Source organism: Osmerus eperlanus, chromosome 12, assembly GCF_963692335.1.
Source record: "Osmerus eperlanus chromosome 12, fOsmEpe2.1, whole genome shotgun sequence".
NCBI lineage: Eukaryota > Metazoa > Chordata > Actinopteri > Osmeriformes > Osmeridae > Osmerus > Osmerus eperlanus.
Window position 1 is genome coordinate 2,626,617 of NC_085029.1, and position 110,778 is coordinate 2,737,394.

At 46.8% G+C, this 110,778-nt stretch overlaps 4 protein-coding genes across 4 annotated transcripts in view; 1 reads left to right on the top strand and 3 right to left on the bottom strand.

The window, feature by feature from the left end:
* Positions 1 to 4,874: 4,874 nt before the first annotated feature.
* On the bottom strand, positions 4,875 to 18,846 carry fshr (follicle stimulating hormone receptor). The gene is made up of 13 exons (XM_062474876.1): positions 18,317 to 18,846; positions 17,358 to 17,429; positions 16,622 to 16,696; positions 16,409 to 16,483; positions 15,111 to 15,185; positions 14,816 to 14,896; positions 14,435 to 14,503; positions 14,187 to 14,261; positions 13,606 to 13,791; positions 13,290 to 13,510; positions 12,979 to 13,160; positions 12,701 to 12,892; positions 4,875 to 6,181 (listed from the first exon to the last, which is right to left on the bottom strand). The coding sequence occupies exons 1-13, from the start codon at positions 18,481 to 18,483 to the stop codon at positions 5,657 to 5,659; spliced, it is 1,995 nt and encodes a 664-aa protein (XP_062330860.1). The 5' UTR covers positions 18,484 to 18,846; the 3' UTR covers positions 4,875 to 5,656.
* Positions 18,847 to 23,046: 4,200 nt separating this feature from the next.
* Positions 23,047 to 79,490, bottom strand: nrxn1a (neurexin 1a). The gene is given in 27 exon segments (XM_062474120.1): positions 23,047 to 23,268; positions 23,271 to 23,509; positions 23,773 to 23,851; positions 28,671 to 28,978; positions 29,893 to 29,982; positions 30,966 to 31,137; positions 31,682 to 31,863; positions 32,131 to 32,250; positions 33,774 to 33,947; positions 35,464 to 35,654; positions 37,215 to 37,596; positions 38,610 to 38,732; positions 41,554 to 41,580; positions 43,105 to 43,308; positions 48,196 to 48,448; positions 48,635 to 48,765; positions 49,738 to 49,885; positions 52,176 to 52,400; positions 52,606 to 52,677; positions 55,123 to 55,284; positions 57,564 to 57,587; positions 59,071 to 59,372; positions 68,591 to 68,602; positions 69,609 to 69,638; positions 70,299 to 70,316; positions 76,893 to 78,304; positions 79,214 to 79,490. Coding segments are annotated over 26 exon segments (4,491 nt in total). The 5' UTR covers positions 77,635 to 78,304; positions 79,214 to 79,490; the 3' UTR covers positions 23,047 to 23,187.
* A 15,138-nt stretch (positions 79,491 to 94,628) lies between these two features.
* On the top strand, positions 94,629 to 98,805 carry chac2 (ChaC, cation transport regulator homolog 2 (E. coli)). The gene is made up of 3 exons (XM_062474785.1): positions 94,629 to 95,121; positions 95,298 to 95,333; positions 96,043 to 98,805. Exons 1-3 carry the CDS (start codon positions 94,987 to 94,989, stop codon positions 96,412 to 96,414), a joined length of 543 nt encoding a protein of 180 aa, XP_062330769.1. The 5' UTR covers positions 94,629 to 94,986; the 3' UTR covers positions 96,415 to 98,805.
* Positions 98,806 to 99,170: 365 nt separating this feature from the next.
* psme4b (proteasome activator subunit 4b) overlaps positions 99,171 to 110,778 on the bottom strand; it is a 25,429-nt gene continuing 13,821 nt past the window's right edge. The window contains exons 29-49 of the mRNA XM_062474786.1: positions 110,662 to 110,778; positions 110,335 to 110,471; positions 110,201 to 110,254; positions 109,738 to 109,867; positions 107,174 to 107,255; positions 106,925 to 107,078; positions 106,632 to 106,701; positions 106,415 to 106,540; positions 106,177 to 106,329; positions 105,901 to 106,005; positions 104,260 to 104,351; positions 103,958 to 104,089; positions 103,090 to 103,292; positions 102,917 to 103,002; positions 102,539 to 102,667; positions 101,851 to 102,006; positions 101,415 to 101,556; positions 101,143 to 101,276; positions 100,916 to 101,054; positions 100,031 to 100,552; positions 99,171 to 99,940 (exon numbers count right to left, since the gene is read on the bottom strand). The exon at positions 110,662 to 110,778 is cut by the window's right edge and continues 93 nt beyond it. Of these exons, the coding sequence (XP_062330770.1) occupies positions 100,920 to 101,054; positions 101,143 to 101,276; positions 101,415 to 101,556; positions 101,851 to 102,006; positions 102,539 to 102,667; positions 102,917 to 103,002; positions 103,090 to 103,292; positions 103,958 to 104,089; positions 104,260 to 104,351; positions 105,901 to 106,005; positions 106,177 to 106,329; positions 106,415 to 106,540; positions 106,632 to 106,701; positions 106,925 to 107,078; positions 107,174 to 107,255; positions 109,738 to 109,867; positions 110,201 to 110,254; positions 110,335 to 110,471; positions 110,662 to 110,778 (2,337 nt within the window). The 3' untranslated portion in view covers positions 99,171 to 99,940; positions 100,031 to 100,552; positions 100,916 to 100,919. The remainder of the gene's footprint in view (positions 99,941 to 100,030; positions 100,553 to 100,915; positions 101,055 to 101,142; positions 101,277 to 101,414; positions 101,557 to 101,850; positions 102,007 to 102,538; positions 102,668 to 102,916; positions 103,003 to 103,089; positions 103,293 to 103,957; positions 104,090 to 104,259; positions 104,352 to 105,900; positions 106,006 to 106,176; positions 106,330 to 106,414; positions 106,541 to 106,631; positions 106,702 to 106,924; positions 107,079 to 107,173; positions 107,256 to 109,737; positions 109,868 to 110,200; positions 110,255 to 110,334; positions 110,472 to 110,661) is intronic.

Genomic DNA, 110,778 nt, shown 5'->3' on the forward strand with positions numbered 1-110,778 from the left:
ACTCATAAATGAAATTAGTAATCAATCATCCTATTTGCATTTTAATTTTCTTCTTCAAGAGTGCTCAATCTTTCACTTAACCCTCGTGCTGCCTTCGGGTCACATGACCCAAAGGTTCATAACGAACTATCGTTGTGTTTACCCAATTTTACCCAATACAAAAACAAATTAAAATAATTTTCTTTTAACCTTTGCAATGTGGGGGGTCTGAGACAGCCTAGCTGTTAAAAGAAAATGCTTCACTTTGTCTTTGTATGCGGTAAATTTGTCGCAATACGACGGTGGGTCACAATGACTGATGGGTCAGAATGACCCGAAGATAACACAAGGGTTAATTAAAATGAAAAAGAAATAGACATTTGAGATTTAATTTTCAAAACATGCCCCAGAAAATAGATACCAAAATTCAATTTGAAATGTAAAATTTGAAAATTAAAATGCATTTCCATAAATGCATTTTCATTTTAAGAACGTGGCTGCAAAATCGTGACCACAATTCAAATTCAAATGCATTTCCAGAAATTCATTTTCAAGAACGTGGCTGCAAAATCGTGACCACAATTCAAATTCAAATGCATTTCCAGAAATGCATTTTCATTTTAAGAACGTGGCTGCAAAATCGTGACCACAATTCAAATTCAAATGCATTTCCAGAAATGCATTTTCATTTTAAGAACGTGGCTGTAAAATCGTGACCACAATTCAAATTCAAATGCATTTGCAGAAATGCAAAATGAACGAAAAAGCATTCTGAGCGGCGCAGCAGAGTGACGTCAGTAGCCGCTCTTCTTCAGCTCCCTGCTGACCGAGCTACCCATCTTGTTCGGTAGGGAGCGGTCTGCACATCTGCATTGCATTACATTGCAAATGTGCCGGGAAATTGATTGAATTGCCGGGTCTTTAGAGGACGCATCACAGACTGAGCAACTTGATGTCAAACAATTAATAAAACAGTGGCAGAGCTACTATTAATGTGTAAACCTGTGACGGCAGAGTATGCGGCCAAGCTCTCTATGACTTGTTCTACTCGGTCACGGGCATCAGACTCAGATATATTATTAGATTCTACCTGTTCAGCTAATTCTAACAGTGTTTGCACAATTTGAGGGAGCGCCATGGTCTGTGATGCGTCCTCTAAAGCAGCGGTCCCCAACCTTTTTTGCGCCACGGACCGCTTTCATGTAAGACATATTTTCACGGACCGGCAGAACGGACTGGGAGGAAAGATAGGCCCTGGACAGCTGCGCTGCTAATGCATGTACATTCTGGGTTTGATCCTAGTTAGTGACTTCCACACCTAATGCGAGCGCGCGGAGCGCGCGAGAAAAATAGTTTAGCTGATTTGAGCGAAAAATAGTTTTTTGAGTTTTATGTAAAATAAACGGCCGTTTTTTCAATTGACCCATCTTTAAGTTTCTTAGCCTGGCTTTCCATCGTTATATTGTTACTAGCTAGCTTTCGATGTGTCAGTCCCACTGTTGTGTGTGACTATAAGCTACGACAGTGACACCCGAAGTGAGTTCCTTATATCCAGTTCAGGCCTATTCCAAAATGTTGTTTGATTGCTGTCACGGCAGAAAATCCCGCTTGATGTTGGAAATGGAAGCAGGGTTTTCAGTGCTTTAGTGGCGATCTCAGGATAGCCTTTATCCAAAACACCGATAGAGTTGTTGTCTCAAACAGGCTTCATTGAGTGGTAACTATCACTTGTCATGTGTCAAGAGGAAGAGACGCGCATGATACCGTTCAATAAAGCCCACAAACTTGCTAAAAAATGAGTAAACACACGTCTTTGCAGAGCTTTTTTGCTCAGGGGAAAAGGCCCGCGGAGAAGGAGAGAATCAGGTCATTTTTCAGAATAAAACGTCTTTCAGACTCTGATAATCAATTAAAAGGAAATAATGTTATAAATTCTTTTTTGTGCGGCCCGGTACGAAATGACTCACGGACCGATACCGGTCCGCTGACCGGTGGGCACCGGTTGGGGAACGCTGCTCTAAAGACCCGGCAATTCAATCAATTTCCCGGCACATTTGCAATGTAATGCAATGCAGATGTGCACACCGCTCCCTACCGAACAAGATGGATAGCTCGGTCAGCAGGGAGCTGAAGAAGAGCGGCTACTGACGTCACTCTGCTGCGCCGCTCAGAATGCTTTTTCGTTCATTTTGCATTTCTGCAAATGCATTTGAATTTGAATTGTGGTCACGATTTTACAGCCACGTTCTTAAAATGAAAATGCATTTCTGGAAATGCATTTGAATTTGAATTGTGGTCACGATTTTGCAGCCACGTTCTTGAAAATGAAAATGCATTTCTGGAAATGCATTTGAATTTGAATTGTGGTCACGATTTTGCAGCCACGTTCTTAAAATGAAAATGGAAATGCATTTTAATTTTCAAATTTTACATTTCAAATTGAATTTTGGTATCTATCTGCTGGGGCATGTTTTGAAAATTAAATCTCAAATGTCTATTTCTTTTTCATTTTAATTAAGTGAAAGATTGAGCACTCTTGAAGAAGAAAATTAAAATGAAAATAGGATGATTGATTACTAATTTCATTTATGAGTCAAATAATGCAGCCACATTCTTAAAATGCAAATGCATTTCTGGAAATGCATTTGCATTTGAATTTTGGTAACGATTTGCTTCCATACTAGGGTGGCATGAAGAGGGGGGCGGCATTTTCCCTGCATCCATTAATTAACCCTCCCGCACAACCAGCAGAGGGCGCCAACCGCAACCTCCGTGTTGCGTTTGGGGGGCGGCCCGGGGGGGGGCGGCCCGGGGGGGGGCGGCCCGGGGGGGGCGGCCCGGGGGGGGGCGGCCCGGGGGGGGGCGGCCCGGGGGGGGGCGGCCCGGGGGGGGGGCGGCCCGGGGGGGGGGCGGCCCGGGGGGGGGGCGGCCCGGGGGGGGGCGGCCCGGGGGGGGGCGGGGGGTTCTGTTGATACATTTCGCCTAGGGCGCCAGATGTTCTAGGACCGGTACTGCGAGCAAGAAGGTGGAATGTAAGGGAGACACCCTTTCCAAAACTTTAGCAGACACATACCATACGTTTCTCCTCCATCTTGAAATTGTAAAACCTAGAAATGTTTACCATGACCAACAGTTGCTACGTTACAAGAAACCAATCCGATTGACCAACGCTAGCGTTTTCACGCTCCTCATTTACATAAAGTTGAGAAAATCCAACTTGCAACGCTCTGCTCGCCTTCCCACAATGCCCTACGCGAGCGTCAATGCCTGGTTTCATTGAAAATGAATTGGAAGCCAACGCACCGCTCCGCTGTAGTGGACACGCACCGTTACAACCCACCCGCCACCTACGGTCTTCTTCTGACAACCGTCTGGTGGTCCCACCGCTCAATAGCGCCCGGTCCCAACACAAGCTCTTCTCCTGTCTGGCCCCCCAATGGTGGAATCAACTCCCCACCTCCATCAGAGACACTGACTGTCTCCCCACCTTCAAGAAAAGGCTCAAGACGCACTTGTTCCGGGAGTACAACGTTATTTAGGAATGATTTGCTGGACCTGATGTTAGTTTCCTCCAGGAACACAATGACTCCTATTCAGGGACTTGTTGCTCTTGTTGGTTAGTTGCAACTGATTTAAAATTATTGTACTCGCTGTAAAATATATTATTGTTGCTTGCTTTTCTACAGGTACACTCTTGCACTTTTGAGGTTCATGTTGTTTAATTGTAACTTGTTTAACTACATGCTCTTATGGTTTTTCCCTTTGGCACTTATTTGGTTTTTCACAATGTATGCTTCACGTTTTGGCTACCCGCAATGTTTTGGGGCTATCTTGTTGTTATGATCAGTGACCTGTGCACTTTTGTAAAGCTCTCTCTTGGAAGTCGCTTTGGATAAAAGCGTCTACTAAATGAATAAATGTAAATGTAATTGTTGAATGAGATTTCTTTTTCAAAACCATAAATTCAAATCTCTGAGAACAATGAGTTCCTTGTTTTCACTAGATTAGAATTTATTATATGATTTGGCAGTGTGCAAAAGAGAAGTACAATTGTTTACAATTTACACAATAACCACATGCACATAGCTTTCTGATAAAAGTTATTTCTCAGTGAAATTGTCATACTCTTCACAACTTCTAAACAGCGTGTGAACCATCACATGCAAAATGATTGATTTCATTCGAGAATCGAGCAAAAGTGATTGAGAAAAGCGGTACTATATAGCCTAAGTGACTACATAAAACATTTGACATGCAAATGTGAATTTTCAGTTTATATGTAACATTGATACAAAAATTAATTTACTGTATATGCAAATGTTCATATCCTTTTTTTTTGTACTACAGTATTGTACAGTATTTCCAAAAACATTCCCAGTAATCTTTTACCTATGTGCATTTGTGTGTTGTGTTGTATTTGAATATGAGAAACATTTCTCGGGCCATGGTTAAAAAACATCAAAACATTTTGACTAGTAGTACGGCCCACACAGTTACAAAAATCATTACTCACAAGAATCATTTTGGTGGCATTGACAATTTACTGACACAATAACTCAGTTTTGAAGCATGAATTAAATGTTTTTACATTTTCAAGACACGCAATAGAGTTTTGATGTCCCATAAAACAGTGGAGACAACTACACATACAGTATAAAGAATGTTTCAAAATGAGCCAAAGTGAAAATTCTAAATATGAATTGTCTGTCTTGGCTCTGATTGATGAAACATTTTATATTTTAACCAGATTAACTTCTATTCATAATCTATTTAAATATGCCCTCATGTTAAAGGCTGTGTGGCTGAGACACAGATACTGTTAACACTAATACTAATGCTACTGATTGCAAATTTTCAAGTAGACAAATTTGCACAGTGATGCCCTGTCGTGTCTATTTTTCAAATCCTGCATTTGGCTGTGTGTAAGGTTTTTTTTTTTTTTCATTGACAAGTGGAAAAAGGCCCAATCCCAACACACCCTTGCCCCTACCATTTTGGGGCGTCCACGCATACGGGTCGGGTGTCCCGATTCTTGTTGGGATCGAGGGGTAGGGAGAAGAACCAGGGCTACATGGCTCTCCAAACAGAGTGGGTTCAAAGGTAGGATACAGTTCCTGTCTTGCACCTGGAGCCTTGAGATCCCAGTGTGTGTGTGTGTGTGTGAGAGGCCCATGTGCCAGCCATATCCATCCTCCCCTTATGAGGGCATAGCACAGCTGTGTAACCTCTCCTCCCAAACTCAAAACGGGCGGTGAGGTGGAGTCACTCTGTCCTTGAATAAACTGGGTGTGCTGAAGGACAGAAAGTTCTGATAACATATTCTAAACTACAATACTCAAGAGAGTATGTGTTTGTCAGCTGGTGTTTTTTGTTGCATGTATTGGTGTTGAATTCATTTTTCGTTTACAGACGTTTACAGAATATAAGAGACAAGGACTTTGTTTTGAGTATGAGTGTTAATTTCTTTGTATTACGCATTTGTACGTGTGTATTAATATCTGCATCATAAAATGGAATAAAACTACAAATATAAAATACAACGGTTGAAAAGCATCAGGGCCATCAAAGCTTAGGTTCTTTCTAGCCTTGTGCAGTGACCTCATCAACGTTTTTTATCCATGTCTCATAGCTTGAGACCAACAGAATGGCCTGCTTTGGAAGGCAGACGAGAGACCAGCTAGTGGCCATGGCTAATCGTGACCAGCGAATAGAGTGTTCCTTGGCTGGTTCTGGACGAGGGAATCCAGGCTGGTTGCTGGATGGAGCAACTTTCCGTCCGGTAGATCTGCGCTCGGGTCGTACACAGTCCGAAGCGTGCGGCCAGCAGAAAGAAGTCCTGTCGGAAGTTGCGCGTGCAAAAGGCGTACAGGAAGGGGTTGATGCAGGAGTTGATTGGGTAAAAGAGGACCAGCAAGACCTTGGAATGGGAGACGGTGATGAGAGGCAGCTTAAGGGCAGCCGAGATGGCGAAGAAGGAGATGGGCGCCATGCAGAGGAAGTCTGTGAAGACCAGCACGGCCATGCGCTGGGCCACACGGGCGTAGCTGCGGGCCAGGGTGGAGCACGGGTTGCGCACGGTCAGATAGATCCCCAGATAGCAGGAACACACGCATAGGAAGGCCAGCACATTCAGCAGGAGGAGGAACACCACGTACACCTGGGACTGGGCTGTCTCTACATCCATGGGAAGGCAGATACTCACCTGGAACACAGGAGAAGAGAGGAGTGATGATGTGAGGAGTGATGATGTGAGGAGTGGTGATGTGAGGAGTGATGATGTGAGGAGTGGTGATGTGAGGAGTGGTGATGTGAGGAGTGATGATGTGAGGAGTGGTGATGTGAGGAGTGGTGATGTAAGGAGTGATGATGTGAGGAGTGATGATGTGAGGAGTGATGATGTGAGGAGTGGTGATATCAGGAGTGGTGATGTGAGGAGTGGTGATGTGAGGAGGGATGATGTGAGGAGTGATGATGTGAGGAGTGATGAGTGGTGATGAGTGATGATGTGAGGAGTGATGATGTGAGGAGTGGTGATGTGAGGAGTGGTGATGTGAGGAGCGGTGATGTGAGGAGTGATGATGTGAGGAGTGATGATATCAGGAGTGGTGATGTGAGGAGTGATGATATCAGGAGTGGTGATGTGAGGAGTGGTGATGTGAGGAGTAGTGATGTGAGGAGTGATGATATCAGGAGTGGTGATGTGAGGAGTGATGATATCAGGAGTGGTGATGTGAGGAGTGGTGATGTGAGGAGTGGTGATGTGAGGAGTGGTGATGTGAGGAGTGGTGATGTGAGGAGGGATGATGTGAGGAGTGATGATGTGATGAGTGGTGATGAGTGATGAGTGGTGATGAGTGATGATGTGAGGAGTGGTGATGTGAGGAGTGGTGATGTGAGGAGTGGTGATGTGAGGAGTGATGATGTGAGGAGTGATGATATCAGGAGTGGTGATGTGAGGAGTGATGATATCAGGAGTGGTGATGTGAGGAGTGGTTATGTGAGGAGTAGTGATGTGAGGAGTGGTGATGTGAGGAGTGATGATATCAGGAGTGGTGATGTGAGGAGTGATGATATCAGGAGTGGTGATGTGAGGAGTGATGATGTGAGGAGTGGTGATGTGAGGAGTGGTGATGTGAGGAGTGATGATGTGAGGAGTGGTGATGTGAGGAGTGGTGATGTGAGGAGTGATGATATCAGGAGTGGTGATGTGAGGAGTGATGATATCAGGAGTGGTGATGTGAGGAGTGGTGATGTGAGGAGTGGTGATGTGAGGAGTGATGTGAGGAGTGGTGATGTGAGGAGTGGTGATGTGAGGAATGGTGATGTGAGGAGTGATGATGTGAGGAGTGATGATGTGAGAAGTGGTGATGTGAGGAGTGGTGATGTGAGGAGTGATGATGTGAGGAGTGATGATATCAGGAGTGGTGATGTGAGGAGTGATGATGTGAGGAGTGATGATGTGAGGAGTGGTGATGTGAGGAGTGGTGATGTGAGGAGTGGTGATGTGAAGAGTGATGATGTGAGGAGTGATGATGTGAGGAGTGATGATGTGATGAGTGGTGATGTGAGGAGTGATGATGTGAGGAGTGGTGATGTGAGGAGTGGTGATGTGAGGAGTGGTGATGTGAGGAGTGATGATGTGAGGAGTGATGATGTGATGAGTGGTGATGTAAGGAGTGATGATGTGAGGAGTGGTGATGTGAGGAGTGATGATGTGATGAGTGGTGATGTGAGGAGTGATGATGTGAGGAGTGGTGATGTGAGGAGTGGTGATGTGAGGAGTGATGATGTGATGAGTGGTGATGTAAGGAGTGATGATGTGAGGAGTGGTGATGTGAGGAGTGATGATGTGATGAGTGGTGATGTAAGGAGTGATGATGTGAGGAGTGGTGATGTGAGGAGTGGTGATGTGAGGAGTGGTGATGTAAGGAGTGATGATGTGAGGAGTGGTGATGTGAGGAGTGATGATGTGATGAGTGGTGATGTGAGGAGTGATGATGTGAGGAGTGGTGATGTGAGGAGTGGTGATGTGAGGAGTGATGATGTGAGGAGTGGTGACGTGAGGAGTGGTGACGTGAGGAGTGGTGATGTGAGGAGTGGTGATGTGAGGAGTGATGATGTGAGGAGTGGTGATGTGAGGAGTGGTGATGTGAGGAGTGGTGATGTGAGGAGTGATGATGTGAGGAGTGGTGATGTGAGGAGTGGTGATGTGAGGAGTGGTGATGTGAGGAGTGATGATGTGAGGAGTGGTGATGTGAGGAGTGGTGATGTGAGGAGTGGTGATGTGAGGAGTGATGATGTGATGAGTGGTGATGTGATGAGTGGTGATGTGAGGAGTGGTGATGTGAGGAGTGATGATGTGAGGAGTGATGATGTGAGGAGTGGTGATGTGAGGAGTGGTGATGTGAGGAGTGGTGATGTGAGGAGTGATGATGTGAGGAGTGGTGATGTGAGGAGTGGTGATGTGAGGAGTGGTGATGTGAGGAGTGATGATGTGAGGAGTGGTGATGTGAGGAGTGGTGATGTGAGGAGTTATGATGTGAGGAGTGGTGATGTGAGGAGTGGTGATGTGAGGAGTGGTGATGTGAGGAGTGGTGATGTGAGGAGTGATGATGTGAGGAGTGGTGATGTGAGGAGTGATGATGTGAGGAGTGATGATGTGAGGAGTGGTGATGTGAGGAGTGGTGATGTGAGGAGTGGTGATGTGAGGAGTGGTGATGTGAGGAGTGGTGATGTGAGGAGTGGTGATGTGAGGAGTGATGATGTGAGGAGTGGTGATGTGAGGAGTGGTGATGTGAGGAGTGATGATGTGAGGAGTGGTGATGTGAGGAGTGGTGATGTGAGGAGTGGTGATGTGAGGAGTGGTGATGTGAGGAGTGATGATGTGAGGAGTGGTGATGTGAGGAGTGATGATGTGAGGAGTGATGATGTGAGGAGTGGTGATGTGAGGAGTGATGATGTGAGGAGTGGTGATGTGAGGAGTGGTGATGTGAGGAGTGATGATGTGAGGAGTGGTGATGTGAGGAGTGGTGATGTAAGGAGTGATGATGTGAGGAGTGATGATGTGAGGAGTGATGATGTGAGGAGTGGTGATATCAGGAGTGGTGATGTGAGGAGTGGTGATGTGAGGAGGGATGATGTGAGGAGTGATGATGTGAGGAGTGATGAGTGGTGATGAGTGATGATGTGAGGAGTGATGATGTGAGGAGTGGTGATGTGAGGAGTGGTGATGTGAGGAGCGGTGATGTGAGGAGTGATGATGTGAGGAGTGATGATTCAGGAGTGGTGATGTGAGGAGTGATGATATCAGGAGTGGTGATGTGAGGAGTGGTGATGTGAGGAGTAGTGATGTGAGGAGTGATGATATCAGGAGTGGTGATGTGAGGAGTGATGATATCAGGAGTGGTGATGTGAGGAGTGGTGATGTGAGGAGTGGTGATGTGAGGAGTGGTGATGTGAGGAGTGGTGATGTGAGGAGGGATGATGTGAGGAGTGATGATGTGATGAGTGGTGATGAGTGATGAGTGGTGATGAGTGATGATGTGAGGAGTGGTGATGTGAGGAGTGGTGATGTGAGGAGTGGTGATGTGAGGAGTGGTGATGTGAGGAGTGATGATGTGAGGAGTGATGATATCAGGAGTGGTGATGTGAGGAGTGATGATATCAGGAGTGGTGATGTGAGGAGTGGTTATGTGAGGAGTAGTGATGTGAGGAGTGGTGATGTGAGGAGTGATGATATCAGGAGTGGTGATGTGAGGAGTGATGATATCAGGAGTGGTGATGTGAGGAGTGATGATGTGAGGAGTGGTGATGTGAGGAGTGGTGATGTGAGGAGTGATGATGTGAGGAGTGGTGATGTGAGGAGTGGTGATGTGAGGAGTGATGATATCAGGAGTGGTGATGTGAGGAGTGATGATATCAGGAGTGGTGATGTGAGGAGTGGTGATGTGAGGAGTGGTGATGTGAGGAGTGATGTGAGGAGTGGTGATGTGAGGAGTGGTGATGTGAGGAATGGTGATGTGAGGAGTGATGATGTGAGGAGTGATGATGTGAGAAGTGGTGATGTGAGGAGTGGTGATGTGAGGAGTGATGATGTGAGGAGTGATGATATCAGGAGTGGTGATGTGAGGAGTGATGATGTGAGGAGTGATGATGTGAGGAGTGGTGATGTGAGGAGTGGTGATGTGAGGAGTGGTGATGTGAAGAGTGATGATGTGAGGAGTGATGATGTGAGGAGTGATGATGTGATGAGTGGTGATGTAAGGAGTGATGATGTGAGGAGTGGTGATGTGAGGAGTGGTGATGTGAGGAGTGGTGATGTGAGGAGTGATGATGTGAGGAGTGATGATGTGATGAGTGGTGATGTAAGGAGTGATGATGTGAGGAGTGGTGATGTGAGGAGTGATGATGTGATGAGTGGTGATGTGAGGAGTGATGATGTGAGGAGTGGTGATGTGAGGAGTGGTGATGTGAGGAGTGATGATGTGATGAGTGGTGATGTAAGGAGTGATGATGTGAGGAGTGGTGATGTGAGGAGTGATGATGTGATGAGTGGTGATGTAAGGAGTGATGATGTGAGGAGTGGTGATGTGAGGAGTGGTGATGTGAGGAGTGGTGATGTAAGGAGTGATGATGTGAGGAGTGGTGATGTGAGGAGTGATGATGTGATGAGTGGTGATGTGAGGAGTGATGATGTGAGGAGTGGTGATGTGAGGAGTGGTGATGTGAGGAGTGATGATGTGAGGAGTGGTGACGTGAGGAGTGGTGACGTGAGGAGTGGTGATGTGAGGAGTGGTGATGTGAGGAGTGGTGATGTGAGGAGTGATGATGTGAGGAGTGGTGATGTGAGGAGTGGTGATGTGAGGAGTGGTGATGTGAGGAGTGGTGATGTGAGGAGTGATGATGTGAGGAGTGGTGATGTGAGGAGTGGTGATGTGAGGAGTGATGATGTGAGGAGTGGTGATGTGAGGAGTGGTGATGTGAGGAGTGGTGATGTGAGGAGTGATGATGTGATGAGTGGTGATGTGATGAGTGGTGATGTGAGGAGTGGTGATGTGAGGAGTGATGATGTGAGGAGTGATGATGTGAGGAGTGGTGATGTGAGGAGTGGTGATGTGAGGAGTGGTGATGTGAGGAGTGATGATGTGAGGAGTGGTGATGTGAGGAGTGGTGATGTGAGGAGTGGTGATGTGAGGAGTGATGATGTGAGGAGTGGTGATGTGAGGAGTGGTGATGTGAGGAGTGATGATGTGAGGAGTGGTGATGTGAGGAGTGATGATGTGAGGAGTGATGATGTGAGGAGTGGTGATGTGAGGAGTGGTGATGTGAGGAGTGGTGATGTGAGGAGTGGTGATGTGAGGAGTGGTGATGTGAGGAGTGATGATGTGAGGAGTGGTGATGTGAGGAGTGGTGATGTGAGGAGTGATGATGTGAGGAGTGGTGATGTGAGGAGTGGTGATGTGAGGAGTGGTGATGTGAGGAGTGGTGATGTGAGGAGTGATGATGTGAGGAGTGGTGATGTGAGGAGTGATGATGTGAGGAGTGATGATGTGAGGAGTGGTGATGTGAGGAGTGATGATGTGATGAGTGGTGATGTGAGGAGTGATGATGTGAGGAGTGGTGATGTGAGGAGTGGTGATGTGAGGAGTGATGATGTGAGGAGTGGTGACGTGAGGAGTGGTGACGTGAGGAGTGGTGATGTGAGGAGTGGTGATGTGAGGAGTGATGATGTGAGGAGTGGTGATGTGAGGAGTGGTGATGTGAGGAGTGGTGATGTGAGGAGTGGTGATGTGAGGAGTGGTGATGTGAGGAGTGATGATGTGAGGAGTGGTGATGTGAGGAGTGGTGATGTGAGGAGTGATGATGTGAGGAGTGGTGATGTGAGGAGTGGTGATGTGAGGAGTGGTGATGTGAGGAGTGATGATGTGATGAGTGGTGATGTGATGAGTGGTGATGTGAGGAGTGGTGATGTGAGGAGTGATGATGTGAGGAGTGATGATGTGAGGAGTGGTGATGTGAGGAGTGGTGATGTGAGGAGTGATGATGTGAGGAGTGGTGATGTGAGGAGTGGTGATGTGAGGAGTGGTGATGTGAGGAGTGATGATGTGAGGAGTGGTGATGTGAGGAGTGGTGATGTGAGGAGTGATGATGTGAGGAGTGGTGATGTGAGGAGTGATGATGTGAGGAGTGATGATGTGAGGAGTGGTGATGTGAGGAGTGGTGATGTGAGGAGTGGTGATGTGAGGAGTGGTGATGTGAGGAGTGGTGATGTGAGGAGTGATGATGTGAGGAGTGGTGATGTGAGGAGTGGTGATGTGAGGAGTGATGATGTGAGGAGTGGTGATGTGAGGAGTGGTGATGTGAGGAGTGGTGATGTGAGGAGTGGTGATGTGAGGAGTGATGATGTGAGGAGTGGTGATGTGAGGAGTGATGATGTGAGGAGTGATGATGTGAGGAGTGGTGATGTGAGGAGTGGTGATGTGAGGAGTGGTGATGTGAGGAGTGGTGATGTGAGGAGTGGTGATGTGAGGAGTGGTGATGTGAGGAGTGATGATGTGAGGAGTGGTGATGTGAGGAGTGATGATGTGAGGAGTGATGATGTGAGGAGTGGTGATGTGAGGAGTGGTGATGTGAGGAGTGGTGATGTGAGGAGTGGTGATGTGAGGAGTGGTGATGTGAGGAGTGGTGATGTGAGGAGTGGTGATGTGAGGAGTGACCCCACCTTGCTGTAGCTGCTAATTCCCAGCGCCGGCATCACCGCAGCCACCAAGGAGAACACCCACCCCACCGCCATGACGACACACACGTGTTGGAGGCGTAGCTTGCGGTCCAACCGCAAGGCGTATGTGATGGTGTGCCAGCGCTCCACGGTGATGGCGGTTAACGTGAACACAGATAGCTCACTGGCAAACACCTACACACACACACACAGTGTAACGTACAGTTTGTACTGAGATGCCACAAGGAGAGAATATTGACTTAGTAAGCACACACACACACCGTGAAGAAGCCTGCAGCGCTGCAGCCAAAGCCAGTCTGCCAGTCTATGGCGTGGTTGTAGTACTTCCCGCGCGTACGGATGTCCACCGTTGCTATGACGATCAGGTACACTCCCATGCAGAGGTCAGCGAATGCCAGGTGGCACATCAGGAAACGAGGAACGGTCAACTTCGTCCGGCTGCCTATCAGGGCAGAGGGCACGGATGGAGTCGACCAATCACAAACACGATCTTGATCATCTTGTCAGATGCGACCCAGTTGACATCCCGTCGTACAAGACAACCGCGCAGACCCTCGTCATGTGACCCTACCTAGCAACACGAGCAGCACAGCTGTGTTGCCGAGCAGCGTGAGCATGGAGACGAGCCAGATGAGGACCCGGAGCGCCATCCCGCCCATGATGTCCTCACAGGGGCTGAAGACGTCAGGGGCGGGGCTACAGCTGACTGCTGTTGAGTTGTGACAGTGGTCTCTGTGGAAGTGGGGCTCCTCCTTGATCGTGAGGTTCTGACACAGGGGGTTCATACGGGACCTGCCACACACACACACACACACACACAGGTGAGCACACCAGCCGGTGTTGTGTGGGCGTGGGAGGTGAGCGCGTGCAGGATACGGGGGGGTCACCAGTTCCTGGGCTCTTGTTTGAAGGCACAGCAGTGGTAGGGGTAGGTGAGGCTGGCCTCCCACAGCCGGGGGAAGTGCTCAGGGGAGGGGAGCTCCTTAAGGGTGAACACAGACTCAGCTGACAGCACCTGGATGCCCCACAGGATGGACTCAGGGAGAGAGCTCACTGCTGTGTGGGAGATGAAGCTTTGACACACACACACAAACACATATGCATACACACGCCGAAGAGACACACACACACACACACAGCATTAATGAATTGTCCACAATTTTTTGTCTCCATCTCCAACATATATATATATATTTTTTTAAATATGCTTTTGGCATTTTACTGCTTTGTTGAATGGGGACGGTTGGAGATAGACAGGACAAGCAGGGAGAGAGAAAAAGAAGACATGCAGGAAATCAGCCCGGCTGGAATCAAACTGGTGGTGGACTGGAATTGTTGTAACGTTCTTCCTATGTAATGGTGTCGCCCTATGACTAAACTGCTCTGTGTGTGTCTGTCCTCCATGAGTTTGTGGGTAGCGTGATGTGGGATGAGGACAGAGTCACATGGTCAGGGTCGTCATGCTTACAGAGACACCGGCCCCACCGCTCCTGTGAAGGCGTTGCCATGGATATGAGAGAGCTGTGGGTTCCCCATGAGAGAGCTGAGAGAGAGAGAGAGAGAGAGAGAGAGAGAGAGAGAGAGAGAGAGAGAGAGAGAGAGAGAGAGAGAGAGAGAGAGAGAGAGAGAGAGAGAGAGAGAGAGAGTGTGTTCAGTAGTAACAGAGAAGGAATCAAGCCTGTGACCCCTTAAAACTATGCGGTGGCTGTGACTCACAGTTTGTCCACCCTGGTGCCGTTGAAAGCGTGACTGTCCACCTCCCGTAGTCCATTCCTGGCCAGACGCCTGCCAGGCAGAAAAGAGACACAGCAGCAACATCACTGCTCCACCCCCACCTCCACCCCTCCACCACCACCTTCACCCCTCCATCTCCATCCCTCCACATACACCACCACCCCTCCATCTCCACATACACCACCACCTCCACCACCATCTCCACCCCTCCTCCTCCACATACACCCTTCCACCACCACCCCTCTACATCTCCACTACCCCCCCCCCACCACCCCTCCACCCCCTTCAAGAGTGTGGATCTAGCTTCAGATAAAAGTGTCTACAAAGTTGTTAATTGTGTGGAACACGTGCAGGATCACTCACACTTCCTCTATGTTGTCGGTGCAGAGGCCTCGGAAGGCGTTTCTGGGGATCCTCTTTATGTGTATGTTGTCCTGCAAGTCACTGAGGAACACACACGTCACATCACAGTGTCTGGGACGATTTGTGTGTGAATAAGAGTGTGTGCGTACCTGTACTCGTGTGAGTCTGTATACGTTCCTATTGAGTTTTTGCTTTAATGTTAAGCCCTTGATATTTGAGATTTGTTGTTAGCTTGGATGTGAGGCCAGCTTGCTGTCACACATCCTGCCAACAGAACCAGGAAACTGGGACTTACAGAACGAAGCGAGGAGCTGAAGAGAAGATCTGGCTGAAGTCTGGAATAACAGTCAGCCCAGTATTGGAGATTTCCCTGAAAAAAAACAGATTGGGGGAGTTAGAAGTAAACCCTGGTCCTCAGGGACCCGCTGCCCTGCATGTTTTAGATGTCTCCCTGCTCCAACCCACCTGATTCAGATGAATGGGTCGTTATTAGGCTTTTGTTGAGCGTCATAACGATTATTCATTTGAATCAGGTGGGTTGGAGCAGGGAGACATCTAAAACATGCAGGGCAGAGGGTCCCTGAGGACCAGGGTTGAAAACCACTAGCCGTACAGACTAGATTGTTGCCAGCACAACGGGGCTGTGTCATGTCCAGCGTGTTATTGAAACACTTTCAGATACTCACAGGTATACTGACACCAGGAGTGTTGCTCTAATGGGGCACAGGCTCCTCATTACTCATGTCACTATTTTTTTCTTCCAAGCTTGCGAGACCAGGCGATGTGTTTCACACCAGAAGTGTGCAATGCTTGGCGCAAGCCATTTTTCTTTGCAATAATTTGAGCGCAAATACAGTTTTTTGAGCCTCATTTTATATAATAATTTGGACTTGTGTTGTTATTATGTTTGAATCCAAATAAAATGACTGGTAGGCCTATTATTTAGAGACTTTCTTGAGTTTTTTTATGTCTTAGCCTACCTCAATTCTGATTTGTGTGCCGACACCTGGACTTCAGTGTGCATGCTGCAGTGGCTATTATAACAGGCACAGAAGAGCGCGCTGACATGGAAATCTGTGGACACGCATCAGTTTGTGTTTTCGGTTAAACTGCGTTGATTTTTCAAGCGTTGATTGGGATACTGCATTACTTTTTCCAGGATTATCAATGTAAATGAATGCACTGACTAAATACATTATTTAGTTTACTTAAACTAAGTAAATTGGTAAAACTCAAACTTGAGATTTTAGGCACTCCACTCACTGGTATACTGACACACTGAAACACTCCACTCACAGGTACACTGACACACTGAAACACTCCACTCACAGGTACACTGACACACTGAAACACTCCACTCACAGGTACACTGACACACTGAAACACTCCACTCACAGGTACACTGACACACTGAAACACTCCACTCACAGGTACACTGACACACTGAAACACTCCACTCACAGGTACACTGACACACTGAAACACTCCACTCACAGGTACACTGACACACTGAAACACTCCACTCACAGGTACACTGACACACTGAAACACTCCACTCACAGGTACACTGACACACTAAAACACTCCACTCACAGGTATTGTAGCTTAGGCAGTCCCTTGAAGGCCTTCTTAGAGATGACTGCCAGGTCTTTCGACTTGGTTATGATTCTGGATGAGACAAGGGCACGCACACACACACGCACGCAAACACACACACACACATTGAAAACTCTGGTGAGAGACTAAAGTGATGGCTGTGTGGATGTTGAGTGAACGACCTCCTGATGTAGAAGGAGTCAGACTTACATCTCTGTCAGCTTTGGGAGGTCAGCAAAGGCAGAAGCCCCTATTTTCTTCAACACAACGTTCTCTATCATCCAACTAAGTATTGGGGATGAGAGAGAGAGAGAGAGAGAGAGAGGAAAGAGCAGAGGATGAGAGAGAGAGAGAGAGAGAGAGAGAGAGAGAGAGAGAGAGAGAGAGAGAGAGAGAGAGAAGAGAGAGAGAGAGAGAGAGAGAGAGAGAGAGAGAGAGAGAGAGAGAGAGAGAGAGAGAGCAGAGGATGAGAGCTAAAGACAGAGAGACCAGGCGATTCTATTCTTAGCACCCAGATATCCACTCCTCCTTCCTTCTGTTTTCCTCCACCTCCCTCCCTTTGTGATTCATATCCACCATGTTTGGATCTCTCCCACTCATCATGTTCCAGACAACAGACTAAACACATAATAAGACAAAATACAATGGACACATCCTACATACACACAGAAGTTTTTTAAACTATCCTAGTGAGGACCGACAAGTCATTACCATTCAAAATCGTCATCCCCACCTCTAACCCCTAACCCCAAGCCCTGACCCTAACCTTAACCCTTAAGGTAATTCAAACCCTAACACATATCATAACCGTAACCCTAAAACCCCATAGAAAGCACTAGAAGTTATAGGGCCCAGGAAAAGTTTCCCAAAAGGTCAAGTTTTCTTAGTTTACTATCCTTGTGGGGATTTATCAAGGGTAGTTAAACAAGACCACACACATACTTACACTTTGCTGAGCTCATTCAGACCTCTGAAGGCACCTTGAAGAAGTTCTCTCAAGTTGGTTTGCTTTAGTCCCCTGTGAAAACACAAGCCACCATGTCATGCATCAGCATAGAAAAAAATGACGAAAATAAATAAAGATCAACGAGCTGATTAGAACTTGACCATTGACCAGAGGTTAATATGGACTCTGGGCTTAACTGGGAATGTTCTGGAGCTGTCCAGTGTCCAGTATTTGGATGTGTAGTAGCTGTCCCTTACTGTCCCACAGCCTTGACCTCTAACAGCAGAACACATACTCTTCTGGGAGTTCACCGTGTTGCCTGGGAAAGGCACTGCTTTGTGTGTGTGTATAAAATGTACTATTATGCTACAAGAATTGCTCTTTACATCTACAAATCATTAGGTCTGTATTAACCATGACTCGCTGACCTGCACACAGACACGCACGCACACACACACGGCCACTCAGACCAACACCAGCACGCACACACGGCCACTCAGACCAACACCAGCACGCACACACGGCCACTCAGACCAACACCAGCACGCACACACGGCCACTCAGACCAACACCAGCACGCACACACGGCCACTCAGACCAACACCAGCACGCACACACGGCCACTCAGACCAACACCAGCACGCACACACGGCCACTCAGACCAACACCAGAACGCACACAAACAAGCTGACGCCTGGTCATCTGTGGTCACAGCCTTGAGATTCCTGAAACAATGTTACTCCATCCAAAACAACCAAACAAGGGTTAGCCACTCTGTCCATGTCACATGACCATCACAGTGATGATCAACAGCCATGATGTCATGGCAACAACCCAACAACACAATCACCAGCACCCCAACACATACACAAACACACACACAATGCCCCTAAAGTTCACACACCAGCTCAAACATACCTCCAGCGGTGCAGTGACTGAGTGTGTGCGGCTGTACTTACAGCTGGCTGGTGTTTTTGGGGAGGGCTGAAGGCAGCTGTGTTACTTTGCCCCCGACGCACAGGAAGGAACAGTCCCTGCTGAAGGAGCACGGCCCAGACACCGAGCCGAGCTCCACCGCAGCCAAAGCCCCCACCAGCCCCAGCAACAGCACAAGCGCTGGTGTCATCCTTCACCCTCTGTCTTCTTCTCTGAGTTCTCCCAACGTCGCCAGTGACCTCTGGACTGTTTCTCTCCACCTCGTTCTCCTCTCCTCTGCTCTTCTTGTCTCCTTTGTCTCTCAGTTCTCACTTTTCTTTTCCCATAAATGTGTCCTCTCTTCTGTCCATCCTTCTCTCTCTCTCTCTCTCTCTCTCTCTCTCTCTCGCTCTCTCTCTCTCCCCGCTCAGGGTTTCAGGGTGTGTGTGTGTGTGAGAGATTAAAAGAAGCTGGTGTTTCTTCCTGTAGTGTTGAATGCTTGTGGGAGTGTGTGGAGCTTTGAGAGTTTGGAAGAGAGGAGGTCTTTGCTGGGAGTCTATGTGGCATTGTGTGTGTGTGTGTGTGTGTGTGTGGAGGTGTGAGTGTGATCAGCAGGCCAGACCTTGGTAGAAGGATCTGATAAACAGGTTGTCTCCTTCTGTCCCTGCATTCCTGCACAGCCCCCTCATTTCCCTCGTCCTTTCACCATCTCCCCTTTGCACCTGCACCTAAGTTGTGTGGATTACAGTAAATGTAGTCCTTTACCAGTGAGGTCGTGTGAGGGTTAGGGGAAATGTAGTCCTTTACCAGTGAGGTTGTGTGAGGGTTAGGGGAAATGTAGTCCTGTAACAGTGACCTGCTGCAGGTGAATTGTGAGAGAGCTGATGTGTCTGGATAACAACCTGCTCAAGTCTGCGTTTGGTGTTTAGTCTTGTTCTCATGTTTCTGTCTGAATGATATTTCAGCAAAGTAGGATAGCAGTGGACATAATGTTCCCTAATACTACCCTCAACAGAAACAAGTCACAAGAACACAAATTTGCACTTTTACAAAACTTTGCATCTATCCGTGTGTGTGTTGATGTGTTCTATGTCGTGTGTGCCTGAGTGTGCGCGTGTGTGCGTGTGTGCGTTCGCGTGAGTGTTTGCGTGTGAGTGTGTATGTGTGGGGGTGTGTGTGTGAAAGTGTGAGTCAAAGTCTGTGTGTGTGCGTGAATGTGTGTGTGGGTGTGAGTGAGTGTACCTTGTGTGTGTGTACTGTGGGAACTCTGTAAGGAGGAGGGTGCAGTGATTTATTCTTTGGCTGGAACAGAAGAACAGCCTTGAGTTCTAAATAGGACCTCACACACTCTCCCACAGTGCTAACCACACACAGACACACACACACACACGCATAGGCAAGCACATGTACCCTAAAAGGCCAGACCAGCACAGGTGTCTGGAGAGATGGAGCAAAGCATGGTGGAGGGGAGGAGATAAGACTCAAATTTAACTGTGTTTTTCACAAGACAATCAGGAGGAAGAGAGAGATTATCATTGTGTATGTTTACACTTTCCGATTCAAAGTGGGAGCCGGAATCTTGTTTCTAATCAACTGTATATGAAAAACTCAGAGGCCTTCAAAATAGATGTTCCATCTGGGCCTGTGTGTGTATGGGCGTAACTTTGATTTTGTGTGTGATCAAGGACAACAGAGAGAGCAGATTTATAAAGGTTGTCTGTTCAGCAAGGAACAGTAAACACATTCCTTGTTTGTTCCATCGCAGCTGTAACATTTGTTTTGCTGTGGGACAGATAGGGTGGGGTGAGGGCGACATACCAGGGTTCTTCCATTTTCCATTCCATCCATCCTTTTTGAACGGTTTTCCAGATATACTGAAATGCATTCCTTGTGGATATACTGAAATGCCTTGTGGATTTACTGAAATGCATTCCTTTGCTCACATCCCTACCTTCTCAAAGCTTCAAACCTGCCTTTCTAAAACTTTTGCACAATGATTAATTTTAATGCGGAAGTGTGACATTACAAAAACATAAAAAGGGGTTGTGTGAGCCCGCTTCACCTGTGTCTGTGTGAGCATTTCATATGTGTGAATACTCCCGTTTCATGTGCATTTGTACAAACATTTCAGAAGTATGTGTGTGTGTGAATGACTTTCATATTTGTCAATGCAAGCGATTCACATATATGTGTGTGAGTTTTCAGTATATGTCTGAAACATTTCGGCCCCTCAAAGACAAGCTGGGGCATCCTGGACCTTGGCCACTAGGTGGAAGTAAAGAGTACAGATAGGTAGATAGGTAGATGGAGAGAGAAGCTTACCAAGACTGAAGCACACAACTCTCTCAAGGTTATTTCACTTGGGTAATATTTTATTTACTCATTAGATCTTCAAAACTATTTTTCATAATAAATTTCCACTTTATGTTCATCAAAGAAGTGTAACAATAAAAATAAAAGTAAAATACTGTAGAAAAATTGTACATATAGAAAATAAAAACAGTAAATGACCACCTAGATGATGAGTCCCAATGTTTTCCAGACCTCCTTGACTTCAGAGCAACACAAAAGGAGACAGGAAACAGAAAGGGTTGGAGAGAGGGAAGGGTGGAGAGATAGAGAACCACAGATGAGGACAGAGATAGAAAAGAATGTGAATAGAAGAGAATAACTTATGGAGAAGAGGTTGAGAGAGAGAGAAAGAGAGAGAGAGGGAGAGAGAGAGGGAGAGAGATGTGTGGGGAAGGGGGAATATCAGCTCAGTTCCATATTTTTTGATTCAATACATTTTTTTCTTCTCTCTTGACGCCTCCAGTTGATTCCCATGCATGTGATTGGCTGGCAATACCGGTCAGAGGAAGCTGGGTGAGCCAGGGAGCTGTTACTGGTCCAGAGACCTGCCACTCTGGGCAACAGCCCGCCCCTCACCCGCATCACGTCAGGGATTGGTCACATGAAACCTTCAGTCAACCAATAGTGTCCAAGACAGAATTCAGCGAGAGGGAGAGCCAATGGAAGAAAGCAACTCAGTGTTCTTGTGGCCAATGGCATCATGAAGGGTTTCTATCTCTATTGCAACACATGATAACATTTAGTTTTTCAGGTTTTTTGATTCTTTTTTGTCATTTTTTTTGCTAGAAAAAGTCATTAGAGTGGGTATAGTGGGCGTGGTCTATAGGACAGGCTACAAAAACAGGGCTGGGCCTGTGGCAGGAACGCACATCCAGTCAATATACCGGGGTTACACACCTCACCGCACCCCTGCACACACACACCATCTCCCCCTCACACACACAACTTTCCCCCTCACACACAAAACCTCCAGCCCGCACACACCACCTCCCCCCCTCACCGCACACACACACACACACACACACACACACACACACACACACACACACACACACACACACACACACACACACACACACACACACACTCACACACGCACACAGCTCAGAGAGACAGAGTCATGCACCTTCCTCAGGGTGGTAACAGGAGGACGGGCTGTGTTCTGAACGTTGAGCAGGTGTGTTGACTGTGTCCTGCAGTCAGAGGCCGGGAGAGGGGCAGTGTGGCGTGGGTGCGCGGTGTGGGGCGTAACTCCTGAAGTTTCAACTCTGTAGAAATCACATGGAGTAAGATAATTCACGTGCAAGTAGTCCCTCCCACCCCCACCCCGCCCCGAACTGTCCCAACGGCCCAAATGTTTCTCATCTTCACCTTCAACAACATCCCCATCATCACCGTCATTGTCTTTTCCCTGTCTGTCGCTCATCATCACCATCATCCTCACTACTATGTTTTCTATTTGCCGTCTTTCAAGATGTCAGCTATTAAGATTGGAAGGGGCTCTTTGTTAAATGTCTGTGTGTACACTTGTTTATGTATCTGTTGTGTGTGTGTGTGTCTGTGTGACACAGCAGCCTTGGTGTGGCTGGTGTCTGTAGGTAGCTTCTGATTTCTCTGTCCCTCTCCTGGTGGAAGTCTCTCTGGTCTCCATCCAGTCTCTCTGGTCTCCATCCAGTCTCTCTGGTCTCCATCCAGTCTCTCTGGTCTCCATCCAGTCTCTCTGGTCTCCATCCAGTCTCTCTGGTCTCCATCCAGTCTCTCTGGTCTCCATCCAGTCGGTATTCATGGTGCACAGAATGTCCAGGCACCACAAGCAACACGTCCAACACACAGCACTCCAGACCTCGGCCAACTGTTCCACCCAGTCATCAACCATGTCCACCCTGACTTCTTGTCCTGTAACCCTGTCGGGTGCTTTTCACCCAGAATTCCTCTCTCTCTCTCCCTTCCTCCTTCTCTCTCTCGCTCTCTCTCTTTGTCTCTATTCAAGAAGCCCCATTTGGGTATGTGTGAGAGAGAGGTGGAAGATTCATCCCTTTGGCTGGGAGTGGGTTCGCAGTTCAAACACACTGTCAGTTCTTCCCACAGGACACTGCAGCGTGCATCAGTTTAAGTCCTCCTCAATCTCTCTGAGTTCAGAGAAATAGTTCCTATAGGGGTTTGTTCCTGTGCTAGTCCTGGTCTGGGAGTCTTGTGTGACTGGGTTGGCTGGGATACATGTTGTGCATCCACAACAGAGTCTGTTCATGAGTTAATACTGTACAACACGGGTCCCTGCCCTGTGGCCTGTCTCTGCATGTGTGTTTCTGCTCAAATGTGATGTGTGTAAGTCCGTTTGTGCTTGAGTGGCATGTATGTATGCGTGTTTGTGCTTGAGTCTGTGTGCGTGTATACTGCCAGAGTCAAATCATCATAACATTAGAATGTGTACCTTGTCGAGCATCTGAATATATATATGTCTATGTTTGTATATATATAGCACATAATATAGAAGTGTTTGAGCGTGTGTGTGTGTGTGTGAGCGTGTGTGTGTGTGTGTGTGTGTGTGTGAGCGAGCGCCATCTCAGACGTAGTACTCCTTGTCCTTGTTCTTCTTGTTCTTGGAGATCTTGGCAATGCCGAGCGGCTTGTCCTTGGCGCGAGCGGCTTGTCCTTGGCGCTGCCATTGGGCTGCGTGGCCGAGTTGCTGATGTAGTTGCGGCTCTCGTCCACATGGTAGGAGCCCTCGTCGCGGTTGCGGTACTTGTACATGGCGTAGAGCAGGATGAGGATGCAGAGGGCGGCCGCTGCCACGATGCCCACCACCATGCCTGTGGTGCTGCTGCTCTCACGCACCACGTCAGACGTCCCCGGGAAGGGCTTCACCTCCGGGAGGGGCGGGCGAGCTGGGGGGGGGGGGGGGGAGAGAGTTAGAGAGAGAGTGAGATAGAGAGAGAGAAAGACAGAGTTAGAGAGAGAGAGAGAGAGTGAGAGAAAGAAAGAAAGAGAGAGGAAAAAGAGAAAGAAAGAGAGAGAGAAAGAGAGAGAAAGAGAGAAAGAAGGAGAGGAGAGAAGAGAAGAGGAGAGGAGGAGAGGGGAGGAGAGAAGAGGAGTGAGGAGGAGAGAGCAAGAGAGAGGAGGAGAGAGGAGCGAGGAGGAGAGTACCAACCTGAGCTGGGGTCACAGAGGTCGATGTCCTCGTCATCGCTGGGACACTCCGCCGACGCCACCAGCAGGTCATCTGTTGACTGCAGAGGAACATGGAGAGGGGTCACCAACCGAACACGCACACTCGCTCTCACACACACACAGTCTGATCTGGCAGTGTGTCCTTACAGCATTTAGTAGTATGGCATGTTTCCCACAGCATCAGATCAAAGACAGATTCCTCTACACGCGTGAACACACACTTCCTGTCCTGTAACACACTCCCTCCATCCCTGCTCTCACACACCGCTTCTCTGCCACTGCCCTCAGGGACTGGCCTCTTGCCAAACCATGGAGAAGACAAGAAACAGAGAGAGAGAGAGACAGGGAGAGACAGGGAGAGCGAGAGAGAGAGAGAGACAGGGAGAGCGAGAGAGAGCGAGAGCGAGAGCGAGAGCGAGAGCGAGAGCGATAGAGAGAGAGAGAGAGAGAGAGAGAGAGAGAGAGAGAGAGAGAGAGAGAGAGAGAGAGAGAGAGAGAGAGAGAGAGAGAGAGAGAGAGAGAGAGAGAGAAGAGGGGGAGAGAAAGGAGGAGGAGGACAGAGGCTCCCAACTGTGATCCAACTGCCGTGCTTATCTTTCTCCACCTCTTCTCCTCCTCCTTCTCTTCTCCCCCTCCCTCTGTTGTTCACCCTCTCTGTCTCTGCGTTTTCTGCTAACACGTAAATGCTCTTCAACAGACTGATGGTATTCCATGTATTCCATGAGACTGTTGAAGTTGTAAGGGGACGCTTAATGTCAGTAATCCTTCCCTCTTCACCTCCTCCATGTCTCCTTATCCCCCTACTCCCCCCCTCCCCCTCTCTCTTTGGCAGTTCCATCCTCTCTCTCTCTCTACTCTCCAGTCCTGCTTCTGTTGCCATGGAAACTCTTAAGTTCAGGCCGTTAAAAATGACGAAGTACAGAGTGTTCGTCTCTGAGGGACCTTAGCATTGATTTACCATTCCTGCCTGAGAGAGAGAAAGAGAAAGAGAGAGAGGGAGAAAGGAAAAAGAGGGAAAAAGAGAGTACAAGAAAAAAGAGGGGTGGAGAGACTGAGAGAGGTGGAGCATGCGTGAGAGAGAATGAACAAAAGAAAGAGAACGCAGGGGATGTAAAAACAAGAGAGACTTCAAAGGGCCGAGGCTTAAGTTAACACAGCAGTAATGGAGGCTCGCATATTCATGAGGCTGAGTTAGACATCGGCCGCCTCAACACTCATTATCACTGAAACATGAGTGTGTGTTCCAGTCTGACTCTGCGCCAGCGCTGATCAACATGGCAGCGTGATGCAGTGCAGTAGTCATAACTAACCCACACAATAAAGAGACACTACAAGACTGCTCACATACACAGTCCCTGAACCGAACCACTACCAGAACTGGATTAGGACAGAAACTCGATAGCAGCCTCATAAAAGGTTCTTTCATCAACCCATCTTTCTATTTATCCCTCTTTCCATCCCTCTTTCTCTCTCTCTTCCTAGGTCTCTCTTTCCATCCCTCTTTCTCTCTCTCTTCCTAGGTCTCTCTTTCCATCCCTCTTTCTCTCTCTCTTCCTAGGTCTCTCTTTCTATCCCTCTTTCTCTCTCTCCTTCCCTGAATCAGAAGTTCTAAGCTGGCTGGGCTGCTGGACAGTGTGGGCTTGGTCTGGTCCACTGGAGTTCTGATCATCTTATCTCTCTCTGGCTCTCTCGCCAGCATCACACTGTCACCCTGTCAAAGCCCATTCTGGAAGGTTGTTGTGAATCTCATCAATACTTGTGCCCCCGGGGGCGGGTGTGCAGCTAGTCTGGCTAAAGAAAACAGACACAAGCAGTCGTGAGGATGAGGCCTCGACACACACATCCACGTGCTGCTCCCGTCCTCCAACTATTAAAGACTTTGTTCATAGCTTGTCTTACACTGTTGATCATGGAAGACCCTCCCCCACTCTACATGTGACACCAAATGAGCTGGTGTTTGTGACATCATCCTGTCAGCTGACTTGGGGTGTCAACATGCTAGTGCCTCTCTACAGCTGTCAGTCGCTCCAAACGCAACCACGGACTGTGAAAACACATCGCAGGTCAATCGCATCTAGAAATGACAATCAAAGGAAAGCTGTCGATGAGTCCTACATTCAGGGAGACGCATGCAGATTTGCTTTCCACCTACTGTAACCCCCCCCCCCCCCATGTCACTCCCTCCATCCCTCCATCCCTCGCTTGTCTTTGTCTGGCAACAAAGTCTGCATCTCTGCATCACACAAAGAGATAGAGACACACAGGAGTGAGAGCTCCAGAGAAAGAAAAGGAGAGACAAAGCAAGATAAAGAGAAAGATAGAGGGAGATAATGGCTGAGAAAGAGACGAAAAAACAGAGAGACGGAGACAGAGACAGAAAGATACAGAGAGGTAGGGCTGCATTATAAAAGATCAAAAATATGTCTACCTGAGTAGCTGAACAATGCCATCGTGCATCCATGGCTCCCTGACTGCCTAGTTCACACATAGGGACATACACCTGTACACACACACACTCAGAAAACACCGGCCGTCCTGGAGATGCAGACACACACTGAATCTCTCTCTCCCTCCCTACCTAAGTCTGCTCATGCTCTGCTGGTCTGTTTCTGCCTATGCTTCACACTCTCGCTCTCTCTCTCTCGCTCTAGATCTGTAGCTGGCTGAGCTAGCGTGCGAGACGAGGATCTCGATGAGTGAAGAGCCACTCTGCAGATGCTCTGATACGCACTCACACACACACACACACACACAAGCCTGACGGCACAGCCTATCACTGCACCTCACAGAGAGAGAGAGAGGGCGGGAGGGAATGAGAGAGAGAGAGAGGGCGGGAGGGAATGAGAGAGAGAGCGAGAGAAAGAGAGAGAGAGAGAGAGAGAGAGAGAGAGAGAGAGAGAGAGAGAGAGGGCGGGAGGGAAAGAGAGAGGGAGAGAAGAAGGGAGGGAGTGATAGACAGTCAAGGTAATGAGGCAGAGAGAGGCTTGAGAGAGGAAGGTAAGATAGAGTGAAGGGGATAAAGGGAGGAACGGGGAGAGAAGGAGGGAAAGACAGATAAGGGGATGAAGGGAGAGAGAGAGAGAGAGAGAGGGATGGAGGTGTTAAAGACAGCGTGTAGATCTGTCTGGCTCACCAGATGAACACATCCAATCACATGACCTGGTGAGTGAGAACATTCTACCTTAGCTTGTATAATCATCGAACGCACACACTCAGAAGCAAACACACATTTGCACAACATCTAGCATCAAAAATTAGAAATCGCAAAACACACCATCTTGTTTGTGCACACACAAACACACACACTCTCTCTGGGCTATAATGTATTATTCATAACTTAGACTTCATAAAAAATATCTCCAACCTCAAGACTGCAGGGGGAAACATTTATAACACAAGCTCGCACACACACACGCACACACACACACCAATATAGAGGCACAGAACGACTCCCAAGGGTAAACTTGCTTTGCTTGGCCCATTTATGGCCAGAGTGAAGGCAGACACACACCTACACACACACACCTACACACACACACCTACACACACACACCTACACACAGAGACAAACACAGACACTTAATCGATTTGGTGATTTAACCAATAAGATTGTGGTTTGGGAAACGACTCCTTCTTATGATGCAACACCCAGTAACCAAACACTCGTCCTTAGAGCTGGAGACAATGCACCTGTGTGTGTGTGTGTGTGTGTCAGTGAGTGAGAGAGTGGGTAGTCTGTGTGTGTGTGTGTGTGTTTGAGTGACTGTGCGTGTGTGTTTGCACTTGCACAGGAGGACAGCTTGGTTGCTAGGTAACCTAGTGGATGGTTGAGATTATTTTACAACACACACACACTCACACAGACACAGAAGCGTACACACAATGCACCACATTGAGCGTCAGTCTGACCTGATTCCCATCCATAGTTATTGACTCCTCTGCACTGCTCTGCATACCAAATACAGCAGCAAACACTGAACATAGCCTCCGGACTACACACACACACACACATGCATGCACACAAACGCATAAACACGCACACTCACAAACACACGCACGCACACACATATACAGGTTTCAGAGAAAAAGAAGACACACAAACGCACACCACACACACACACACACTCACAAACACAGGTTTCATTGGTGTGAAAAAGCTGAGAAATACACTGTCACTCAAATCCTGCATCCATCCAACTCACACATCCATTATTGATGCTTGAGGCTTAGCTCACAGCTCTGCATTCCATTATTTATGTCTGAGACAGCTGGTGAGTTATACACAGAGGAATTATTCAGCACTGAAACAGAAAGATAGAAAAAGAGATGGAGAAACTGAAAGATAATAGAGAGAAATAGAGAGAGAGTGAGAAACAGAGAGTGAGAGAAAGACGGAGAGCGAGAGAGAAGGAATAGAAGAGGGTTTCACTATCTCCATGGCAACTCCCATCACTGGCAAATATATATTTTTCACAGTGCGGCAGACATAGTGTTTCATAACAAATTCAGAGCAGCCCTCACACCTTAGTACACTTTCACACTCACACTCACACTCACACTCACACTCACACTCACACTCACACTCACACTCACACTCACACTCACACTCACACTCACACACACACACACACACACACACACACACACACACACACACACACACACACACACACACACACACACATTAGAACTAGTAATTTTGCAGGATATGTGGCTTCCTTTCAGTTCAAACTAGACCAACGATTTAAATACTGCAGTTTCCCTTCCAGCATAAATCATCAGAGTGCCACCACCCAGACTGCCCGACGATAGTGAGGTCATACTGCTGGTGATCAGGCGCTTTTCTCCATCCTGTCATCCTTCACCACCTCCCCTCACCTGTAGGGTAGTGCCCTGTTTCCGGTTGGTTGCTGTTGTGGTCGTGATGTCACTGATGGAAGGGGCGGAGTCCGAGCGGTTGCCGGCGGCGGCGCTCGACTGCGGGGTGATGGAGGAGGAGGGCATGTCTCCGACCAATCGGGCGCTGCCGTCCACGCGGATGTGGGGGTGTCCCTCGGCGGCCATGTTGAGGATGCGCAGGCCGTTGTAGTAGAGGCCCGACAGCTGGCCCTGGAACATCCCCACACCGCGCCCCCCCCCTCCCACCTGCACCGTGGTCTGGCTGTTGAAGATGGTCAGCTGACGACCTGGACACACACACGTGCACACGTACCCGGTCGCACACCCACGCAAGCACACAAGCAAAGACACACACGCGCACGCAATCACACAGCAAAGAGCGTTTGAGTGTTACACAACGGAGCATCTCCCAAACTCTGAGATGAGGATGAGACGCAGAAGCTTTGAAGGACAAGTCAAGGTGGAGTCAAGGTGGTGCTGAGCGAGGTGGAGGTGTGCTGAGCGACGGGGGGGACGGGGGGGACGGGGGGGGGGGTAGAGGTGAGGAAGCAAAGAGGGAGAAAGGGGGGAAGAGCAGAAGAAAAAGAAAGATGGCTGCCATGGACATGACTGGAGAGTGAGTCATCATGTTTCACAAGAGCAAGACACAGGCAGACACAGAGTCCAGATGCAGTTATACATTAACCCAGGAAACATGCACAGGTCCCAACTCTTCTCAAGAGACCTCATTCTATTTAAGGAGTTCTGGTGAAAGTTTAATGAGGTCAACTTTTACTTGGTTTCAAAACAAACATACTCTATTAAATAATGACAAATTTACATATAATACAGTGCTTTGCATTACAATACTTTACTTTGGCATAATTCTTTAGGTGAATCCTTTAAAGTTTACCATTGGAGAAAATTACTTATTACAGAATCTTAATGGGGCCCATTTTTTATCAGTACTTTCACTAGTTTCTGATTTATTCAGATTTATCTGTGCGTTGTCCCTTTAATCTCATATTATCAAACCACTATCACCTTTCACAGGCACTGCAGAAACTCAGTATTACACTCTACAGGTATAGCTGCTAAGTTTTAAACTTAGTTATGGATTTAGGATTTTAGACGTTAGTTGATGGTGCACAGGTATCAACTTGCTTCAGAATTGTACGTTTTTAAGCTGAAACTTTTAATGAATTTTAATCAGTGTTTTTACCTTTGTCGAGTAGCCAATCGTCAACTACTCGACCGAGCCGATAGGGGATTCGCTGTCTGGCGATGGCCAGGCGCTCGTTATCATTGTTACCTTTAATTTAGAGATGAAAACACAGTAATTACGCACATCCAAACGAGGTACAGGAGCTGGATACAACAAGAACAGCAATGAAAAGAAAGTAATTGTCTGCCCATTGTCAGCTGATTGTGACCTGGGACCTGTATCAAAGGCGTTCGGTGCAGCGATTCCGTCTCAGCTTTATTGACACTGTCGGAAAGTGAGCAGACTTTTACTCTCTGTTCATTAGCTTTGATTTAAAGAGACATTCCAGGGGTTAACATCTGCAAGAGCACAGGGTGAATCTGCCACAGAATATACTGTCTGAGTTTAGAGACATAGGTTACATAAGAGCCCTCACACACACCTCTCAACCAACTAGCGTTTATCATTTTGCCTGCTAGCTGTCTAGCTTCCCATATCAGCGAAAAACGTTGAAACTAAATATCTTAAATTACAACTTTAACGATGAAATATAGTAAAACAACAGATATAAAATGTTTCAAAACCAAAGACTAAGTTCAAACAAATACATTCCTGTTCCTTTGGTATTTTTTTTTCATTTTAGTTATACATTTCCTCAGCATATGTATGGATTTTAAGTTGCTGTTTGTCACAATGCACCAACTGTTATTAATGTCTTTTATGATAAGAAAACAAGTTCTACCTGAATTGAATATTTTCATAGATAAGGTACATTTTACACTATTTAACATAACACATAATGACCATTCATAGGAGTAAAAGCTACTGTTATCAACAAAAAGCTCATTTTGTTATTTTAAACATTAAAATATCAAAACATCCATCCATTATCTTTAAGTATAATATAAAACAAGTTTTCAGAAACAACATCACCAACAGGAAAGTAATAAAGTTGTTATCTGCATTAATGTGCACAGTACAATAGCCTTGAATGGACTAAACCATGAAGTCAGGGGGCGTGGGTGTGCCCCAGGCAGTGTTATGATTGGGTGACCCCGGGGGCAGTGCTGGTTGGTGGGTGCGGGGCCTACCAGAGGGGTAGCGTTCGATGACGGGCAGGTCGTCCAGCTGAAGGGTGGCATTGCCTCCGCTGCGGGTGAAGCGGACGATGTGGTACTTCCCGTCGTTGACAAACTTGGAGCTCTCCTCAATGTTGATGTCGTCCGTGCCAACGTTGAACACTACCCTTATGTTGCCCTTGTCCTGGAGGAACAGCACACAACAGCATTACTGCATGTGTGTGTGTGTGCATGTGTGTTTGTGTCTGCTTGGGTAATGAATAATGTGTGTGTGTATGTGTACGTGTGTGTGTTTGTGTCTGTTTGAGTATTAAATAATGTGTGTGTGTGTGATATGTGAAGATGTGTGACACGCATGTCTGACTAGTGAGTGTCTGTGTGTGTGTGTGGGATTTGTATACTGTATGTGAGTGTGTGTGAAAATGTGAGTATGTGTGTGTGTATGTATGTGAATCTGTGAGTATGTGAGAGTGTATATGTGTGTGTATATACAGCTCTGGAAAAATGTAAGAGACCACTGAACCTTTTTCTTTTCTTTTCCAAAACATTGATACTGCAAGTTGAACTCTTCTGTTCCTCAATAAAAATGTTCCTTATCAACGTTTTTTGGAAAGGAAAGAAAAAGGTGCAGTGGTCTCTTACATTTTTCCAGAGCTGTATATGTCTGAATATGTGAGAGTGTATATGTGTGTATCAGTGAGCATGTGTGTATGTGTGTGTGTACTGACTATCTGCAGCTGCAGGTAGTCTCCCAGGCCCGTGGCACTGTCCACCCTGAGCAGCGTGGCTTGTTTCTGCTGGCTGCTGAAACCCAACGCCAGGCGGTCAGCTCTCGTGCTGGGCCTCTCGTTAGGGGGCCACGTATACACCACCATGCCCCCGTCACGGCCAAAGATGTATGTGGTACCAGCTGCTCACACGCACACACACATATATATATATATATATATATATATATACAGTCACGCATGAGAAAATAAAGACTCAGGTTTACAGAATCTTGTGTCTACGACTGAAGTATGATGAAGTGTTATTTTTCAGCAGTGTGCACTGCCCTCTTGTGTAGACAATGTGTAACACCATGCGTACAGCACTGCTACAATTCTGAAGCTAACACACGACCGAACTGCTCCAGACAGGAAGTGAGGAACAGGAAGCTGGAAGTAGCGAGGCTCACCGTCGTTGCAGAGCGGCCCTCCGAATGACGTCATGCTGCAGTCGCAGCTGAAGCCCTCCCACAGCTGCAGACACACCCCCTGGTTAGAACAGGAGTCCTCCTGACAGGTGGTGCTGGGGCCTGGACACACACAGAGACATACACACACAGAGAGAGAGACACACAGGGATAGAGACAGAGAGAGAGAGAGAGAGAGACAGAGAGAGAGAGAGAGAGAGACAGAGAGAGAGAGAGAGAGAGAGAGACAGAGAGAGAGAGAGAGAGAGAGAGAGAGAGAGAGAGAGAGAGAGAGAGAGAGAGAGGGAGAGAGAGGGCGAGGGAGAGAGTAAAAAAGAAGAATAGAAAAAGAAGTAAAATAATTAGAAATGATTATAGAGCAGATACAGGCCTTGACTTAATCATGACACAACCCCTGTGCAGTCACACAAGAAGTGTAACAGCAGACCAGTGCCTGTGATCTCGTTCAGCCTAAAGTCTCTCCTAGCACAGGTGTGTGTGTGTGTGTGTGTAGAGGCCTGTGGAGGACTAAAGTATACAGCATGGTTAGTTTCATTAGTAATTTTAGTAACAGGCTGACTACAGGGGTTGGGCAGTCGGAAGGCCTAAATGGCCTCTTCTGGCAGTAGGGGTAATATCTAGGAATCGAATCACTAATAAAACTATATTCTAACTCCACCAATCCCAAAGCATCTGTTTTAGGAGGCATACAAACAGGCCTCAAGGCTGTGCAAATTTGTCAAATCTGCAATGATTCTTCACTTCATGGAACTTGAACCGAGCCTGACTCTGCTATGAATATAGATACTGACATCTGGTGGGGACATGCAGCACTGCGGGCTGGGAGAGGAAGGGGCGGGGAGGGGTTCTCAAACATAAGAGGGCGTGGATATGTTTAAGCGGGTTGGGTTATAGGTAGGTGGGAGGGGTTAGAGACATGCCAGTACTGCTGGTGATCGTGGAGGAGGCGTGGTCAAACTCGAACTGAAGTGGTGGTGATGTCACTAGCGTGATGTGTTTACTATGGCCGCCAGGAGAGAACAGATCAGCGCTGGGTCACCCCTGACCCCTGGATCCTAGGGATCCACACAACACTGACACAGTGGGCTGAGGGTGGGGAAGGAAACACACACACTCCCAGACACTCTCACACGCACACATGCGCACACAGAGTGATCTACCTTTCAAGTCAGCTTTCATCAATGCAACTTTTGTCAGCCAAACAAAAAAACAAGCAAAATAAGTTAGATGGTTAGTAAAAGCCGACAGATGCCAGTGAAATTCACTTTGATAGATAGATAGATAGAGAGAGAAAGAGAGAGATAAAGAAAAGTCAGGAAAAGAGAGTGAGTAACAGAAAAGCAGATGGTATGTCTGAAACAGTGGCCAGCTGGGGGAAAGCAAAATGGAGGGAAACAAACAAGTAAAAAGGAAAAACTAAAATAAAAATGCCTGTTATGCAGTGGCATGAGGTCAGGTCCAGATTTAGCGGTGTGTGTACAGAGTGTGAGAGTGTGTGTGTGTACAGAGTGTGAGAGTGTGTGTGTACAGAGTGTGAGAGTGTGTGTGTACAGAGTGTGAGAGTGTGTGTGTACAGAGTGTGAGAGTGTGTGTGTACAGAGTGTGAGAGTGTGTGTGAGTCTCACCTTCACAGCCTCTCTCCACCTGTCCCGTGGTTGCTAAGGCATCCGCCAACAGGTCAGGAAGACGTCCGTTGAGGTCCACTGTTGCCAGGCAACCCTGGAACCCCTCCCGGGAGTGAACGAGCTTGGGCAAATCCTTGTACATCTCCTTGGCCACGCCCCCTACATAAAGGTCACCTATGGGAGCAAGGACAGCGTGAGTGACATTTTCATGAGGCAATACTGAGCCTTCTTGAAGATGGGCTGTCTAGCTGGTATTTACTAGATGTTCTAAACTACATGTGTGGGTTTGTCTCAGTGCGTGTTGGGGTCAGAGTTCGGGTCAGGGAGAGGGATAACAGACAGAACTAGTGCGGTACCAGACACTGGTGGAGTCAGATGGCTGAGCGGTTAGGGAATCGGGCTAGTAATCAGAAGGTTGCTGGTTCGATTCCCTGGTTGTGGCAAGGCACTTCACCCTACTTGCCTCGGGGGGAATGTCCCTGTACTTACTGTAAGTCGCTGTGGATAAGAGCGTCTGCTAAATGACTAAATGTAAAATGTAAATGAACGCTCGCAAAATGACATGAATTTGGTGACTTGCTCACGCAATTCATCTGGAAGTCGGTGAGACCGGTTCCACCATGTGGGGGGAATAATTGCACAGTTGAGTAAATGGCTGGTACCTCTAATCAATCAGTTGTCCAACAGTACAAAATGCGATGTTGTTTGAAAATATGTGAGTAGGCTAACTATGCAGGGATTTAAAACAACCTAAATTCACGAGGCTGAGATGAAAGTTCACCGACATAGAGACCCCCGTCCAGAAAGGCATTGTCATGCAGCCAAATAGTCTTTCTATTACAGCTTGTGGCTTTGACTGAATGTGTATTGTCTCAGACAGGAACTGTGTACAGTATGGTGTGATGAACCAGGTCTCCTATAAGAGCGTCTGCCAAATGACTAAATGTATCAGCGACACATCCAGATGTTGTAATATAGAGCGCCTGGTGCGGAAACACCAGCCTATATCCTTGTTGAGAGACCACTTGTTTTTAATGCATGAATTCAATCACTCAATCAATCACTCAATTACGGTCTGGAGGGCATTTAATCTACATATTTAGAATGAGTTAGCAAATTCTCCAAATATTGCCTAAGGTGAGAGTTTGATGAAAACAACGCTTTTTGTACCATGTCTGTACATTTTGGTCAAAGTAAATCTTCATACCATTAAATGACCTAGATTGACATGCATGTGTCTCTCCAAAATAATAAAAGACTATGTGTTTCCACTGAAGGAGAATCCTGTTCTGAGCCAAGGCAATACTGTAGACATGAGTGACTTACCCTCTGGTGTGCAAACAATCTGAACATTTACACAAAGGAAACTCACGCAATGTACATGGCCTATTGCTCTATAAATGAATGTGCTTGGTTGACTGGTTGACGGGCTTTATTTGAATGGTGGTTTTGGAGCAGGACTGCTCTAATGCATGACTCTTCCTCCAGACACATCCTCCCAACACACCCAGATCACATCCTCTGGACGCTAACACACCTTATGTGGTATCAAAAGTATCAAATGGTTGGAGCCGGACTAGTTTGACAGCTTAATAGACTAAAGTGGCAGATACATTTTACCGAGAGTGTGAGAGAGAGGGAGAGAGAGAGAGGGAGAGAAAGATAGAGAGAGATAGGGCGGTTCACACACCCTTCAGGTCCAGGTTCTTGGCCCCCATGGTGGTCTGGGTGGTGACCTTGGTGTCGATCTTGACGGTGTGCAGGTTGTTGGTGTCTCTGGAGACGAGGACGTTGTGCCAGTGGTTGTCGTTGAGGGGCGTGTTGGAGTTTCCTTTGATGAGGTGGGCCCCATTGCCCAGATCAGAGATGTAGTGCAGGTAACTGACACACACACACACACACAGGTTAGATCATTCCTCATGTTAAACATGACCGCCACATTGGAAGTCTCCTGGGTATCTGGGTGTAGTGTGTCTTTCAGGGAGGTAAGAATAATAAACAACATTAAGATAGACATACATTCATCAAATGCTAGGATAACAAATGGTCTTTGAGTCTGGTGCATCTACATTATTTTACAATTGTGTAATGATTTCTAAAAGGGAAAAATTGTCGGTACCCAAGGACGAACTTAGATGCTTCCTTAAAGAATTGATGACAGATGTTTGACTACTATACTAACAAATTGTACAGAAAAGATATAAATACCTGGTGAAGTGATGTATAGACTTTAGGTGAGTATGTTTATGTATTCATATATCCAATATATGTCTTTGTGTGTGCTTACAAGAGTGTGTGTATGTGTGTGTCAGAGAGTGTGTATGTGTGTCTGTGTGAATGTGTACAGTTCATGCTTGTGTCAGTGAGAGTGTTTGTGTGTGTCAGTGAGAGACTGTGTGTGTGTGTCAGTGAGAGTGTGTGTGTCAGTGAGTGTGTGTCAGTGAGAGTGTGTGTGTCAGTGAGAGTGTGTGTGTCAGTGAGTGTGTGTGTGTGTGTCAGTGAGAGTGTGTGTGTGTCAGTGAGAGAGTGTGTGTGTGTCAGTGAGAGAGTGTGTGTGTCAGTGAGAGAGTATGTGTGTCAGTGAAAGTGTGTGTGTGTGTCAGTGAGAGTGTGTGTATGTGTCAGTGAGAGAGTGTGTGTGTGTCAGTGAGAGAGTGTGTGTGTCAGTGAGAGAGTATGTGTGTCAGTGAGAGTGTGTGTGTGTCAGTGAGAGTGTGTGTGTGTCAGTGAGAGAGTGTGTGTGTGTCAGTGAGAGAGTGTGTGTGTCAGTGAGAGAGTATGTGTGTCAGTGAAAGTGTGTGTGTGTGTCAGTGAGAGTGTGTGTGTGTGTCAGTGAGAGTGTGTATGTGTCAGTGAGAGAGTGTGTGTGTGTCAGTGAGAGAGTGTGTGTGTCAGTGAGAGAGTATGTGTGTCAGTGAAAGTGTGTGTGTGTGTCAGTGAGAGTGTGTGTGTGTCAGTGAGAGTGTGTGTGTGTCAGGGAGAGTGTGTGTGTGTGTCAGTGAGAGTGTGTGTGTGTCAGTGCGAGAGTGTGTGTGTCAGTGAGAGTGTGTGTGTGTCAGTGAAAGTGTGTGTGTGTGTCAGTGAGAGTGTGTGTGTCAGTGAGAGTGTGTGTGTGTCAGGGAGAGTGTGTGTGTGTGTCAGTGAGAGTGTGTGTGTGTCAGTGCGAGAGTGTGTGTGTCAGTGAGAGTGTGTGTGTGTCAGTGAAAGTGTGTGTGTGTGTCAGTGAGAGTGTGTGTGTGTCAGTGAGAGTGTGTGTGTGTGTCAGTGAGAGTGTGTGTGTGTCAGTGAAAGTGTGTGTGTGTGTCAGTGAGAGTGTGTGTGTGTGTCAGTGAGAGTGTGTGTGTGTCAGTGAGAGTGTGTGTGTGTGTCAGTGAGAGTGTGTGTGTGTCAGTGAGAGTGTGTGTGTGTCAGTGAGAGTGTGTGTGTGTGCAGTCTCCTCACCCCTTGACCAGCTCCACCACGATGAAATCATTCCCGTCACCCCGGTTGAAGAGGATGAGTCCGTCGGGTGAGGTGGTCTTGAACTGCAGGAACAGGTGCATGGAGTAGTATGCCTGCAGCGTGGGCAGGGTCACGAAGCTGGAGCGCGAGCGGAAGGTCACTGGGTCGGCCACGATGCTCTTGTAGCCGATGACGGCATTCAGCTCACAGTAGTCAATGTCCCCGTTCTTGCAGAGGTCGATGTAGGGCATGCCGTTGAGGGTGAGGCCCTGGAGGTGCCCAATGAAGTTGGACGGCACGGCCGGCATGAAGCGCTTCTCCGTGACGATGCCCGTCTCCACGTTGTGGAACTCCAGCTGGGTGTGGTCACCCGCCATCTGACCTGGGGGGGCATGAGGATCGGGGTCGGGGGGGGGGGGGGCAAGAAGAAAAATGGTGGGGTGTAAGATTCAGGTGTAATATTAACAAATTATCAGAAACTGGACATTATAATACATTTTATTATAAATTACCGGTATATATTATACTCAAGGGTGTAAAGTAGCTAACTGCAAATGTTCTTGTTATTATAATTGAGTAGTTTTGTAGGGAAATTGTACTTTATTGTAATAAAAAATGGTTGTAGGGTAAACTTGTAGGGTAAATAGCTAAATAGCTACTTGAACCGGCTGCCTAAACAACTATGTTAGCTACAGCGGTCATAGAGGAGATAACAATATTATGATGCTTCAAAACTACAACATCCATGGCCGCACTGTGACAACTATTAGAACTGAAAGACATGAAGGACAATAGGGGCATCATGACTGCCTTCCAAAGCCAGTTGAAATATCTGCCTTCAAGAACTCTGCCTCCAATTTGAAGAATTTAACTTAGTTTTATTAATCACATAGCTTAAAGCTGGCACAGTGTGCCAGCCTGCCAGGGGAATGAGCTTTAGCCAGCTTGCTTGAAATCTATGTAACGCAAAAGCCACACAGGAGACCTTTTTTATTCTGTCTGAAAGACTGCCACTAAAGGCAACATTAATTACAATTCGGAAGCTAAGTGCATTTGTAATTGACCATGATGGGGGAGAAAAAACACATATAAAAAAATACTCTCTACTCTGAGTACTTATAAACAGCTACTCTTTTAAGTAAGACGCTTTTAGGAGAGTTTTGTTTTTGGAAGTAATGGTGCTTTAACTTGAGTAAGATTCTCCACGACTCTTTAAACCCCTGATCAAACGATCAAATCATGTGATTAACTCCTAGATTAGACGGTGCACACTCCTTTACATAGAATCAAGGTAAACAGTGTTGGAAGGGGATGAGTCTGAAAGGTTGCTGCGGTCTAAGTAAAGCAAATCAAAGAGTTTCCTGAAGGGGGGGGTGATGATGTTTCCATGGTTACCGTCAATGGGCTGCAGGTCGTCAACGGTGAGTTTGAGGCTCTTGCCTCGCCGGACGACACGCACAGTGTGCCACTCGTTATCGTTCAGGCCCGTCCCCGCAAAGATGGTCTCTGGTCCCTTACCTACACACAGCCCAGAGCACCATTAACACACACACAGAGACCGGGGGAGAGAGAGAGAGACACTGCAGAAAGAGGGGGGGAGAGATGGGGGATGAAGATGGAAAGAGAGAGAGGAACAGAGTGAGAGAGGGAGGGAAGGAGAGAGGGAGAGAGGGGTGTGACAATAGAGAGTCATAGATCCTGCATGTAGAAACAGAGATGGAACAAAAACAGGAAGATAGAGAGTGAAAGAGAAAAGAGAGAGGGACAGATTGGAAGAGAGAGAGCTAACGGGATAGATTTGCTATAAATATCATATATGAAGAGAGAGAGAGAGAGAGAGAGAGAGAGAGAGAGAGAGAGAGGAGAGAGAGAGAGAAAGAGAGAGAGAGAGAGAGAGAGAGAAAGAGAGAGAGAGAGAGAAAGAGAGAGAAAGAGAAAGAGAGAGAGAGCAAAAAGACGCAGAGAAAAGAGTGGGAGTAGGAGGGATGGGCAAAGTGACAGACTGGGAGTCAGAGGATGACAGGGGAAGATAATGAAGATGGAGAGAGATGGAGAGAAAGTGAAACAGAACAGAGGGGAGGAGGACCAGACACTGCAGAAGGAACATCTGCATATTGTAATATGCACTCGCTCAGTCACTCTCAGTCACCACACACGCGCGCACACACAGAAAAGCCAAGACGTCACTTCCACCAAATAATACCAGCCAACACAAAGCTATGTGATGCAATCTGCCGTGCGTTGTGATTCAGAGCCGTCCCACGCTGGGAAGATCCATCTGTTCTGTAAAAAAGTCACACGCGGCCACGTGGCTCCCGTGAGTGTTCCCAGCCTGACCACACGGTGGCGCCAGAGACCTGGCGCGGCGGTGAGCTGTCCGTGGTGCTGAACTGTCCGTGGTGCTGAACTGTCCGTGGTGCTGAACTGCAGCAGCACATCATGTCATACCTCACTCATCCCCGGCTCCACTCTCCTTGCTTTTTACTTTTCCCCCCCATCCCTCTCCTTCCCCCACTCTCTCTCTCCCTGGCCGACTGCACATATTAGACACCCTGTCCATCCTCACATCCCAGGGGTGAGCCCCCCCAGCGGGGCACCAGTGGGGGCTGGGCATCTGTTAATACTGACCTATAGAGAGTAATGAGGGGGCGAAAGACTCACAGACCAGGCACATTCTGCTGTGGAAAATGTCAAGGATTGACACTCACACACACAAACAGGACCAAATTAATGAAATCACAATAGCAATGGGGGAGTGAGTGTGTTTGTGTACGTACGTATGTGAGACGTGTGTATTCAGCGTTCAGACCACAGAGCTCCCCTGAGGAGACTCAGCTGTGCTTTGGGCATGAGCATCTCATCCTGTTACCATGGATCACTGCCCACAAGTATGTATGTGTGTGTGCACGTGTGTGTGCACATGTCTGTGGCGTGTGCATGTGTGTGAGTGTGTGTTTGTAACAGTGTAGCTGATGGGGTGAATGGGCTGATGTGAGAATGAAGCAGTGATCCATGTCAACCTGAGATCAGGCAACACACACACACACACACACAGACGTGAAGGTAGGCCTCTGGGGTCAGCAGTAAAAGCTGAGAGGTGTTACTGTAAGCGGAGAGCTTTTGTCCACTGATGTGGATTAAATCAAAGAGATCGTTTTCAAACGTGTCATGTCCAGACACAACAGGAACCTCTCTGCATTCATCAGTAGAACCTATGGACAGCAGGAGGGAAAGGACCCATTTCCTAAAGAAGTTCTTTATATTCCACCAAGTGACATGAATACTTCAGATGTCTGCCCGTACATAGTGCTTGACTATCAGGAAGTGTACTTTATGCACAACCTTGTCTTCAAATGCAATAAAAAAATAAAAAAGCTAATGTATAATTCATTGTTTGCACTCGCCTACAAAGCCTGAATGCTGATCCACTCATTGAGCTTGCTCGTCTAAAATTGGCAGACGGACTCATAGGGTTAGCAACAGCGGTACGGCTAACTGGGTTTCTATAGCAACCGGAGTCGTCCATTTTGGTACCTCCGCACCGTCACGGAGAAGAGTCTTTGTGGTCGTGAGGGGAGGAAGTCCACGGGAGAGGATTAGACCTCTTAAGAGACTTTCCTCCCCTCACATCACACATACACTCACACACACCCTCGCTCTCACACTCACAAACAAACAAAGGCGTCAGATAGATGTGGAGATGAGGGATGAGGGGGAGAGAGAGAGAGATGGATAAAGTGTTTCTTTTGTTTCCAGTGTGAAAGAGAGATAATTACCCAGCTGTCCTGAGTAGTGGCTCAGCCAATCCCTGCATGGATATTCCCCACCTTTCACACATCCCTCGCTCCTCTCCTCTTTTTACTCCTTAGACCCTCTAACCACTTTCACTCTCTCCATATCGCGTGCTTGCTCCCATCCCTCTCACATCCCTTCATCCCGTTTCCTCAGCAACACTCTCGCTCGCTCCCTCTTTCCCCCTCCTCCCTCCCTCCTTCCTCCCTTCCTGCTTCTATTTCTCTTTACTAAAATGGCCGACGAGGAAAACCCCGGCTCTCAGCAAAATAACCACAGCCCTGCAGAATAACAAAGTAGACACACGCTGACACACACACACTCTCAGATACACACACACACACACACAACTGCACAGAAGCATATATTCTGACATGGACCAAAAAAACTGAATGTCAGACATTCACATGGAGGCAGAGAGACAAAAACACACCCACAGACAACCCACGCTCACTCACCCACACTATCAACCACACTCACCCACACATTCGCAACACATTCACACACACGTGCTGCAAGAGTTTAGGTGAGATCGAGTGTGACTTACTGGCAGTACAGTTAATCCTGATACAGTCTGGAGGGAGAGCAGAGCAGAGGGTTAACACTGCACATATACATACTCCACGCACTGGGGACACACACACTGACACACCTCCCGCACACACGCTGAGAAAACACTCTCCCTTAACTCCAGTCAGCAAAGTAGGGTAGGTTCATAGATCATATGCCAACCAGGGCAACTGCCAATTTGGCCTCAACCAATAGGGTATTACTGTTGAAATATCTGCGGAAGTGATTGGTGGACCTTTTAGAGAGGCGACGCCTCATAATTAGCTGAAGGAGAGTGCAAGGTCTCAGCGCGAGTGTCTTGTCATTGGCTGCTCTGGTCTAAGTGACAGTTTCAGTAACCAATCATAATCATAAGGAGACTGAGGTGGGTGTGTCTGTCTGTCTGAAGACAGCAAAAAACACATCCCATCATTTTGTCAGAAAGACTCACAGCAGCAAATCTAGCTCACTGTGGAGCAGAGGCTCATGGGAGCTGGGGTATCCCATGATGCCTTGGTGTGTCGTGTGGCATCAACCACAGCAGAAACGCGGCTGCAGACCACCAGAGACCTACGTGTGCACCCTTCATAAGAGAGAGAGAGGGAGAGAGGGGGAGAGAGGAGAGACGGAGCAAGGGAGAGGGAGAGGGAGAGAGGAAGTAAGAGAGACGGAGGGAGAGAGATGGAGAGAGAGGGAGAGAGAGAAAGATAGATAGATAGAGAGAGCAGTGGAGAGAGAAAGAGAGGGAGGGAAGGAAAGAGAGATGGAAAGAGAAAGAGAGGGAGGGAGAGAGAAAGAGACAGACAGAGAGAGAGAGAGAGAGAGAGAGAGAGAGAGAGAGAGAGAGAGAGAGAGAGAGAGAGAGAGAGAGAGAGAGAGAGAGAGAGAGAGAGAGAGAGAGAGAGAGAGAGAGAGAGAGAGAGAGAGAGAGAGGTGTGCACAGGTCTTCTGGGAGTGAGCAGAGAATGCAGTCTCTGGTTTGACCCTCTGTTCAACAGACAGACAGACAGACAGACAGACAGACAGACAGACAGACAGACAGACAGAGAAACAGACATACAGACAGACAGAGAAACAGACAGAGAAAAAAGACGTACAGACAGACAGACAGAGAAACAGACAGAGAAACAGACATACAGACAGACATACAGACAGAGAAACAGAGAGAAACAGACATACAGACAGACATACAGACAGACAGAGAAACAGACAGAGAAACAGACATACAGACAGACATACATACAGACAGAGAAACAGACAGAGAAACAAACATACAGACAGACATACATAAAGACAGACAGAACAGGAACACAAATGTGTGGGTCGTGTGACCATCAGACTAGCTGTGTATTGTAATCAGTAAGTATGACGTATGCAGATGATGCATCTATATGTATGTACTGTTTGGACTGTATTTGGGTACATGTGAATGTAGATGGGACCCTATGTGTGTCTGTGTGCGTGAGTGTATGTGTGTGTGTATGAGTGTGTGCGTGTGTGTATGAGTGTGTGTTTTTGTGTGTGTATGGGTGTGTGTGTGTGTGTTTACCAAGGTTGACAGTGAGTCGAACACGTCCCCCGTCCAGCTCCAGGCGAAGTGTGTCTGCCGAATTTCGTGAGGTGGTTGCCATGAGAACTCCGTAGGCCCTCTGAGATCGAAACCGTAGCGACACGTCCTCCGCCTCCGTGTGCATCGCCACGGGCAACTGCACCTTCATAAACTTACTGCCGTCATAGGACAGGATGGTAGCATCTAGAGACAGAAGAAGAGGGATGCAGGCAGACAGACAGTGAAAAAACAGTTTGAGTTAAGTAGTGAAAGAGAGAGAAATAAAATGAGAGAGTGAGAGAGGGGAGATAGATGGAAAGAGAGAGAGTGAGATAGATAGATAGAGAGAGGTAGATTTTGTATCAGACTCTGGTGTCAGACGTGACATATTTAGGTGATTCCCAGTTAGAGTTTATCATCCAATCATTTATGGTCTTGTTCATTACCTCTGTCCCCTTCTCTCTGCATGGACAATCCCTGCCAGATCTGTTTACTACTGCCAACAGACCTTTTATTGGCCAATTACATTCAGAGCTAGACACATTCTCGCTTCTCTCACCCTCCCTCCATCTCTCTTTTCCTTATTCCCTCTCTCCACCGCTCTCTTCTCCCCCCCGCCCCGCCCTCCACCTTTCGCTTCACTCTCTCTTCTTGGCAGCTCCTCTCCCTTCCCCTCGGACCCCCCCTGTGTTCTTCACTCTCCTCTTCCTGCTCTCTCTCTCCCTCCATCTTGCCCACTCTCCCTCCCTCCCCTGCCTGCTCTCCTCTCCGCCCACTCCATCTCTGTTTCCGTGGGAGACTGTTGGGGCCCGGGTGAAAACAAGAGAACAGGAAGAAGGGAGGCCTCATGCATACTGATGAGCTCGGAGAGAGAGCGAGAGGGCGAGGTGGAGAGTGTGTGTGCGTGCGTGTGTGCGCGCAATGCAGAAGGGAGTGCATTTAAGAAACAGCAGAGGAGTGTTCAGTAAAGCGAAAGAGCGAGGAGGGGAAACAGGGAGCGAGGCAGATAGAGAGACAGAGAGAAATAGAGAGGGGAGAGAGAAAGAGGGGGAGAGAGAATGAGGGGGAGAGAGAAAGTGGGAAGAGAGACAGGGGGAGAGATGTAAGAAAAGGATGGTGAGACAGCTAAAGAGGAAAAGCAGATAGACCTCTTGGCTAAAATGCAAATGAATCCTCATTAACTGGAAGAAAAAATTGGTGGCTGGCCTGTTATATCACAGATAACACACACATGCTCATACATACACAATTCTAAACTTAAAGAAGGCAGCTGACTCCATCTTAGCACCTGACTCTCTACTTCACAGAGGAGGAGGGGGTAGAAGGGGGAGAGAGAGGGGGAGAGAGAGGGGAGAGAGAGGAGGAGAGAGTACTATAGGTGGATAGGAGGAGAGAGAGCTGTAGGTAGGTAGATGAAGAGAGAGAGAAATAGAGAGGAGAGAAAGCTGTAGGTGGATAGGAGAGAGAGAAAGAGGTTAGGTAGGTAGATGGAGAGACAGAGAGAGAGAGAGACAGACAGACAGGGAGAGAGAGAGAGAGAGAGAGAGAGAGAGAGAGAGAGATAGAGAGAGAGAGAGAGAGAGAGAGAGAGAGAGAGAGAGAGAGAGAGAGAGAGGAGAGAGAGAGAGAGAAAGAGAGAGAGAGCGAGAGAGAGAGAGAGAGAGAGAGTGCTGTAGATAGGTAGATGGAGAGAGAAGCTTACCAAGACTGAAAGTTTTTGCTGAGATATGTCCTTGTGACAGATTTTTACAAAAGAACGCTGAGTTAGACAGTTGGCCATTTTAGGTTATTGTAGAAGGGAAAAAGATAGAGAGATAGAGAGAAAGAGTGAAACCGCAGGTAGAAGGCGTAAACATGGCCAATCACTCCCTCCATCTGTTTCTCCATCTGGTCTCCCTTTAATTCACTGAACTACCAGTTAGTGACCCCTACACACACACACACACAACATACACTTCAGATCTATATCATACAAAGGCATCCTCACAATCATCTGAAGTCTTTATGTTGGGATGTGTGAGTGTCTCAGTGCATCTCATTTGCAGTATATACACTGTATATCTAGCAGCAATAGCATTAACTATCACAGAGCAAAATAATTGTTCTAATCCTTTATATTTAATCTGCTCTATATCTCCTGGTAGAGCGTGAGTTCCTGGGCCTCAAGTAGAACAATAAACACACCTAATCACATTTGCGTCTTCCCTCCAGCCCCGGCTGTACCTTTCCCTCTCTACTACCCCCCTCACCTCTCTCACAGGACCATCTCTACCCCCCTCACCTCTCTCAAAGGACCATCTCTACCCCCCTCACCTCTCTCACAGGACCATCTCTACCCCCTCACCTCTCACAGGGCCACCTCTACCCTTCCTCACCTCTCTCACAGGGCCACCTCTACCCTTCCTCACCTCTCTCACAGGGCCACCTCTACCCCTCCTCACCTCTCTCACAGGACCATCTCTACCCCCCTCACCTCTCACAGGGCCACCTCTACCCTTCCTCACCTCTCTCACAGGGCCACCTCTACCCTTCCTCACCTCTCTCACAGGGCCACCTCTACCCCTCCTCACCTCTCTCACAGGACCATCTCTACCCCCCTCACCTCTCACAGGGCCACCTCTACCCCTCCTCACCTCTCTCACAGGGCCACCTCTACCCTTCCTCACCTCTCTCACAGGGCCACCTCTACCCTTCCTCACCTCTCTCACAGGACCATCTCTACCCCCCTCACCTCTCTCACAGGGCCACCTCTACCCTTCCTCACCTCTCTCACAGGACCATCTCTACCCCCCTCACCTCTCTCACAGGGCCACCTCTACCCCTCCTCACCTCTCTCACAGGACCATCTCTACCCCCCTCACCTCTCACAGGGCAACCTCTACCCTTCCTCACCTCTCTCACAGGGCCACCTCTACCCTTCCTCACCTCTCTCACAGGGCCACCTCTACCCTTCCTCACCTCTCTCACAGGGCCACCTCTACTCCTCCTCACCTCTCTCACAGGGCCACCTCTACCCTTCCTCATCTCTCTCACAGGGCCACCTCTACCCCTCCTCACCTCTCTCACAGGACCATCTCTACCCCCCTCACCTCTCTCAAAGGACCATCTCTACCCCCCTCACCTCTCTCACAGGACCATCTCTACCCCCTCACCTCTCACAGGGCCACCTCTACCCTTCCTCACCTCTCTCACAGGGCCACCTCTACCCTTCCTCACCTCTCTCACAGGGCCACCTCTACCCTTCCTCACCTCTCTCACAGGGCCACCTCTACCCTTCCTCACCTCTCTCACAGGGCCACCTCTACCCCTCCTCACCTCTCTCACAGGGCCACCTCTACCCTTCCTCACCTCTCTCACAGGGCCACCTCTACCCTTCCTCACCTCTCTCACAGGGCCACCTCTACCCTTCCTCATCTCTCTCACAGGACCACCTCTACCCTTCCTCATCTCTCTCACAGGGCCACCTCTACCCTTCCTCATCTCTCTCACAGGGCCACCTCTACCCCTCCTCACCTCTCTCACAGGGCCACCTCTACCCTTCCTCACCTCTCTCACAGGGCCACCTCTACCCTTCCTCATCTCTCTCACAGGGCCACCTCTACTCCTCCTCACCTCTCTCACAGGGCCACCTCTACCCCTCCTCACCTCTCTCACAGGGCCACCTCTACCCTTCCTCACCTCTCTCACAAGACCACCTCTACCCTTCCTCACCTCTCTCACAGGGCCACCTCTACCCTTCCTCACCTCTCTCACAGGACCACCTCTACCCTTCCTCATCTCTCTCACAGGGCCACCTCTACCCTTCCTCATCTCTCTCACAGGGCCACCTCTACCCCTCCTCACCTCTCTCACAGGGCCACCTCTACCCTTCCTCACCTCTCTCACAAGACCACCTCTACCCTTCCTCACCTCTCTCACAGGGCCACCTCTACCCTTCCTCACCTCTCTCACAGGACCACCTCTACCCTTCCTCATCTCTCTCACAGGGCCACTTCTACCCTTCCTCATCTCTCTCACAGGGCCACCTCTACCCTTCCTCATCTCTCTCACAGGGCCACCTCTACCCCTCCTCACCTCTCTCACAGGGCCACCTCTACCCCTCCTCACCTCTCTCACAGGACCATCTCTACCCCCCTCACCTCTCTCAAAGGACCATCTCTACCCCCCTCACCTCTCTCACAGGACCATCTCTACCCCCTCACCTCTCACAGGGCCACCTCTACCCTTCCTCACCTCTCTCACAGGGCCACCTCTACCCTTCCTCACCTCTCTCACAGGGCCACCTCTACCCTTCCTCACCTCTCTCACAGGGCCACCTCTACCCTTCCTCACCTCTCTCACAGGGCCACCTCTACCCCTCCTCACCTCTCTCACAGGGCCACCTCTACCCTTCCTCACCTCTCTCACAGGGCCACCTCTACCCTTCCTCACCTCACTCACAGGGCCACCTCTACCCTTCCTCATCTCTCTCACAGGACCACCTCTACCCTTCCTCATCTCTCTCACAGGGCCACCTCTACCCTTCCTCATCTCTCTCACAGGGCCACCTCTACCCCTCCTCACCTCTCTCACAGGGCCACCTCTACCCTTCCTCACCTCTCTCACAGGGCCACCTCTACCCTTCCTCATCTCTCTCACAGGGCCACCTCTACTCCTCCTCACCTCTCTCACAGGGCCACCTCTACCCCTCCTCACCTCTCTCACAGGGCCACCTCTACCCTTCCTCACCTCTCTCACAAGACCACCTCTACCCTTCCTCACCTCTCTCACAGGGCCACCTCTACCCTTCCTCACCTCTCTCACAGGACCACCTCTACCCTTCCTCATCTCTCTCACAGGGCCACCTCTACCCTTCCTCATCTCTCTCACAGGGCCACCTCTACCCCTCCTCACCTCTCTCACAGGGCCACCTCTACCCTTCCTCACCTCTCTCACAAGACCACCTCTACCCTTCCTCATCTCTCTCACAGGGCCACCTCTACCCTTCCTCATCTCTCTCACAGGGCCACCTCTACCCTTCCTCATCTCTCTCACAGGGCCACCTCTACCCCTCCTCACCTCTCTCACAGGGCCACCTCTACCCTTCCTCACCTCTCTCACAGGATCGCCCCAGGTAGCCAGTGCCGGAGCAGTCGCAGACGTAACGGTTCCAGCCCTCCCTGCAGATGGCGCTGTGCTGGCAGGGGTTGGACAGGCACTGCTTGGGAGCCTCCCTGGAACAGGAGGGCTTAACCCCCACGGCGCGCTGGGCCTCAGCCAGCCTCCGGATGTCTTTACTCTGCCCGTCCACAAACAGGTCCCGCACACAGCCCACGTAGCCGTAGTTCAGCAGCGCCGTCCACACCTACACACACACACACACACATATACATTATTGTTATTAGCAGGTCATTACAAACACACATCTTCTCACATGCATATCCACTCATTGGTTTTATTTTCTAACAAATTAATATATTCTCAGATGTTATACACGTTAGACACCTGCAAAGACAAACACACACACACATGCACCCCAGCACACACACACCTCAGTAGGGAATATGAGTCCGGCCCGGTCCTCAGGCAGCCCCCCCAGGTACAAGGTGTCGTCCAAGTCCAGGATCTCACTGTCTCCAGGAGCAGTGTAGGCCGTACGCACAGAGTTCACCGAGATGGTTCCTGAACACACACACAAATGCAGGACATTTGGAAGAGAACATTTAAGTACACAGGCAAGTAGCCTGTCTAATCACTGCATTCGGTCAAAACACAATGATTGGTTGTGCTTATTACAGTCCTGGGACGGCCACAGATATTGGATTTATTTAGTTTTACTGTCAGACCATTTGATTTATTGATTGCTATCAAGATGTGAAGTTTATTTAAGAAAATATGACAATAAGTACTTTTCAAAAACATGACCTATCCTAGCTTTAAAGGAAGCAATGTATAACTTATTTTTCTTTTTTCAAAAGAAGGGGAAACAGTTATCAAAGAATTGAAATTAAAAGTAAAATGGTAATTTTACTTTTAAAAGGGTAATTTGTAATTATACATAAAAATATACCTTTTTTATCTCCACTATTATGTCAAATTGTTTTTTCAAGCTTCCATTGTGTCGTAAGATATTTCAGGCATTTTACATGGTCACTTTCTGACTGTGAGGTCCTTTCGCTATGTGACATGTTTCTGTACAGTGCATTCATTTAAAATACTTCTTTCACACTGACTGGAACTTGATTGTGTACAATACTTACATATGAGCTAAATGTATTCCTTTTTTATAAATTCATTAGTTTGAATGGTTATGAGAATATTTTTGTGAACATTTGGTAAGTATGTTGAAGATCTAACCAACCATGTACTGTAATCAACTAACTAAAGCCAGTAAGAATGTAGGAAGGAATGTGAGACATTACTTCAAGTAATCATCTTCTCCTTTTAGAGATAATAATGACTGTTTGTGTTCTGAGGTTGCTGGTGTCACTTCTGTTCCTAATGAAATTTAAAAAGTTCAAATCATCACAAAAGTGAGCTTTTCTCACACACCATCCTCCTCATAGTCCTGATAATCATCATCCTCATAACTATATTCATGAGGACCGTCGGTTCCCCAGCCCCCCCATCCTCGTTGCTGGTGTCCAGAGCTACCTGATCGTCCGTCCCTCTGGAAGTCCACATGGTACCACTCTCCATCGTTGACCTTCTTGTCGATGGCCCTGGTCTTGGTGGTGCCTGAGCCCATGTCCAGCAGCAGGTACAGGTGGCCGTCCAGCATCTCGATGGCAAAGAAGTCCACCTGCAACATGGCCGACAGCAACCCCAACAGCAACGTAAACACCACATTGGAGGTTTAGGCAGGATGACTCAGTAGTTGATCCTGAGTGTTTATTAGCGAGTACAGACACGTCATCTTTGGCGGTACATAAAATACTTTCTACCTGGGAAACCCAACACAAGTTTCAAGTTCAGTTGTCATTTGAGTATAAGTACAGGACATTGGAATTCTTGGTGCAAACTCCTCTCAACAGTTCCTTATCAGGCAAACCTAAATTTTGTGGGTTCTAAATTGTCAATTTACAAATAAATATTTTCAAATTATATGTGTAAACTCCTATGTCTAACATGCAAAGTAATATTTAATAACTAAAATCACATCAGTGACAGAAAGCTACAATATCCATCCTTGCCACTTGTAGAAAGACAGAACCCAACCTGGAGGCTGAGGAGGGAAAGAGAAGCCTGCGTTCTAAACCCTGGCCTGAGTGAATACTCGATTATGATTGGCTGGAGGGGTCTGTGTTAAGGCCCGGGTTTGGGACTGTTGCACGGACATGAGCTGACGCTGTTTCGGGCCGGAAAAACATTTGGAGCCACGAGGGTCTGGTTTATGTTTGACACATCCACAACAGCCGCGAGGGTCGCTGCAAAAATGAGGTCACACCAGCAGACGCCCTTCGCAAGGATCAGGGGGTTTTACCTGTCCTGGATCAGGGGGTTTCACCTGTCCTGGATCAGGAGGCTTTACCTATCCAGGATCAGGGGGTTTCACCTGTCCTGGATCAGGGGGTTTCACCTGTCCTGGATCAGAGAGTTTCACCTGTCCTGGATCAGAGGGTTTCACCTGTCCTGGATCAGAGGGTTTCACCTGTCCTGGATCAGAGAGTTTCACCTGTCCTGGATCAGAGGGTTTCACCTGTCCTGGATCAGAGGGTTTCACCCAGGATCCCGAAGTGTAAAAGCTCCAAGCGTTTCCTTGTCACAATTGCACGTCCGGTCATGCCTGTGTAACTATGGAGGTTTTTAAGGGACAAAACTAAATATATAAATCATTAATCGATAATTATATAATTATATGCATGTATACATGGATACATATATAATTATATATATATTTTTTAATAAATGAATAATTATATAATTTTAATTGACACCATAAATAAATAAATCACAAGTTAAACAAGACACTAAATGTACAAATGTTAAATGTATTTGTGAATTGATAAATTTATATATATATATTGTGTATATACATATATATATTTATAATTTTGTAATGTTTTTATTCATTTGTATATTTATTTATTTAGTCTACTAATTCATTTATTCCCATATGATCTATGATCTAACTTGCTGCAGACAAATAAATCTGTCAATATTATCCATCAAAGTCAGGGGGCATGCTTCAACTGCAGGGATTTTTTGATACTGGCAAGTGCACGGCATCACACATTAAGTTATATTACTGCATACCCACATGGATCATCAGTGAAATTGAAAATACTCCAGAAAATAAAGTATCCACTTTTACTTGTTGTGTTGCTTGTTAGCTAACCAGCATTTATTTAATGAAGAAAACACTTTGAAACAAGCTGATTCAAACTACTATGCAAGTATTGTCACTCAACACTGTTTATCTCATCTAGCAGTATATCTGTGTTGGAGTAGTCTTATAAAAATGAAAGTGACCGTATGCCCAAATAATGTAAATAAACTTCACTTGCTATCACTATCACTTGCCTACCAGGAATTATGATCATGATTTGATCATGCCTGTGTAACAGGGATAGTCGCGCTGCTTGTCCTTTTACCCACACTGGGCTTCGAGCTCAGGCCCTCTGCCCTACAAGAGTGACTATTAACCAGCTACGCCACCGAGAAGCTAGCTTCTTCCTAGCGTGGGTGGACACTTTACCAATTAATCTCAGCTACACCTGGCAACCAGATAAAAACTAAAGGGACTAGTTAACAAATTAGGCTTTGCCTCAGGGTAGAATTCACCTGCGCCGTGCATTATTTTCAGCACACAGCACACATTGTGTTTTTTGTCTGTCTGACAAGTATTTGATTTCCTGGTCTTAAACATAACATGACAGCGGTATTTTTGACTGACTGGTGCACTCAGAGTTTCCCGCTCAATCAGCTTTGTCCATTTTAAACACAAATCCAACCGGAGATGGACCCAAACAGCACGCTTATATTCCCAACTGTGTAAAGTCAATACCGTTGACAAATGTGTGTCAGCACATTTGTCCATGCGTATGTGTGTGTGTAATTCCAGAGTGCCTTCAGTGACCGTGCGGTCTCACCTTCAGTGTGGGTGGCGTGCGGGGATCCTTGTGTTGCTGTTGCCGTGGTTTCCCGTGGCTGAACAGCATGAGGCCATTGGGCTCGGTGGTTCTGAAGTCGAAGGAGATAGAACCTGCCTTCTTGGCGGTCCACTTGCTCAGCGCCACGAAAGACTCGGGTGTGTCAAAGGTCACTGGGTCCAAAGTGGCCACGCTCTCGCATTTGAACGCCACCACTCCGCTCACCTGCAGCACATGGGTGAGTTGTTACCATGTCAGTGATCAGATCATCTGTAGTTTGAGGCTATTTGTGGGACATGACAGACTGCATTTCTTATGCACTAATTGGTTATGGTGGGACATACTGTAGGGGTGTACATAGGAATGAACAGTAGTTCACTGTTTGGGTAAGAGGTGTCAGTTGAGCCAGGAGGAACCAGTGTGTTCTCACCTTCATCTTAGGATCCCCAACCTTGGCCAGTCGAGAGAGCTCCAGGCGAACATCGTTGTTCTTGTACACCACCTTTGGGGTTAGGATTCAGGATTTGTGGTTTAGCACATAGGCTTCAGGGGTCAGGGGTCAGGGTGCAAACAGAAAAGCTTAGTTTGTTCTTCCCCTAGCCCAAGCCCTGATCTTTACAGTGCATTGATGTTCTGTTGATCATAAGGTCCTGTTCCAAAATGTTTAGGATGCACTTTGAAAATGTACTAGCTTGCTTAATTATTCAAAAGAAGTCATTGAAAACTGTAGTAACCATATTAATTAATTTGATGAGTCCAACTTCAGATGTTCTTGTGATCTCCAGACCTACCGAGGGAAAAGCTACGGCGCATGTAAGTATCTGAGAATCTGCTTTCCATTCTAAGATTATTCTTTTCTTCCCGAGATTGATAGAGGCGAGAGAGGCTGGAGAAGCAGAGAGGAGGAGGCCACTTCAGACCACTAAGATGCAGCCCAACAACTCCATTCATTTGAATTCAAGTGTTTTGGCCTCTTTGATTCGATAGAAAAACGACCCATTTTTCTCTCACACACATTCTCTATTTCTGTCTCTAGACGTCCCTCTTTTCATAGCGTTGCCTCTGTTTCTCTCCATGGGTCTGACTCTAACACACAGTGTTCTGACTCTAAAATTCAGGCCCTCATGTACGTACATTTGCAAACGTAGCATTATCAGTGACATGGCCAACCTGCAGAAAGCGCACGCTGTGATACTTCAGTTTACGTCGTATTTACCAAACCTGCAGTTCATCGGGTAATCAGCGCCTTTCTCCGCCCACTATACCTTCAATTGTGGCATTTAAACGCGCAATTGAATGGGCCTCCTTCTCTCTTTCTATCATGAATCAGCCACCAAAGTCAAAAGAGCGAAAACAAAGATTTAGTGATGACGAAATTGATCGTTCATGAGGTAACAGCGAATTTAAATATTATACAAGGCCGGAATTCCACACCAACACAAAAAAAGGCCATCTGGACCGAAATTACAAATTCCAGTAACTGTAATATTGCATGGCTGCTTAATCTGTAACGCGTTATGATTTTGTGTTCACTCAACTGAAAAAGTGTGATCCTTGTGGCAAAAATCCTTCCAGCTCGTCTCCTTGGCCGCTCTCTCCGCTCTTAAGAGGCACAGAATTTTCAACGCAAAATAGAGGCGTGCTTTCACGGGCGTTTTTTGTACATACCGCAGAATACATAATTAGCCGCACTTTAAGCATCCCCTCCCATCTCTTTATGGGAAACTCCCACTTTCCCCATGACCCTCCCGTGAATGCATATGCATGACACGGAAAAGCGCAATTTTCAGTTCCTGCGACAGGCAGTCTGCGCTTTTACCTCAGTGCGGCATGTTTGTACATACCTCGCCATGCTTTTACGCGCACGTTGCAAAACAAATACGTCTGAAGTGGGCGCAAAAGCGTTAGTACAGGAGGCCCACAGTGTTCTGACTCTAACACACAGTGTTCTGACTCTAACACACAGTTTTCTGACTCTAACACACAGTGTTCTGACTCTAGCAAACAGTGTTCTGACTGACAATGTTCTCTTGTTTCAGCTGGGTCTATCAGCAGCATTTTGATGTCTGCACACTATCTCACACACAGGGTCTAATTCAATACACCACAATCCCATCTGTGACCCCAACACATCTATGCTACACACACACACATATCAAATGGCCCTTCCTTTTATATTCACAGTTGGATGTGTGTCTGTCTATGTGTGTGTATCTGTGTGTGTTTGTGTGTGTCTGAGCGCATGAAAGGTTGTGCAGGCACAATCACTCATGCACGTGATTTGCTGCATACATCTTCATTTGCTCACATGGATTATCATATCAGCATATTAAATATGTAAATGTGTTAGCAGTGACAGCAGCAGGCTCGTTTAAAAGCTATCAGTCTTAATGAACCAAACACACACACATGCACACTTCCACCCCTGATACAGATATCTCTCTGTTTGGCACATCATCTGTCAGTTTGTTTGTTTGTTTGTTTGTTTGTTTTTTTGTTTGTTTATGCCTCTGTGTGTGTGTTTAAATTTGTAAATGTGTGTGTGTGTTTATATTTGTAAATGTGTGTGTTGCGGTGCTGTGGCCCATTTTGAGCAGAGCGGATGGATAGATTCTCTCTGTGGCGTAGCTAATTAGCATGTTAGCGCTTAACTGTGCGTCTTCTCCCCCAACCACACTCATCACCAATTCTCTCTGATGTTGTGGAGGGGTTGTGCGCTAGTGTGTGTCTGCCAATGTGTGTGTTTTTCACATTTCACATTTTCACATCGACCCTCGGATAATGTGGGTGTATATCTCTATTTGTGTGTTTGAGTGCGTGACTTCACCTGTTCAGGCAAACTGAGAATGCTTGTATGTGTTTTTGGATTGTGCATGTGCACGCTCAAGCATCGTGTGTGATTGTGTGTCGCAATTTTTGCGAGTCATTGTGTGTGTGTGGCCCCCACCTCTTTGAGGCAGCCCATGAAGTTGTTGCTGACGGGGGATCCAGGCAGGTCGGCCGTGCTGGGGCTGCCCCCCACATAGAAGAAGTCATCTGAGCCCAGCATGGTGTAGTCCTCCTGGGTGTAGCCTGTGGTGGTCAGGATCCCGTCCACTGAGATGGTCACCTACACAACAAAGCACAGGGAAAGGACACGCTATATACTCACACCAAACGCAGCGCTAAGCGCTAGGCTGCCGAATTAGCCCCCTACTGGCAGGGTCTGGTCAGGGGAGATGGTGGGTATTGGTTTGAGTTTTGGTCATCTGGACTGGTGTTTTTGTGTTTTGTGACCTGAAAGTGTGTAAACCAGTTGCCTTTATATTGGAGGTGAAGGTGTTGACTAGCCTGGATACTTGAGTTGCATATGTTATATGTTATTGGGCAATACCATAGAGTTTGCCATTGTAAGGATTATCGCACTGTCCTCGTCTATATCTGCAGATGCAGTGGAGCATTAACAGCAATTCCACTAATGGCCGCCAGCAGTTGCAGAAAAGTGAAGGCTAAATTTGAACTATATCTACAGAATTTGAGTTTGTTGGTTTGGACTGAACCCAATCAACAATACTGCAGTTAGAAGCCTAAACTGCTACAATAGGCCACTGTAAACAAATTGGCCTCTTCAGTCTGCTGTGATGAATGTAGCATTACAGCAATTTAACTAAAGAAGCTAATTAGCCTTCAACTTACACTGCTACAGTAGCCCACAATAATATCAACCTAAAGCACCCTATGGTATACCGCTTAGTGGATCTAAATATAGTAGCTAGCCCAACTTAAGATCTACCTTGTGGTGGGCATAGCATTAGCAGCTAACCCACCCTACGGCCTACCTTGTGGTTGGTGTAGCATTAGTAGCTAGCTCACCCTATGGTCTATCTTTTGGTGGGCATAGCATTAGCAGCTAGCCCACCCTACGGCCTACCTTTTGGTGGGTGTAGAATTAGTAGCTAGCTCACCCTATGGTCTATCTTGTGGTGGGCATAGCATTAGCAGCTAGCCCACCCTATGGTCTCCTTGTGGTGGTTGTAGCATTTGCAGCTACCTTATGGTCTACCTTGTAGTGGGCATAGCATTGACAGCTAGCCCACCCTATGGTCTCCTTGTGGTGGTTGTAGTATTAGCGACTAACCTACCCTATGGTCTACTTTGTGATGGTCGTAGCATTAGCAGCTAGCCCAACCTATTGCCTACCTTGTGGTAGTCGTAGCATTATCAGTTAACCCTGCCAAAAGTGGTATTGTAGCAGTAGTTGCTAGCCCACACTATGGTGTTCTATGTAGTGACCATAGCGTTAGAAGCTAGCCCACTCTAGCCTAAGCTTACTAATGGTGGACATGGCGTAGCAAAAACAGCTAGCCCGCTCTATGGTCTGCTTAGTGGAGGATGTAGAATATCAACAGCTAGTTTACTCTATGGTCTACCTTGTGGACGTAGAATTAGCATCTAGCCCACTCAACAGTACCCTTTACTAAGGGCAGTTAGTGTTAGTAGCATGCCCAAACAGGCAGGTGTTAGTAAGGCCTCCATAGAGGTTGAGCATACTTGGCTTGTTAGTGATAGCCTACTACTGGTCAACCCAGTAGCAGTGTTAGTACGGTTAGGCCAGGCTGTGTAGAGTTTGTAATGGTGTTAACGTTAGGGTTAGTGGTATGTGGTGTTAGAGGTGAGGATGGTGCTGGTGTGGTATTAGGGTGGGTGTTAATGACAGTGTTAGTTGTTGTGTAAGGGCTGAGTAGAGCAGGGGGGCGACGGGGGTTGTTAGTTAGATCAGCAGATCTGAATGAGGTGAGATACACACGCACACGCACACGCACATTGACATACAGAGTGTTAGATGGGTTAGCTTTGGGTCTCATTCCACACACGCATGCAGCCTACTCCTCTTCCTGCAAGCATGCGGTCCCTGGCAGGCACAGAGAAAAACACGGACGAGAACAATCAAAGGGGAGGACAAGATGAGGCTGGGAAGCACCATGGAGAGAGCATGCAGCCAGAGGAGGACAAGGGGGAAGGGCAAAAGAAGAAGGGAAGAGCGGCATCTCTATTCGTTTGACGGACCGATCAGAGAGAGGCAAGGATATCAGGGCAGGCCATGCAGGGGGGAGGGTGTGGCCAATCGCGTGCAGGTGGGAGGGATGAGCCAATCAGGAGACGCCTACATGTCAATCACGGAGTGATGTGGTGAACGGCAAAAAAGGAAGGGGGTAAACAAAATAAAGAAGGTTGGCAGGGAGGAGGGGCGGGGGGGTTGTTAAGCTTAAAAGAGTACCAACCGCATTTATCCATTTTTTTTGTTTTTAGTTTTGATCTCTATACGGCTCAGAAAGAAAAGAGACACGGGGCAAACCCAAACTAAGAAACAATTAGAATGATATCTACCGAACAATGGAGTTTGTTTACCATAGCGTGTCCAATGCCTGAGTGCTTTGTAGGAGAGGGGGAGAAAGGAAAGCAAAAACTGTGAACAGAACAACTTCCGGGAAGGGAAAGGAAAAGCTAGAAGGCCTCTGGCGAGGTTAGTAGATAGGAGTAGTTCGCTAGGAGAAGGGCACAGGTTAGTAGAATGAGTCATTCCATGGATGAAGGTTAGTGTCTGTAGCAGGTTAGTAAAGTTAGTCCAGTTAGTACAGACAAGCAAACGGGAGAGCAGACTAGATCCCAGCACTCACAGAGCTCCGCCCAGACACCAGAACTCACACACCAGCACACACACACACACCAGCGCACATGCACACACACACACACACACAAACACAAGCGCACACTCACACTAGCACACACACACAGACACACAGCAGCACCCACACACCAGCACACACACACACACACAAGCACACCAGCGCACACAAACACCAGCACACACAGACCCACACAGGCACACCAGCAAACACACACACAAGCACACACAGGTACACCAGCAAACACACGCACACACACTCAAGAGTAGCTACACAGGAACTGTGGGTTTAGACACACAGCCACACGCTCGCATACTGGTTCTCCTCATCTACTAAACGTTGAAAGGGAAGCGGACCCAACAGCCATCTCTATACTGTCAGCATCAGAGCTGGACTGCCACTTCACAGTTCGTCTTAGCAGCGGACTGGGATTAGCTCTAAGTCTCTGACTCCCACCCTGGCTCCCTCACTCACACTCATACTCTGGTCTAGCAGTGAAGGATTCTTGCTGTCTCTGCTGCAGTGTGCTCTCTGTTCTGGTCAACACCCTCTGTTTCATCAGCTACTCAGGGATCTAATTTGGTTTCTAGTTTCTGCATTTCTACAATTATATATTTGTCCTCTGGCTCTGGATCTATGGAAGTAGATTTGTGTCTTTTTGTCGTAATCAAACATTTACATTTTGCGGACATAACTTTTTTTCGCAAAGAAAAATCAAAGCTTTGAAAGCAAAACGTGTCTCAATGAAAGAGTAAATATTGAGAAATGAATGTTTATTGCAATCAAATGATTAAAGTTGTGACTGCATAGCCACCCCCATTTGGTCCTGCTGTGTGAATCATGCTGTGCTGTCAGAGCATTTGTTCTGCTTTCTCTCGTTCAGTATTTGTGCAGTGAGTTTCTTTTTTTTTGTCTTTGCTTGCAATACATGTTTCTCTGCTTGCAACTTGGGTTTTTAGATGAACTCTTGACAAAGGGGGGCTGCAATGTTGTCACAACATTCGTTTTTTTGATTGCTATATAAAGGTTTAGCTCTGAATTATATATTTTTTGATTGAGATGTGAGATGTTTTACTTTCAAGGCTTTCTTTTTTAATTGGCAAATTTTTGATTGCTACAAACAGACAATAGTATCCTTCCGTAGAGTCTAACTCTTTAACTCTAGCCTCTCTTTTTGAGTCATCACTCTGCCGTCCCTCTGTCCACCTATCACGCCGTTGCCTGGTTACCTGTCTCAGGTTTCGTGTGACCTTGACGTCGTGCCAGGCGTTGTCGTTGAACTTCCCGTTAACGGGCTCCACCAGCGCCTCGAAGGCCCCGGAGCCCAGGTTGATGACCAGCGATACGGCACCGTTCTTCAGCGCCAGGTTGACGTAGTCGGCAGACTTGCCCGTGTGCAGCATCAGGCCGTTCCTCTGGAGCGTCTTGAAGGAGAGCGTGATCTCGTCGCTGCTGCTCTGGATGGGGCTGGGCGACAGGTCGTAGCAGAAGTACTCGGAGCCCTTGAAGGTGGCCACGTACTCTTCTCGAGCTGGGGGGGGGGGTTGGTACAAAAGGTAGAAGGAAGGATGAACAAGGCAAGGGTAGGAGGGAGAGCAGAGAGGCAGATGGAGGGGTAGAAGGGGGGGGTATAAAAAGTGGGGGTTTAGTTAGTTACATTTAAGGAACAGCATCTCCCAGGAAGCAGTGTTTTCTTCAAAGTGTCTCACTCGCCGCCCCGCCCAAGCTGTGATCATTCACGCGGATTTGACATTAAACGGGGCAGATACAAGACACACTTGTGTTTCTGTTGCATTCCAAACTCATTACGGTACCTGACATCTCGAGCACAGAGAGAAGCACTGCAGTCGGAATATTAAGTACAGCAGTCTGTTTTGACAACTTTTTATTTTTTTTATTAAAACGTGACAGTGTTTGTGTGAGTCTGTGAGGTAGAAGCTCTGTAAATGGTAGTTGAAAGAGGGAGAGACAGTGGGGGAAGAGGAGCACCTATCAGCCAAAATAGCCAAATCACAAAAGCCAAATCACAGAAGGCTACCAGAAGGTCAACAAATAAAATCCAATAGCTGGAGCCAACGGCAACTTTCCATGGGCACCTCTAGTGACCTCCAAAGATACCGGCCCAAGGTCTCAGATTCTATTACACACACATAGACACACACATGCACACCATCACAGGTTTGCACATGTGCACAGCGGGCACCCACACATTAATACTGTTATACTATCGAGTGCTGGCACACCCACAATTGCACAGGCGACGTTATCTTTCACACCCATTCCCCTCTCAGCGTCATCTCTCCCCCTCCCCTCTCCCTCTCTCATCCCTCTCTCATCTCTCACATCTCCCTCCTCCTGCCCACACGTCGTGTTGGCCTCCTTTCCGGGATCGCTAACCTAGCCTTCTGTGCTGCGCCTTCGGCGTAGCCACCATCTTATAGCTTTCGCTAATGACAAGAAAATACGAGAATTTCACACACCAGGTCACAGCAGTCTAGCGCAATGTACATGAAAAGCCAGACACACAGGAACAGCGCAGACATGAGTAGAATAGCCAAGTACAACCCAAAACATGATAGAAGTGAACTTAAAGCACATGCTCAAACAGAAGTGACTAGAATAGAATGGATTAGTTTAAAGTTGAATTAAAAACGATACTGCCCCGGAAACAATGGCATGTAGTTTGTGTGTTTGTCTTTTTCGCTTCCTTCGTGACACACAGCAAAGAAGTGCAAAAGCCATTATGTAGGCAAGTGAGAAACAATGTGTTTGCCAGCGTGTGTGTGAGCGTGTTTTATGTGTGCCATCCCCTCCTTCACAGCATGTTAATTAAGTGTGTGTTTGTGTGTGTGCCTGTGTGTGTGTGATGGGGGTGTGGATGGGTGTCGGTCTCGGTAAATATTGGTGTATTGCTGTCAGAAAAGCTATTACCAACGCCGTGCCTGCGGCTAGTCTTTGCTGAGGCGAGAGAGAGTGAGAGGGAGGGGAGACACACACAAGCACGCACGCACACACACACGTTCAGACGAATGTAGATGAGAAGGCTGGTGTAGACAAGGAGCCAAGTCCTCACAATGAGGACACCAAAGCCGTCCACCGCCATTCTGCCTGTGATTTACAGACTGTCAGTAGATTTCAGACCACCCCACTTCTTGGCCATTCTGTCTGTAATTTACAGTGATGCCGTTATATTTCAGGCTAGCACCAGAGAGCCATTCTGGAGCTAATTTACAGACATGTCATTAGAGCAGACAGCACAGCATAAAGCATCTCTACATCGATCTCAGGGAGAAGACTGCAAACACTTGCTTTCCCTTTCTTCGGACACAATCTTGTACGAGGCACACGCACGCACGCGCCGACACACACCTTTGCACGCTTGCACACGCACACACTCGCATGAGCATGCTGAGTGGTGGAGTGGATGTGCTCTTGCTCAGATTAATTGAGAGAATCAGTATTAACTCAGAGTAAACAGTGAGACAGACACTGACATACTCACCACATGCTTCCCTCTATCCCATGGAGAGGGAGAGAGGGAGAGAGAGAGGGAGAGAGAGAGATAGAGAGGGGGAGAGGTGGGAGGAGAGGGAGAGAGAAATTGGCGAGATTGAAAGAGAGAAGGAGCGGGAGAGAGACACAGAGAGGAAGGTAGGATGAGACACAAAATGGTTGACAGAGATAGGAGGGGAGAGAAAAATGGGAGAAAAAGAGAAGAAGATAAAGAGAGACACGTAGAGGAAGATAAGGAGAGACACAGAATGGGACAGAGGTCGAGGGGAAGAGGAGACATTGGGACACAAATGGGAGAAAGAGAAAGAAAAAGAAAGGGAGAGAGAGATAAAGAAGGAGGCAGAAGGAAACCGAACATGGGAAAGAAGGGGGAGAGAGAGAGAGCAAGGTGCTGAGGCACAACAGGGGAGATGGAGAATGACAGCAGTGAGCACAGAAAGCACAGCCTTGGGAGCAAAGGGAAATGTTGCAAACCTCCTCCTGTGTTCCCATGAAGGAGCTGGGGGAGGGGAGGGGGGTTTGTGATGCTCTAACACTATATAACTCACTGCTGGCACCAGCTGCATCGCCTCCTTAACCATCAAATACAATTCATATGTAACGGCTAGTGTGTGTGTGTCTGTGGTTTTGTGTCTCATCTTCCGCGTCTTCCTCCTCAACCTTTCACACACTAATTTGTTATTTCCATGGCAACCCTTGCGCGATAGGGCTACAGCTGTGAATGTGTGTCTGCGTTTGTGTGTGAGTGCGTGTGTGTGCGTGTGAGAGGGAGGACGAGAGAGGTGGCGAGGGAGAGACTGACTGAACAGTACATTATCTTCGACAGATGTGCTAAATCAAAATGGCGGACAGAGGAAGGGAGCGCATCAGGGTGCCTATACCACCAGGCAGTACCTGATGGAGAGAGAGGAGCAGGGAGGGAGGGAGGGAGGGAGGGAGGGAGGGAGGGAGGTGGGAGGAAAACACAGATGTTTAGAAAGAGGAGAGAATGGGAGAAATGGATGAGGAAAGAGGTTTAAAGAGGCAGGAGGGAGAGAGCAGGGGAAAGACTGAAGGAAAGAAGGGATGAGTGAAGAGAGGAGTGACAGAAGGGAGGGGAAGGATGGAGAGAGAGAGAGAGAGAGAGAGAGAGAGAGAGAGAGAGAGAGAGAGAGAGAGAGAGAGAGAGAGAGAGAGAGAGAGAGAGAGAGAGAGAGAGAAAGAGAAAGACAGAGAAAGAGAAAAATATGAGAGGCCGTATAGGCCATAATTCATACTTGATCTCACATACACGCCATGACCTCACATATATACCATTATACTCTCACATATATACCATTATACTCTCACGTATATACCATTATACTCTCACATATATACCATTATACTCTCACATACCATTATACTCTTGCACATAAACTACTTGGTCTCACATACAACACCATAACCTCACATATATACCATTATACTCTCACATATATACCATTATACTCTCACATATGTACCATTATACTCTCACATATATACCATTATACTCTCACATATATACCATTATACTCTTGCACATAAACTACTTGGTCTCACATATACACCATTATACTCTCACATATACACCATTATACTCTTGCACTTAAACTGGCATAATCTCTTACACACACAAAAATACCCTCTTATATGCACCATCTTACTAAAGTATGACAATATATGTAAGAGACAAATAGTATGTGTGAAACAGAATGTTAGTATATGTACGAGAATAACAGGATGTGTAAGAGAGAATAATTGTCTATGTGAGAGAGAATACTTGTCTATGTGAGAGAGAATACTTGTCTATGTGAGAGAGAATACTTGTCTTTGTGAAAGAGAATACTTGTCTATATGAGAGAGAATACTTGTGTATGTGAGAGAGTTTGATTGAAACGGAAGGCAGTTTGATTGAAAAGGAAGTGAACTGATTCCTGATTGGCTTACACATGAAGAAGGATTTGGGGTAGATGTGCTAACGCCCACCTTCCCTATCAAGACGAGACTGAGTGACATGACAAGATGGATTCATTAATAACATTTTGCATACTCCAAATCCTGCGGCATCATTGTCAGAAATGTTGTATCAAAGACGACAGCCATACACAGGGGCTGTTTCTAACTCTAACGTTGACAATGAAATGCGCCGGCTCTTCAGACCTGGATCAGGTGCATCAAGGAGCGGCAGCAGCACTCTGTCAGGAGCTAGTCTTAATGCCAGCCAAGTGATGGCGCAATCCCAATATCAAACTCCGCAGTATTTCGGTTAAGACTAACTCCTGACAGAGTGCTGCTGCCGCTCCGTGATGCACCTGATCCAGGTCTGAAGAGCCGGCGCATTTCATCGTTAGCGTTAGAAATAGCCACTGTGGATGGCTGTCGTCTTTGATTCCAACATTTCTGACAACGATTCAAGCAAATCCACTAAAAAACTCAAATGTAGAATTCCATAGTTGTTTAGGAAGCTATACCGATCCCCACTACTTGAGTCAAAAGTCCTAGATCAGTTTTTCAATTGATGAAACAAACTATCATTTAAATTAAAGCCAATGCCTATGTGAATACCGTCCCGTGGAACTGGGGTTTTAACCGTTGACGTCTTTAAGTAGCCGAGTGGTCTTTACACCCTTGGCTACTAACCTAAACTTCAATGCCACAACCTGAACTTGATGTCAATCTGTTCACAACATTTTCCAGTTGGGACTTTTAAGATCCTATTTGAGTGTAGGCCCCTATGCCCGATGAGTGCCCGCACCCATTCACTGCAACGAAATAGCTTCATGGATCCGACTCGGAATCTGAGCTTAGAGACGCTTGACAAAAAAATGTGTGAGAGTATAATGGTATATATGTGAAAGTATAATGGTATATATGTGAGGTCATGGCGTGTATGTGAGAGTATAATGGTGTATATGTGAGAGTATAATGGTATATACGTGAGAGTATAATGGTATATATGTGAGGGTATAATGGTATATATGTGAGGGTATAATGGTATATATGTGAGGTCATGGCGGGTATGTGAGATCAAGTATGAATTAAGGCCTATACGGCCTCTCATAGAAAAATGCTGCTGTATCTAAATCCCAGAGTAGCTGGCTTCAATCATAGCAGCCCTGTCAACGTGGAGATAGCACACTGCAATTCCACACAACCTAATTTCAGCCCACCATGCATTTCTGCTATCTTCTATCCTCAGACTGTCCCTTACACACACGCACGCGCATGCACATGCACACACGCTACATGCTGTATGCACACGGGTGTGCCACTTACTGTACATACAGATAGATGTCCGTAGTGCCTTAAGCATGTAAATGTACGCTAACATATGCAGACCCTGGATATTAACCTTCAGTCTGACACAGAACCAAGTAGAAACACAGTCTGTCTTCTCTCTCTCTTATCTCTCTCTCTCTCTTATCTCTCTCTCGCCTCCCATCAACACACCCGTCTTCCTTTCCTAAAAACACGCGGCCATGATACCACAACAGAACCGATCACATAAATAGGCTGAGATACCACAGCAGGGTAACTACTGTGCAGCAGCAGAATCAAACCTTGGCCAACAGTCAAATTAAATACAGGAGAAAGGAATCAACCTTCTTGATGGATTCTATGCTCTCCCTCCCTCTCTCCCTTCCTCCCCCTCTCTCTCTGTGGGGTCTGGTTGTCTCTCCTCTACCCAGGAGAAACCAGCTTGTTTCCATGACAATGTCTCCTGGCTGAGGCGAGGATTTGTCTCAGGCTGGATAAGATCAGAGTCGGTTTCACCCACAGAGACAAACACACACGTGCGCACACACACATCAACAAACACGCACGACCGCACACACAAAGGCACACATACAAATACACTGGCCAACGCCAACACACACAAACACATGGACAAACACACACCCTCCTAATGGACCTTCTCATCGCAGATCGCAAGCAAGTAATCAAAGAATCGGGATCTTCTGTGAGGTGGTGTGTTCATAATGAATGGTGTGGATATTTCAGACTTGCTAGTTACCCATGACACGGGAAACAAATGAGTTTTGGTGTGGGAGTGTGTTTGCGTTTCAGAGGACAGGCAGGAGTGCCTCTATAAATGACTGATGGATAATTGGAGTGAATCACTCAAGGACCTGCACACCCCTACCGATAAAGAATGGACCTTGTCGTGACAGGTTTAGGGCAATTTGGGAAGTGGACCGGTCCATCTTCCCGTGCGGTGGGGGGAAGCGGGGGTTGCACCAATGACCCTTATTCCAGCTGTGTGTATTCTGCGGAGCCGCTAAGAGCACAGGCAAAGATTTAACACCCACACTGATAAATGCTGCTGTTTCTTACACGTTGTAATAGAATACGGGTTACCGACTGGCTCTGTTGTTTTTCCTCTCTCCCTCTCTCTCTTTCCCTCTCTCTCTCCCTCTCTCTTTCTCTCCCTCTCCCACTCTCTCTCTCTCCCTCTCCCACTCTCTCTCTCTCCCACTCTCTCGTGACCTTCTCTCTCGTCCCTACTCTCCATCTTGGTCTACCTTTCCTTCTCCACTCTCCTTCCCCTCCCTCTCTGACTCTCTCCCTCTCCATTCATGTCCTCTCTGCCTCTCTCTACCTCTTCTTCTCTGCCTCTCTCCCTACCTCCCCTCCATTTCTGCCTCTCTGCTCCTCCCTCTCTTAAGTCTCTCCCTCTCATTTCACCTCCATTCTGCCTCTCTCCCATCCTCTTCCTCTCTGCCTCTCTATCTACCTGCCATCCTTCTTCCTCCGCCCACCCTATCCTTGAGTCTGGATTGTGTGTGAGTAATGTGTGTGTGTTGGGGCAAGTGAAGTCTTTGGAGGGGTCTGTGCTGTGCATCAGGCACCGAAGTGTTACAGGCTGGTTCCACAGTCGTCTTTGATGCTTCTCCAAACCTTGCATACGGTGGAGTGGAGCATTGCTCTGGTACGTGTGTGTGCGTGTGTGTAAGTTGCTTTGATTGCCGACGCTTTATGAGTCACGAGTGATGAGTCACAATCCACCTCCCCCTTAAAACTAACCCGCATACTCTCTCTCACAAACACACACGCTCTCTCACACACACATAACTCCCATTTCTCCCACCTTCCGTGCACTGACCGTGAAAAGAATATGCAGGCAGCTTTACTCATGCATATTTACCCTGAACACACGCTCACCTACTCAGAGGGCACCCCATAAAGGTTAGATTGTGTGTGTGTGTGTGTGTATGTGCATGTCTATGCTTGTATATGGGTATCTTAAAGGTCAACGTTAGAAAGCACCAACATTCATCCTTGAATTATACACAGATTGTTGTATCAATAGCATGTCATGTTCTATCCTTCCCTAAACGTCTTCAGGATGAATGCACAGAGCAAAATATCAACACATCATATTCGTAATAAAAGCACTAATCTCCCCTGTGTCATACGAATAACCCATTCATAGAGGTCTGGCCAGATGGAGAGAGCAGAACAAATTAAAATGTGCAACTTTTCGCAAATCCTGTTCAATACTTTCGGGAATGTACTGAAGCTTATTTTTATTTCTTCTATCTTCCCTCGTTCTATTTTCCTCTCCTCCAGCTGACTTGTGGCCTGTGAGGGCACAGTTAGGGACTCCAACCCCCCCTGACAATGCCGGGGGCCAGAAGGACTGTGCTCACTCCTCACTGGTGATGTCACACTGGCCTCTGGGTTCAGGCTGGGGCAGGGCTGGCTCTTTGGGCCTCTGGGTTCAGGCTGGGGCAGGGCTGGCTCTTTGGGCCTCTGGGTTCAGGCTGGGGCAGGGCTGGCTCTTTGGAGATAGAGACCCTCCACATCAGAGGGGAAAAACTTTCCCTTTTTCTCTCCCTCTCTTTCTGTCCTTCCCTCTCTTTGTCAGTCTCTCTCTCCCTTCTTCTCTCTCTCTTTTGCGCTCAATCTCACACATGCCATGCAAACACACACACACAGGGAATGTTGGGTGTGCTAAGTCACACACACGCACACACATAAACACACACACACACACAGGGAATGTTGGGTGTGCTAAGTCACACACACGCAAACACATGCACAAACACACAATCTCTCTCAGACACTCCCTTCCATCTCCTCAAAGAAACTCATTTCAGATTTGCAGGCTCCTCAGAAATCCTCTTTACACTGAGCAACCTAAGCTAGTCCGCGTCCGCTCACGTTGACAGCCTTTACATCTTTATATTCGGAACACGCACACACTCACACACACACACGCACACAAACTCACACAGGTAATCACATACACACTACTTTGACTGCCTTCACACACAAACGGCAGCTGAAAAAGGCCAACGTACTTGGCAATCAAACTGTTGCAGTCAGCCAACCAGTACAAATCAGCATAATAAAGTTTGAATATATCAATTAAGCTACTCTCACTTATTCAGTCAGCCCCAGGAAAGCATGAATGCCGGTAGATTTCACAGCAGTGAAGCTCAAGATGCAGAAGCTTTACTTGCATTCAACCTGTGGCAGCCCTGGTAGCCATTTTGAGTCGCTGTGTCTCAGCTGCTGCAGAGGGAACCACTCTCCAGCTGCTCTCTTTATCTTAGCCAATCAATTTACAGGAACTCCTAATATCACCCAATCGTTGTTGCGTCTAGCTTCGGTATTAGCCAATCAGTGTATTTGTGAAGTCATGCAATTGAAGTTGAGCAATGCAGCACCTACCTTCTCCAAAGATTTACTGGCCACGCACACATTCCATCTATCACACACAGACACACACACACACAGTCCTACGTACATTCATGCGCACACCTACCTCGCATAACAATGAAGCATTCCATTCCATATGCACTGTAGAGAGATGGGAGAGCTAATCCACATGGGCGGAAAGCTCTATTAAAGCTTATGATTTTAGATTTTTTAAGTGATCGAAGCCATACATACGCATTGGGAAGCTATATAAGAGCTCATGGCCATACATACTATATGAACAGATAATGGACATAACAGTTCAAAGCCATACATATGATCTTACCGACGCAATAGCAATACATTATAGCAAATAACAGCCATCCATCGGAAGCTCCAGCCATACTTCTGTCTCCCTCAGTCAATCTTCCCAAGATTAAGACTAACAAACTGAAAACTACAGAGCAGTTGTAGCCATACAGCCTGGTCACAGGAAGTCTTCCAACTGTACAGTCGTCCAACAGGTAACACATGTGAGAGCTCATACGTCAGAATGTACACGCATTCATAGAAGGGAATTGGTGGTACCTCTTAGTTTGCCTAGTCACACATTGAGGGTTGTGTCCGAGAAAGAGAGGGAAACAGGGAAACAGGGACAGGGAAAGAGAGGAGAGGAAGAGAGGTTGTGAGCGTGAGGTCCGTGAAAAGGAGAGAAAAAGGATAAGGGGGGCATTTTGTGAACGCAGAAAAGCAGCACTGGTGTCAAATACAACCGGTTTATTCTCCCGCACCGGCAAACAGAAAATAGGGCGCAATGATTTCACAAAGTTCTGACTAATTCTTCAATTCCGATGGGAGGGCATGTGTCTAGACACAAGTGCTGCTTTTATACACGAACACGCCCCCCCCAGAACAGGGTAACGTCACATCGAATCACATGCACCAGCCAATGACGGAGGAGTACCGAGTGCATGAGCCAATGGCAGGAGAGAACCATGTGCATGAGCCAATGGCAGGAGAGAACCATGTGCATGAGCCAATGGGAAATGAGCATAATACGAAAGGCCCAATGGGGAGGGGAGGGGGGAGTGCGGGAGGAAGGAATGGAGAATTCAACCAACACATACAAGGTTAGAAGTGCGTATGCACTCACACACGCACCCAGGCACACACACACTTCAAACGCAGACACACACACACTCATACACGCACACTATGCAGAGATGAAGGAGCATGGAGTGAAGGTGGGAAGTAAAGTTCAAACCATCCATGGAGAGCCGGCGCTTTGTTCCACGACCCAGAAACCCAGACCAGGCTCACCCTGCTGGGGAGCAGCCAGACCAGGACCAGCTCCCTCTGGTACCTCCGACCCAACACCAGCCCCCCCCCCCGGCCCCCCCCCCCCCCCCCCCCCCCCCCCATAGTAAGGAGGCACGTACCACAACACACCTTGCATCAGGGTCTAGAGACAACTGCAGCCTGCTCCCACCAGGGATGACGATGACCATTATGACAGTTGGGGGTGGGGGGGTGGGTATGTGGGGGTGGGCTGGGGCAGGGGGTGACGGGTAGCAGAGGAAACAGGAAGTGAGGTAAGAGCCCATACCTTGGTCGCCGATCATCAGGTGAGCCAGACCTTAAAGGAAGACAAGAGCACAGTCAGCACAGCAAAGGATCATGGGAGTGGTTGTGTCACAGCAGGGGGTTTGCCAGTTTGGGGAGGGGTGGTGGGTGGGGGGGGGCTATGCGTGTGAGTGAGTGGATATGTGGATATGTGTGTGTGTGTGGGATTAATTATTTCTACATGAAACATCTGCAAAAAGCAGACCATCTCTCTCATTCTAGGCAGTGATCCTACGCACGCACGCACGCACACACACGCACACATACACACACTAAAAATGTATAGTGTACCTGTGTCTAACCTTGAATGTAGAGCCTCTTGAAAACATGATGATTTTCCATGAGGGGAAAGTACTTACCGTTCCTCTGCACCCAACACACACTCGCTCTCACACACTCTGTCACACACACTCTTGCTGTGATGGAGGAGGGGGGAGATAAGGGGAGGCGAGGCGGAGCGAGAAACCCGGAGGGGGGGGGGGGGCTGGGGGGACTCAGAGATGGAGGGAGGGATAATGAACGATAACAGTGTAAGACATAGAAGGAGAGGTGAGGCGGGAGAGATATATATAGAGGTGTGGAAAGAGACGGAAAGATAGCGGTGTGGGGAAGGATGAAGGGAGATAGTGAGAAAGACTTGGGGGGAGGGAGGTAGGGAGGGAGGGAGACCCACCTGGGCTGTAGCTGTGCTCTGGGGGGCGTCCAGGTCGAGGAGAGAGAGAGAGACAGACATTCATTAACATGCATGCTCAGCCCCCCTGGGTTACCATGGGTACTCACATGCACACCCGTCCAGGTCACCGATGTTACACACATGCAAATCCACCCAGATGTCACTGTGGAACCCATGCTGCACTGGTAGCCAACGATCGCCATCAGATTAGTCACATACAATCCTACACACTCACACTCGCACGCAACACACACACACACCACACACACACAGAGGGTGGACATGGTGGATGGAAGACGACGCTCCTACCTGTTCATGTGGGATTCTGGAGCCTTTTATGAACCCTAAACTTACCTTGTAGCAGTTTCCTCTCCCCAGAGCCCCTGGACAAACAGCATGCAGTACACACACAGTTCACCCCCCCCACACACACACACACACACACACTGTTCACCCCCACACACACACACATGCTGTTTGCACACATACACGCATACATACGCACACACACACGCGCCTACTGCACATTGAGCATGGCAGTAATAATGGGGATGTACAATAGCAGATAAACATGGAAGATGTAACAGCAGTGCAGGATAAGGGAAAACATGCGGAAGTCAATACTGTAATGATGTGTGTGTGTCTGTGTCAAAGTGTGTGTGTGTGAAAAAGTGTGTGTCTGTGTAAAAGTGTGTGTGAAAGAGTGTGTGCCTGTGTAAAAGTGTGTGTGTGAATGTGCATGTGGTTTGAGCCCCCTCCCCTATGTCCTTGCTGTGATAATATGGTGGAATCGGGTGGAGCTATTAGAATGCTAACAGCAAGCTGCCCTCAAGGACAATGGGATGCAGAACCCTTACACAACTAGCCTAACACACAACCCTTACACAACTAGCCTAACACACAACCCTTACACAACTAGCCTAACGCACAACCCTTACACAACTAGCCTAACGCACAACCCTTACACAACTAGCCTAACACACAACCTTTACTCAACTAGCCTAACACACAACCCTTACACAACTAGCCTAACGCACAACCCTTACACAACTAGCCTAACACACAACCTTTACTCAACTAGCCTAACACACACGCAAGGCAAAAAAATCGAACCGGCAAACCTTCTGATTAATAGCCCGACTCCTTAACCGCTCAGCCATCTGACCCCCCACTCATGAGAAAAAAAAATTGCATCTGATAAAATACAATTGAATAATAATTACAATAGAGACAAAAAATTGCTGAACTTAAATGAACGTGTATTTTATATTGTTATCATGTTTTTCTCTGCATTGTCTATGTACAGACAACTAGATATCTGTCCAGCCATTTATAATTATTGAAATAGAAAAAAAACAAGGTCAGTATTTCTGTTCAAAATACAAATGTTATGTAAAGTGTGACCAAAAGCCTTTTCTGTGGTTGTTAAAGTGCCTCTAAATGCTTTAGCAATCCTAAGCATGACAGGTTCACTGCCGGGGGAATTCTGTTCGCCCAAACCACGTTCTGCTGGTATTGACAAACGATTTATAGAAATGATTTAGTCTCGTAGTGCATTGATAATAATCTTGTTTACTAGGTTGTAACTTGCAGCATAGGTTATGCAAGAAATTCGATTTTAAAACGACCAAACTAGCAACAACATTTCACTAATTTTTGTGTTTTTGTTTCTTTTCTGTTGTTTTTTAGAATCTATTGTTTTAAATTTCTCTGTCCGAAATTAAATACATAATATATATTTACTGTTTTTAAATACATATTATTCAATCTCATTATAATCTTATTAATTATTTTAAATTTGTTATCTTTTTGTATTTTATATTATCCTATTTTCTACACTTTATAAACAATTATATTACTTTGTACTATTGTTGTTGTGATTATCTATATCTTGTTAAAGCACCTTGAGACCTCTTTGTATTTTAAAGTGTGCTATACAAATAAAATCCATTATTATTTATTATTATTTACTAATTTTTGTGATTCTGTGTGGATGAGTTCTAAAAATTGTGTCATTGTAGGAAAAAAAATATTTTCAAAGACCAAAAGGATTCCCAGTCACACATACTTGCCGTCTTACAACCATTCCAGATGACAAATCTGATAACTGTTTTACTTGCTGGAGGAGTGGGGACTGGGGAGTGTGTTTCATGCCCTGTAGGCTATAGCTAGAAGATATTTTAGCTGGTTGAAGGCTTGCAACAATACCTTCCCAAGAGGGTGTTCACTGCAGAGCCAAATGGGTAGGTCTAGCCCCACCCCTAACTCAGGTTTTTGGTGTAGAATGGAGTGAAATACAACATTGTGAACACACTCACTGCCAGTGAGTGACCCGAGTCTGACTGAGGCTAACGTCAAAACAGTGTAACGGGGGACCAAGGCATGGCTGGCGCCTAAGACTATGCGGGCAACGCATTCTCACTCAAATTTCAAGACTTTCGTGACCCAAATCTAAATTAGGATGCGACAGATCAATGGGGAATCGCTTTCTCTCTTAAAGGCTGTCCTCCTCGACCTTTGTGGTGCAGAATTCACAGAGATGAAAGTATCAACTTCACCGAAACACAGAGGAAAAAAGCTAGCTATATACTTCGTAAATCAGTTAAATAGACGTAATGAGTGGCACATAACGTTAAGTAACATGGCATTTTATTTTGTTTGAGGTTTAACTTGTCCAGTGGGACAAGTACATTTCTCTTCCACTTGCCCTACAAAAAAACCCACTTGTCCTGGACAAGCGGAGAAGCCTTAATGTCGAGCCCTGAAATGGGACTTGTTAAACACGTTTTTTTTATTCATCAGCCCACTTACAATTGACTATGTTAACAACATTTATATTTGTAGTACTTGATGCAAGTTGAATCTAATCTAGATAGCAATCACACCAGCAACTGCTCAATTTAAGACAAGGAGTTTGGTAAATAGAACAGAATATACAAGGCAGCCAATTGCATTCAATAAAACATTTTATTATACAATATGTCGAGTGAGAGGGTCAAGTTTGTTTTTAGTGAGTGGACCTGCAATTCCTGCCGATCATTGAGCGCTAGCTCAATTCATTGTTGCTAGGTCTAATCAGATGTACTAGGCTAATAAGACTACGTTTGTATGCCAACGAACACCAATTACTAGAACTAATTTGACAGACTAAACCAACTTACTTCTGGTTATGATACACATGCTCTCTAGCTAGCTTCAGTAAAAGTGTTGCTTACGTTAGATAGACCTACAGCTCTAACTGCATTTAAAATCTAACAAGCTATAATCTTACGATAAACTTTATCTAAAGCTGGCTATATAAAATACTACTACTAACAATTGATATGTGGTGGTAGAAATATGAAAAAATGCAGGATTTTCATCAATTTACCAGCTAAAATTAATGGGGTTGAACGGTGGAAAATACAATGCTTGGAATTATAGGTCGCATGTGACACGCTTTACTTCTGCATTCTTCGATAACAATGGGAGTCTATGGAAGTGTCGCAACTCTCTTTTTATATGGCTCTGATGTAAACCAAGCCCTGGGTATTCTTCTCCGCCTTTGAAAAAAATGAAAGCTGAAACGCTCAGTTTTGAAAATGTTGGTTTTATGACGTCATAAGAGCGAAGGTTACCGTCCCTTTCTCTGCTTTGCCCGCACAGAGAATTTGGCCCACCAATGAGAAAATGAGCTACGACCGTGCGAGCGCGATATTGGTTTTCCTCGAAACATCATGGCTGGCAAACGACCGAAGCATGGCAGTTAGCCCCGCCTCTTTCTTCCTCATAGCATTTAAAGCTACAGACACAGAAACAGCACGTCCTGAGGAAAGCTCATTTTGGGACTGCTCGTAGTGGCTGTAATTCTGCAACAAGGCTGAATTTCGGGAAAGAAACTTCAGATACAGTATTAGGGGACCACTAAGGCCTATATAAAAGCATCCAAAAACAGCATGTCATGGGATCTTTAACATACTTGTCTGTGTTTTTTTTTTATTCGAATTTGGATGGGTAGTAAACAACACATTCTTCGGTGGTGTGATGAACTTAAAACTCATTTTCAATTCCACTTTACCGGATCTTTGACACATGGTAGCAAGCCAGCCCAGCTCAGTTATCAGCCGCCTAGTCAGCTGGACCTCAAGCTTTTTGATAATTGTTTACTGGTCAATGCTTTAAAAACTTCTAATACATCAATTTGCTTCTGAAGACAAATATATCACCTATAAAATTACTAATTAGACCAAGCAAGGCAGTTTGACAGTGTTGAACAACCAGAGACATTTACTAGCAAGTTGGCAATTTAGCTGATTCCATCTCCTAGAGGAGCATCACCAATGAATTTCCTTATGTCCTGGTCCAGCTCCACCTTTTTGGCTATTTCAAACTAATCTTATTAGCATTTTCTCAGTAAAAGACCAGAATCTAATTTTACGGACAGTCAACTTTGGATATGTTATTCAGAGTGCCCAATTAAATATATTGAGCTTCGAAGAATTTTAGTGTTACCTTTTCTGTCAGGTAATATTACATCTAGCATTGGCACAGCACCCACTGACGTCAGCTTGTGAGCGCAGGCATTGGCTGATGCCGATTATCTCAATATTGCATTTAATCGGCCCTCTCAGCCAGAGACCTGCACTGCTTGGAGAGACCTGAGCCTGCTGCTGCTAATGTTGGTGCACAAGTCTGAGCTGTGTGTGTCTGTGTATGTGTGTGTGTGTGTGTGTGTGACAGACCCTTTGCAGTCTAGCTGTGTATTCACATTTTGTTTTCTACTGCTGTGAGCAGTGAGCTTTGCATAGTCGTATGTGTGTGTGTGTGTGTTTGTGTGTGTTTCTGTGTGTGTGTGTTTCTGTATGTGTGTGTTTCTGTGTGTGTTTCTGCGTGTGTGTGTGTTTCAGTATGTGTTTATATGTGTGTGTATTTGTGTGTGCTTAGGGCAAATAGACTCTCCTGCAGCACCCCTCTCCCCCCTAGCAGTACCAGACAGGATCAGATTGTGTCAACATCAGCACACCTGTCTGCAGACAACTACTGTAGTATGTTCATGTTACCTCCTCCCTCGACCAGCACACCACTATACTGTCATATCCATACGATTTTAACCCCCTCAACACAAATCCCAATGGCCTGTTACTAAGATACCAGCATCACTCTTGAGTTATTCACACACACACACACACTGTCCTGGTTTGACACATACCTGTCTTTGTCACAGCCCCTGGCGTGTGAGTCTTATGGCGGAGGTAGAGAGAGAGGGAGAGGGAAAGAAAGAGAAAGAGAGGGGGCATAGACAGAAAGAGAGAGAGAGAGAGAGAGAGAGAGAGAGAGAGAGAGAGAGAGAGAGAGAGAGAGAGAGAGAGAGAGAGAGAGAGAGAGAGAGAGAGAGAGAGAGAGAGAGAGAGAGAGAGAGAGAGAGAGAGAGAGGGAGTATGGAGGCAAATGGCACAGACTCTCCATAGTAACCCTGTTGGCCAACCAACATGCTGGATGGTAGAGGATTCAGTTCGAGTCTGGGATAAGAGAGGGCTGATGTGCCACATACTGTACTGTACGTGACTTATGGATACAGTGCTGTTATGACATACACCACTTGTTTTTATCAATTGCCAAATTCATAAATAAAAACTATACCATGTTTATTCTCAGTGACAGTATTTACTGTTGCCACTGCCCGTTTGACAACTGACTTCAAAGAGAGAGAAAAAAGTATTGTCACTTTATTTTAAAAGTTTATTATTTTGTGGTTTTGGTGTCGAATCCAAGAAAAACCAAACAAATGGAACACACAAACACAATAACACATTATTGAATCTACCAAACCCATTGACATTAGACTGCTGGATTCAAATGGGCTTGTGAACCTAACAAGCACAACTCATCTCAAGTCAATAAAATAAAAAAATATTTTTTACTGACAGTATCTCAGCCATCGACAGCTAGTGAGCAAGCCATTACTAGCTACAGTTTCAGGTGGGTCTACAGTATAAAATCATGACCTGCTTTACTTCAATGTCCACCAACCGAATGTAACCGTTACCAGCCTTAAAGCCAGGTAGACCACCAACATAAAACCTTTCATAGTTTTAGTACCAGGTAGACCTACAGTATAAAACCTTTCATAGTTTCAGTACCAGGAAGGCCTACAGTATAAAACCTTTTATAGTTTCAGTACAGTATAAAACCATTCATAGTTTCAGTACCAGGTAGGCCTACAGTATAAAACCTTTCCTAGTTTCAGTACAAGGTAGACCTTCAGTATAAAACCTTTCCTAGCTATAGTACCAGGTAGGCCTACAGTATAAATCTCTTCCTAGCTTTATAGTGAGGTTGGCCTACATGAGGCTATGATGAGCCAGGGTATTTATCTAAGAGCACAGAGCTGGCCAGGAAGACTGGTATGACTGTAATCACATTAGAGATCTGTGTTTAATCTTCTGGACTCAATAACACTTAGAACAGGAACTGCATAACTCCACTTTCAAGACCCCGCTACAGTGGGTGATTGTGGGTGGATGTAGTCTGTATGTGTGCGCGTGTGTGAGTGTGTATATGTGCGTGCGTGTCAGAATGACAGTGCTAGGGGGGTCAGGGTGATCTGGGCCTTACCTTCACTGCAGTCGTTGCCTTGGTAACCGGTGTGGGAGCAGTCGCAGATGGGCTGGTCGTTCACAACGCTGCACACACCTCCGTTCTGACACACGTGGTCGGGCCCACACCCCGAGCTCACGGCCACGCCCTCCGACTCCTCCAGCATGGTCGCCGAGCCGTTCACCGTCACCGCGGTGACCCAGCCCCGGAAAGGGTTGTGTTCTCTGACGGCGGGCGAGGTGAGGCGCAGCGGGGACGAGTGCAGCTCCGGAGAGACCCCGCCCATGAAGGTGTGGCTGAACACCGTCATGTCTCTGCGCTTGCTCTTCACCTCTGCCCACCCCTCCATCCCATCCACCTCAAGTGTGGTGTTCCTCCAGTCTCGCTTGACGCGCACGGCGTGCCAGCGTCCGTCGCTCACCGCCACGCCCGACTGGACCTCCGCCGGCTCGGCACAGAAGATGGAGAAGCGCAGGCGGAGCCGGCCGTGGAGCAGGAGCAGTTCCAGGAAGTCGCAGAATCCCTCGTCGTCCAGGTAGAGCAGCAGGCCCTCCTGGCTGTGAGTCCGCAGGCTGAAGCTAAGCACACTCTCGCAGCAGGCGTTCCACACCGGGAAGCGGCCCCACTGGCCCGACACGCCTCCGAACTCCAGCACCTCCCCCCGGGCCTGCCCCCCCACGCTGCACAGACACAGCCCCAGGAACAGCAGGGGGGCCGCGGCCCACACACACACCGCCATCGCACACACGCTCGCACTCATACACGCTGTCTCACACTCGCGCACACACACACACACGCACGCACACACAGGAGAGGACAGGGGCTAGAGCAGTGAGGGACTCTCCAGCCTACAGCTCATGATGCTAACTGTAGGAGCCTTCTTCACTCCCTTTGAAGCCCGGACGCTCTCTTATTGGCTCACCACAGTCTTCATAGGGCCGTCAGAGGCACTCTGGGAAAGGATGCTGGGCTGGTGCAGGGCCTCTTGGTGGCACCTGCTAATCTTCAGGCCTTGCTTCACCCTGGGAGGGTTCTTGTAGGTCTGGACCGTGTTCTTCCTCCACGTTCAGACCTCCTGTAGTTGCTGAATTTGTGTGTGTGTGTGTGTGCTACTGATGGTAAAAGTGTAATATGAGCTCCATCTCTGTGCCCTGGTTTGGGCCCGTTCCCAAGAGTGGCCAATTCCCCAGTGTGTGTGTGTGTGTGTGTGTGTGTGTGTGTGTGTGTGTGTGTGTGTGTGTGTGTGTGTGTTTGTGTGTGTGTGTGTGTGTGTGTGTGTGTTTGTCTCACACACAAGTGACAGAAAGAGACAGCACCTTCATAGCAGACCTGGATGTTTTCTCTGTCTTTGGAAAGCTGTGTGTATGTCTGTGCGCTTGACTGTCTGTGTGTGTGTCCCTTAATGCCGCGTCATCACTCTATCCAGCGACCTATAGAAGAGAACAGAGACAACACTATCAACCAGGATCAGATCACACAGAGAAACACACAGACAAACTGAAAGTTTACATACATTATAGTAGGCTACATTCCATATAGGCAAGAGAGAGGACCCCTCAAAACCAAAGAATGCATTCAGGGTTTTTTTTCCAATATAGCTTGCGCACACTATGAACAATTCAAATCCACACACAGGTATACGGACTTTCGATTCGTCCCTGACGATAGACCATGTGAATATACGTCCAAGATCAACCTAAGGCTTAGCTTGCGACAAAATACATTTACCGAGCTGCGGCCGCCTCGCGCCTCTGTGAGTGATTCATTTGCACAAAGAACAGCGCTCCTCCAACACCGCGCGATGCGGTGGATGACTCAAATGCGCCTCACTTATCAAATTATCCCCGTTCTTTGCTCATCACACGCCTCTAACTCATTCAATCACACACACACCGCACACACACACACACACGATAAAACACACCTCCGAAGAAGCGTCTGTCTCTGTGAACGGGATAACGATAAACCCTCGAGGGTTGGGGCTCCAAATCACCTTATTGATAGACGTGGCGGAATGAATGCGGTTTAAATATCGATTCTCGATTTGCGAACATTCTTCTTGTCCTTCTCTTATGTCGGAGCGCGGCCCGTTACTCCCGTTTTCCTTTTGTAGACTAGCCTATCGTCTCGTCACCTGCGCGAGAGCATCTATTGCCGACCGTGAATACTGCCGCTGGGGAGGAAAAACGCCCGTAGACCCTTCCTATCAAACACACAGACCCTATTAGCTTTGCGGTCTGCATCAAACCAACGCCACCTGTCAATATAGCACAATCAAAATGATAATGAAATTCCTTTACATTCACCCGCGTGCGCACACAAACAGTCATTAAGCCTACCTTCAACACATCCTTTGGTCGGTTCCATGACAGTGTAGTGCGGTTTCTGATCGGTTTTCTTCTTTTCATGTGATGAACACTCAACCCGCTGTGAGAGGAGAATTGCGGAGCAGGCGATCAGGTCTCCCTAACACCGGGAACCGATATCAAACCAGGACAGAAAGAAAAGCCCAGTCTCCTGGCGACAAGGTAGTCCTGGCGACAAGTACCATTGCATCCAACAGACGCTCGATTGCGCTCTCTCTCTCTCTCTCTCTCTCTCTCTCTCTCTCTCTCTCTCTCTCTCTCTCTCTCTCTCTCTCTCTCTCTCTGTCTTTCTCTTTCTCTCTCTCTCTCTCTCTCTCTCTCTCTCTCTCTCTCTCTCTCTCTCTCTCTCTCTCTCTCCTGTGAGGAGGAAAAAGGTGCAGTCTGATGCTCCACGAACTCGAACGTCACGTGGTTGCGATAAGAAGCGGATGGGCGGGGCTGCGCGCTGCTGCAGGACCTTGGACAGCGCGCGCTCACCGTGTGCGCGGTATAGAAACTCAATTACTGGAGACTTGAATTCGGTGGGGGGACTGGAAGATCTAAATGATAATGGCATAACCCTGACTAGACTATGTCCTTCCACCAAATTCGATGTGAACGTAACCGAGAGATTGCCCAAATAGATGCGAGAGCAGAGAACAGACAATAAGACTAAGCTGCCTCCCTCACCTTGACTTCTATCAATACTAATCTCTCTTTCTCACGCTCTCAATGTCTCTCTGTCTGTCTGTCTCTCACACACACACTTCTCATTCTCGCAATCTGTCTTTTTCTCCCTCTCTTTTTTTCCCCCACACAGAAACACACACACACACACATTGACGACCTGTGGACCGACACCCATCTTCTGACTGAGTTCTGGACACACTACTTTGTTCTTCAGGAGTGATAGGGCTGTACGGCCATTTACTCTCCACGCATCTAATGCTACAACGTATTATCCGACACGAACAGGAACTATTCCCTGCTGTATGCGAAATATTAAAGGTACTGAGTCTACATATTCAATTAAGTTCTTAAACGTATAACATTAGACAACTAGCCCTATGTTTCACCTAGGCCCCTCAACCAATGAGATAGGTTCGTTTTATTTTATTGGCTACTAGCCTACATTAATTGAATTGATAGCAAGTTTTATTTTCTAACATAAACTCTTTTGTAGATTTCTTAAGTAATTTTCACGAGCAAGTGTTCTTTATAAACTGGCACTTTATTGACTTCTTCACCAAAACTCACTTTATCTTCCAATTCAATCAGCCGTGAGAACTATAGGCCGAAAGATAAAGGCAAACATAAGTAAATAGCCTAAATTACAGCACTTGAAGTCTAATGAAATTAGTTACAATGCAAATCTTCTTTACATTCAAATAGGCTACAGCTTGAAATAAACGGCATTCAAAACACTTTCCACAATGAGACGATAACCGCTCGTGGCTAATAGTGCGTCATTAGCCGATAGTTAGGCCCAAGCTCATTAACCTTCATAATTTAACTTTAGAAATAACTCAAATCTAGGCTACCTAAGGTTGCCCATTGCAAATGGAGAATTCTACATGATAGGTACAAAAATCGAACTAAATGAAATCGTATAAAGTTCACTAACATTATCTCTGGACCTGTTACTTTTTCCAGGTCCTTCACCGTTTAAAAAAATAATAACAGATACTAACATATTAATCTATTCTGTCACAGATGTCAGTTGGCCAGCCTATGTTGTCTGTTGTTTTGGTTTGGTTTTGACTATTGTTTGCTGTGGTGTTTTCATATTGGTTGCTGTGGTATTTTCGTGTTGTTTGCTGTGATTGTGTGCATGGTGTTGTGTGTGCTGTTTGACGTCAGGGACGGGGGGAGGGAACTCCCCAGCTGACAGGGACGCAGCCCATCACTGCTAAATGATCCCCAACTGATTGGCCAACCAATGAGAGGAACTCCTTCAAAAAGGAGCGGAGATTGAACAGAAGGCAGGATTCTACTGGGACACACGCAGGAGCACAGAGAAGCGACGATCAAAATTCCGCTTCTCCCATTCGGACTCCGGAGGCACAACCACGGCTCGTCCGATGAACGTAAAGGGAAGTACTTGAATCTCCCCTACACAGTTACTTGTCACTGTGCGAATCAAAAGTAGCCAATTATTATTGTTGTCCAGGCAGGCCTACGCACTGCAGGCGCGGAGCCGACGGCGTTCTTGGATCGGAGGGGACATACGCCAAAGTAGCCATAGGCTACGAGACATTTACATTGTTTTTAGTATTTGGACATTTTTATCCTTTATTATATCATTAAAAAACATTTTCTGCATCTGTCTCTCGGCTGTGTGACTGTGGCCCAAGGATAACACCTGCTTTTAACCGTGTCACTAGTGTGACATAAGTGGCGTAGTCGGCAGGATCCTTGGTTTCTACAGTCTATCATACGAGATGGCAGATGAACAGAATCCTTTAGCTAATGAAGGTGGGGTTGTAAACACAATGGTAATGCCATGGTTTATGGGTGCTGCATGGATACCCAAATTTTCTGGAGAAAGAAATGGCAATATTAAATTTCAAGCGTGGGTTAAGCAGATGGAGGCCATGTTACGGGCTCAGGGGCTAAGTGAGAGACAGAAGATTGATTTTATTTTGGGGGCTTTAGAGGGTAAAGCTGAAAGGAAAGTAATGTTGTTGGACATTACAAAAAGACAAACTGCAGAGGTCCTTTTTAAATCCTTGCAAGAACTGTTTGGAAAAGTTACCCCATTAGCTGAACTCCGAATACAGTTCTTCAGGTGCAGACAGTTAGAGGGAGAAAGTGTAGAGGATTTTATTCTACGTCTACAAGAATTGTTTAACAGATGGCGGGAGTTGGAACCGATGGGGTCGGCCCAAGATGAAAAGACAGTCCGAGACCAGCTTGTATTAGGCCTAAGACCGGGAACAGTAGAGGAAGAGTTATCCAGACTTCTTAGACGACAACCAGAACTTGCTTATACAGCTGTCTGTACAGAAGCTCTGGCTCTTGAGGCTGAGGTGCGTAGGAGAGAGTCAGCAGTGTCCTCTAGAGTGTTGGTACCCAATCACAACACCAATTTGCAGAGTGACCCAAAACAAGACCTGGAGAAATGGAAAGAGACTGTAAGGTTAGAGTTGCGGTCGGATATACAAGATCACCTGACCACTCTGAGCAAAACCCTAGTGGAAGAGATTCGTAGGCAGATGTCACCTGCTCCTTCTACTAGCCCAATTGGAGAAACTCAGAACTTCCAACACAGACCTACGCGGCCAGACCGATACCCCCGTTCTCCTCAACCCACAGCAACATTCAGGTGGGATCATCAAGGTCGACCCATATGTAGAATATGTGACCAAGTTGGGCATGTTCAACGCTACTGCCCTCAAGGCCAACAGGGGAGGGCTCCTTTAAACTAACATCCTCAGCTACTGAAGGGCGAGTGGCTGGGGAGTGGGCTGAGAGGAGTGGGATCTTAGGGCCTGATCTTGTAGGAGTTTGCCCAGGGGTAGAGGTAGAAGTGGGGGGTGTAAAACTTCCATGTATATTAGATGCAGGCTCCCAGGTAACACTGTTTAGTGAGTCCTTTTTTAAGAAATGGCTTAGCCATATCGACTTACAAGAAGCGGAGGGACTGAATTGGTTGTCTCTTAAAGCAGCCAATGGGCTAAAAATACCCTATACAGGATATGTAATGTTGGACTTTGTCATAGGAGGGGTGTCCGTACCTGGAAAGGGGGTGCTCATCGTTGAAGATGGCTGCCTAAGCGCAGAGAAGGGAATTCTAGGGATGAACATCATTTCAGAATGCTGGAAAGCTGTGTTTCAAAGCACCCATCCTGGACGGACTGCTTTTGGCCTTACGGTGTCAGCTAAAGCCAGTGAAGAATGGGACAGAGCTTTTGCGGTATGTAATAAGACCAACTGTGACGAATCAACAGATGGTAAGGTGGGGGTCACTAGACTAACACGAAGAGAAGTGGTGGAGATACCTGCACGAAGCGAAATGATCCTGTGGACCCAGGTATGCACCTCATCAAAGTTACCTCAATATTTTGTTTTAGTGGAAGGGGCAGAAGAGGAAACGGAGTGGCAGGTGGCTCGGACCCTAGCTTGGGTAAAAGATGGGAAGGTTCCTATTCGTATCCAGAACACTAACCCTTACCCCATCTCTGTCCCCACCAGGCGCCCCCTAGCTACTGTCTACCAAATTGACCCCCAGCAGGTCAGAGGTGAAAGGGAGCTAGTGCTTCGACCTTCATCCCCGGGAACGGTGGAAGTGGACGTACAAACGGTGCAGGGGGTGGAGCCCACTGGAATCCCAGTGCACTCCCTCCAAGGGGAGAACCTGACTGCTGAACAACAACAAAAGATGGACACTCTCCTGCAACGGTGGAGTAGAGTGCTTGCAGCTCACGATGAGGACTTTGGCCGGACAGATGCAGTGCTACACCAAATCCCCACTGGAACAGCTGCCCCTAGCAGAGAACCCTCTTACAAAGTATGTTGGACACTGGAGTAGTCAGGGAGAGTTCTAGCCCATGGGCAGCTCCCATCGTTCTCGTGAAAAAGAAAGATGGTTCATGGCGGTTTTGTGTGGACTATAGAAAACTTAATGCTGCAACCCACAAGGACGCCTACCCCCTCCCTCGCATTGAGGAATCCCTCACTTGTCTTAAACAGTCTCAGTGGTACTCAACATTAGATTTGGCTAGTGGGTACTGGCAGGTAGAAATGGACCCAAAGGACAGAGAGAAGACTGCATTTACCACACCGCTGGGACTCTATGAATTTGATAGGATGCCTTTTGGTCTCTGCAACGCACCTGCAACATTCCAGCGGCTTATGCAGTGATGTTTAGGGGGAATGGTGAACGATACGCTACTCATCTATCTGGACGATTTACTGGTTTTCTCCCCTGACTTTGACTCTCATCTCACTCACTTAGAACAGGTGTTCGAAAAACTGGATAGACATGGCCTCAAGCTTCAACCGCGAAAATGCAAGCTTCTCCAAAGGAAGGTCAAGTATCTAGGCCACATTGTTAGCGAACAGGGGATATCAACAGACCCAGACAAAATTTCAGCAGTACATAATTGGCCTCCACCATCCACAGTTAAGGAAGTAAGATCATTCTTAGGGTTAGCGGGGTATTACAGGAGGTTTATTTCAGCATTTGCTAAAATGGCTGCCCCCCTGCACGCACTTTTAGTTGGGACTGCTACATTGGGAAAGAAAACAAAGTCCATCATCTGGTCAGCGGACTTCCAGTCTGCTTTTGAGCAACTAAAACAAGCCCTTACTACTGCCCCTATTCTGGCCTTTGCAGATTTTAATCAGCCTTTCAATCTCTATACAGATGCCAGCCTGGGGGGTTTAGGTGCAGTTCTGTCACAGGTACAGGATGGAAAGGAAAGGGTGATCGCTTTTGCTAGTAGGAGCCTACACGTAACCGAAAGAAATGATCACAACTACAGCTCGTTTAAGCTTGAACTTTTGGCGCTCAAATGGGCAGTAACTGAGAAGTTTAAGGATTACCTCTGGGGGGCAAACTTCACATGCTTCACAGATAACAACCCCTTGGTGCATCTCGACTCGGCCCAACTGGGAGCAGTTGAACAAAGATGGGTTGGACAGCTGGCAAATTTCCAGTTCTGTATCAAGTATCGTCCTGGTGTGGCTAACAAAAATGCAGATGTTCTATCCATGCTGCCATTTGGAGAAGACACGAGCGAAGGAGCAGTGATGGTGGGAGTAACCGAGGCTCAAATGGTGGACCCCTTGACACAAACTGACCAACCGGATGAAACCTGGGAGGCTCACCAACAAGCAGACCCCACCTTGAAACTAGTCTGCGGTTGGCTCAAAAAGGGCACAAAACCAGATGCATTGGAGAGGAGGATGGCCGCCCCACTAGCAAAGAGGCTGTTGCGACACTGGGTAAGGCTACAAATAACTGATGGGGTTTTGTGTAGGAACATTAAGGAAAGACACACTGGAGAATGGCGGGCACAGATTGTGGTGCCCCCCGCCTGCACTTTTTCTTTGTGGGAAAAGTACCATGCTGCTACAGGACACATGAGCACAACTCGGACTGAGGCGGCCCTGCGGAGAACTTTCTTTTGGCCCCGACTTGGCGATGACATCAAGAACTGGGCAGCACGCTGCCCACAATGTACCTACAGCAAGGCAAGGCCAGAGGTAAGGGCACCGCTGGTGCCTATTGTGAGCTCCTACCCCTTAGAAACAATAGTCATTGACTACTTATCCCTTGGGAGACCTAACGATCGTTATCCCTATATCCTAGTCATGACTGACCTTTCTTCAAGATTTGGATGGGCAGTGCCAACTAGGGACCAAACGGCGGGGACCACAGTCCAGGCTTTGTGGCGAACAGTTATTCAGACCTAGGGATGTCCAGAGAGAATCTTATCTGACCGTGGCCCAGCTTTCGAATCCCAGCTCATGGCCCAGTTCTGCTCCTTGTATGGTTGTACGAAGACTCGTACCACCCCCTATCACCCTCAGGGTAATGGAGCATGTGAACGGTTTAACCAGACATTACTGTCCCTTCTAGCAACTTTAGAGGATGACAGGAAACCACACTGGCCGGATCATCTCCCGGCCCTACTACAAGCTTATAATAACACCATTCACAGTACTACAGGTTTAACCCCTCACTTTGTGTTGCATGGCCGCCACGCCAGGTTACCGGTGGAAGTGGTGACAGGAGCACCGCACCAGGAAAGGAGATACAATCTGGAGGGGTGGGTTCACCACCACCATCAAATACTTTTGCAAGCCTACAACCATGTGGCAGACCACGCAAAGAAACAACAACAACGGGATAAAGACAGGTACGACCGCACAACAAAACGGATGTCCCTTCTGCCAGGAGAGCGAGTGTTACTTCGTAACTTTCGTAGGCACGATCAGGACAAACTGGCCCCACGTTGGCAGACCAAACCATTCGTTGTGGTGGCACAGATCCAACCTGGTCAACCGGCGTACCGGATCAAACCAGAAGGACAGCAGGGCCCAGAAAGAACCACCCATCGTAACAACTTGATGCTCTGCACAATTGCCTCAGAACCAGCTGCTATATCTGAGGAAGCAGCAGGGCCAGGTATGGTCGAAGGAAATGGGACAATAAGTAGACCTTTATTCATGCCTTTGTTTTTGCCCCCAAGAGTGGTATCCCCTCATGCAAGAACAGGTGTTCCTGATGCAGTAGTTGGAGAGGAAGTAAGGTTACCCCTAGTCCAGGAGGAAGTGCCAGAGCAAGGACGGGTATTAAGACGGTCACAACGACCAGGCAGAGGACAGAAACCCCACAGGTATGGAGAGTAGATATGGCCTGCTGTCGGGACGACAACAAAAGAAACGGGGGGGGGAAGTGTCACAGATGTCAGTTGGCCAGCCTATGTTGTCTGTTGTTTTGGTTTGGTTTTGACTATTGTTTGCTGTGGTGTTTTCATATTGGTTGCTGTGGTATTTTCGTGTTTGCTGTGATTGTGTGCATGGTGTGTGTGCTGTTTGACGTCAGGGACGGGGGGAGGGAACTCCCCAGCTGACAGGGACGCAGCCCATCACTGCTAAATGATCCCCAACTGATTGGCCAACCAATGAGAGGAACTCCTTCAAAAAGGAGCGGAGATTGAACAGAAGGCAGGATTCTACTGGGACACACGCAGGAGCACAGAGGTGACGATCAAAATTCCGCTGCTCCCATTCGGACTCCGGAGGCACAACCACGGCTCGTCCGATGAACGTAAAGGGAAGTACTTGAATCTCCCCTACACAGTTACTTGTCACTGTGCGAATCAAAAGTAGCCTATTATTGTTGTCCAGGCAGGCCTACGCACTGCAGGCGCGGAGCCGACGGCGTTCTTGGATCGGAGGGGACATACGCCAAAGTAGCCATAGGCTACGAGACATTTACATTGTTTTTAGTATTTGGACATTTTTATCCTTTATTATATCATTAAAAAAACATTTTCTGCATCTGTCTCTCGGCTGTGTGACTGTGGCCCAAGGATAACACCTGCTTTTAACCGTGTCACTAGTGTGACAATTCCAACACAAAAAATTGGGGAAATAAAAATACACATTGACTGTAATAGGCCTTACAGTTACATATTTCTTGTAAGTCGTGAATTGCAAGAATATATTATTATTTTACTAGAATGGTATAGAACTATTGTTTATGCTCAAACTATTTAAAATATTGTAAAAGTGAAGTGTTAATCACTTAATCTATAAAGGATACTGGATATCTGTATTCTGATACAGCCCTGACAGGCTACCTTGACATTCAGAGGCCCTAGTGCCACCTGACATCAAGCTAGGATTGTAATCTATTCACAACAATAATCTGTGAAATAACTTTAAACTGTATTCGTTTGAACACTACAAGACATTATACCAAATCACACCATTACTGATGAGGAGCCCTGGGTCCCCTTGAACGAGTTCACAACGAGCTGTGGTCCTACTTGCTCAATTGAACGTTGTTCAAATGTTGTTTTATGACCTAAACAATGGTATCTAAAATACACAATAGATGTAAAGCTATCCGTCTAAGTCAAAACTCAGGTCATTCTTAATCTATTCCAAAATATCAAAGGAATTACTTAGTATGTTCGTCTCCATAAAATTATTCTACAAATACATCTAGTACTAAAACGACTCTAGACTAACAGTAAAAGTTATAAGAATCAAAAACTTGATCTAATGTAAACTCTAACATGCTCGTTCAACACATCTCTTTTAAATCTGATCACACAATCCCCCCAAAATGTTCCTTTTGTTTTACCCCTTGTAGAAAGCAGACCCAAATCTACACTCCACAATTCTACCTCCAAGGCATGTGATGCTTGACCATCTTACAGTACATTACAAGCAATATTTTCCCCACAGCGCAATATCCTTCCACATTTCCATTCTCAATTAATCCTTTCGACCCCAGCTGTATTAGGAAACACAGCACCCTTCATTCACTGAGCAGTCAACAGGATATTCAGGACCCCTCTCAGCCCCCCTCCCTCACAGCCACTTCAGAACCCAGCATACCTTCATGGTGTCTCATGTCTCAAATAGTGCTTTAATTCTGGTGTTATACTTTAAATAGCTAGATTGCTCTGTTTTCTCTGAAAACATATAGCTTTAAGTCCGGAAGCTATTGTCAATCTTTTCTGACCCTGGCTGACAACACACACGCGCACGCACACGCACACGCACACACACACACACGCGCGCACACACACATGCACACACTCACAGCAGCAGCAGTAGCCAGAGTAGCAGTAGCAACACTGTGTTTCAGAATCTCTACTAGACCTTTGGCCTGTGTTCCAGGCTTTCTCGGACAGGGCACCCTCAGTGCTGGTTTACCCAGCTCTGACGTGCTACAGCCCCCTAGCAGGGCCTCTCTGGGTGCCTGGTTCCTCCAGCTCTGCTGACACATCCTTACAATACTAACCACTGCATTCTGAAGAACAAGATTGTTCACTCAATATCATTAACAAGGCTGTTGCCATGAGAGAAGATCGTCACTGACCTTCTAGTCAGAGCGGAGGAGGGATTCACAGATACCTTGAATGGACCAGCCTTGCTCTGGTTCCAGTTGGTGTATCATTGCAATGATGTAGTAGAGGGTGTAACTGTATAAGTCTGTAGGCTGCTGACCAGCAGTTTTTGACTAGCGTGCTAGGACATGAATCTATCACAGTATTAACTGGAATGTGATTGATAGAAATTGATTTCGGCGGACTACCAGATGAATGTGGCACATGTGATCTAAACAGATGGGAAGATGTCTGTCTGTGTGTGTGTTGTGTGTAAGGGAAAGACAAGTAAAGAAAGAGACAGAGAACGAGGTGTATGTGTGTGTGTGTGTGTGTGTGTGTGTGGGGGGTGGACAGAGAGGAGGAAGACGGGGGAGAGGAACGAAAAGGGGGAGACGAGGGGTTACTATGGAAACTATCTCCGTATCAGCAACTGCTTCCCGGCTCTTTTCTTCTTTCTTCTTCTTCTTCTTCTTCTTCTTCACTTCTTCCACGGCACCCGCCCCAAATCGGGAACTGACCTTATGACTAAAGCCTTATCAAATAATAACGCAGTGCTGAAAAGTATGTACAGTTCTTACAAGGAACATCTGAAATACGTAATAATAGAGTTCCTGTTGTCCAGTGGTACGTCAATAGATCCAGCTCCATGTGAACACCACTCAAAACCCAGCCGAAGACCGTAAACACATGGCTGCAACACATACATTGTGGCATCCTCGTTTGGGGCTCTTGAAAGAGACAAACACTTGCAATAAATTACATTTTGTATTGTTTATATTATATTATAATCTACGCATATGATAGATATTAGTTCAAGTCATCATCCCGGCCAAACCCTCCATCTCCCACGACCTCTCAATCACCCTGGGATCGGCGACGGTGACCCCTTCATCCTCTGCCAGGAACCTCGAGGTGACCATGGATGACGAGCTCTCCCTCACAGCCCACATTGCTGCGGTCTCCCGGTCGTGTAGATTCACCCTCTACAACATCCAGAAGATCAGGAGATACCTGTCTGAGCATTCCACCCAGCTGCTAGTCCAAGCACTTGTCCTCTCAAAGTTGGACTACTGCAACTCGCTGCTCGCCGGTCTCCCAGCATGCGCAACCCACCCTCTCCAGAGGATTCAGAATGCGGCGGCCCGTCTGGTCTTCAATCTACCCAGACGCTCCCATGTTACCCCGCTCCTCATCTCCCTCTAGTGGCTTCCCATCACGGCCCGTATCAGATTCAAGACTCTGGTACTGACCTTCCGAGCGTTGAACGGGACTGCACCCGACTACATCAAGTCTCTCCTCCAGCTTTACACCCCCCCCCCCCCCACCTACGGTCTTCTTCTGACAACCGTCTGGTGGTCCCACCGCTCAAGAACGCCCGGTCCCAACACAAGCTCTTCTCCTGTCTGCCCCTTCAATGGTGGAATCAACTCCCCACCTCCAACAGGTACACTGACTGTCTCCCCACCTTCAAGGAAAGGCTCAAGACGCACTTGTTCCGGGAGTACAACGGCACTTAGGAATGCTTGGCTGGACCTGATGTTAGTTTCCTCCAGGATCACAATGACTCGTATTGAGAGACTGGTTGCTCTTGTTGGTTAGTTGTAACGGTTTCAAATTCTTGTACTCGCTGTGAAATATTTTACTGCTGATTGTTTTTTCTACAGGTACACTCTTGCACTCTTGTGGGGAGTTTCATGTTGTTCAATTGTAACTTGTTTAACCCTCGTGCTGCCTTCGGGTCACATGACCCAAAGGTTCATAACGAACCATTGTTGTGTTTACCCAATTTTACCCAATACAAAAACAAATAAAAATAATTTTCTTTTAACCATTCCAATGTGGGGGGTCTGAGACAGCCCGACAGTTAAAAGAAAATGCTTCACTTTGTTTTTGTATGAGGTAAATTTGTCGCAATACGACGGTGGGTCACAATGACTGATGGGTCAGAATGACCCGAAGATAACACAAGGGTTAACTGCATGCTCTTATGGTTCTTCCCTTTGGCACTTATTTGGTTTTCCACAATGTATGCTTCATGTTTTGGCTGCTCGCAATGTTTGGGGCTATCTCGTTGTTTTGATCAGTGACCTATGCTCTTTTGTAAAGCTCTCCCTTGGAAGTCGCTTTGGATAAAAGCGTCTGCTAAATGCATAAATGTAAATGTAAGTAAACAATGGAAAAATTCAGTACAGCCTCCATCTTTTTTTCAGGTACTTTGCTAAATGTGTTACTAAAAGTTACCCTGGGTGTGAAAACATTTTTAGAGTTGGCTAATTACTCTGCAGTAACACAACACAGCAGAGCCCTGCACACCCCTCAGGGTGAGCCAGAGGTGTTCTGTGGTGAGAGTGAATTGTGGTGAGTGTTTCTTCCACGATACAGCCATACTGTATCTCCCTTCTTCTACCACCCCATTTAGTTATTCTTCTCTCTCCCTTACGTCGTATCTCTCTCTTTCTCTCCCTCTGACAAGCTGTCAGTGAGCAGTGACCCCTGACTCTTTGCCCACTCAGCAGAGAGAAGGTCAGTGTGTGTGTGTGTGTGTGTGGCAATGTGTGTGTCTGAACTGCTAGCAGAGAGAATATAAAGCCAAAAATAAAAACCTCGTCTGTCAGCACACACAGACAGTGCCAATGTGTGTGTGTGATTCTCTGTCTGAATAAGAGACTAGAGGTTTGTTACAGTGACTAAACAGTAAGGTGTTGTTTTTACATTCAGAGATCCTAGGGTAAATGGTCAGACTTAATTGGATGTGGTTGCATACGTGAGTGTGTGTGAATGTGCTATTGATTCTAATGGATGGGTTTAACACCATTGTTTAATGACTGCCCGGTATACTTACCTCTGCTATGCAGAGAGTTGCCGTGGGTCCATCTGATGCTCCCTCCACAACAGTACCCAAAAGATGGTCAGAGAGAGACAGAGAGGGTGGGAAAGAGAGGGCGAGAAAGATAAAGTGAGGGCGAGAGACTGTGTGACAAGCATCCAACCCTCTTCAAATGAGATTAAATGGGAGGTTTGTCTCTAATCGTGTTGTAATGACTTTCCATGTAGGTCATATATTTACTAATTCCACTTGCCAATAGTGCAAACAGCAAATTGTGCAGGTGCGTGTGTATGTTTGTAAGAGAGAAAGTGTGTTGGGGGAGGTCATTTCTGTGCAACCTCAGTCTGATTTGTAATAATAGTACGGCCCTGTCCTTGAATGATTGTAATATTTGAAAACAAAATAACTTTAAACCTGTCTGTCTGTCACACACAAACGTGACTACACGTACACAGACAGCAGGCTATAGATCTGTAGTTCATTAGGACCCTTTACAGGCATTAGCATTGATCAGCTGACCCACAGAAGGAGACTGGCAGTCAGAAGTGCAGAGTGCACCAAGCCTGTGTGTGTGCGGACATCCTAATGGAAAGGCTTACTGGCGATCTATAGTTAATTACATTCCTCCTCAAGCCACCAATCAACCTGCGAGTGTGTCTCAAAACGACGCCAAGGCCCAAGGCTGTCTGCTGGCCTGGAGGAGGCTGGAGGTCAGGAGGCTGGAGGTCAGGAGGCTGGAGGTCAGGAGGCTGGAGGTCAGGAGGCTGGAGGTCAGGAGTCAGAGAGGTCAGCGACAGAGTAAATACATACAGTTGATAATGAATAGTAACCAAGTCACTAGAAGAACATAAACCTTCCTCCTCCAACTAACCACTAAATATATCAGGCGCTCATCCAGGTTCCCAAGGGGCTGGAACTGGGCAGGGTTCCATCCAAACGTGGTACAGCCCCCTCAGACTGTGACAACAGCAGGAAAGGGCTCAATTCCACAAGCACACACAGAGACATGCTTCCTCACAAGGAGAGCCTACCTCACATCCTGTTAAGCCACCGGAAGTGCCTTGTTTGTGTGTGTGTGTGTGTGTGTGTATGTGAGTGTAGGCAGTACTTTGGGAATGATGAGTTGATGATGATACTATCACACTGAAATAGAACATCAAAGTGGTACCATGGTGACGCCAGCAGCGCTCTCGCCCGTTTAGTCGCTGATTTAATTATCTTTATCTTTAAGGGAACAAAGTGGCTAAACGCACTGCAGGGAGAGGGGGAGGTAAACAGAGAGGACAGGAAGATGAAGTAAGGGTGACAGAGGAGGTGACGGCAAAGACAAATTTGGGGGTGAGAGGAAAAGAGGGAAAAGGGGAATGGAAGGAAAGAGAAAAATGGATTATAGAGGACGGACCAAAAAAGACACAGGAAATAAGAGTGTGGAAGGTGGGGAGAAGGCTGGGAGAGATGGAAGGAAGGAAATGGCAAGGGAGAGGGAAAGAGAGTCTGACTGATGGGGAGAGAGAGAGGAGGGGAAAGAGAAGGCAAGTGGAGAGAGTGTGTTTCAGATGATCAGGTGTTTGGCGGTCTCCTGAGAGATGGGAGAGGGGGAGGGGGGAGGGGGAGAGGGAGCGTTAAAGAGAGAAGGAGAGAGAGGGAGAAAGAGAAAGAGAGAGATGGAGGGAGAGAGAGAGAGAGAGAGAGAGAGAGAGAGAGAGAGAGAGAGAGAGAGAGAGAGAGAGAGAGAGAGGGAGAGGCGTGTAGTGTGTCTCTGAGGTGTGCTCTGTGACTGAGTTAGAATAACATGGGGCGACATAGCTGCTGTTAAACTTTATGGGGGATTGAAAATGGACAATTAGCATCCCAACGATCTGACAGTCACCTGGTGCCTTCTCCTCCCTGTTGTCATGGTAACCGATTTTCTGCACAACCAGGCGGTCTAGTTTTTTGTGGTTTTGAGGGAGCCTCTACTCTGAGTGAACCCCCTACCCAACTCACACCCCTACCCCCCCACATAGGACAAGACACTCCCTTATTCCCTGTTTATGAGCCCCTTTTTTCAGACTATTTGTGACTAAAGGACATTCAGCTTCTGTTTCTTTTGATATTCTTTGCTTTATCTCCTTCCCCTTCGCTATCCCTTTCTTGTTTATTTTCTTCCTCCTTCCCCCTCTTTTTTGCTCTCCTGGCTGGTCCCCCATCTCCTCTTTCTAATCTATGCTGCTCTTTCTCCACCTCCTTCCTCCGATCACCAGGTTGCTAGGCAACTGTGCTCCATTGATCTAGAGAAGCAGGATGACAAGCTCACATAGCTGTCATGAAAAATGCACACACACACACACGGCCACACACAGCAATAATACACACACATGTACAAGCACACACCGACCTACACATTTCATCAAAAACCTTTGTGTTAATGGCACCTTTCGAACAAATAGTTTGTTTTTATACCTGAGCTGTAGAGGACATGGAACAGGGGAAGAGAGGGGGGAGAGACAGAAGGAAAGGAGGAGGAGGGAGTTGGCTGAGGGATCTCTTCACATAGCTTACCTCCTTTTTCTTTTTCTTCTGCAACTACAGTACCAAGAATACCACTATTGTGCTATACTGACTGTGCTAAACTTTTAATAAAATTGGCTTTATACTATAAAAATCCTACAGCAAATACTTCCAACAACATGACTATACAACTGTGGTTAAACTACTTTCCTCTAATATGAATAGGATCAACAAATCTCAAAACTACAACACTACACTGTTCATACACTACACGATCCCACAGTAGGCTATAATACCTTATAGCTCTACTAACTACAGAACATTTTTAAATACAATAAATATACTTATAATTACATTTACTATGTAGAGCAGTAGGCTATTTAGTCGTAGGCGATTTGATAAAAACATCAATATTTATTGTTAAGTCTTAGCACCATCTGGTGTTCGAAACATGCCATTATAATCGTGACTTTCGCCTTTAGCGAGCCGAACAAGAGGCGGTTCTTGAGTTCTGTACAAGTGGTCTTCTTTTAGGTCGTCTTTCCATCCACGAACGTACTGTGTTCGCCAGCAGAAAACAATGCTACAAGTAGTAGCATATGTTTGCTGCGTCTGTAAACTAGTTATGTGAATTAGTTACTGTAGACTCAGTATACTATAAACTGTCTGCCAGTGCTTGCGAAAACATGAAATAGTTATGATTTAATGAAAGCTAAGTTCAATTTAATAATAGCTAGCTACTGTAGCTGGCTAGCTAATGCTCGCTAAATCCAGATAGCTACTAGCTAAACTAGGCTACCTCGCATACAGTAGCTTCTATGTAAGCTGGCTAGCTAACACCAGTAGTTTGTTTGTGGTGTCTAGTTGTTGCCATGTGGGTTTTTGGATATGGTTCTCTAATATGGAAAGTTGATTTTCCTTATGAGGAGAAACGTGTGGGCTACATCACAGGTTTCTGTCGCCGGTTCTGGCAGGGCAGCACCGATCACCGTGGAGTACCTGGAAAGGTGAGCCTGGACTGGAGAAACTGTACCTAACATGTGGCTTGCTAGAAACTAGCTAACCAGCTAGCTTGGTAGAATAGCCAACGTTAGCTTGCTCATGGTCAGGGACTGTGTGTCTAACCTTTCTTGATCGTTGAGAGTGAGATAGTAATCATTCTCTCGCTTCTCTTCCCCTCCAGCCTGGACGGGTCGTCACCCTTGTGGAAGAGGCTGAGGTGAGCGGAGACGGCACATATTCAAGTGTCAAGTTTATTAGTGTAGTAGCCATTTATAACAAGAACAGGTACATATGAATTATATGGTCCTGCTCCTCTCGACAAACCCTAGCGGGGTTTCTAAAACTATAATAAATAATCTGTTATAAATACATAGCCGACTGTTATTGCAAACTCATAGCTATTATACCCCATATAATATAGTAATCATTTTAAAATGTGAATACTAATGAATAATTCACCTAACAACTGAGAATACCTAAATTAGGAATATAAAATGAACTCAAAAACCTAAGCCAGGGTCAGGGTACTGTTTTCCACCTGTCCTGCTATACCACAGTAGGTTTACAGCCGTGTATGGCACAGACTTGAAGAACTGATGGGTTCCCATGGTCATGAAAAACCTGGAAAAGTCAGGATATAAAATATTGTGACTTCCAGGTCTACAAAAGGTTATGGACATTAATAAAATACTTTACTATCCTTGAAAGGAAAAGTCATGAACCTCTTTGAGACAATACGTATACATGAAGTAGGCTAAAACTTTGAAAGGTCAACGGTGTCATATGAACTGACGGTGCAGAAATTCTGTTGCTACTACAACAACAGATCAAAGAAGATCCACAACCTGACAAATGTGTCTTTATCTTTCTATCTGGCTTTGTCTCTATCTCTCTACCTGATTGTAAATATTGTGTGTCCCCTCCAGGGGTGTGTGTGGGGTGTGGCGTACAAACTGCCAACAGGGAGAGAGGAAGAAGTGAAGCGTTACCTCGACTACCGGGAGAAGGGTGGTTACCGGGTCATCTCTGTGACCTTCCACCCCCGGCCACCCCTCACCCCGCCCCCCGGTGAAGCACTGCTCTACATTGGCTCCTATGACAACCCAGACTACCTAGGTCCCGCCCCGCTGGAGCACATAGCCAATCAGATTGTGGATGCGGTAGGGCCAAGTGGACGGAACACTGAGTACCTGTTCCAATTGGCTGAGGCTTTGAGGACGATCCTGCCTGAGGACTCGGACTCACATCTGTTCTCCTTGGAGACTCTGGTCAGAGAGAGACTACAAGGAGCTCAGTAACACACACACACACACAGACTGGTACAGAGCCTAAAGAGGACAGCCAGTATGACTTGACTTAAAGGTCCCATGACATGCTGTTTTTGGATGCTTTTATATAGGCCTTAGTGGTCCCCCAATACTGTATCTGAAGTCTCTTTCCCAAAATTCAGCCTTGGTGCATAATTACAGCCACTACTAGCAGTCCCACAACGAGCTTTCCTCAGGACGTGCTGTTTCTGTGTCTGTTGCTTTAAATGCTAATGAGATGGAGAGAGGCGGCACCATGCGCTAATGTTGACAGTGGATGTATCGCAATGGCTCGTAGCCCCATTGCTGTAAGATGCCTCGAATTTGCCCATTCTCATCTGATCACCCTGGTTTGCAGAGGTGCACACTCAGTCATTTCAATGAGTGGAAAGGCGGATATCGCGCGCGCCTTAAAACCAACAGCAGAACGGTTATCCAAATACAAAGAAGTGTACAACACTTGCGTTACAGTGTGTGTACTCACACACATACTTGATGCTATCTACCTTTACATTAGCGACAGTAACTGAGCTGTTAGCTGCAGAGCTAATGTTACAGCCACATTCTGAAGGTGACATTCTGACATGATGAAGGGTAGCAAGCTAGGTAACCATATACAGTAAAGCAACAAAATGCGTTAGTTGACTTACTTATCCAAGGTTTGTAGCCGGACCAAGGAGAGTTGGTACTGATGCAGAATTACATTTTAGACAGTCAGCAAGGCCAGCTTTGTATTGGCCCAAGTTGAGGAAACAGTCGTGGCTGAAATGTTTGGCGCAGACATACAAAACTTTGGGAAGTTGTGTCGGTGCATTTCCAGAGAAAAGAAAATGAAGAAACTGGTTCTTCAGAGGCTCGGATGGAGGAACAAAAAAAATACTTTTGTTTACATCCAAACACTGAGCAACTGTTATGCTTCGTTCGTTTGCAAGCCATGATGTCTCTCTAGGAAAAAACAATCGCACTCGCATGGTCGTAGCTCAGATTCTCATGGGCGGGCCAGAGAAAGGGGAGGTAACCTTCCTCCTTATAACGACATAAGGAGAGGGTTTGAGCTTTCATTTTCTCAAAGGCGGAGAAGAATACCCAAGGCTTGGTTTACACCTATCAAAATGTCTAGCCACTTGGGGACCAAAGGCAGGTTGGGGGAACTCATATTAATGTTAAATAACCTCCTAAAGTGAAATGTTCATGTCATGGGACCTTTAACAGAACTAGAACTCTCTGTCTTCATGGTAACAGGGCAGGGCTGTGTTGTCTGTATATTGTACCAATGCTTAATTTGTGCCGAATCCTGCCAGAACAGGAGACCTCTGGTTTTGAATGTCTGTGTTCCGGTACCTATTTGCGGCAATCCGGTACCTCGTGGTAAATTACGCATGGCGATGTGGTCATTTGCGTGTTGTGCAGAGTCATTTAACCCTTGGGATCTTCGGGTCATTCTGACCCATCAGTCATTGTGACCCAATGACTGATGAGGTAAAGTTGTCGTATTGCGACAACTTTACCTATACCATACAAAAACAAAGTGAAGCTTTTTCTTTTAACCGTCGAGCTGTCTCAGACCCCCCACATCGCCAAGGTTATTATGTCAATTCAAACCAGATTGTGCCCCTCATCCACACCCAGCTGCAGGGTGGGGGGGGAACTTAACATGACTGTCAGCTATGACAACATGGAGGTACAGTTATAGTTATTTTGCTGCTGCTCAACGACAAAAAAATGATTTTCAAAGTAGCTAAATTGGCAACACAACGCGTTCTGGAACCCATGCCTGCCTCCTCACCCCTCCGCTCTCATATGCACTTTGCGTTCTGGCACTTTCCGATTTACAAATTAAGCATAACAAACACCTGTCTCTACTAGCTGCTGGCAGTCTACAGTTAATCAAGACATGTAATAGTATACTTGTCCTTGAAATGCAAAATGTGGTAGCATCTAGCATTATACAAGATATTATGTAAGAAATGCCGTCCGTGCTGGAGCACCATGAGTAGCTGGGCAGTGTGGTCCTCACTGTTGGTTTTTAATGTTTGATTGGATGGAAAGACACCAGGCTGCAGTAACCTGAAGTGTGTACTGTGAGTTGGTTATAAATCAGATCAGTAACACTGGGAAGAGCCCTCAGATCTGGGTGTTAATCCCTTTTATGGCTGCTATAAATTGATAAATTAGGTGGACTGCTGGGTAGCGATGAGGCACTGTTGACAGTCTATACCCATATAAAGTATTACCTGTGCAATTTGAGCTTTTACTATTGATTTCTGTGTTAACCGGAGGGCACATTTATAGAGCTGGTATTTATATTGCCACATGCAGGTTTTGTTGATGCCTTGTCTGCACACTTGGTTCCTCTAAATAAAAACACACTTATTCATTCGAGTCTGAAACAGGTTTCATTGCCAACACAACAATCAAAGTGTTAATAATTCAAACTAATTATGGCAAATAAACCAAACAAATACATCTGTGTTGGTGACAAGTTCCTGCACGGATGACTGAATGTATCTTCAAAAGGGTTTAAGTCAAGATTCTACTGTTGTTGACAGGGCAACACAGGTACGTCCAACAAAGCCAAACTTGAAAAAGAAGACATCTACATTCTACTCCAGTCAAATCCACACACACTCCCAAGGTGGTCCGAAGTCATGTTTATTGGCTTTGGTCTACAGCACAGCTATAGAACATGTTTGGCACTACGCTACATCTGTACTCTTTCAGAGAGGAACACCTGAAACATTATTCAGATCAGTGCATATTAAAGTAAACCATCCCACCAGCCCTACTGCAGGTGCTGTGAACACAGAGAGGCCTTGGGCAGAGGGAGAGAGAGGCCTTGGGCAGTGACACGTGAGTTTTCTATGTTTATGATCTGTGCTGCAGCACTTTGAATTTGAAAGGATGCGCTGAGCTTAAACTCCTGTCAGGGAAGGTATTTTCATTCCTACTTGGTATGTCCTACTGTGGTCCTTCCAGGCCATACTGCTGCTGGTGTTGGTTCTGGTTCATTTCACCGGGCTCTTTGCTTTCTGTTTCCCCTCAGCATTTAAAATGCATGCTCCATTAGATTCAGATCGAATTATTGACTTGGCAAGCTAATAACTGGCCATGAAGAAATCCTTGGTTGCTCTAGCAGTGTGTTTGTGGTGAGTGTCTTGCTGCATGAGGACCCGCTGTCCAATGAGTTTAGAGCCATTTGGTTGTATCTGGGCAGATGATAGTTTTCTCTGTCCTTTTTTTCCTGTACTACACAGAGTGAAACCTCCTGCTGCTCTCAGTAGTCACTTAATCAGTGAAGACAGGGAGCCTGTTCCTACAGCAGCCACACATGTCCAAACATCACCAAGCTTCACAGGCGAGTTGGGATCCTTTGCCATGTGGACATGGTTATGCTTTCCAGAACTCTTTATTCCAGAACATTCCAGGATCTTGAGGTACTTTGTATTAAACAGTAATGCTGTTCACGTATGTTCTTGATGCCTACATCCTGGAGGGTGTCTGGTCTGTTGGGCTTATCCTGTTTTTCTTCTTACAACAGAGAGTATTTACTAACCATACACTAGTGGTCTTGTCTGGTCAGCCAGGTTGTCTTCATATATTAGTTTACCAGTGCTTAATGGACCAATAGTTGGGCCACAACCACAATATGTGAAATGCTATGGCAGCAAGATGATTTAGCTTCGAACCAACAGCTCTCCCATGCACACACTAACAGCACAAAGGCATACATTTTTTACTGAAACAGCTGTGAAGTCCATTGAACAAATACTGGAAGTCTGCTAAGTGTCATTTTTCTGTCATATCTAAAGAGGCCAAATTAAGCTAACTGAACTTATTAGTTTTGACATCATGTCAGTGCAGGATGACTAATATACACAATGAAACATGTCAATGAGCAAGGATTTGTGTTGCTCACGGATTAACAGAAGGTAACAATAGAAATGTTTTAAAGTATATACAGATATATACGTTTATACAAGTAGACTGACTAAATCCCTCACTCTCCCTATACACACCAGTGTTCACCTGTCACCACCCACTCTCCATCCACTCTGTATTTTCACTTTGATTCTTGCTCTTCATTAAAAGTAAAAACTACAACTTTGATCCAGTTGTCTGGCGAGAAATGCTGAGGAGATTAAGAGGCGAGAAGGAGAGAAAAGAGAAAGGACAAGGATAAGTGCATTAAGAAGACCATAGTAAGTGATGAGAAAAGGTGTCTTCTAGTGCTTTTACATAAGTAGCGATTAGGCGACTGACATAATGTTGAGGGAGATGCTCAGACAGTAGAATGATTAGGATAATGTGGGAACATTCTGTTACCTGTCTAAATGTTGTAGGAGGGTTAGGGTAATGTGGTAAGTTTGTAGTAAGGTTGTACCTGTCTAGATGTAGTAGCAGGGTTAGGGTCATGTTGTGGTAAGGTTGTACCTGTCTAGATGTTGTAGGAGGGTTAGGGTAATGTTGTGGTAAGGTTGTGGTAAGGTTGTACCTGTCTAGGCGTAGTAGCAGGGGGAAACCAGCAGGTCAGTGAGCACTAGCAGCTGGTCATCTGTGAAGCGCTGACGGTGCTTTTGCCAGTTGTCATGGTGAGTACGTCGGAAGTCTGACAGAGTTTTCTTCACCGTCAACTACGAAGCATAAGACACAATGCTAGTTCCAGATAATAGACTATTGTGTGTGTGTGTTACCAAGTTACTTGGGTGCAACAGTGTGTACCTCTATGGGCTGTGGGTCATTGAGGTGGTTGCTAAGGTCCATGAGGATCGGGGGCATCCAGACAGGGACGTCATACGGACATGACAGGATGCAGGCGCTGAGGCCGAGAACTCCCGCATGGCGGCGAACCAGGTCTGCACACACGCACAGTTTCAACCTCAAATCACATCGTGAATCACAAATACTATGAGTGTGTGTGTGTGTGTGTGTGTGTGTGTGTGCGAGTGTGCGTGTGCGTGTGTGCGAGTGTGTGTGTGTGTGTGTGTGTGCACCTGTGGAAGAAAGCTCTCTGCTCCTGGCCCTGGGGAGGGAGGTGTGACTGAGGGACTGGAGCTGGCTCTGCAGACTGACGTCCAGGGGAAAGAACTGACACTGCAAGAAACCACTCAGGGTGGTCCCGGCCATGTCTCTTACCTGGAGCACAACAGGAACAGAGACAGACAGGGAGACCGAGAGACACAGAGAGAGAGAGTGGGGGATAGAGAGAGGGAGAGAGAGGGAGAGAGAGAGAGAGAGAGAGGGAGAGAGGGAAAGAAAGAAAGGAGGCAAAAAGGGAGGGGAGGGATGGTGGAGCAAGAACGAGAGGAGAAGACAACGTTGAGAAGAGGAGAAGGGAGATCCCATGATAATCTGACACAGTCCCAAGTGCTGCTGTCATGCCTAGCCTATCGTGTTTCCTGCTGGGAGAGGTGGTGTCACCCTGGTTACCTCCAGCTGCTCGTCTTGCAGCAGCTGCAGCACAAGGGCCCGGATGCTGAGCACCTGCGTGGGCAGAGCCAGGATGGTGAACAGGTTGTAGAACACCATGATCTGCAGGTAGGACAGCACCGAGTGACGCGCGTGCCACGAGCGATTGGACGACATCTGCAGGGAGGGGAAGAACGGGACAAAAGTGGAGAGAGAAGGATGGGAAGGGATGGACAACAGGAAGGGGGAGAGAGAGTGATAGAAGAGAGAGGGTAAGAAATCAAGGTGTAAAACAGGGAGGAAAAGGGAGAGTTTGAGAATCCTAATTCCACAAAGAGCTGAGGGCCTGTGATGCCTGTGATGTGAGCAAAACAAATAGGTGTGTGTAAGTGTGTTGCTGGGTGTCTGAGTAAGTGAGTTCTAGCAGGAGTGTGTGTGTGTGGTAGGGTATGGAGTGAGTTCTTACATTTTTATATTCTAGATTTAAGGACTACATGCACTTTTTAAGATTATTTTATGTTTACTGTATGCACCTGCCCACCAAAGTAAATTCCTTGTTTTTGTACACTTACTTGGCAACTCAACGTTATTCTAATTCTGAGTTTTAGCAGGAGTGTGTGTGTGCGTGTTTGTGTGGAAGAATGTTTGCGTAAGTGAGCAGGTGAGTGAGTTACTTCTAGCAAGAGTGTGTGTGTGTGTGTGTGTTTACCTCCTGCAGAGCAGCCAGGACTATGGGGATATGCTCCGGGTAGAGCAGACCCTGTGACATGAGCGAGAGACAGGTGCGGGCATCCTGTTTCATCTCATCATAGTTCTCATCCATCTCCACTGGGGCAATCTGGACCGAGACACAGGCGGAGAGGCCAGCGAAGAAGTCGTTAAAAAATCATTTAGAGTCGGTGAAGACAGTAATGGAATTTTAGGGAAGAGTTAAAATGAATGTGTAATGACGCTGTCTTGGTTGAGTTGTCAGGGTCTTGGGAAAGTGCGTGCGTGTCTGCCTATGTGAGTGTCTGTGTGTCTGTGTGTCTGTGTCTATGCGTGGGAGTGTATGTGTGTGTCAAAGTGTGTGTGTGTATGTGTGTACCTTGAAGAGCAGGGGGAGAAGCTGCAGCTGCTGTTCCACAGGAGTAGTGAAGGTTCGTCCAGCGCTGGCCATCAACCACTTCAACACTGGTGAACACAAACAAGAAAGGGTTACCGTGGTTCCACAGGTACCTCCCCTCTCCCCAGCCCTGCAGGGACGCTGTGGAGGCACACCTGTCTTGAGAAGTTTGATGGCCTGGGTCTTCTCGTCAGGCTCCTGGAGGTTCTCCTCGCGGACGTGGTTGTGGATCTCCTGCTCCGAGGTCAGGGGCTTGAGCCGGGCCAGGACCCTGCTGGTGAACTCAGCCACGTGGGGGGAGCAGGTAGGGCGCGTGTGGGGCAGCGCCACGTCTATCATGAAAATGTACGTCAGCACGCTGGGGGGAGGGAGAGAGAGGAAGGGAAGATTAGATGGCAGCAAAGAAAGCAAAGAACTTCTGCTGGGACCCACTGCTATTACCTTGAGATTGTAGGCTGGAAGACAGCCCTGCCATTGTGTGACTCACTGTTGCACTGGCAGTCATATGTTGATAAGTAAGGGTCAAGATGTGATCTGATTGGTTGATCTACTGATAATAGTTTGGAAGAGGGGATAATGAAGCATTGTTCTGTGGATTCTTGATCTCCTGAGGGCTTTTCCTACTCCTCCTTCCTCACCTCTTACTTTTTCTCTCTGGTATCTGGTAGTAGGTAAGATTTAACTTTCACTTTGCCTTGTAATTGATTTAATTTGTTTGAAATGTTATTAAAGATCAATTTTATTTAATTATATTCTAATTAAACCTGTTGAAACAAATAACTACAATTTCATCGTGTGTGGTTCATATTAACATTAATATACAAATATTCATTAATACAATACAGTTTAACCCTCTTCCATTAGATCAAGGGGCAAAGTTTTGGTTGTTTGGCCAATGTAAAAACTGCTACAAGCTTAAAGATTATGAAAGCTGGTGATGAAATATCACAGAAAACGAAGAAAGAACTTATTAAAGAGTAAAGAAACCTGATCTTTGATATTTAATATTAAGTGTGTGTGTACCTGCCGATGCGCTCCCTCACGTTCTTGTACACCTGTGTGAGTTTGGGCTCCAGGTAGGCCAGCAGTCTGTGTAGCAGGTCAGCAACCCTCCACTCCTGCTGGGCCAGTCCCCCCTGCAGCACGTACAGCAGGCTGAGGGGGGAGGAGGAGAGGAGAGATGAGACATGAGAGATGAGGAACGAAGGGTAATGAAATAGTCATGTGTGCCACATCTCGCAGCTCAGCTCAGCCTACTTTTAGAAATCGTGTCGAGGGGAGGAGAGGAAAAGGTATTTTAGGTGAACACACACACACACACTGACCTGGCGTCCCTGAATGACCCCCCCTCCCCACTGAGGGGGCTCTCCATCAGCAGCTCAAACAGCCAGTGCAGCTTCCTGGGGTCCCGGCCCACCTGGAACACACACACGCACGCACGCACGCACACACACACACACACACACACACACGCAGCCTCTTCAACTGGGTGTTGCACATGATTTTACAACATGTGTATACTTTACGTGTGTATACCCTATAAGTGTATATTCTAAGTGTGTATACGTATATGTGTGTATATTCTATGTATGTATACCTGGGGCCTGTTCCATAAAGGCTGCTCAAAAAGGATGGGATTAAAGAACCCAAACCTGACTTGAATTAACCTAACAAGTCAGTCGGGGTTAAAGCGGTTCCATAAAGGCCAATTCTAGGTCACGCAATCTGCCTAATTCAAGTCAGATTCCAGAAGTCAAGATCATTGTGGATGCACCCTATTCTTAGGAATCCTGAGAGGTAGAACATGGATCATATCTTCCCGAAAGAACGTTCTCTTTATGACACGTACTATGACAGCTCATCCACCACTTCATCAAAATAAAATGACATGCCATGATTGACATGAACGATAGGCTACATATGTCAAGGTAAAAAAAAAAAAAACATACACCCTCTAAACACATCTAAATTGACGTTTTTTTACATTGTTCATTTTTTTAAACTAATAACCAATACATAATCCAGTAGTGTAGGAGCCATTCATTTATTTTGGATAATAACTATAAGAGCTCTAAATATAGTGATATAGATTTACGTTATATTAATTAATAATGATATTATTATTAACATTGTGTTAGTCTGCATGGGTGTCCCAAACACTCGTCATACTCGTCCCTTTCCAATGAGAAACCAGTGACCCAGCCCAGGGGGTGGCAGGTGTGTGTGGAAACAGTCATTGACCGTATCATCGGGTCAACGTGTGGACGGGCCACGCCAAGACAAAGACACTTGGAATAAAGAAACATCATTTGAAAGGACTCTTCTAAAGTTTATATAGCAGTTTTACATTTGTTTCCTTTTGGAAAATAAATCCATTCATCAAGAGGAAAGAAATAACCAGTTTCATCATCTTCAATAAACCTAACTTTTTAACATGGTTTTTGTGTCGGAAAAATAGAGAATAGATGTAGGCTATGGATTTAGGTTAATTTGTAGGCTACTGTTATGTATTATGTAGCTATGATAATTATACCTGGATAATTTAGAATGAGATATGTAGCATCAGCCTAAACATTTGATATCACAAACTACCATATAGTCATACGTTTAATGTAGACTATGTAGGTTTGTATCATTCTGAAATCATTGTTCATCATTGTTGCATGCATACATTTTTATTTTATATTTAAAAAAAGGCATCACGCCAGATAGTCCGTTGGTAAATCATCGTTTTCCCGTTGGGTCAGTGTTAAGCAACAACACAAGCCAAGCCTGACAGTTAGCCTGCCCCGGACCAGGTTAGTTTCGCAGCATAAGTTGCCATAGTAACTGGGTTTGAACTAAATTGAACTGGCTTTATGGAACTGAATGAACTGTAAATGAGTCCGACTAACTGACATAAGCCTGGCTTATTCCGAAAATTCGCTTTATGGAACAGGGCCCCTATATTTTATGTATTTACATACACATGCTGTCGCGATGCAGGTGCCCCAGTCTGTGTACGTTTCCACGGTGATGTTGGACAATGCTGTCCGGATGAGAGGACCCAAAAGCTTCCACATGCTCTCCACCTACACGCACACACACACACACACATATATACACCCACTCACACATACACACACACACATTTATACATCCACTCACACACACACACACACACACAAACAAGCACGGATTATCAGACCGCAACAGTGGTGGCTACAATGCTCAATGAGTGGTGTGTGTGTGTGCATGTGTACCTTGCTGTAGCTCCAGTGTTTACTGCCCCTGATGAGGCCAGCTGTGACTTCACAAACACACCTCTGGGAGCTCTCGTGAGAGTCCCCAGCCAACTGCTCCAGGTGGGGCCACAACAATGACAAGAACGCATCGCCATAGTTGCGGAACAGCCCCTGTCAGGTACACACAGAAACATAAATGGTTGGAGAGCACACAAGGATCGCGTGTGAGTGTGTGTGTATCTGAGACAGTGTGTACCTTAAACAGGCAGAATCGACGAGGACTGAAACTGTCCTTGCCTTTGCGATCCTCCAGAGACAGAAACTCAATCAGCTGGCCAATGAACTCTGGGTCTATGAAATGTTCATAGATGATCTTCTCACCCTGAGAACACACGCACATACATTTCACACATGTAAATGAATGTAGAGACTACTATGGTAACCCACACAAGAGTGTGTGTGTGTGTGTGTACCTCACACATCTCCTCATATTCCAGGGCTTCCTTGGGCTGTTCTACATAAGGTGCATAGATGACGATCTCTCTGTTCACATGACCAGGGTCCACAGGAGGGATGGATGGACACATGGATGAGTGGACAATCATCAGTCGGTCAGCCAGTCAGTTAGTCAATCAGTCAGTCAGTTAGTCAATCAGTCAGCCAGTCAATCAATCAGTCAGTTAGTTAGTCAATCAGTCAGCCAGTCAATCAGTCAGTTAGTCAATCAGTCAGTCAATCAGCCAGCCAGCTAGCCAGTCAGTCTTACCTAGGCCATGTGTAATAGCCCCAGTGAGTCTTCTCCACATAGTTCAGAGAGTTCCACTGTTCCTGGCTGAGGGGGAGCCTGTTGCTGTCATACTGTAACCAGCGGTTTGAATCCCTGTCTCCCACACACAGATGCTCGGAGTCGACTATACCACCTAGACACACACACACACACACAATCGTCCCAGTATAACTTAGACTCAATGACGGCACGTGTCTGTTCACTTGATTGAGCTGTGTGTTTACTCACTGATGTCCGGGGGCTTCAGAGACACTTTCTTGCGTGGTCTCTTCAGCTGTTTTAAAATGGCAGCTACAGTGCAGATGGCCACCTAGGGGACAGGAGGAGAAACTGACGCTTTGTAAACAAGTCCTTCATGTTGCTCCCAGTCTGCTACCCAGACAGACCACAAAATGTAGACACCAGTGTTTCCTCTATGTTGATTTTGCCGTGACCCGCAAATTTCTGCCGCCACGGTATCAGAAATAGGGCTGTACAAAAGGCCGTCTATCAGCAGTGATTGTTAAAGGCCGATATATGCTTCTCCGTTTTCAAAAAAACGGACAAATGGGAACGCCCTCCTCTACGGGGAACGCCCTTTCCAAGCTCTCCGAGAGCCCTCGGAGAGCCCCGGAGAGCTCGACGTGCACCTCCTTAACTATCCGTCGTAATTTCGGATAGTTACGGATACCCCATTGGCTGTGATTGGTCAGTATTAAGAACCGCTTGCGTCAGGGGCGGGGTTGCCGTGATAAACAGGATGAACAGAATCCTTTGACCACCATTGCTGTAAGTTTTTACAATTAATATTTCAGCTAAACAGTACATGTAAATCAGCATCTGAATTAAAATGTGATGAGAAATGGGCAGTGTAGTTGCTGAAAATGTGCGTATTTTATTGATGAAACGGCTAATTTGTGAATTTGCTCCAACTTCTCGATAACCTAGGTAAATAAACACTCCACGACGACTTACAAAAAAAACGTTGCGCCACCTACTCTTCTGGCGGTGAATTGTTTTCAGCACCCACAGCCTACGGAGAACCATAAACGAAGTCTATCCGTCCGTATCCGACGGACACAGGGAACGTCCTCTCCGACGTGGAACCCACTCTCCGAGTCCTCTCCGAGCCTCTTGGAGAGCTTTAAAGGCCGAATTATACTACTCCGACGGACGGATTCGTTGAATTTATAGTACTCCGAAGGCTGTGGGTGCTGAAAACAATTCACCGCCAGAAGAGTAGGTGGCGCTGCACTGCGATGCTAGCTAGGTTATCGAAAAGTCTGAGCAAATTTACAAATTAGCCGTTTCATCAATAAAATAAGCACATTTTCAGCAACTACACTGCCAATTTCTCGTCACATTTTAATTCAGATGCTGATTTACATGTACTGTTTAGCTGAAATATGAATTGTAAAAACTTACAGCAATGGCGGTCAAAGGATTCTGTTCGTCTTGTTGGTCACGGCAACCCCGCCACTGACGCAAGCGGTTCTTAATACGGACCAATCACAGCCAAGGGGTATCCGTAAAATGACGGACGGACAGACGGATAGTCAGGAAAATCAGGAGGTGCACGTAGAGCTCTCCGAGGGGCTCGGAGAGGGTGTTCCCTGTGTACGTGTCTGTGAAAACGGAGTAGTATAAATCGGCTTTAAGTGCACCTCCTGATTTTCCTGACTATCCGTCCGATAGTCTGTCATTTTACGGATACCCCTTGGCTGTGATTGGTCCGTATTACTCAGAACCGCTTGCGTCAGGGGCGGGGGCGCCATTGCTGTAAGTTTTTACAATTCATATTTCAGCTAAACAGTACATGTAAATCAGCATCTGAATTAAAATGTGACGAGAAATGGGCAGTGTAGTTGCTGAAAATGTGCTTATTTTATTGATGAAACTGCTAATTTGTAAATTTGCTCAGACTTTTCGATAACCTAGCTAGCATCGCAGTGCAGCGCCACCTACTCTTCTGGCGGTGAATTGTTTTCAGCACCCACAGCCTTCGGAGTACTATAAATTCAACAAATCTGTCCAACTCCGTCCTTCTGTCTGTCCGTAACGGAGTCGGAGTAGTATAAATCGGCCTTTAGAATGCATGTCGGAGAATAGCACGGAAACACGCTTCACACCGCAGTTGAGATTGCGTTTGTGCGTCCTTGAGAACTGTAAGTTGTATAACTTATGTTGTCAGTTCATTTAAGCCTGTTATTGTTTTAGTCTATAGTTCTTGCAAATTTAAATTAAGTTAACTGGTGATTTTCGTTGTTTGTATTCTTCCCCTGCTAGCTAAATTGCACGTGGCTGTTGATCGATAGCGATTGCTGCCCTTGCTCAGGTTTGTATTTTAGGTGCATTATTATGCTGAAGTAGTTTTAATTAATAAATAGTGGGTTTATTGTTATTATTTGCTACAGAATGCTTAGCCTATCAAGATCAAATGAAGCAGACAGTGTACATGCTTTCGCGTACCTTAATCGATGGACTAGGCTACTGACCATTTACAATAAGTTGTCAATTATTAATTGGCAGAATTTATGCCATTTAGAACATACTTTATGAGTGTGTTGAAGCTGTCTTTAAGTAGCCTAACCTTATTGCTGTAGGGGAAATAGGCCGAAAATATATGCAATATTACATTAGCTATTAGACTATTACATTAACCTGCTCCGAAATATAGGGTTAGAACTTTGTTTCGGTTGGGGGGGGGGGGGGGGGGGGCGATTCGGACAGACCTGCCTGCAAAAAAAAATCCTAGAGGAACCACTGGACAAACACGTACACATACACACAAACACACACACAGGGACAGACACCTTGCGTATGCTGAGTGAGTCGTGCGTGAGGCCTTGTGTGAAGTACAGGATAGCATCCGGAGGGAGGGGGTGGTCGTCTCTCAGTTGAAGAGAGAGCAGGTCTGTAGCCATGTGCTCAAACTTCCACGGCCTGAACACACACACACACAGATTCTTTGACAGAACACACGTACAACATCCATATACACCAAGACAAAATCATTTCTATACCCCATCCACAAACCCTGAAGGCAGCCACGTCTAATGATGCAAATTGGCACTTTATGACCATTTCATGAAGTTATTGAAGTCATGGGCTAAGGAAGGGCTGTTTCTGTAACTCCATTTGTCTTCACTTACATGTCCTTGTGGAGGAAAGGGGCTGGAACTGAAAATTGAAAATTATTCTGTCTCTCCAAAACTCCCAAACAGTACACCTACACACACACACACGTTCACAAAAATACACACAACCAACACTCACAGGTCTTTGTCTTCAAGGCAGTCCAGGAGCTCGTTGACAAGCTTCTCATACTTCCTACAGAAGACAAGATGTGCGTGTGAGCGCGTGTGAGTGTGTTTGAGTGTGTGAGGAGGTGAGTGTATTTGCATGCTAACCTGACGGCCACCAGGTTTCTGATTCGCTGACGCTGAAGCCCCTCCTTCAGCTCCTGTTTGGTCGGTGCCTCCAAGCTGGGGGCGGGGATTTGAGATGCAAAGATCTCATTGGCTGTTTCTACGCAGCTGTCAGACACCTGGAAGAGACCGTGATCACAGAGGGGAGCAAATCAGACACTAACAGTATGTGTATCGTGTGTGTGTGTACAGTGTGTGTGTGTGTGTGTATGGCGTGTGTGGTGTGTGGTGTGTGTACATGTGTGTACAGTATGTGTATGGTGTATGATGTGTGCATGGTGTGTGTGTGTGTGTGTGTGTGTAACACACCGTAAAGTGAAGGCCTATCGTCTCGTGCTGCCGGTGGATCTTGTCTGTGATGTCATCAAGGAGCCGTCCAATGGAGGGCTTCTCCAGGGTCATGGAAGGAGAGAGACCACAGCGAAC

Excerpts from the sequence above, each read along its gene's own strand:
- fshr (XM_062474876.1), bottom strand. The coding sequence starts at position 18,483 with ATGACACCAGCGCTTGTGCTGTTGCTGGGGCTGGTGGGGGCTTTGGCT. Across the intron at positions 15,186-16,408 it reads CTGCCTAAGCTACAATACCT|GGAAATCTCCAATACTGGGC; the intron begins GTGAGTGGAGTG and ends GTTTTTTTTCAG. Across the intron at positions 14,262-14,434 it reads GGCACCAGGGTGGACAAACT|CTCTCTCATGGGGAACCCAC; the intron begins GTGAGTCACAGC and ends TCTCTCTCTCAG.
- chac2 (XM_062474785.1), top strand. The coding sequence starts at position 94,987 with ATGTGGGTTTTTGGATATGGTTCTCTAATATGGAAAGTTGATTTTCCT. Across the intron at positions 95,122-95,297 it reads ACCGTGGAGTACCTGGAAAG|CCTGGACGGGTCGTCACCCT; the intron begins GTGAGCCTGGAC and ends CTTCCCCTCCAG. Across the intron at positions 95,334-96,042 it reads CCCTTGTGGAAGAGGCTGAG|GGGTGTGTGTGGGGTGTGGC; the intron begins GTGAGCGGAGAC and ends TGTCCCCTCCAG.